Source organism: Euprymna scolopes, chromosome 18 (genome assembly GCF_053919585.1).
Source record: "Euprymna scolopes isolate OS-2025 chromosome 18, ASM5391958v1, whole genome shotgun sequence".
Lineage (NCBI taxonomy): Eukaryota > Metazoa > Mollusca > Cephalopoda > Sepiida > Sepiolidae > Euprymna > Euprymna scolopes.
Window position 1 is genome coordinate 59,705,528 of NC_136499.1, and position 144,179 is coordinate 59,849,706.

The 144,179-nt window shown below is 34.0% G+C and overlaps 2 protein-coding genes and 1 long non-coding RNA gene across 6 annotated transcripts in view; 1 reads left to right on the forward strand and 2 right to left on the reverse strand.

Annotated features, from left to right (window-relative positions):
• Positions 1-21,468, reverse strand: part of LOC145297629 (uncharacterized) — a 178,008-nt gene extending 156,540 nt beyond the window's left edge. For both annotated transcript variants that reach the window (XR_013870290.1, XR_013870289.1), the window contains exon 1: positions 21,287-21,468. This is a non-coding gene — a long non-coding RNA (uncharacterized LOC145297629). The remainder of the gene's footprint in view (positions 1-21,286) is intronic.
• A 21,678-nt stretch (positions 21,469-43,146) lies between these two features.
• LOC145297631 (uncharacterized) lies at positions 43,147-71,071 on the reverse strand. The gene is made up of 6 exons (XM_080143735.1): positions 70,912-71,071; positions 60,728-60,826; positions 57,430-57,576; positions 55,426-55,592; positions 48,761-48,842; positions 43,147-43,431 (listed from the first exon to the last, which is right to left on the reverse strand). The coding sequence occupies exons 1-6, from the start codon at positions 71,011-71,013 to the stop codon at positions 43,354-43,356; spliced, it is 675 nt and encodes a 224-aa protein (XP_079999861.1). The 5' UTR covers positions 71,014-71,071; the 3' UTR covers positions 43,147-43,353.
• LOC145297630 (HSPB1-associated protein 1-like) lies at positions 70,975-106,582 on the forward strand. 3 transcript variants are annotated; one of them, XM_080143733.1, is made up of 9 exons: positions 70,975-71,093; positions 80,946-81,160; positions 85,015-85,226; positions 88,541-88,677; positions 94,910-95,042; positions 99,454-99,573; positions 100,375-100,479; positions 102,835-103,070; positions 106,103-106,582. In XM_080143733.1, the coding sequence occupies exons 2-9, from the start codon at positions 80,974-80,976 to the stop codon at positions 106,560-106,562; spliced, it is 1,590 nt and encodes a 529-aa protein (XP_079999859.1). In that variant the 5' UTR covers positions 70,975-71,093; positions 80,946-80,973; the 3' UTR covers positions 106,563-106,582. The 3 variants fall into 3 exon arrangements, with proteins under 3 accessions (XP_079999859.1, XP_079999858.1, XP_079999860.1); XM_080143732.1 differs by lacking the exon at positions 70,975-71,093 and adding an exon at positions 71,290-72,404; XM_080143734.1 differs by lacking the exon at positions 70,975-71,093 and adding an exon at positions 74,522-74,651.
• The last annotated feature ends 37,597 nt before the right edge of the window (positions 106,583-144,179 follow it).

Genomic DNA, 144,179 nt, shown 5'->3' on the forward strand with positions numbered 1-144,179 from the left:
AAAACAGTGTAGAATAATTTTTTTCTCCTCAAGAGACCACTTGACTTGGTTATAGTGTCTTTTCTTAGTGGTTCTTGTTTGGTCTTGCCAGGTTCCAGGACTAGAATTTGACTGGTCTGGTGGAGTGTCCAGTTTAGTGTTTTCATTTGTGGAAACATCACAAGGAGAAGGTGCCCCGTTATTTTCCTCATATAACCCAGTGCCTAGCCATGCTGAGGGGATCTTTTTATCCTGGGCGACATCCTGCCAGTTTGATGATTTAGTTTTATTTTTTATTTTCATTTAAATTCGAATATTTGGTCAGGGTTTACTTTAAATTAAAAATTGAAAGTATCCTCATACCAGAGTCCCTGGTAAACCCCTGTACAGAGAGACCGAAGACACATAAGGTAGTGTCTTGATTAGGTTGAGCAGCTTTCACGCCTTGTAATCTCCCACTCATCATGCCTTATAATCTCCCACATGTATTTGCGATCAACAAAGTTGAATGCAGTTGCAAAATCAGTGAAGCAGACAATGGTTGACTTTTGATAGCACCAGCATTGCTTCAATAATGTAATGTGGAAATTTGGTCAGTATAACCTTTGGCCTAATGAAAGCCACATGAGTTAAGCCTAGTGTGCTCCTGCTGGACGCATATAAAGAGAATAACTGCCAAAATTTTCAATGGAAAATCAATTAAGCTAATTTCATTGTAGTTGCTGTAGACTCACCTGTCAGCTTTTTTTTCAAAAAGGAAGACGAATCGAGTTAATCCAGTCATTGGGAATTTTTTTGGTATTCTACATGGAATGGAAAACTCAGTGAAACCAGTTTGCCAGAGTTTCTGGGAAGCATTTATAAATCTCAGCTGGCAACCTATTTTCAATTTTTGTGATCAGATTTTGCAGAACGAGATGTTTGCTCCTTCAAGACAGGGAAGATTGGATCCTTTGCATTCAGTGTTTCTTCAGCCAGAGTAAGTGTATGTTGCAAGATTCATTCCTTTTGATGATGATTATGATGATTAAAAGCACATAGTTCTTTATGAACTACTTCTTGAACATTGTCTTCAAAAACAGACAAATACTTCTCTGGCAATATAGGCAGTGTGAGACCATGGAAGTGGTTTTTAATTTCAACTTGAAAATGTGTGATGACAGCATTGTACTGAAACTTACTGCCATCTAATCTCAATAAATATTGACACTTAGAGATAGTCAAAGTCAAAAGCTTGGCACCTGTTTGACCACGCCTGAACATGGGGCAGTCTAGAACACGGCTGCTCCATCTTGAATGAACTAAATTGTAGTCAATTTAACTGGATGAGAAAATTCATCATTTGATCGCCATTTGAGCTTTGATATGCCTAATCCAAAGGGCATGGTGACATCATATGATAATCCATTTTATTCCCCTGCTCGAGTATTCCAGTCACCAACTATGATTAGCATATGACTTGAAGGAACAAGTTGTATAATATCCTGAAAGGCGCTATAGAAATCATCTTTGCTCGAGTAGTTGTTTAAGTATGGTGGACCTATTTCACTGATAGGAGGGGGTGCATACAGTAAGTAACTGGCATTTTAGATGATGTTCATTCTGCAAGACCAACCATCAAAGACTATTCCTGTTGTTGAGGATTAGAATACATCAACCACTGTCCCAGTGTGTTGTAAGAGGCGACTAACGGGAACATTAAGAGAGAGAGAACTTTAATGTTGGTTGGTAACCTTCCTAATGGATTGGTATGCCTGAGATGGGCTTTAGGGATGCGCTCTCATTAACCTACAGGCTGTGTTAATTAACCACTTCTGTTAGTAAAATTTCTGGCATACAATCCTAACGTGATGCTGATTCTACAAAACGTATCTGAGGTAAGAAACGAATGTTTCAGCACTTTTTTAAATCGATTCACTGCTCCCTCTGATTAGTGCAAGAGTCTCTAGAGGGTCTCAACTTTTTTTTTTTTTTTTACACGGTGGTCACCACTTATCAAGGCCCGGAAGCCACTCAGGGATAAGGGTTATTGTAAGTACAGTACGTTAGTGTGGAGATTTAATAAAGTGTCTACTTAAGGGGGCGGTTCATCAGGAATTTATTTACGTTGGACTTGAAGACATCCAGGTTGTAGTCAGGTGGGAAGCAGACAGACGGAACAGAGTTCCACAGGCCTCAACTTCTAAGAAAGAAGCTTTGTTCATGGAATCTACGTTTTGATTTAGGCATAGATAAAGAGTGGGGAAAGTTTTTGACAATGGATTCAGCTAGACGGGTGTTTTTCGTAAAAGATTGGCGAGGGGGGACCAGAGATTGGAGTTCAGATGAGCACCTGCCATGGAAATAACGATAAAACAAAGATAGGCTTGCAACATCTCTTCTGTGGGAGAGAGGTTGCAGGGAAGAGAAAAGCGCATCTCCCACTAAGCCACGAAGTCTATCTTGTACTTTGTCAAGGCAGGATAGGCTGTTTTTAGCAGCACCTGCCCAGATATGGCAGCAGTATTCCATCCTTGGATGTACTTGGCTTTTATACAGATAGAGAATTGCATCAGTAGTGAGATATCTTCTGGAGCGGTAGAAGGATCCCACCATCTTTCCAGCGACCTTGGCAATAGACTTGATGTACGTGTTCCATTTCAGATCAGGAGTGAAGGTCAAGCCCAGAAGCTTGTCTAAACATGGGGCTTCTCCTAGACGAGAGCCATCCATTTCAATTGATGCCAGATGGGGATTAGAGCGTTGATGATGTAAAGATAGGAGTTTGGTTTTAGATGCATTAAAGGTAACCAGCCACGCCTTCCCCCACTGAACCACGCGCTCGAGATCAGAGGAGAGACAATGAGAGAGAGCTTTGTCATTTACAGCCTTTGATGTGTTGCCGTAGATGGTCATGTCATCAGCATAGATGTCAACGAATGATTTAAGTATGTGTTTAGGGAGATCATTAATGTAGCTCAGAAAGAGAGTTGGGCCCAGGATAGACCCTTGAGGGACTCCAGCATTGATACTCTGGGCCTCTGATTTTTGTCCATCAACCACTACTCTTATGAGCCTATCAGAGAGAAATGATTTAATGATAGAGAAAACATTTCCAGTTATACCGTAGCTGGAAATCTTGTGAAGTAGGCCTTTATGCCATACCTTGTCGAAGGCCTTTGATATGTCAAGAGCAATTGCCCTAGAAAGGAAGCCTTTGTCAAGAGATTCACTAATCCTATGAGATATAACTGTTAGCACATCTGCGGTAGATCTAGCAGAATGGAAACCATATTGCGTGTCACTAAGAAGGTTATTTCTGCTGAGGTGGTTGACTACTATTTAATATGGATTCCAGCAACTTACTCATGACACACAAGAGACTTATTGGTCTGTACTGAGAGGGAAATGACTTATCACCTGAGTTCTTAAATATAGGGCATACTGATGAGGTTTTTCAGCGTGTTGGAAAGCACTTCTCCTTAAGGCAACGCTTAAACAGTTTCGTAAGTATGAGAGCAAGTTCTGGTTGAAGCTTTTTTAACACTATAATTGGGATGGCGTCAGGGCCAGTTGCTTTACTGGAATCAAGGTTCTTGATTAGCTTGGCGACCTCATGCACAGATATTTGTATGTTACCTAGCGTGTTCTGTGTTATAGGAGGAAATATGGGGAGTTGATGGCCTTCGTCGCATAGGGTAGAATTAGCTGCAAAGTTCTTGGCAAATAGTTTGGCCTTGTCTGAAGCTGAGGAGATGACCTCTGGTCCATTGACTGGTCATCAGTTACGTATAATGGCTTATGAAGGAAGACAGAAACTATTTTTGTGGACTCTTATTCATCACATGACTCTTCAAATGAATTCTACTATAGTAGGATTTCTGATAATTCCAACTATTACAGTGTCGTTACATTGAGCGCCTATGCTAATGCTATGATCTTGGAATGGGATTTGATTTTTGAATACCTTGCTCAAATGTTTCTTTGAAGCTCAATCTTCGACATCACCATAATTGAGGTATATGCCCCTACACTTATTTAGATGTCTTCCATAAAGGCTAAATAATCTCACGCATTTTACAAATTAATCTCCAGGAGTGCATAATGACTTTGTAATTATGTCTACTAATATGCTGTTACAATTGTTCTTTAAAATCTAAGAATTTGAATTTCATTTGACTAAATTTAACTAAATATTGATCATATGGAATTTGATCGTAAAGTGCTTCGAACTTTAGCCATATATTGGCTTCAGAATGGCTCCCAAATTACAGATAAAGACCAATAATTAGTTTAATCTATTCTTGATCGAATTAAGTAATAGCAAAACTCGAAATTTGTTTAATAATTATAATCAATCCTCAAAAACCTACAATAAATAAACATTTGCTAATTATTTTTCATAACTACTACCTATTAACAATATCAATCTTATAAAGGGGAAAGCAAAATAGTGTAAAATGAGGAAAATTCAGGTAATGATAATTCATATAGTTCTTTTGGGGTAGTTTGCTTGTTCCTTAAATATCTATATAGTAAAATTGTAAGAAATATTACAAGGAAGGACAGGGCAGAACTATACCAAGCTTTAAAGGTTGTGATAAAAATAAGATTTAGAAATGATTTTAGTTTATGCTTAACTGTAAACTCAAATGCCAGAAAAAACTCAATGGTTTGGGCTTAATCCGAGTCTTTCAAATGCAAGAGTATCCTACTGGTTCATTTTTGAGGGGAATATTTTTCTATAAGTTTGTTAGTTTCTAGGTGTCAAGAAGTTTGCAGTGCTATTCTTTTGTCTTCCTGACACTTGTGGATAACCATTTAATGAGTTTATGTTGTGATAAATAATGATAGCCACAAGATTCTAGACCATTGTTGACATGACTTGTTCCCTGTTGGTTGTAGTATGGTTCTTGTCCTCCCAGGCTTCACCTTCTCCCCCTTTGAGAAGAGGTTAGTTTATTGCTAATCGCATGAGGCACCTCTACTAGGGAATGCTGATGGAAATGCACAAGCATTTCTGCAGGTCAGAGTGCACTTCCTCTAGACTGCTAGCTATTGAAATCCAATTTCTGACCTTTGTCACATAATCCCACCATAGGAGGGAAATAAACATTGAGTGATTTCATACTTTCAAAGTGTCTCATTTCAAGGCCTTAACCCTAGATGAATTTACTGTTTATTTTTATCTCTTATGTCATGGTCTGAAGTTCGATCCCTAGAAATAGTTGAGCTACGCTGATGAGAGTTAATTAACTCAAAACACGCATGTACGTAGATTATTGTTTTAAAAATAATAAAAATAAATTTTTAAAAATGTTATATATACGTCCAAACAAATTATGGGCGACTTTCTAAAATAAATAAACAAAAAATCGAGCTTCGAGGTGAAGCCAATGTTAACCGAATCTATCGTTTGAAATACAAAACAAAACAAAACAAAAAACAACAATATATATATATATATATATATATATATATATATATATATATATTAGTTGAAGCCGAAATTATTGGCACCCTTTCAATATTTGCGTTTTTTGGAGAAAAAAACATTTTTTCACTAATTATTTTTATTAAAGTGTTGATGAACATTTATATCGACCATCTACAGATCTCCTGAAACACTTTTAGTTTATTATAAAATATTCAAAATAAATATTAATGATAACAAAAAACAGACGAATTCAAATTTATTGGCACCAATGATTTTTATCGTAGAATTCACGATATTTTATGCAAAATAATACTTGTTTATTATGATTTGGGTATTGCATCATATTCTAGAACGTTTCAAAGCCTTCTATAAATAACGTGCATTAGTCAATCCTTCACTTTATCAATAACACCAGACTGCAAAGATGGCTAAAATTAAGGAACATAGTTTCGATGTTAGACAGAAAATAATGGATGCACACATGAAAGGTAGTGGATACAAATCCATTTCTAAGTGTGTTGAAATTCCTGTGTCAACAGTGAGAAACATTATCAAGAAGTATGGTGTTTTCAATATGATTCAAAACTTGACAGGTCGAGGCCGTAAAAAGAAACTTTCTCCCAGAACTGTATGACAAGTCATTCAAGAAGCGGAAAAAGACACGAAAACTACTGGTAAGAAAGTAGTCCAACAATTGAGCGATCAAGGTATTGAAATTTCTGTTTCGACATTGAGGAGGGCATTGAAGTCACACGGGATTCAGGGGTACCAAGCAAGGAAGACTCCTCTCTTCTCCAAGAAACATGTTAAAGCCTGCTTAGAGTTTGCACGAGAGTTTATTGACAAGGATTTTTTTGGGTTCAGTTTTATGGTCAGATGAGACTAAAATTGAACTTTTTGGCAGCAGAAATGTGTCGTTTGTGTGGCGGAAGAAAAGAGAAGCCTTCAACCCAAAGAATACAGTCCCTACGGTGAAGTATGGCGGAGGAAACCGTATGTTTTGGGGTTGCTTTTCGGCCAATGGCACTGGAAAACTTGTCACTGTGGATGCCATCATGAGGCAAGATCAATACATTAAAATACTGACTAAAAATCTGAAACCTTCTGCAGAAGCCCTTAATCTTGGAACCAACTGGGTCTTCCAACAGGAAAATGATCCAAAACACACGGCAAAATCGGTGAAGAAATGGCTTTTGGATAATAAAATAAACGTCCTGAAGTGGCCAAGTCAAAGTCCGGAAAGTGGGCTGTGGTGAAGGCGAATGTGAAAAGAAGGAAACCAAGGAAACTGAGGGAATTAGAAGATATCGCTAAGGAAGAATGGTTTAATATTCCTATTGATGTGTGGAGGAATTTAGTAATGCTGTATAGAAAACGTCTGGAAGCTGTTATTAAAAACAAAGACTTTGCAAGTGGCAAAGGGTGCCAATAAATTTGAATTCATCTGCTTTTTGTTATCATTAATAATATTTATTTTGAATATTTTATAATAAACTAAAAGTGTTTCAGGAGATTTGTAGATGGGTGCTATAAATGTTCATCAACACTTTAATAAAAATAATTAGTGAAAAAATGTTTGTTTTTTTTCTCCAAAAAAACGTAAAAATTGAAAGGGGGCCAATAATTTCGGCTTTAACTGCCAAGGTTAAGGATATCCAAAGATAAAAAAACAATGAATTTAACAAAATTTATATAATAGTGCTTAATAAAAAAGAGCAAGATATACCTTTATTTATATTCAAATAAACATCATGTTAATGTTGTTACAAAATCAAAATTATATTTCAGTCTAATTTAGTTATAACAATAAACAAAACGACTTTCATCAGGTGACAGAAAATAAGTTTTTATCTTTCTTTCAAAAAGTCATATTCTCAAATGAAGACGAAAATCTAATCATATAGAACATTGAAGTTAAGAAAGTCATGTGTTTAAACTATAAAAAAAAGAGAAAGAGGAGAGAAGAAAAGGGAAGAGAAGGAGGAAAAGTAGGTCAGTAGACATCACTGAATAATTTCTTCAGATTAAAAGGTCAAACACATCCACACAAAACTACTGAGAACAATTTTGGCAATTAATCGTTTTTAAGAGAAAGGGTGGGTGCCGTTATACTTTATTTATTGTTTTCATTTTTATTCATTTGTTCTTTATTTTCTGCTTGATAAGACAGTGTTAAATATTTAATATGCTATATTTTATTTTATTGTATTTCAACCACCTTTATTATGTTTATTATCTTACTTTAGTTGAAAAAACTAGATTTAAAAGTTAATTACTTCTAGGAATTATTAAAAGTTACTGAAATTTAAAAAAATAAAATAAACTAGATTAAAACCACATAAAATTTATAACTACATCTCAAAAAACAAAACAAGATTAAACCCAGAACTCTAACTCCCAAAGTAGACTACCAGATCTCCTTCTCTAACATAAGGGGCCTACGTTCCAACCATCAAGAGGTTGAAATCCAATTGCAGGAAACCAAACCTAACCTATTGCTCCTGTGTGAAACTGTAATTGGATTGTTTCCCTAGATGAGTTCACGATTAAAGGATACTCAAATTTCATATCGAGATCTGACCTCCAAGATCGTCATGGGCATAGAATATGTGCCTACATTAAAAATGCCTTTCCATGTGGTAGGGAAATCTCTAGAGATGATCCTAAATTGCTGTATATGTGCTTCCGAGTAGCACTTGCTCTCAGCACTGAAATAAACAAGCGTATGGTTGCAAGAAAAATACAGACGACCGAGTAAGGTTAAATATATATATGTTTTATTTCTCACCAAATCAGAGATTTAAGGCGTCATCATTAGGATGGTTGGCCGGGCGTTGAGATAAACTCGTCAAAGTTTCTTTGGGTTTGGTTGGGTGCAGGGCGGTGATGGCAAAAATGTGGCTTAGCGTGTACGGCGATCCTTGTTAGCTGATGTTGTTTAGCGCGGGGTTGGTGAGAGGTGATGATTTGGTATCAGCCAAAGAAGGAAAGGGGCTTGTATCAAGATCGCGGGTGAGATGGTAGCGGTGGGAGATGCTGGTTGTGCCTAGTAAGCTCTGCGTCTGATGTCATTGGCGAGGGGTCGGATGCTCGTTGATAACGGAGCGAGTTCATAGCACGCCACGCTAGGGCCGATCCGTCAGTTGTCGAAAAGGCTGGTATTTTTATAGTCATGAAGCAGACATAGTAAGGAACAAAGAAAGTTTTTTTAATCACTGGCTTGAGTTTGCTTTTTGATTGTGTTTGTTTTTCGTGCTATAATGTGTTGTAGTGAACCATCTGTTTGGTATATGTATGCATGTATTATATCGATTTGAAGCTAATAAAATTGTGAATATAAGCTAGTTGGTGTTGTGAGGTTGCAATGTTTTGTGAATTATATATTGGTGTTTATATGCTTAGGAGTTGCGTTTACTGTGATGTTTGTGTTTTGTATTTTGTTTTTTTCTTTTGCTGTGCGGCTTTCTCTGGCAGTTTTCTTTGTTGAAGTAAGGTGAGAGTTATTCTAATGATGTGTGTATCTAAAGAAATGGGATTTGAAGTTGTCATGTGTATTTATTGTGTTAATTTGCGTTGTACCGACGAACAGATTTGTCCTAGCATCGCCATTGCTGGTTTCCGGTTTATTCATGGAGATAAGGAGGGATATGCGATATAACAGCACCATGTTCAAATTTGTTCTCTATCACCATCATAATCACAGAGTTACTATCTTTGAGAATATCTCTGAGAAAATTGACCACATTCTGTCTGCTCATTCTTTGGTTTACATTCACGTCTGTGCAGATTTCAATAGTCACAATGTTGAATGGCTAGCTCACTCATACAAGATGGATGATCAGGGGAGATAGTAATGATTTTTCTATTGCTTATGACCTAACACAAATTGCTCATGGACCCACGTGTATGCCCAACACTGACAGATAAAATACAAGTCTTCTAGACTTTTTTCTTACAACTGGCTCAGAACTGCTCATCTTCTGTTCTATCTCCATTGGGATCTTCAGATCACTCAGTTTTCTTGGTTAAAATAAAAACAAAACATAAGTCCTCAGATGTACCTCTTCATCGTATTGTATATCGATACTCTATGGCTGACTGGGATAACTTTCAAACATTTAAATCAGATATACCTTTGTATTCCATGTTTAAAAGAATGTGTCTTCTATAGTATCAGATTCAATAAAATGGTTAATTTTTGGTGCAGACCACTACATACCCTCCAAGAAATTCCAGCAAAAACCTAACAACCAACCATGGTTCACTCCAGAATGTGCTGCTGCCATTGTGCACAGAAACCACTATTTCCGTTACTATCAATGAAATAGGTGTTATGAAACTAAAGCTACCTTTAGGACTGCCAGCAATCACTGTAAAAGAGTAATAAAAATGCAAGAGATTTGTATGTTCAGTACATCAAGTTAAAAGTAGCTGAGCAACGGCTTCGTTCTCACCAGTTTGGTGAATAACAAACAGTCCTGAACAGAAGCAGGTTCTCTATCCCAACCATCATCAATGGACCTGAGGTAATCTCGTCAGCATCTGACAAAACCAAACTCTTTGTCAAAAACTTTGCAGCAAATTCTACCATTTACTACCAGGGCCTACTTAGACATGTAATATGGTTTCTATTCTACTAGATCGACAGCTGATGTGCTAACTGTAATATCATATAGGATTAGTTGATATGTGTTGCAGTATTTTTAATATGTAATGTGGGTATGATGCCTGAAAGTTGGAAGATTCTATTTATAAATGCTGCTGATAGGAAATGACGAATCAAATTAATTCACGTTCTGCTATGAACCAATCAGAAACCAGAATTGCTCCATAAAAATGTAATCTTTTAGTATTTCAGCACATATTTTTTTGTGTCAATATGAGAAGGACCTTTTGCTCTTTACCTGCAAAATTATAAAGTTCAGAATCTGTACAGAACAGCTACCCACAGAAAATTCTTCATCTCCAGGACTTGTATAGAATAGCTACCTATCGGAAACTCTTCTGAAATTAAACATGGCTTCCAATTCAAGAATATGCAATCAAACCATTAGGAAATCATGGAAAGTTGAGAGAATAATAGATTAATGGAATGAAAGAAAATAACCAATGAAATGAATTGCAAAGTCAAGTGATGATTGTAAAGGGCTGCTTATTATTTTCATTGAAAATGAGGTGTGGTAAAAAGAAGGAAACAGTTACAAAAAAAAATCAAATAATCCCTGTCATTGGGGCAAGTTATTACTATGAAAAAAAGGCTTCGGTGTATGATAGAAAAAACTTGAGGGAGTAAGTATTGAGCTACCCCCCTCTATATGTGTGTTGTTTGGGAGAGTGAATTTTGCCAGAACTTATATAGGAAGATATCATACCGGTTAAAAGGTAAATGTAATATCCGGAGAACTTGCATCGGATATAGGGGATTTGTGTTATTGTATAGAATTTTTATGTATTGTCTGCATTTTCAAAGCTTCACTGTATTTTTTGTAGAGTTGAAAAATCATTATCATTTTTATTATATTAGAGATCCCTATATATAATATATATATCATATAATATCTATTATATAAAAGGATGTATGTATGTTTGTCTGTCTCCATATTTTAAAAACCTATCTCTTCTGAAACTAAAAGTCATAGAGTGGCGATTTAATTTTTTATGGACCATTCTTTTCTGGGTCTTTAGCCGGTAAAAATAGTTTTTAATGGGTCAAAATTGAAAAAATCGTTATACATTTTGTACATTCATCTTAGTTTATTTTTAATTTCTAACTTTTGATCAGCTCATATGCATGTCACATTGGTTCAGTAGAAATGTCACCAGCTTTCGGTTTCGATTCTAGCTGATGGCATCCAAATGCTTTATTTTTTACTTTTGAAATCACGATTCTATAATAATATATAAGAAATCTAGACAAATTTAAATATCATATTTAAGCATATTTTATGATCGGGCAAAGATGCCCCCTCCCTCCCACTAGTATAATATATATCTATAATATATGATGTATCATATAATATATCAAGTTGACAAGAAAGTTTTTGCAGTTTTTAACTTTTAAATTCTGCTGAACATATCTCGGCTCAAACAAAAATTTATTAAAATGAGCACCATTAGAATCAACACACTTTTGCCAATGCAAAGTGTATTTATGCCAATAATGTAAAAATCTTATGTTCTGATAGCGATGAAGTCAAAACTGAAACTGTAATGCATGAGACCGATTGCTAACCACCAAACAGTCAGCATTACCTTCTTTTAGTGCAACTCAAAGTGTTGTGGAGCTTTGTCAGCATCTAACTACTGATCTGAGTGTCACCGATTATCGTAAAGAACCCACTTTTCATCACATGTTACAACCCTTCGTTGCGTAAAAGAAGGGAAGATAACATTTTATAATGGCATTTCTTTTGGTTATTGTTCAATTCGTGAGGCACCCATTTATCGAGCTTTTTTGTCTTTCCAATCCTTTTCAAGTGGTTGGAAATTGTTGTATATGTTACGTCTAATTCAGAAGCAAATTCTTTAACAATTATGTATGAATTGGCTTTAACTAAGGCTCTTAATTGATTGTTATCAATATCCAATGGCCGACCACTACACTCATAATCTTCAAGACTATCGCTGCAGCTATCACATTTCTTAAAGCATTCTGCTGTGCGTTCAGTAGTGGTTCCTGAGCTAAATGCTTCGTTGATATTAGAAATTGTTTTAGCAGCTTTTCTGGCCTAGCTTGAATTGAAATAAGAAAATTGTGTGAATTTGCTTGTTTTCCATCTTCTACTCAATGTTCAGAAAAAGATATAATTGTTTTAAAATGATTGTAATTGAAACGATTAGATAGAGCAAAAAATGTTCTTTAAAATTATTTATAAAGTTCAGAATCTGTATTATAACACCACTCTGAGCAGATCCTTGTTTTATACATGGGCAAGAAAATGCGTCCTAACCCTAAGTTCCAGTGGCTACATTTTTAGTGGTGGACCTTTTGAGAGTGACCAGACCCTTACTGGTCACTGGAAAATACTGCTCATATGCTCAGAACACACAAAATGTGCACAACCCTAAGCCTGTGTGGCAACACTGTTTACTTCGGCCAGCTGTATATTGCTTTGACTTCATGCTAAGTTCTCTTGTCACAATGGCTTGGTCTGTGTCTTCATTATCTGAGCATCAGGGTAGGTCTGAAATCAATTGTACCTTCAATTCGACTGGCAATCAACAAATAAAGAAAAAAAATGGTGGTCATTTTCCTTATAAACAAAAAAATAATTATTCACTGAAAGTTACAAAACTCTGATCTTTCACAAGTTATGACTCTAAATACAAATTCTCTGGGGACGGCTTCCATTAGTAAAGTTATGGCAAATAACACTAAGTTTGGGGGCTTGTCTCTGCACAGTGTACATTTAGGGGCTTAGAGTAGCGTGTGTCCTAAGACAGGGGCTTCTCTCTCACTGGTGTGAAAGACTCAGGCAGTTAACAGAATGTGTCCTTGAGGCTATTTTTGCTTTTCATCAGGTGGGCTTAACTCCGTCTCTAATTCCCAGTATTCCATTTTATATTCTCAGAAACCAATTTCAGGCAGTCTTTTGAAATTTTTAAGCTAAAAAAAAAAAAAATCCTTTTCTTCTTCTTCCTTAATCTGCCACTCTTAACAGTAGAGTTCATTGCCTTCACTCTCCATCATGTGGGAGGGTTTCTACCTTTCACCATTACTCAAGTGGGCGGACCAATCCTTCATTTGCATAACCAAAGGTTTTTTTTTCAAGTGCTATTTCATATGAATAAAAAAATAAATAATTTGGTTGTCTTTTTGGGGTGATCAAATTCCCTGGACAATAACTAATAGACACTTGACTTTGTATCCACCATCTTGTTTTTCCTTATCCAAAGAAACTTATAACATCTGACCAATATTTCAGGTGACCTAATAATAATTTTTGACCACCCAGAATTTGGCTAACTGCTTTTCTTAACAGAGAAGTCCTATTCAGATGAACTTATCAAATTGTCAAAAGACACCATATCTGACATTTTTTTTAGATAACTTTATATTAGAATGTCCCATTTTCAGTTAGTGTTCTTTTTTCAATGGCCGTTTATCATGACAGAAAACAGAAATCTTTATCAATATCCACAATTAAGTGGCTGTGTGTATTGAATTGAAATCATAACCACCTTTCCTAACAATGTTCTTTCTTTCCGTCATTATCACCGCCATTGCAATCACCGTCATCAACATCATCATCACTGCCATCATCATCATCATCATCATCATCTCTGCCATCATATCACCATTACATCAAACAACACTGTTACATTATAACAGAAATTATTTGAAAATACATTGTTTGAAATCAAAGTTTAAAATTCCGCAATAACTTTTTTCTCAACCTAATATATATATCATATAATATATATCATATAATATATGAATATTATATAATATATATAGCATATAATATATATCATATATATATTAGATAATATATATCATATATATGTCAGAATATATATATATATATATATATATATATATATATCAAACAATATCTATATATACAATATCTATATATCATATATATTTTTCACATAATATATTTATATAATATCTATATATCATATAATAAATATATATAACATAATATCTATATATATATATATCATATATATATATCACATAATATATGTGCCATATAACATACATATATCATATAATATATATATATCATAATATACATAATAAATATATATATCATATAATATATATATATATATATTATATAATGTACATGTCATAAATATCATATAATATATATGTCATATATATCATATAATATACATAATATATGTCATATATATCATATAATATATATAATATATATCTGATATATCATATAATATATATAATGATATATATGTAATATATATTATAAAGAATATATATATATATAAATAATATATATTATAATATTTATATAGATAATGTATATATTATATGTAATATATATTATATAATATATCGGTAATGTTTTTTTTTACATGGGAGTCACCACTTATCAAGGCCCGGAGGTCACTCGAGGATAAGGGTTATTGAGTGTACAGTAGTCAATAGGATAATAGCATAAAAATTTGATAAATTGGATTACTTAAGGGGACGGTTCATCAAGAATTTATTTACGTTGGACTTTAAGACGACCAAATTGTAGTCAGCTGGAAAGCAGGAAAACAGAACAGAGTTCTATAGGCGTGCAGTTCTAAGAAAGAAGCTTTGTTCATGGAATCTACATTAAGGTTTAGGCACAGATAAAAAGTGGGGGAAATTATTGACAGTGGTTTCAGTTAGACGAGTGTTTTTCATGAAAGTTTGGCAAGGGGGGGACCATAGATTGGAGCCCAGACAAGCTCTTACCATGAAAATAACGATAAAGCAGAGACAAACTCGCAATGTCTCTTCTGTGAGAAAGAGGTTGCAGGGAAGAGAAAGGGGCATCCCCCACTATGCTATAAAGTCTTTTTTGAACTCTGTCAAGGTAGGATAAGATCTTTCTAGCAACTACTGCCCAGATGTGGCAACAGTACTCCATGCTTGTATATACTTGGCTTTCATACAGGTAGAAAATTGCATCAGCAGTGAGATATCTACTGGATCAGTAGAACGATCCCACCATTTTCCCAGCAGCTCTGGCAACAGATTTGATGTACATGTTCTATCTCAGATCAGGAGTAAAGGTCTGAGCTAGAAGTTTGTCAAAATATGGAGTCTCCCCAAGACGAAAGCCATTCATTTCAATTGATGCTAGACAGGGATCAAAGCGTTGATAATAGAAAGATAGAATCTTGGTCTTAGATGCATTAAAATTAACCAGCCACCTCTTTCCCCATTGCACCACGTGATCAAGATCAGAGAAGAGAGAATCGTTTACTGCCTTTGAAGTATTGCCATAGATAGTAGTGTTGTCAGCATAAATGTCAAGAAATGATCTTAGGATGTGATTTGGGAGATCATTGATGTAGATCAGGAAGAATAGACAATGCATTGTGGATGCCTTTTCGGCAGCTCCTGTAACTCTACCTTCTCCTAATTTGTCTCTCAGTCCTCATTTAGAATGCATAATTTTTATGACAAAGGGAGAAGAAAAGCTGTATTTGAGGTTGGTAGAATTTTGCGTTAGCAGTAGCCTGAGATGTCAGAAATTTTCTGTTTCTATTTCTATCCTTGTAACCATGTCACTAGTAAGGATGCTGGAGTCAGGGACCCAAACCTTGGACTAACCACTAATGAGGTTGTCCTATCAGCAGGTGCAAAGTACTGGGGCTGCTGTATTGCCATTTGGTGAATGGATTCTGGACCATGCAGTAGCTTCTAGTGGGGTTTCTTGGTGCCATATTAGTGGATAATTTTTATGGCTTTACCTTTTCATGGTCTACAAAAAAATATTTCTTTGCTTCTTTTTCTTCCTTACTTTCCCTCTCTGCTCTGCTCTAACCAAGTCTGTTGACCTATTCCCTAGATGAGTTTGTAATTAAAGAATATTCTAATTTAACATCCAGATCTGACCCCCAAGATCAACATGGGCATGTAATATTTGCCTACATTAAAATTCCAGCAAAAACCTAACAGCCAGACATGGTTCTCTCCAGAATGTGCCGCTGCCATTGCATACAGAAATCACTATTTCCATTGCTTCCAACATAATAGATGTACTGAGACTAAAGCCACCTTCAGGACTGCCAGCAACCACTGTAAAAGAGTAATGCCCATCTAGACAACCTGTTCCTGGAGTCCAAGGCAGTCATACTCAGTGAGATTGAGGAGGGCATCTATATCTTTGACAAGTCCAAGCTCACCTGCCTTGCCACTAATTGATCAAAAAATGGTTGTGGATTTTACTCTCCCAGAAGCACTGGTGGTGTCCCATAGGTTGTCATGAGGACTGGAAGGTTACCATTGTTAGCAGCCATTTCACACACTCATCTGAATCATGTTATTCTCAAATAGAAGGCGAGGTGCTAGTGGTGGCTGATGCATTAGAGAAAGTGCCAAACATTGTGCAGCAGATGCTATCTTTCGCCATCTAACCAGTGCTCCCCAACTCCAAAAGATGCCATTGGTGGATGACATCACATCTGTCTCCGATCATGAGGAACACATTCCTCATCTGCTACAATTCCCTGACCTCAGCCGCACCATTCTCTTCTCCATATGACACAGCGGTGAATGTGACACCGATGTGGAAGAGTCTCTCCAGAACTGTGCTCTATCATCCATCAACTTGATACAGTTGATCATTTGGGACAGAGTTCGGATCGCCACCAACAGTGACAAAAACAGGGTGAAGGTTGTTGAGATTATCAAATCTGGAATGCCAGAATCTTGCAGTGCATTACCTGTGTCCTTGTGTGGGTACCACCAGTTTCATGAGGACCTTTGACAGTGTTGTTGTATACAAACAGCATATTGTCATTCCCCCTGCTCTGACACAGGATGTCCTTGATGCACTCCATTCTGCACACTAAGGCATTTCATCTATGATGTCAAGAGCTATAGCATCCGTCTTCTGGCCTGGAATCACTCCGGCTGTCGCAGCTACCTGAAACAACTGCAATCACTACAACTGGATGGCATCCTCCCAACCCACCTCATCACCGACACCAGCCTATCCCTTTCAGTGTGGATGTACTGACTTCTTCCACTACAAAGGTATCAACTACTTAGTCATTGTTGACAGATACTCCAATTGGTTCATAGTTGAAAGAACCTCCGGTGGGGCATCTGGTCTAATAGACTCTCTCCGGCGAACATTCGTCAAATTTGTTATATCAGACGAGCTGTCTTCTGACAGAGGATCAGAGTTCACTGCATCAGCCACCAAGCAGTTCCTACAAAACTGGAGTGTACATCATCACCTATCATCCGTTGCTTTGCTACACAGCAATTGCAGGGCTGAGATTGGCATCAAAACCATCAAATGACTGCTCACTGATAATACTGACTCAGAGGGAGAACTCAACACTGATGCATTCCAGCATGCAATACTGCAATACAGGAACACTCTGGACAAGGACACCAAACTATCTCCTGCAATGTGCATGTTTGGTTGCCCATAAAGGACTTCATATCCATTCTACTTGGCTGTTACAGATCATATGATTCATGGAGCGACACATTGTCATGGGAAGAAGCCCTGAGAAACAGGCATATGAAGTCTGCTAAGCAACTTGCTGAATATACAAAACATCTACCAGCTCTGGTTGTGGGGGATTTGGTCAGAATCCAAAACCAAACTAGCTCCCAACCACTTAAATAGGACAAATCGGTCAGGTGATCGAAGTGCACCAGTTTAATCAGTACGTGGTACACATTGATGGATCAGGTAGGATGACTCTCCGAAACAAAATTTCTCCGGAAGTGCGTCCCCCTCTACGCTCCCAGAGATAAACTCATGATTGATAACGACCTGATGCTCCAGCAAAAACCATCAACCCAAGCCATGTCTGGTCATGGCATTACTACAACAACCAAACAACCATATGATATTACGCTACCTAATGATAAGCAGCATGCTCCTGCTGCCACCATGCCAACACCGGTGCATGATGCACATCCTGAGAGCGGCGAACCAGATCTAGAGAAGTCAGTGCTCGCACCTAGCAGTGACATTAATGACCAGCTAACGACCTCCCCATCAATACAACAAGTATTGCATGAGCTGTCAGCACCTATGATCCTGTCAACTTTGACAACCCCCCGCCCCCAACCAACATCAGCAAAATTGTGACACAAAAGTGCTCGAATAGAAAGAAAATGAAGTCGCTATGGCTGAAAGACTACGTTCAAACAGCTGGGGCAGAATAATCCCTGGGCTAAAGGACATTCTACCCAGTGAAGGCCCATGATGTGTTTTTATTTCTTTCTCTTTCACTATTTCTCAACCGGACAGTGTGAAATATTTTGTGTGTTCACCTATGTACATTGACAGCCATCGGAGAATGTACCAATGGCTTGGGGGTGAGATAGAGAAATATGTACTGTAACAATACTTGTTATGTTATGTTACTTTAACTATTCCACTTACTTAGTTCTACCAATCTGTGTATTTCAGATCTTCATCATTTGTGATGTCATCCTGAAATGGTATCAAAATAGTGTAACTTATTTAATTACTAGTTTATTTGAAGCTTCTTCTTTTAAATGGTACAAAGTTATGATGATAATATTGAATTAGATTAGAGTTACATCATATTATATATAGGGAGAGTAAATCTGTGTCGCATGTTGGAGGTCCCTAATAATCTAAATTCAAATCATTAATGTATTCCAAAGAAAAGCAATATCCATTTCTGAAAAAAAAAAGTACTGGTAATGATTGTGCTCTTGTTAAAACTCTTTTGGGTACTTATGAAGAATATGGACCGTGCTGTTTTTTAGATAGAATTTTCAAGTAAAATTCAAATTTTATAGTATCTTTTGCTATTAAATTGCTAAATGAAAGTACAGAATAGTTAACACCCCCCCTCCACATGTTAAGAATAGGTTTCTAAATAATAACATTATTATTTCAGCACAGTCCGTATTTTGCATAAGTGCTCTCTTTTGAAATATAAAATATAATAACATCAATTCAACTTAAATTCACACATATTTTTTGACTTCTCACATAATTAAAAATCTACTAGTTTATTTTATGAAAATTTTGGTTCATTTTTTTCTGTTATTTTATAAAAATAAAATAACAGGAAAAAAAATCATAATGCCAAAATTCTTACTTGGCGAATATTTTTCAATCTGTTTATATGTAATCGCCAAAAATAGTAAAATACCATTTACTAAAAAGAAAATAATAATAATAAATATGTAGCAACCACTATGCCTGGCCAAAATAAATGCCCGGCAAGAACATTTCACAGCGATCACTGCTTTGAAAAACCCACACGTATGAAAAACGCATACAAACTACAGCACATATAAAAGAAAATGAAACTATATTATGCTCCCTCATGTATGAATACAGTAACAAGGGTTATTGTGTGTACAGTAATCAATGGGACAATATTGTAGTAATCGCTAGTAATGGAGATCTGATAAAGTGTCTTATTTAAGGATGCGGTTCAACAGGAACTTGTTTATGTTGGACTTGAAGACATCCAAGTTGTAGTCAGGTAGGAAACAGTCAAGTATTTTGTACAAGGCAGGATAGGCTGTTTTTAGCAGCTCCTGCTCAGATATGGCAGCAGTACTCAATTCTTGGACGTACTTGGTTTTTATATAGATAGAGAATTGCATCAGCAGTGAGATATCTTCTGGAGCGGTAGAAGGATCCTAGCAGTTTTCCAGCGACCTTAGCCACAGACTTGATGTACGTGTACGATTTCAGGTCAGGAGTAAAGGTCAATCCCAGAAGCTTGTCAAAACATGGAGGCTGTACGAGCCTTTTTCAAGTCTCAACACAAAAACACACATTCACATTTCAAGCTATGTCATATACATACGCACACACACACATACGCGCCCACGTCACACATGTACACATATTCACGTTCGCGTACATACACTCACATTCACGTGTATAGACACACACGCTAACGCACACATATGTACTCACACACGCGCGCACGAACGCACACATGGACGACGTCACTTCTGCTTTCTAAGGAATTATACACATGCACAAATGACCACCGGAAACGAGTATAAAACAAAGAGACAAGCTGTTTCTAATTCTTTTAGGACCAACTCTCAACCAGAGAGGTTGGGCTAACCAGCCGCCTCCCTTTCGGGAGGCACACGCTTGCGCACGTCACGCCCACTTACTACTATGTATGGAGCACGGGCTAACAGACTGTATGTACACATTCCCACTCTTTCTCTCTCTATCTACTACTGGTGCCTGAGAACACCTTCGTGTAGCTGACTACTAACTGATGTCAACTCTCATATCCTCTTCTTTGTCTACACGCTGGACTATCATTCTCAATTTCCACACCAACATTTATTTCTCTTCCCACGCGCGAACAAACGATAGTGACCCGAACTTGAGATGAATAAATATTTCCTATTCTTGCTACAACACCAGTCCCGCAACAAACATTGGTTACACACGCGCGGACATGAACACATGTTATAACTAAAACGTTCATTCTTTCAACAGCAAATAAACGACGTTTATCTTATTCATCAATTGAGTCTTTGTTTCCTTCAATTCCATTCGTTTCATTATTCTTTTGTAACGGGATTGGGGTATTTATATATCCTAGTCTCCTACAAGCCTCCCCTAGACGAGAGCCATCCATTTCAATTGATACCAGGTGGGGATCAGAACGTTAATGTTGTAAAGATAGAAGCTTGGTTTTAGATGCATTAAAAGTAACCAGCCACCTCTTCCCCCATTGTACCACGCGCTCGAGATCAGAGGAGAGAGAATCAGAGAGAACTTTGTCATTCACGGCCTTTGATGTGTTGCCATAGGTGGTCGTGTTATCAGCATAGATGTCAACGAATGATTTAAGTATGTGTTTTGGAAGATCATTGATGTAGATCAGGAAGAGAGTTGATTCCTTTCTATTAATCGGCGATCCCGTTAAATTTACATTTAATGGCCCCGTGAATACACTACTACAAATAAATAAATAAAAACAAAAACAACAACAACAACAACAAAACATATAAAATGGATTAATTTGCCTTCATCGCTTGGAAAATCAAACAAAACTAGTCGATGAAATTTGACAGTCATTTTAGGAGTAAATTTTGCCTGAAAACAAATATATTTTTTTATAGAAGTAAAGATTTAAAAAGATTGTTTGAAAAGGCGATTAAAAATTGTTTTATGTTTTTTTTAATTCTTTTTAAAATGTTTTTTCTTTTTTTTTAAATTAGAAACTTACCGCCATTTTCAAAATGTCGTCTGCTTTCAATCATTTTTGTTTTCATCATTTTCTCAAAGTTCCTTTATACGGATTTTGTTTTTTTCACTCAACATCTTTTAACGCTCGAATTATTAACTGAAACATTATCGTCCATGTTCACAAAATATTATTATTATTATTATTATTATTATTTTTTTTTTTTTTTTCTGTTTTTGTCAAAGTCTTAACGGAAATAAATACGAAAACGCCATGTAGTCACAAACGCTGACGAGAAAATGAGATTTACATCAAAACGAATTTTCTTTTTAATTTAAAATTTTTATTTTTTTTAAAACAAGATAAGGGATTTTTCCTTTTATTTATATATTAAAAAAAATTAGTACCAGTTCAATTTTTGTGTCAGACAAAGCTGTTTTTTGCGACGCAGCTTTACGTAAACAGTCGGAAAAGGCCGATGAATCACGACCGACGTCAAAATCGAAACGAGACTGCGTTCCCACAGAAAAATAATTAATAAATAATGAATAATAACTAAACCACTTTTAAAGCAAGAAAAAAAAAAAAAAAAAAAAAAAACGCTCACCTTTATGAAAACGTATTCCTTTGACAAAGAAAGATTTTTATCATTTTTTTTTTATGTTCACAATTTTTATCAGAGTTCATGAGAAACTCAAAAATTTTTTCAATATTTTAAAACTCATTTCCAAATTTAGTCATTTTGAAATGTATGAATAAACTATCGTTATTTTCATGGCAAGTGCTCGACTGACCTCCAATATATGGTTTCTCCTTGTCAAACTTTCACAAAAAATACTCAACTAGCTACAACTACTATAAACGATCCCCACCCCACTCTCTATCTGTGCTTACATCTAAACGCAGATTCCATGAACAAAGCTTCCTTCCCAGAACTGTCCGCCTGTGGAACACTGTTCTGCTGGCATGCTTCCCGGTTAAATACAGCATAGTAGCCTTCAAATTCAATGTAAACAAGTTCTTGTTGAGTATGTGGTGACTGCTATATACGGTCGGAATAAATCTTTGACGGAGACATTCTCATAGCAATCACTGCTTTCAACACGCACACGTATGAAGTACGCGCAAGCTTACAATGTCGTAATTTGCCCATCTGCACACATATGATAAAGAAACTACATTACTTTCACGCGCAGTGATACAACAGATACACAGAACACAGGTATATAAGGTTTTGTCCGCAAAAATCAAATCAGTCCAGGATGCAGTTCTACAAGTAAACATCAATACTGCCCGACTTCATCTTGTGGGACGTTAAATCACCAACATGACTGTGCGCGTCATGCAACTAAATTCTCAGCATGGAAAGTTACCATATCGAGTGAGAATTAATTCTTTTCAACAAGTTATTTTGAACTGCTGTTTTCTTATTACTGAACACACACACATACACACACATGTCACTTAAGCAACTAATGATTTTTTCCTCCCTCCAGAAAATAACCACGTGTGTCCCTTTGTTCATGAAAATCTGTAATCATAAACTTTTTGCCTTTTCTACAGGACACTTATTAGCAAAGACTTTCTAATGAACACTTTTGGCAAAATCCCTTAACGTTGAAATGATTTGAATTACTTTTTCTTAAACTTGTTAATAAATGTCGTTATTTCATCCCAGTACAGCGATCTCGAGTCTTTTGTCGAATGTTGTTATTTTTCTGGAGTTATTCACACCTTTTTAATTAACGTGGATGTGGATGTGCCTCGGTGGAACCCTTCTATAAATCAGAGATCTTGTCAAATTTATCTTTAACGGTCCCAGTGATACTCTACCACTTTCGACTTATTGATATCTCTGCACCTGCAACCTTGATCTTTAAAAACAATGGATTCTGATTATGAATTGGTGAACACCGACTCACACCCCAGTATCCTATATATAGTGTTTAGTTAATAATGAAGACAACAAAAGAAAGTCTCATTTGAACATTTAATAAACAACTTTATTTGTCATCCTTGTTAGTAGAGTATGAGAGAGAAACGTAGTAGGTGGAAGTGATCTTGTGTAAAGATAGATTTAATATCATGCCGGCTGGTTGAAAGAAAAATAGTTCAGTTTACACGTGTTTGTAGTCAGTAATCGCTGGGAGGCCTGTTAAAGGAGAAAGAAAGGGGAAGCTATTCAGTGTGTTTACATGTTGTCGTGTGTGTGTGTGTGTGTGTGTGTGTGTCGGTGTATCAACAAGAGCGGTTTTGTAGCATGATAAAGCATGATAAATAAAGTTCATGTGCTTACTGCACATGGAAACAAATGGGAGTTAGAAGGTTGCGATTTAGCTTGTTGTACTCGCGTTCGGCCTGGGGCCAAAGCTCCAGGGTAATGTCTGCTGCCAGTTGAAGCCAGGGGGAAAGAGAGACAGAGGGTTTGTGATTTTGTCTTTTATGTATTCGGTCATGTGATTGAGAGCTCACTTGTGATTGGACAAGCCAGGGAGAAAATGGATTTCAAATCTTGAGCCACGAGAATTAGCTCCTGATGTGATTGTAGCAAGTTTCGGCTGCTACAAGTGACTCCGCCATGAGTCCTATAAGCAGTCCCCATAAATAATAAAACTCTACCCAATTTACATTATTATTAGTAATTACTACACTATCATCTTACATTCATTAACCTTTATCCTCAAGTGGCTTTCAAGTTTTGATAAGTGGGTAACTCCCAAGTAAAAGAATAAAGAACTAAAGATTCTTAAGATAAACAATGGAATGATATCTTTAAGTGTATTTATTTATTTATTATATTCTCATCTTGGGCATTATTTTCACAATATTTTGATCGATGTAACCTTCGACCGTCTTATGATGTATCTTAATAAATATTTTCTCTTTTTTTTTTTCAGTAAAAACAAATTATTTGGAAGAAAATGTCCAAATTTTTTTCCACTTTCAATAATTTAAGTGACTGTTGCAGGGGATCAAAAGGTAAAAAGTACCAATCGACCGTACAACTTAAAAGGTAGGCACAATAATAGCAAAGAGAGATGACAAACGCAGATGATCGGTTAAAGGGTATCATGTTTTATTTTTTATTAAGAATAAAGGTAAAATGTATGGCAATGGAGATCGTGAATGAGAATCGTCTGGAGCAAGAACAGGCATCTCACTGAATTGAAAGTCATGCATCCCTAAAGCAGGTTGATGTGCCTCGGGTTGATCTAGGTCGTATAGACAGTGTTATGTGATCGCCGGGCAACGCCGGTTAGAAAATAATTATTCAGAATTGGGTTTATCTATCTAGCTATCTGTTTATCTAATATCCATTTTCTCTAGCTGACAGAATGACAAAGATGAATCGTGGGAAACGATAGTTTAGCGAACTTTGCAGGTGCAAGGAAGGGTTAGAGGTCATGATTTCACATAGATCAAACCCTGTGACTGGCCTAAACTTGTGTTTGTCTCGAAAGTGTCTTTGTTGAGAGAACCAGCTTCCAAGATGTTGGTAAATCCACCCAGAAGAATGAGCCAGAAGAAACAGGTACGTCACATTCGTCACATATGTATATTAAATGTAATTGTCACACATACACACCCACTAAGACACTCACACAAACTCTTATATAAGAACTCTCCTGATAAGATAGATGCTAAGAACTCCTCTCCCCTCCTTATAAAGACAAAGCAAAATATCATTACAACAGGATCTGATGCTGGAAACTGGTAGCCAGGTATCAACAAGTTACTGGATGTTGATGGGCGCTAGGACTGGTAGTTGGATGTCAGTAGGCACTGGAAACTGCTAGCTGAACATCAGTGAGCACTGCAAAAGGTAGTCATACATCAGTGGGCACAGGAACTGATAGCAGAAAGTCAGTGGTTAATGAAAACTGGTAGCTGCACATCGGTGGGCACTGGAAACCAGTAGATGGACGTTGACGGGAACCAAAGCTGGTAGCCAGATGTCAAGGATCAGAGAAGCTGGTGGCTGGAAGTGCTGGACTTGCAGAAGTGAGAACCTACTGTTGTACAGAATGCCGACGCGACTACCAAAAGGAAACCGGCAGGAAAGTACATTGGCCGAAACGTTTTAAGCAATACGTTAGATATTGAAAAAAAAAAAGAGAGAAAAACAGTTTTATATATTTTTTTCAATCTGGGGGGGTATTTGTGCTGTCACTCACTCACTCACACACACACACACACACACACACACACACACACACACACACACACATACACACGCTCACACGTAAATAAACGAACGTTTATTAATTTTAATTTCCCCGTGCATTTACACAAAAATAAGTTCTTCCAGCAACGACATAATTTCAAATTCGCCCACACGCTTTTCTCACAATAACAAAAGTAAAAGGGACATATTTCTGGCAGATGTAGTTCAAGACAGTACCACGTGACGCAAGTGACCAATGAGAAAATTTAGAAGATTGTCTTTTTTTAATACTTTTCCAAAAACCAAACACCAGCAGCAGCAACCTTGTGCTGGAGCTGGTTCAAAAAGTATTTAAACGCAACAAAACATTCTTCTTCCCTTCTTTTTCCCTTCTTTCTTCCTCTCTTCTCGCTCCGACGTGACACGAGAACATGCCTCTCATTTTCACCTCATCGTTGTTTTCAAAACTGTCAAAACCATAATTACATACGCCATAATTCACACTTATGCACACACGCACCCATTTCTGTGCATTTTCTATAAGAATTAATAACAACGGACTACTTTCCTCATGGGACTTTTGAATAAGGTGAACTTCACCAGTTAAAACACAAAGCTTGAAATAAGAACATTATTTTCACAAAAGACTTTCACCTTCTAATCTTATTATCTCAACGGAAGACTTTCATCTAACATGAACTTTTAATCTTAATAACTGCTCAAAGGATTTTTTCCGCCTACTTTGAACATTCGAATCATAATGATTTCTCAAGAACTCTTACCGATCGGACTTTGCTTGTTTATCTTGTTATTTTTGTTGAAAAATAAATGTGGTGCATTTTAAACGAGAATGGGATGTCATTTTTGTTTTATTCCTTTTTTTATTATTTTGTTTTGGGGCAGATAAATTTAATTTCACTTAAACTATTTTTCCCCTACAGTTACGATACCTCATTCTAATCATTCTTTCAAGTTTTGGAATTCTGTTGCTGCTGACAGTTTTCCTCTGACCTTTAACCTTAGTTGTTTTTTTTTTTCAAGACTAAGGTCAATAGACATCTCCTATCTTTGTGATAATACATCTTTCGTTTTTTGTGAGCTCGTTACATTACGTGGCTTCATGCCTTGTCTGGAGCGATTTCCATGAAAAAAAAAATCTCTTTTAATTCTCAAATGTTGAGTTAGTAAAGAAATAAAGAATATTAATTTTCCTTCCACTAATTGATCAGTTAAATATGTTATACCTTTCTTTTGGTCTTTGTTAGTCTTACTGGATTCCAAGACAAGAATTCATCTAGTCTGGTGGAATATCCAACTTAGTGCTGTTACTTAAGACAACATCATTTGGAGAAGATGCACCATTTCTCGTGTAAGGTAGGCACATTGAGGAAATCTTATTTGGTCTATGAATGTGTAACGTCGATGTTCATATGTGAATACTATGTGATTTTGAATATTTAGTCAAGGTTTACTTGGAGGGGGAAGTATCCTAATACCAGGTTGTCCTGACAAACTCCTGTACTGAAAGACATAAGACATTCAAGAATAGTGCCTAGTAGGCATTCAAGTTCTCTCCAGGCATTCAATTTCGTCAGAATGTTACTAGTTAAGAGAAAGAAAGACATAGTATCAACATTGACTCCTCTACTACTCATATATTTAAAAAATCTTGTACTTAATTTGTTAAAATTGTACTTTTTAATTTTAGCAAATAAATAATTTAATTCAAAATGTAGTATCTGTTTTACCATCGGTCAGAATTAATTCTTCTAGACTGAGTCAATTAAAATTTTTGACCAAATCCAGAGTGTCCATTCTTGAAAAACTAGATTTTCCTCACATCAAAATCCGACCTTTTACTAAAGGGGGAGGCAAGTAAATGGGGGACTTCTTCAGAATTTGGTATATACGAAAGCAAAATAAATAAATAAATAAATAAAATAAAATAAAAGCAGCAGGTTGTAATTCAAAGGGAGACAATTCTAGAAATTAAAACAGTAATTTCCCTTAGAAATGACTTTTCTTTCTTTCTTTCTTTCTTTCTTTCTTTCTTTTTGTATTCGTTTTTTCTAACTCTGGAGAAGACTTTGGCAATTGGTTCGCAGATGAACTCTCCTGGTTGCCGGCGAAGAGTGTGACCCATCCAGCGTAGACATCTTATGAGAATGAGTTCCTATTTACCATTTTAAATAGGAACTCATTCTTACAAGATGTCTACTCTGGCTACGGGACAGAGTTAGACACCAGGGTCGTTTTTTAATGTGGAGAAAAGGAACAAAAATAAGAATTGTCTCAGCCGTGAAGGATTTCTCTTCCGCTGAGAGAGAACAAGAAATTGAAGTGCAGCTGCAACAGAATTTATTTATTTATTCATTTTTTCTTGAGAGGAAGTACTGCCATCAGATACACAGAAAGATGCAGTGATGATTGAAAGTTTCCAATTATCTAATGTCTTGTACTTTCATTGGTCAGGCCTCACTGGTATGTGGAGGGCCATTCGCACCATCACTCGGTAAATCTTTGTTATGTCTTATCCCAGATTTTCACCAGAGTTGGCAATTAAATCGGCAGAAGGCATGACGTGCAAGATCAATTCATAATTTGATGTTGACTCGTGACTGTCATGATGATGTAAAAATATTTAAAATTCATCTTCTTCAAAAACCACCATTGAGAATGATAGATGTTATGTATGCTGTGATAAATTTAAAAAAAAAATGCTTGATATTTTTGTCCGTCTGTCTGTCCATTCGTCAGTCACAATTTTAAAAATCTAATATATAAAAGGCTAAATGTCTGTCTGTCTGTCTCCGTATTTTCAACCTCTATCTTCTCTGAAACTAAAAGTCGCAGAGCAGTGCTAGGAGTCTCAAATGATTGGATTTTTGCAGACTGTTCTTTTATGGGTCTTTAGCCGGTTAAAATAGATATTAAGGGATCAAAAATAGGTTAAAACTGAAAAAAATCGTTATGCATTTTGTACATTCATCTTAGTTTATTTTTAATTTTTAATCACTTTATATGTATGTCACATTTATACAGTGGTAACGTCACCAGCTTCGAATGCTACAGTTTTGCTTTCGGTTTCGATTCTAGCTGATGGCACCCAAATACTTCTTTTTTTACTTTTGAAATCACGAGTCTATAATAATATATACGAAATCTGGAGAAATTATAATATCATATTTAAGCATATTTTACACCCGGACAAAGTCGGGTACTTTCCACCCGCTAGTATGTAATAAATACATAGCAAAATTTGTTTCATTCTAAATTATCAGAGATTTTAACTACTTTTAGAAAATGAAAACACAAGAGAGTACATGACTAAAACAAATGCCATGATCGAAAATTGAAACCAAAACCTTGAGATCTTCAATTTGATGTCCTACCAATTAAGCTACTTGGACTTGGTTATAAATAGATCATAAAGTATTATTTAAGGAAATAATCATAGTTCTGGTATAGCATCATAGATTTATGGTTGGTTGGTTGGGTGTTTTTGTTTTACGGCATATCAACCCTTTTCAGGTTATTTAATACCGAATCTGGTGATTTTGAAGAAAATTTTTTTAATAGAATATATTTGTTTTTATGCAAGTCAGTTTCTATTTAACCCATAGTTGGGACCCTAACAGGTACTACCACTCCGGGTCAGAGTGGACTTGGGAGCAATGGCAATTAAAGGATGGGGCCTCACCATTAGATACAGTTTAAGGTCATATCCAGGACCCCCATTGAGGGACTTTTACCCTCTGCAGGGGGGCAGTCGGCATATTCTAATGCCCCACTGACAGGGCCCATAGATTTATGGTTTGCATCATGTTTCAACATGAATGTAAACGTTAGTGATAATAAAAAAAAAAGCATAAATAAATAAGTAAACATTATCAATAGCGTTGGAGCTTATTTTAATAGGTCCAAACAATTTATTTTACTTTAACTATGCACTGTATGTAATTTTAGTTAATAATGAAGACAACGAAAGGAAGTCTCCTTTTAACAAACTTAATTTAAAAAACAACTTTATTTGTCATCTTCGTTAGTAGTGTGTACCAGAGAGAAACGGGTTAGTAGGAGAGTTCAGTGTTCGTGAATGCTTGTATTTATAGTTGTCGTGAAAAGAGTTTGTGATGTGAGGATGTAGGTTAGATATAGGTCAGGCCTGTTAAAAGAGAGAGAAAAGTGTTTTATGTGTTTACATTTTGTAGGAGAATGTGCCCGATAGTAGAGATGAGCAAGGGGTTGGTGTCTTGTGATTGGAAAGAATATGTGTGTGAAGCGCACATGGAAGCAAGTTTTGACGATAGCCATGTTGGCTTGTGGTACTCATGTGAATGTCTGCTGCCAGTGAAAACCAGGGAGAAACAGAAGGAAGAGTTGCTGATTTTGCCTTTCATGTACTTGGTCAAGTTATTGAGAGCTGGCTTGTTATTGAACAAGCCAGGGAGAAAATGGATTTCAAATCTCGAGCCATGAGAATTAACTCCTGCTGGTGTGCTTGTTGCAAGTTCGTCTGCTACATAATCCTTTCAGAGTTATATAATTCTCCCAGCCATGAAAAAATAGATGGAACATATATATCAGTGCTTCTACATTATAATAACCAAAGAATATTGAATTTCAAGTAAAACAAATGATACCTACATAATTGTCATGTCGCAAATAGTAACATATCCAAATAAAAAAATAATTATTAATAAAAAACAGTTTTCGATAAAGTTTAGATGGGGGAATAAAATTTGTCCGACTTTTTGAATTACGTTCATTAGGTGACGTAAGCAACAGAACTTAATTATCTCCCCTGTCAACTTGTTTCTTTTTTAGTAAGTGTAACAGTGATTTTACAAATTTCTTTTTTTATTAATTATTTTTCTACCTTATCGTTTTTCATAATTTTTGTATAAGTTACTATGTTGGACATGACAATTATGTAGGTACCATTTGTTTTACTTGAAATTCAATAATTTTTGTTTGTAATTATATATAGAAGCACCTATATATGCTAGTTTTAATAAACTGCAATTTTGAAAGAATATAATTTATTTTGTGTACCATTAAACTTTAAAAAAAATAATGAAAATTTGACAGGTGTACTCGAATTTTTTTTTTTTTTTGTTTAACTCATGTTCACACCTTACAAAGCATATTGCCACTTGGATGTAAGGGGCTACTATTTGGGGCCACGTCTAGGAAAGATTAACAAGATATTTATTTATGCTACATTTAAACTTCTTCATATCAGTACAGCCAGGGAAGCAGGCAGCAGGAAGGGAATTCCAAAGTCTAGCTGTTCTAGGGAAGAAACTATTAGAATAGAAAGCTTTCTGGCATTTAGGGACAACAACAGTGAATTGCTAAACGGGTTTGTCGGGGATATGCATGTGGAGGGGGTACAAGTGAAACGAGTTCATGAGAACAAATTCCATTAAAATATTTGTAAAACAGGCACAGTGATGCAGCATTGTGGCGATGGGGTAGGAGTTGAAGCTTAGTTGATAAATATTGAATATTGCTGTTATGCTTAAAATGTTTCCGTTTTATGGACAAAACGACCCCCCCCTGCTCAATATCATTGTGCAAGTTTTATTACAAACTGAAGCATACTTAACAAATTACTATGATTAATGTAGTTTCAAAATACATCAGGGTAATGAGAATGTATCTCTAAAACCTTTGTAGGACTTATGTTCCCTCTAATTGCATATTTTTTCTTGGCTGGGAGAATTATATAACTATGAAAGGATTACATACAATGCATAGTTAAAATAAATTATTCTAGGGACATCTGGCACGTATGCAGCGCCCATGATATTGTACCATCTTTGAGCAGAACAGGTACTACACTTTGAAATATGTATTTACAGAAAATATTAAAAAAATTACATCTAAAACAAATTAGGTACAAAACTATTAAAAATATGGGGGAAAATGGTGGTTGTTGGTTGAAAATAATAAAATATGTCCACAAATTGGTTTAATAATTTTTTTCATAAATATTGTTATATATACAGATACTACACTTAGATCCTAACCCAAAGGCCAAAGAAAAGTACAGAGTGGAATAATAAATTTATTGCCCTAAAGAAAACAACACTACAGCTTTTTATTTTAAAACTGTTACTGAAAAAAATAAATTCAGGTAACTTGATTATGTAGTAGAGCTGACATCTATTCAATGTAACCGCCTTCAGCCTCAATCACCACCTCGATATGGGTCCAGAACTAGGAGCATGCCTTTTCTACAAATGTGGGCAAGGAGCTAGGCAAATACTCGACTGATGACGGCGATCAGGCTAGCTTAGGTGTTGTGGGAAGTCATGTTGGTGATATTCTTGATGTATGATTAAACAAAGTAGTCCAGTGGGCTCAGGTCGGGGAGAAGTAGCGCCAGTAAGAGAAGAGTCCAAAATCGTAGCGCTCCTTTTGAAGCCAAGCCTTGGTCCCCTTTAGACTTGTGGGCTAGCGTCAAGCCTTGCTGCCACACCCAGGGTCTGCCATTGGCCATCTGATTGCACTAGGTGATTACCACAATCCTCAATACCTCCAGGTAAACTTTGGTGTTGACTTTCAAGCCGACTTCAAAGATGTGAGATGGCATGATGTGGCCCTCACTTGAAACCATACCAAAGACCATAACCATGGCTAGAAACTTCATTGAGCTGTACCCTCAAGTGTTGAACCGTCCAGATTTACATTTTGAGGGTGCTGGCAATGGTCCTGTTACCATAACTTGGATCAGTAGAGAGCATGAGTTGTACCAATCTCACTTGCTGATCATTGTGTCAATTTTAGATATTATAAAAGACTCCTATTGCTCTTGGGATTTGTACGCAACTGGCCAACTAGTAGATGGCCTGCAACAAAAAAAAAAAAACAGCTTTCATCAAACAAATAGAATTATATTGTCTTTTCTATGGCAACAATGTTATCTTGTGTATTATAGTTTGAGTTCTATGTTCAACGCAGCAGCAACATCAGATGAAATTCAAAAAATTACTTCTTTTCTTTGTGTTGCATTTTTGGTAATCGGGGAATCCTATCTTTTGGTAATAAGGTGATAGAGCGCATACAAAGATATAATTGCCTAAGTGTATTATTATTATTAAAAAAGGATTAGTAAAAAATTTAACTAAAACAGTAAGATACTACAATTGAAAAGAAAAGATATTCCTCGAAGGAGAGGAAGATTAAATCTGAAGAATACAGGAAGATGTGTTTCAAACAGGAGACTTTGATTGCATAACCACATTGAAAGAATAAATAAAAAAAAGTGGTTGGTTAATTTTAATGCATTGAAAACCAAGCTTGTCTTCTTTCATCATAATCACTCTGACCCCATCACGCCCCAATTGAAATGAATGGCCCTTGTTTTGGGGAAGCTGCATGTCTTGACAAGCTTCTTATACTGACCTTCACTTCTAATCTGAAATGGAACACATACATCAAATCTGTTGCCAAGATCACTGGAAAAATGGTTAGATCACTCTACCACTCCAGAAGGTATCTCACTGCCGATGCAATCCTCTATATGTATAAGAGCCAGGTATGCTCTAAAACGGAGTACTGTTGCAACATTTGGGCAGGAGCTGCTCGGCATGCCCTATCCAAACTTGATAGAGTTCAAAACTGGCTTCGAAACCTAGTAAGTGATGCCTTTTTCTCTTCCCTGAAACCTCTTTCTCGCAAAAGGGATATTGGCTATTTTCATAGCAAGTGCTCACCTGAACTCCAATCTATGGTCGCCTTGCCAAACTTTCACAACAAAACGCTCAACTAACTACAACCACTATATATGATTGTATATATATATATATATATATATATATATATATATATATATCTGTGCTTGAATCTAAATGCAGATTCCATGAACAAAGCTTCTTTCCTAGAACTACCCGCCTGTGGAACACTGTTCCGCTGGCCTGCTTTCCAGTTGAATACAACATAGTAACCTTCAAATCCAATGTAAACAAGTTCTTGTTGAGCCGTCCTCATAAATACTCAAATTATACCCAATTTACACCATTAACGATTACTATACGACTACCTTCTATCCATTAACTCTTGTCCTCGAGTGGCCTTTGGGCCTTGATAAGTGGTGACTCCCAAGTCAAAAAAAAAAGCAAGTTCCTGTGTCAGTAAGTAACATTGTCTGGGAACCAACACATGTTGTATGCTTCAATCGCAAAGTGGATAAGAATAGAAAAGAACTTCAACTCACTTTTTCTATGTAACAACAACATTTACTTCCTCATTATTACGGCCATGACATGAACCCATGCAATCGTCTTCACTCACGTGATCTCTCATGTTATTCACACCTCTTACGCGATCTCAGACGTTATCTCGTTCTGTGTTCCACGTCTTTCACATGATTATTCTCTTTCTACTTATAGTCTTTTTTTTTTTTTTTTTTTTTTTTTTTTTTTTTTTACAAGGGTGTCACCACTTATCAAGGCCCAGAGGCCACTCAAGGATAAGGGTTAATAGGTATACATTAGTCATTGTGATTTTAGCATAGTAAACAGTGGGAATTTTGAAACTTGGATTACTTAGGGGGACGATTCAATTAGAACTTGTTCACATTGGACTTTTTCTTTTTTTTTTTTTCATAGGTATCAACTCATTATCAAGGTCAAAGAGGTAACTCAAGGATAAGGGTTAAAGAGTGTACAGTAGAAATTGGACAATATAATAATCATTAGTAATGAAAATTTGTTAAATTTGATAACTTATATGGAACGGCTCATCAAGAACTTATTTACTTGACTTGAAGACAACCATATTGTAGTCAGCCGGAAAGCAGGAAAACGGAAGACAATTCCACAGGCGTGCAGTTCTAATAAAAAAGCTTTGTTCATGGAATCTACGTTTAGGTTTAGGCACAGATAAAGACTGGGGGAAATTATTGATAGTGTTTACAGCTAGACGAGTGTTTCTTGTGAAAGTTTTGCGAGGGGGGACCATAGATTGAAGCTCAGTCGAACACTTTCCATGAAAATAACGATACATCAGAGACAAACTCACAACATCTCTTCTGTGAGATAGAGGTTGCAAGGAAGAGAAAAGGACATCTCCTACGAAGCTACGAAGTCTATTTTGAACTCTATCAAGGCAGGCCAAGTCCTTTCTAGCAGCTCCTGCCCAGATGTGGCAACAGTATTCCATCCTTGGACGTACCTGGCTCTTATATAGATAGAGAATTGCATCAGCAGTGAGATATCTACTGGATCGATAGAAAGATCCCACCATTTTTCCAGCGGCTTTGGCAACAGATTTGATGTACGTGTTCCATTTAAGATCAGGAGTAATGGTCAATCCCAGAAGCTTGTCAAAACTTGAGGCCTCCTGAAGACGAGAGCCATTCATTTCAATTGATGCCAGATGTGGATCAGAATGTTGATGATGTAAAGAGAGGAGCTTGGTTTTAGATGCATTAAAAGTAACCAGCCACTCCTTTCCCCATTGTACTACATGCTCAAGATCAGAGGAGAGAGAATTGGAGAGAACTTGGTCGTTTACTGTCTTAGATGTACTACCATAAATGGTAGTGTCGTCAGCATAAATGTCTACAAATGATGTAAGGATGTGATTTGGAAGATCATTAATGTAGATCAGGAAAAGAGTTGGGCCCAGGATGCACCCCTGAGGGACACCGGCATAACTAACATAAATTCGGAATTTTTAATGATCTTTTGTATAGAAATTTGTTTTGGAAAAAAAAACACATACTTTTTAAATGTACCCTGAAATTTGGGAAAAAGTTAATTATGAATGTAATAACTTGAAATGCGTTTGACTTGTGTAAACAAATTCTAATTGTGACCGAAGTGCTCTGAAATGATTTTTTAAAAAATGTTTTCTTTTTTTAAGAAAAACAAACAAACTGTTAACACCCTATCTCATTGATTTGATGTATACCAGGTTTCTGAATTGTTTATTTTTTTGAAATTTTTTTGCCCTAATTGGGTATTCTAACTCGTGAAGGCTGAGTGGCCTTCTTAATTAATTCTTTATATAATTAATAAATATTCCGTAGTGCACAGTTTTTATTAGTCGTTCAACGGCAGACTCCTTGCTCCAACAGAATTAAATTGGATTAGAACCTCTGAAGACCGAGGTTTAACTAAATCCATATAGGTCGGCTTGATGAGGTCATGTAACCCCGACTATCTAAAATACATTATACTGATTGCTGAAGAGAGCATGTCCAGTTACTGAAATAATAACTTGGAATAGATATACATCGGCGTGATGAGGTCACGTAACCCCGACTTGGTTAAAATACATTATACTGGTTGCTGAAGGGAGCGTAAATCCAGTTACGGAAATAATGTTATGCAGACTAAATTAAAAAACGTATAGGTCAGCATGATGAACTCACGTAAAAGCCGGCTTTGTTAAAAAAAATATTATACTGGTTGCTTTAGAGAGCATAAATCCAGTAACTGAAATCATGAGGTCACTGCCTTGATGGAGGGCGAGGATGGTATTTGAAGCAGTCTACCAGTCTACCAGGGGCCTGGCGGAAAAATAAATTGCTTCAATGAGTTCCTGACGTTGAGCATTGGGACATTGATCGCTGACGGCCGGTTGACGCACCATCAACGGAAAATTAGGGACTTCTGAAATTTATAAATACTCATAAATTTAGGATGGCATGGGGAGGGATGTGGCACTATTTTCCGTGCCACTGTTTCTAACATGCTCTACAGCATGGCCAAGTGATATTTTCGAAACTGGACGCAGCCAGTGGGTTTCACCAAATTCCATTGGCAAAAGAGAGTCGGTTGCTTACGACTTTCATAACCCCATTCGGGAGATATTGTTTTAAAAGATTGCCCTTTGGAATATAATCAGCACCGGAAATTTTTCAACAGAAAATGTCCAAGCTTCTGGAAAATGTGGAAGGTGTTCACGTCATAATAGATGACATATTAATTCATGGGAAAACGATGGAGGAACATGATAGAAGGCTTACAGTAGTACTAAAAATAATAGAGCAAGCAGGAATAAAATTAAACAAAGAGAAGTGCGAATTCAGGAAAAGTATTATAAAATACTTCGGACACAGCATATCAGCTAAAGGGATACAACCCACTGAAGAACGGTTAGAAGCGATAAAAAAGTTGTCTGCCCCTACATCAGTCACAGAGCTCAGAAGATTTTTGGGAATGAGTCAGTATCTAGGGAAATTTGTGCCTAACTTAGCAGCGGCATTACAACCAATGCTGGAATTATTGAAAACAGATACTGTTTGGGCTTGGAATGAACCTCAAGAAAAGTCATTCCAAAGCGTTAAAGAACTATTGACACAGGCACCGATATTGACTTATTATGATCCAAAAAAGCCCATCACGATTAGTGCGGATGCGAGCAGCTATGGACTTGACGCTGTCATTTTCAAGAAGAAAAGAAAATATTGAGAGTCATAGCTTATGCCTCTCGTACGCTGACACAAACAGAACAAAACTATGCTCAAATTGAAAAAGAATGTTTAGCGAGCATATGGGCCTGTGAGAAATTTGACACATACATCACGGGACTAGATCAGTTTTGTCTTCTAACGGATCATAAACCTTTGGTACCGTTGATAAATACTCAGGATCTGAATAACACTCCTTTGAGATGTCAAAGACTGTTGATGAGACTTAGGAGATACAATCCTATAGCAGAGTATGTTCCTGGGAAACTTTTGCTGGTATCAGATGCACTGTCTAGAAGTCCAACCGAAAAAGCAGAAAGCACCATGGAGGAAGATGTAGAAATGTATATAGACACTATCATAAAGACCAGATCAGCTACTGATAGAAAATTAAAAGAAATTAGGAATGCTACATCTAAGGATTCAAAACTACAGGAGATTATCCATTTAACATCAAATGGTTGGCCGAGCAAGGAGGATAGATTAAATAAGGGAGTTAAACCTTACTTTAACTTTAGGAATGATCTATCAGTTCATCAGGAAATTTTATTTTATCAAGATCGAATAGTGGTTCCACAAAATCTCAGAGCAGAAATATTACAAGCAATACATACAGGACATCTGGGGTTAAACAAATGCCGAGAACGAGCCAAAATGTCAGTATGGTGGCCGAGAATATCACAAGAAATAGAAGATCTCATTAGACGATATGATTTTTGCAATAGTCATCGTGCTGCAAATCCCAATGAAACATTGAAACCAACTACTTTGCCAGATAGGCCGTGGCAGAAATTGGGGACAGACATCCTAAAATTGGAGGGAGAATATTACTTAGTCGTAACAGACTATTTCTCCCATTACTTGGAAATCGCAAGATTAAATCCACTAACCAGCAAAACGATAATTGGGAAATTACGAGAAATATTTGCTCGATGGGGAATACCTGAGGAGATCGTAAGTGATAATGGAGGACAGTTCACAAGCACATATTTCAAAGAATTTGCAAAACAATATAGATTCACACACACCACAGTGAGTCCGCATTTCCCTCAGGCGAATGGAGCTGCCGAAAGCGCAGTGAAAATTGCGAAAAGAATATTACGACAGCCAGATATATTTCTCGCATTAATGGCTTACCGTACTACACCAATAACTGCTACAGGAGTTAGCCCAGCAGAACTCTTGATGGGTACAAAAATTAAAACAACTTTACCCAGTCATCCAAATAAATTAAAACCCAAATGGCCAAATTTACGAAAAGTAAAAGAGAGAGATGGGGTTTACAAAACAAAAAGTAAAATAAATTACGATAAAAGACATGGAAGTAAAGACTTGAAACCACTAAGATTGGGAGACAGAATCCGAGAGAAAACGGATGAAGAGAAAATGTGGAGGAATACTGGTATAGTCACAGCAACAAATAAGAAAAATAGGACATATACAGTAAAGTTGAACTCTGGAGAAAGTCTAAAAAGGAACAGAAAACATTTACTACCGATTTTGGAAAACGTAGACAACTCCTCCAGAAGAAGCGAAGTTAAGCAAAAACAGGAGACAACTGTATCAAGCAGAGGACGATTATAAAAAAAAAAACGAACTACTTGAAAGACTTTGTTTGCAAAGATAATAAATGTTACCGTTTGTAAATAAAGGTTAAAACTGTTTGTGAATAAAGAAGAAAAAAAAAAAAGGAAAAAAAAAGGATCTCGACAAACGGAGATGTGTAATAATAAAGAGTTACTTGCCCTTGGTTAATATCAGGGGGAGTCTAAATAAAGTATTTGATGTGAACGGACGCGTTTCTGGTTCTTTCCTTCCTCCTCTTAAATGTAGTAGCAGCAGTCACCACGTGGTGTCATAGAAATTACAGGGACCCGACGAAACAGTGGGTACACCTACAACATAGTGCTCCAGAATGGTAGTTGCACCGAAAAAGGACAGGTCATCAAGACATACGGTAGACCTACAAAAGCTCAACGCCACTACCCTACGAGAAACCCATCATACACTGTCTCCTTTCACCCAGGCATTGCTGGTGCCTGTGAAAACTAGAAAAACCGTCTTGGATGCATGGAATGGTTATCATAGCCTAACCCTCTCCCCATCAGCAAGAGATGCAACTACCTTCATCATAGAATGAGGTAGATACCGTTATCTTCGGGCACCACAAGGATTCCAAGCATCAGGAGATGTATATACACACAAGTTTGACAATATCACTAGAAAAAGAGGTGGAATTGGCAGGGTTCTTGATAACGGAAGATGGGATAAAACTCACAAAAATAATGACTGAAGCAATACAAAATTTTCCAACACAAAAAATATAACTGACATAAAATCCTGGTTTGGAATCGTAAACCGGGTAGCCTACGCTTTTTCTCAGGCCGAAGTAATGGCCCCATTCTGGGAGCTGCTGAAGACAAAAAAAATCGAAAGTTCTATTGAGACAGCACACTCGATCGAATCTTCGAAAAGAAGGATTACAGAAAAGATTGAAAACGGTGTAAGGACCTTCGAAGCTAAACAGACCAACTTGTTTGTCGACGGACTTCAGTAGGAATGGGATATTTTCTTTTCCAGAAGCACTGCAACTGTGCCACCGAAGCCGGATGAAGTGTGATGAGGACAACTGGAGATTAATCCTGGCCGGCTCCTGATTTACTAATGATGCAGACTCCCGATATACACCAGTTGAAGGAAAGGCATTGGCATTAGTCTACGAACTAGAAGCATGCTGCATGTTCGTTTTGGTATGCCCAGACCTGTTAGTCACCGTGGACCATAAGCTATTGGTGAAGATCTTCTCGGACAAAGCTCTGGAGGACATAAAGGACCCAAGACTGTTCAACTTCAAAGAAAAATCCTTGATGTACAAATTTTGGCAAACTCAATGCGGCACCAGACTGTACATCGAGATGCCCAGTAACGTTAAGCCAGGGGGAAGCAAACGAAAAGAACATCGCACAAACCATGGATAGTGCCATAAGAGCGTCATTTAACTCCACCTATGAGCAGGACCCCAAATTAACATGGGAAAGGATTGTGGCTGCAGCTGCGGCTGACGAGAAATGCTGTACCCTCGCCGAATTCGTACAAAATGGTTTCCCTAAATCTCGGCACGAACTGCCAGAGACAATTTGCCGGTTTTGACATATGAAAGAGGAATTATATTGCTTGGAAGGGGTGACGATAATGGAAAATAAAATTCTCATACCCAGAAAACTACGTGCAAAGGTAGTGGAATCGCTCCATTCGGCGCATCAGGGCGTCAATGGAATGTTGGCAAACGCCAGTCAATGGCTGTTTTGGCCAGGACTGGACGCGAGCATTCTTCAGACCCGGGCCCAGTGCAAAGTATGCAATGTAATGGCTCCGTCACAACCTAAGGAACCTCTAATGCTGCCCTCGAACCCCGAGTTCCCATTTAGAAGACAGTGACAGACTTTTCCGATTTATGAGGGAAGAACTACCTAGTATATGCAGATAGATACACCGGATGGGTTGAAGTCACTCTGATGTTGTCCGGGAATGCCAAGGCCACATGTGATGCTCTACGCAACTGGTTCTGCATGTACGGCGTCCTGGAGGAACTGTCCGTTTGACTCCAGTGAATATAACCAGTTCCCAGTTAATTGGGGCATAAGGAAACGAATATCATCGGCATATTACCCTTAAAGCAATGGGAGAGCAGAATTGGCCATTAAAACGACTAAAAGGATACTTATTGATAGCACGGACAGTTGTGGTCGCCTATGCTATGACCGGGCAGCTAGGTCCCTACTGACTCATCGCAACACCCATATGTCTCCAGCGATAATGCTCTATGGTTGCGTGATAAAGGCCCTATCTCCCAGTGTTCCAGAACCGATATCGAATACATAAACGCTGGAGAGAAATCAGTCGTTATAGGGAAACAGCGATGGCAAAAAGACATTTACGGAATGAAAGGGAATACAATCGTAAAAGTCACCCACTTCAGGAACTGAAAATTGGGGAAACAGTGTAGGTTCAAAACCAAGTTGGTCCACACCCACGCTGATGGGCAAAGACAGAAAGGGTGGTGGAAACACTGGGTAACTGTTAGTATAATGTATGCATTGATGGGATTAACCGGGTAACCCGTCGTCATTTCAGATTCCTCTGAAGAATAAACCCCTGGTAGATACCCCTTGTCATTCGATACCTGAGGAGCCACCAGGAATGTTGGATACCATAGGGGCACATCGCATGACTACTCCAGAGCCTCAAATCATTGGACCACAACGCGAGTATCTTGTGGCACCGGAAGGGGGAGGGTGTGTAGAGGTGGAATCGAACCCAAGAGGTCTAGTTACAAGACCAAAGTGGTCTTGGCGTCACACCCCATGGAAGTAGACTCGCTCGCTTGCATGAGAGGTTAGAGCAGGCTACTTAAACAAGACATTCACGGCAACCGGTGTGCTTTCAAATATACGTTGTCTTGCCAGCACTTTACACGATCCAGTAGATATCTCATTTGTTACACAATTCTCTACCTATATAAGAGCTAGGTATGTCTAAAGATCGAGTATTGTTGCCACATCTGGGCAGGAGCTGCTGCAAAGACCTTATCTTGCCTTGACAGAGTTCAAAATACACTTCGTAGCCTTGTAGGGGATGCTCTTTTCTTTTCCCTGCAACCTCTTTCTCATAGAAGAGATGTTGCAAGCTTGTCTTTGCTTTATCATTTTCACGTTATTTTTGTCTGAGCTCCAATGTATGGTCCCCCCCTCGCTAAACTTTCATGAGAAACACTCGTCTAACTGAAAACACTATCAATAATTCCCCCCACTCTTTATCTGTGCCTAAACCTAAACATAGATTCCATGAACAAAGCTTCTTTCTTAGAACTGCACACCTGTGGAACTGTCTTCTGTTTGCCTGCTTTCCTGCTGACTACAGTATGGTCATCTTCAAGTCCAACGTAAACAAGTTCTTGATGAGCCGTTCCCCTTAAGTAATCCAATTTATCAAATTTAAGCTACTAACAATTACTATATTGTCCCATTGACTACCTTTCACTCTTTAACCCTTATCTTCGAGTGGGTTCTGGACCTTGATAAGTGGTGACTCCTATGTAAACAAACAAACAAAAAGCCACCTATTTGATTACTTATAACCAAAACAAGAAATATTTAATATCTAAGCCTGATGAGACACTGACCACTACTAAAAGTTCCAAGTTCTGATTTGCCTTTGGTTTGTTTTGATTGCACTTTTGTTGTGAAAGGCAAACTTGTAAAGAAAAAAAAAAAAGACAAAATGTGACAATACCGGTGTAGAAAATTTAATTTTCATTAAAAGAAAAACTGTAATTAAGTATATAAAATACTAAAAATAAAGTTTAATGCATTTTAAAATAAAATGAAAAAGAGGCTTCGATGAACCCGCATTAGAAAAAAGAAAACACTTATTTCAGTTTTGTTTTGCTTTGTTTTTTAATGTTGAAGGCCTGAACTTTTGTCATATAAAGAAAATCAAGTTGAATTTTTTAATGATGGTTATAAAAGTAAATTTGAGTCAAACTCCTAGATTAAGGTAGAGCACAATGTGGACGATGACCTAAATAAAAGATGAATTTTTTTTTTCTCAATTGAAGCTTGACATACTAAAACCGATGCAACTTAAATGATGTGTAGGTTTTATTAAAAAATAAAAACTGTTCAAAATGCAAGAACAGTTACATGTGAAATTGATTTTCAATTAAATAAAAATGCATTTGTATTTTGTTAATAGAAAATTTATAAAACAATAAAAGAAACTATTAAGGCACTTAAAATATAAAAAGAAATGAAAGTAAGGCTCTGATAAATATGTTTTCCCCTCCACCGAAAGAAGAAAAAAAGCAGTGGGTACAGTTTTATTCTGTTTTGTAATGTTGAAAACTTCATCACATGAAATGATTGAGAATGCTAGCTAAAAAATTAAATATGAATAGAAGTTCTCCTCAACTTAAAAGGAGCACTGACTTGCTGACAACATAGATGAGATAACCGGATTTTTTTTCATAGTATTTTGGGCACTAAAACCATGTGTCTGCTGCTAAATCGATAAAAACTGAAAATGTAGGTTGTAATTGTAAATATTCACAAATAAACAGAATGAAGAGAAAAACAAACTGTGTATTGATGATAAAGTTTCATGTAATAAAAAAATATTTAGATTGAATTTACAAAGAACAACTGTGAACCAAATCAAAGTCAACGTTAAGAAAATCAGATTAAAACGCGAAGTGAAGAAATCGGTATAAACAGTAATACTAAAAACATTAAAACAAAAATATAACAAAAGAAAAGTGGAAAATTTTTATTTGCCAAATCTTCAAACAATGTATTCAACTTGTTCAAATTCTATCTGTAAGTGAATTCTTTTGGCAAAACGTGGACTTGTTCTTCTTCAGCCAATCATAAAAATCTGCAGATCACTGGTCCCGTCTTTTTATTTTCAGGTACAGACAATTCTGGACACTGTACCAACAGTGCTTTCTTTTCTGGAGGCTTAAAGTCCTCGTTCTGAGAGATTCTTGAGGTTTCGGGCAAGTTTTGGAGGTGCCAAATCTAAGGGACTTTTTTCTTCCTAGAAAAGTTATTAATTAGAAAAACAAAACAATGTAAATAGACTTAAAACATAAATATGTTCGAACCAAAAACATACTGTAGATAATTTAATTTTATGTTAATTTATTCGTCCTATATACAGGTTTCATGCAATTTATAAAATGGAATCAATAAAACTTTTCTTTTTATTGTATGTAATTGTGCGAAAACAAAAAAAAAATCACATCTGTTTGAAACATGCATAACTGGATCATTAAATACTGTGAAATAAAAATTCACTTATCGTAATGTTGCTCTATCTCAAAAATAAATAGTCAAAACAAAGTGTATGATGATCAATCTCTCTCTCACACACTGAAAAATTATTACAAAAATTTTGAAAAAAAAAAAAAAAAAAGTATGTGCCACCCAACAAGCATGCATTAATGAATATAATAGACTTATAATTATGGATGGCCTAAATAACAAACTTTCTCATCTTCACTTTGGAACATAAACTCAGTTTAATAATACTAAACCAGCAGTGACAATGTGTGTACAAGTGTTGAATATAACATATAAACAAAACTAATTGATGGTATGAGAGATGCTTTTCAATTTGTTGGGAAAATTTTTTTTTCAAGAGATTTTGCAAGAACCTTGAGTATGGTCAAGTAAGTCTTCAGCTGAATTCTAAAGTTGTGCTCTAAACCAGTGAAGTAAATCTGGTGATTAACATTCTAAAATCAGCAGGTGAGAATGCCATCTCAATCTAGTAGCGTTTGTTACATTCACAGTCATAGCAAAAAAAAAAAACAAAAAAAAAAAAAAAAACACAAGAAACTACTGAGCTGTAAAAAAATATTGCAAATTTTTTGAGTCAATATATAAAATTGACAGAGAGTTATAATGAAGAATTAAAACTGACGTTTAAAAAAGGTTTCATTTATCTGTTTTACAGTATATCAACCATTTTAGTGTTGATACCAAAGTACAATACTGGTTGTATAAAAGGAGAACTTGAATGCTTACTAGACACTATTCTCAAGTGTCTAAGGTCTCTCTGTACAGGGGTTTACCAGAACAACCTGGCATGAAGATACTTTTCCCCAGAAGTAAACTCTGACCAAATATTCAAAATCTCACAGTATTTGCTGCATAAATAAGATTAATAAGATCTCATTACGGCTAACTTACATTAGCTTTTGCAAGGAATGATGCACTTTCTCCAAATGATGTATGGAAAATATGCAGACAATAATAAACAAACACAATGAATAGTAATAGTAGTAATATAAGGTAATATTACTATTACTAACAAGTGAAGCATGCATGGTCCCCCGTGAGTTCTTAGTAAACGAGACAAAAAAAAAAAAATGACTACGTTCAGCATTTGTCACTCCCATTTAACCCTCAAAGTCCCCAGGAGACATCAATTCCTGGTGAAAATGAACAAATGGTGCAGGTTTAGGCCTTAACATATGTAAATTTGAGTTCTGCACTATGCAAAAAAAAAAGAAATGACTAAGTCCATCACCCCCATCCCCATTTAGCCTCAAAAGTCCCCAGAAAATTTTGGACAAATATGGTAAAATAGTCCCAAAAATGGAGTGTTTTTATTAGCCCTAAAAGAGCCCCTGGGGCACACCCAAGAGTTATTGAGAAGTATAAACAAACAAAATGATATACAAATCAGTTAGTTACAACTTTTCAGAAAGTTTTATAAAAATCCAAGGCATCAATTTTTTTTGTAATAAGCACAAAAGTGTCAGTTTTAGTCATTTTAACCTAGGGGGGCAACCAGAGTTTTCCTGGAAAATCTGTTCTGTTACTTTTTTACTCATATCATGTTCAATGTTTGTGCAGAATCTAAAAAAATTCCAAGGCGTAGTTATTGAGAAAAGTGTGGACAGATGAACGGACAAGGGTGAATTTACAGGTCCATCCTCCTTTCGTTGGTAGACCAAAAAGTAATTTAACAAAAAACAAATAATATGAAACAAATAATATGCAATAACATATTTGTAAATGTTATCACTTCATACATGCAAGACCTTGAAAAAAAAAAAAAAACCAAAAAAAAATATGACATGCAGTGACATCATGTCAAATGCATTTGTTGGTTGGTTGGTTTGGTTGTTTTTGTTTTACGACATATCAACCCTTTTCAGGTTATTTAATGCTGAATCCAAAGATTTTGAAGAAAATTTTTTTAATAGAATATATTTGTTGTTTTCAAGTTGGTTTCTATTTAATCCATAGTTGGGACCCTAACAGGTACTACCACTCCGGGTCAGAGTGGACCTGGGAGCAATGGCAATTAAAGGGTGGCTCCACACTTCCCAAAGCCCGCAAGCCGGGGCCTCACCACTGGATATAGTTTAAGGTCATATCCAGGACCTCAAATACATTTGTAAAAAATGTTTGATACTTCAGTGTTTGTACTTCTGGTCAGTTTGAATTTACATTCAAATATATAAAAGCATTTTATTAATATATTTTTGAGGAGTGGACGTTCTATGAAACTGCAGTAAAATGTTAAGATAAGTCACCTTGATTTACAATAATTGAAATCGGCAAGCAATTATTTGCTAGATAAATATTTAAAAAGTAGATTTATTTTTATGGAAACAAATATTTTTAAACATTACGCAACAATTTCTCATGAAATCAAATTATTATAACATCAGTGAACTAAAGTCTAAAAACATTTCAGACAAATTTACCTTTAGAATTATACGCAACCTTAAACAAAGATGCGAAGATACATTTTTTTTCAGGTACTTGCTAAGATAGAGTCAGCAGATCAATTTTTTAGATATATGGTTTTAAGCAAAAACAATAATACCTATATATTGTCACACTGAAAATAGTAATATATCTAAAAATGACGAAAATTTATTGAGTAAAATAACTGCTATTTTGTTTTTAGTATACAAAAGTCTATTGCTATTGTCTAAAACAGTATGTCAGCTATTAAAGTGGCAAAAAGTATATCCCTTGTATTCGCAATATTCAAGGTGTTCACATCTAGAAAATGCAGTTTCCCATAATTTTCTGTAAAAATTACTTTAATTATAGGTAACTTTTTACTCAATGAATTTTCATAATTTTTGGATATATTCCTATTTTCGATATGATAATTCAATACGTAATATTGTTTTTGCTAAAAGCCACATATTTAAAAAAGAAAAAAAACTGATCCGTCGATTATCCTAACAAGGACCATTTTTTTTATATGATTGCTCTCTCTTATTCTTTTATTATTCTTGTTCACCCCAAACATTGACACTAGGACGTAAAGGGCTACTATTTGGGACCATGTCTACAAGGGACTATGTGAGAAGATGAGTGAGATGTCTGTTCACATTACATTTAAACTTCTGCATGTTACGAGGGGCGTACCAAAAGTAATGCCTCCTATTTTTATTCTGCCCAAATGGATCAGAGGGGATTGTAAATTGCACTGTTATGATGACTGAACTTATGCATTCATAACCTGACAGTTTCATCTCTCTTTTGTAGATGTTGATAATAGGAGACCGGGAAAACAGCCCCTGTCATGGACATGCGTCAGAAACAGATACGTCATTGAATTCCTCTATGCAGAAAACAATTGAACCAATCAACATTTACCAAAGCCTGTTGAACGTTTTTTTTTATTTTATTTTTTTTTTATTACATTTTCACCCCAAACAAGGCAAATTGCCACTTTGGTGTAGGGGGCTACTATCAGGGGCAACAACTACTGGGGTACTATGTAGGGATTTGGGCAGCAAGATGTTGGTTCACTTTACACTTGAACTTCTGCACGTCAGTACTGTTGGGGAAGCAGGGACCTGGAATGGAATTCTAGAGTCTAGCGGTTCTGGGGAAGAAACTATTGGAGTAAAAAGATCTTTTACATCTAGGGATCTCTACAGTGTGGGGGTGGGATTTAGCAGCCTGTTGGGTTTGTCGAGGGTGCTCACGTCGTGGGGGCACAAGTGATTGCAGTTCGTCAGAGCATTCACCACTAAAATACTTGTAGAAAAGACAGAGAGATGCAACATTTCGTCGATGGGACAGAGGCTGAAGCTTAGATGCCAGTTCAAGGCCTATGAGGTTTGCGACTCTCTTTCGAACCTTGTCAAGGAGCGAGAGACTAGTAGCAGATGCACCAGCCCAGATGTGACAGCAATACTCCATACATGGGCGAATGGTGGCCTTATAGAGGTACAGGATACTTTTGGGTGTTAGTAGTTGTCTAGCACGGTAGAGAGAGCCCACCTTTCTTGCAGCGGCCCTGGCAATGCCTTCAATGTAATTGTTCCAACTCATGTTTCGTGTGAACGTTAGGCCAAGGAGTTTGAAAGATGTACTCTCAGATAAAGAGTTGTTGGCCATTGCTATAGGTGGTAGAGAGGGTTTCTTGTAATTATTGAATGAAACTAGTTTAGTCTTGGCAGCATTGAACGCGACCAACCACTTTTGTCCCCATTCCACCACAGATTGGAGGTCTTCCTCTAGTGTTTCTGCCATTTCTTTAGAAATGTGTTCATTCGTCTTCCTGTCGTGCCTGCCATAGAGTGTAGTGTCATCAGCATATATACCCATCTCAGAGGCAATTTTGTCGGGGAGGTCATTTATGAATATCAGGAACAATAGAGGTCCAAGGATAGAACCCTGGGGCACCCCCGCATTTATATCATATTGTTTAGATGTACGACCGTCGAGGACAACCTGGATTTTTCTCTTATCTAAGAAGGATTTAATTATGTTAAGTATTCTACCAGTGATACCGTATGATCTAATTTTCCTGAGGAGACCCTCATGCCATACCCTGTCAAAAGCCTTAGATATATCTAGAGCTACCGCTCTGCCCTCCGCCGCTTTGTCCAGTGAATGGTGATGTCCGTACAGCTATGAAATGGGTTCGTCAACTTCAGAATGGCAACAGAGATGTGAATGACAACGTACACTCTGGATGCCCACGCATAGCCACCACCCCATTGCTGGCAAAAGTGCACTGAGAATGGTGGTGACTATGTAGAAAAATAAATTCTGGAGCACAAAAGATGACTCATTTTAAATGGCCCCACTCCTGTCTTTGTAGCGCTTCAACTTACTTTTTTTTTTTTTTTAGAAAAAAGGATGCATTACTTTTAGCACGATCCTCATAGTACAGTCAAGAAAGCAGGAAACGGAGGGAATTCCAAAGTCTGGCAGTCTTAGCGAAGAAACTATTAGAGTAGACTGCTTTCCAGCATCTAGGGACGTCTACTGTGAAGGGGTGGTATTTTGCTGTTAGACGTGTTTGTCGAGAGTTTGTATGTCAAGGGTGTACAAATGCAATGAGTTTATCAGTGGTCTTTGTAGAATATATTTACCTTGTTAAGTAACGACAAAGAGGCACCATTTTGGACCAGCAAATGAGCAACATCTGCACGTTCTTCTTCACATGCCAAATGTCTGAGTAAAAATAAGAATAGAAAGTAAACTTTATATCAATTAATTCGAAAGCATATTTTTTAACTGAACATAAACCATATCTATTATAATAAAGTTGTATTCTTGTTTGCTTGTTCACAATTTAGTTAATAGATACAAAAGATACACTGTTTCACACAATAGATTTTAATATTAAAAACTGACTATTATATAGTTTTATTTCTGCATCATTTATATATATATATATACTATTTGTTAAAAAAAGAATCAACATTACTTTGCATATAACATTGAAGAAAATCTGTTTTAATAATTAGCACTAAATTTTTAATAGATATTAGTAATAAAATTGTTTCAAGTATTCTATTTAGAAATATTATATATAGTGGATTTATTTAATTTACATTTAATTCATTTTTAATTATTAGTACAGGGTGGTGCAAAAGTCACACATTATATTGAATCAGTAATAACTAACATTTAATAAAATTTTTGCAGATAAAACATTGACAATTGATCATGGAACAATTTAGCATTGAGCAACAAACCAAAATTATTTAGCATTATTTCGAAAATCGTTGTTCCATAAACTGGACTCAAAGAGCCTATCATCCGCATTATGTCAGACAAGCCCCCAATCAGAGCACAATTGATTCTTTCGTGAATTAGTTTTGGCAGCAGAGCTCAGTCAGTGATTTTTCATGAATTGGCAGACCACATTCAGTACATTCAGCTGAAAATGTAGCACTCAGAGGACAGCATTGCTGAAAACCCAGACACTTCAACTCAAAGACAGGCCACTCAGATTGGAATGTCGAGAAGGTCAAATTAAAGAATTCTGAGAGAATTGCACCTGTTTCTACACAGACGTCAAATGGTACAGGCATTGCAACCCACAGATTTGCAGTTTCGCTTAGCTTATGTGGTTCACATTCAGCAATCAGCCAAAAAACAAAATGGGTTCATCCACAAGCTGATAATGAGCGACGAAGCCTATTTTCATCTGAACGAGTTCGTGAATAAGTAAAAGTGACGAATATGGGCAATTGAAAATCCAAGAATTGTTTATCAGCATGAATCGCACCATAAAATGTACTGTATGGTGTGGTGTTACTTCGGAAAGAGTCATAGGTCTTTATTATTTCGAAGACGAAGATGTCACGGTGACGATAACTGCACAGCGCTATCAACAAATGATTGAAAATTGTTTAAGGCTAGCTATTCAGGACATCCCGGAGATGTCGTTCCAACAAGATGGAGCGAATGCCCACACTGCCCGTCAAAGTATAGTGCTCCTAAGGGGATTATTTGGCGAACGTTTAATTAGCAGATTTTCTGATTTTAACTGGCCTTCACATTCACCGGATTTGACAGCCCCTAACTTTTTCCTTTGAGATTATCTTAAAGAAAGAGTATATATGAAGAATTCAAGAACAATTCAAGACCTTAAAAACAACATTAGGCATGACATCCAAGATTTAGAGCCTGTTATTTTAAGAAGTGTAATGGAAAATGCTATAACTAGAACCTGCCTTTGTGAAGCTGAAAATGGTGGCCATTTAAAGGATATAATTTTTAAAAACTAATGTAAAAAAATTTACCAGGTAAATGTAGTATTTGTAAGTAAACATTAGTCAATTACTTTAAATGTTGAAGATTTTATCACCTAAACAAACCAAAGCGCGAGTTTTGCACTACCCTGTATAACCAACATCAGCTGCATTTAAAAACAGAAGTAAGTTTTTATTTAATCCATAAGTCATCAGAGATGCCCCATGGCAAAATATCTTTACTCTTCCAGCGGAACAGTGTGCAAATGAGACAACTGAATGGTTCAAAACTGCTATTGAAGCACATGTTCCCGCACGGAAATACTATAGCAAGCCCCACTCCCCCCAATGGTTTACTTCTGCTTGTGCAGCTGCCATTTGTCAAAGGCAGCATGCGTTTCGCAGATTCAACCGACATAAGTCCAGCTCAAATAAACAGAAGTTTATAGAAGCTAGAAATAATTGTAAGAGAGTGATAGACACAGCTAAGTCAGATTACTCTGAAACCACCAGAAAGCGCATCGAAGCACAGAAATTAGGAACCCGGGATTTTTGGAAAATCTACAACAGCGTAGTTAATAATGGACAGTCAATTATTCCCCCACTAACAAACAATCATGAGGTTGCTTGCACGGCAACTGACAAGGCTAATCTGCTTGCCAGTCGGTTTGCCTCAAACTCCACACTGAACTCGGTACACCACTCACTCCCTGATTTTCCTCTGCGAACAGACGCCACACTTGACGACTTGAAAATCACCCCTTCTCAGGTATATGCTATTATAAAAAACCTAGACACCTCTAAAGCATGTGGACCAGATCTCATCCCGGCTGTGCTATTAAAAAAATGCTCTGCCGAGGTTGCTCCAGTTCTGTCCAAACTTTACAATAAATGCCTTAACGAATCTTGTTTTCCCGACTGCTGAAAAACCGCCTCTGTGGTACCAGTCTTCAAGAATTCTGGTGAAAGAACTGACCCACTAAATTATCGCCCCATTAGCCTCCTCCCGCTTTTCGCCAAAATATTTGAGTCCTTAGTTAATAAAGCCCTAGTCCAGCACCTAACAGCTGCTAAACTCTTGACTGACAAACAATATGGATTCAGGCAAGCCCGTTCAACAGCAGATATCTTAACTGTAGTTTCTGAACGTATATACCGTTCATTGGATAAAACAGGGGAGGGTAGAGCGGTGGCCCTTGATATATCTAAGGCTTTTGACAGGGTATGGCATGAGGGTCTCCTCAGGAAAATTAGATCATATGGAATCACTGGAAGAATTCATAACGTAATTAAATCCTTCTTAAGTAATAGAAAAATCAAAGTTGTCCTCGACGGACGTACATCCAAACAATATGACATAAATGCGGGAGTGCCTCAGGGGTCTATCCTTGGACCTCTATTGTTCCTGATATTCATAAACGACCTCCCTGATAATATTGTTTCGGAGATGGGTATATTTGCCGATGACACCACTCTCTATAACAGATATGAGGGGAAAACAAATGAACACATATCCAAGAAAATGGCAGAAACACTAGAGGATGACCTCCAATCCGTAGTGGAATGGGGACAAAAATGGTTGGTCTCATTCAATGCTGCTAAGACTAAGCTTGTTTCCTTCAATAACTACAAGAAACCTTCTCTACCACCAATAGCAATGGCCAAGAACACATTGCTTGAAATTACTTCTTTGAAACTCCTCGGCCTAACGTTTACAGGGAATATGAACTGGAATAGATACATTGAGAGCATTGCCAAGGCTGCTGCAAGGAAGGTTGGCTCCCTCTACCGTGCTAGAAAACTACTTACGCCTGCCAGTATCCTATACCTCTATAAGGCAACCATTCGCCCATGTATGGAGTACTGTTGTCACATCTGGGCTGGTGCATCTGCTGCTTGTCTCTCGCTCCTGGACAGGGTTCAAAAAAGAGTCGCAAACCTGATAGGTCCTGAACTGTCATCTGGGCTTCAACCTCTGTTCCATCGACGAGATGTTGCATCCCTCTGCCTGTTCTACAAATACTTTAATGGTGAATGCTCTGACGAACTGCAAACACTTGTACCTCCCCGACGTAACTACCCCCAACAAACCCGACAAGCTACTAAGTCTCATCCCTTTACAGTGGAGATCCCTAGGTGCAAGAAAGCCTTTTACTCCAATAGTTTCTTCCCCAGAACTGCGGGTCTTTGGAACTCCCTTCCGGGATTCTGCTTTCCCAACTGCAATGATATGCAGAAGTTCAAGTGTAATGTTAACAAACATCTTTCTACTCTTCTCCCTTCATAATGACCCCGCTAATTAATTCCCTAATAGTAGCCCCCTGCTTCAAAGTGGCACTGTGCCTTGTTTGGGGTGAAAATTGAATAAAAAAAAAAAAAAAAAAAAAAAGTTATTTCTCTTTAAACCATGAGATTTTCTTTCCCTGTTTGAATTTCATAGATGGACATGACTATGCTTTATACTTTGAAAAATCCAAAATATGGTCAAATTTTTAGGAAAATCATAACAACTTAGGATATTTGGTGTATCATAAATAGTATGAGGTGCCTTCAATAAGTTACCAGACTTCTTTTGTTTAGGCATTTTAAATTGAAAATTCAGTATGTTATTTATATACATCTTATGAGATGACTGACCAATTTTTATGATTCCAGGTTCAAATGGACAGCTACAAGAATTGGAATACACCCTACTAAAGCCAGATTGTCACAGCTGGTGAATTTCAAAAATGCAATCTGGATGCAAGGACACTTTAGAAGAATGATATGCAATAAAATTCTGCTTTAAACTTGGAAAAAATGTCACAGAAACGTATGGAATGCTTCAGACTGCTTTTGAACCATCTTGTATGAATCGAGCATCAGTTTTTGAGTAGCATAAGAGATTCAAGGAAGGCAAGGAGTCTAAGGGATGATGAGAGATATGGGAGGAGTAAGACAATCAGAACATCAGAGTTGATTGACCAAATAAAGAATTTTATGGATAAGGACCGTCGTGTTTGTATAGAGACAAAAAGTACATAGTTTGATGTCAGTGTGGGAACTGTCACACAATTATTCATGAGGAACTGGAGATGTGGAAGATTTGCATGAAGTTTGTCTCAACTCTTGTCACAGACTATTTGACCAAGATGGGCATCAAGACAGTTCCTCACCCTCCCTATAGTCCAGACCTTGCTCTCTGTGATTTTTGGTTATTCCCTAAAGCTCAAGGAAAACTTTAGAGGCTGTTGTTATGAGACAATTAAGGAGATGAAAGTGTCTATGACGAGGGTCATTGACATGCTCACGCAAGCGGACTTCCATGGAGTTTTCCAGAAGTTGTTGGAACGGTACAACAAGTGCATTGCACCTGGAGGGGATTACTTCAAAGGGGACTAGAATTTCATGTGTGTACTATCAATAAAAGTACCAATAGGAAAAAAGTCTGGAAACTTATTTAAGGCAGTTTGTATGTGACTAAACCCTCCGTCTGGCAATAAGTTTTTTATCTGGCAACTAGTTTATTAATAAAATTGTGCAACCACATCCTGTGTGTATGTGTGCCTCACCATATACATGAAATTCTGTTTTTAATAGCCTATATAATCAATTATTTATTGACATCAAAAATGCAATTGTATCACTTTAAAAAAATACCATTAAAAAAGGATTTATTACAAAATATAATCTGTTAGAATGAATTTCATCTTCTTCATAAACAAGACAGCCATTTTAATCTTTTGTTAATAGTTGGATAAGGAAAATTTGAAAGCATTTAAATTGTTACGTAGAAACTGATTTCTGGCTTTAATATTCTTAGCAAATCCTCATGTATGGAAAGATTTAAAGATTTGGAAACTATTTGAATCCAATCGTCTTATAGAGATTATGGCAACATTACCGTAACAAAACTATAGTTTTATAATGATGTGGTTCAATTAATAATTTAATCACCAATTGATACGTTAAGATTTAACTTTTAGAATCCCATTCAAGAAAAAAATTATTTGGTTAAAAAAAAAAAAAAAAAACACTAACAGCATAGTTTACAAAAAAATAAAAATAAAAAACTAAAACAAAAGTAAAACAGCTCATTTTGTAAAAGTTACGATCACCTCCCAGTTGTAAGTTGCATGTCAAATTGTATAGTGGGATTAATTTTTCTATAAAACAAAATGACAACATAGCAAAACTTTCATTTTAATTATTTATTTATTGTAAGATTGGCATATACTTATCAAAATTCATCTGAACGATTTACCTGAATTTATTTACCATTTCCAGAATTAAAAAAAAAAAAAGGATTATTTTTCTACTATAAGATAATTATAAGTAATCTAGTATATTATGTATATTGACTTATGCTTTCGCAATTTTATACATATAATTGAATTGTACCTTGTTATTACTTCCTTTGATAACAAAAATAAACTCCCTACTCTTAAATTTTTCTTCATTATTTTTAATCAATGAAAAATATACTGTGCACAAACTGGAAGCAAACCTGTCTGGCTCCATTGAACACGGAACACATCTCTGATTAATTCAAATCTGTTTGAAATTTTATTTGAGATCTTTTTCAACAGAAGATATAACAAATTCAACAGGAGATATATTAAATGATGAACAGATTTTGAAACCAGTTGACAAGACTAGAGGTCTCCAAAGATTTTGAATAGGGTGGGAGTGGGGGTGGGTATCTTGCTAACTTTCTAGAGCTATACGGACCAAAAAAAAAAAAAAAAAATGACCTGGACGTGTTTTATACTATTTTGCTAATTAGCTTTTTATTGAAACTGGTTCTCCAAAACTTCATTCTTTTAATCATTTTTTTGAACAAAAAGAAAAACACCCACACTATTTTCACACATTCAATTTAAAAAATTTTTTCATGAATATTTTACGTTTTCCATAAGAGCTCCACAGGTCGGGTTAAAAATTTTGGTGGGCCAGATCTAGACCATTGCCAGCCAGAAGAAATTGCAAAAACAAGAAATTTTTTTTAAAGCTTTGCATAAAAGTTTCACAAGACAAATCATGATTTTTTTTAATTGGAAATTATAAAAACTTACAATGGTGTGTTGCCTTCTTTATCAGCACTGTCAATTTGCACTTGGAAACGGATTAACAATTCAACGACCTTGAAATGACCTTTCGATGCGGCTCGGTGAAGCGGTGTACTTCCCATCCAGTCAGCTGTGTCTGGATCACAGTTGTTGTTCAAAAGACATTCTACAATCTAGAAATGAACAACAAGAAATAAAAAATAAAAAGTAAAGGCAATTTATAAATATTGCGGTTATAGAAGAAAGCAAAAAAAAATCTGTTTAGGCATCAAAAGTAGGTTTATGTTTTTTTAACTTTTTTTTTACAAAGGGGTTACCATATTTCAAGGCCTGGAGGCCACTCGAGGATAAGGGTTAATGTATGCATTGTAGTCATTGGGACAGTAGCATAATAATCGTTTGTAGCAGACATTTGGTACAGTCAGATTATTTATGAGAACTTGTTTACATTGGACTTGAAGATGATGATATTGTAGTCAACTGGAAAGCAGACCAGCAGAACAGAGTTCCACAAGTGGGCAGTTCTAAGAAAGAAGCTTTGTTCATGGAATCCACGTTTAGATTTAGGTACCAATAGCGAGTGGGGGAATTTATTGATAGTAATTTTGGCTAGACGAGTGTTTTTTGTTGAAAGATTGGCGATGAGGGGGAGGGACCATAGATTGGAGCTCAGTCAAGCACTTGCCATGAAAATAATGATAGAGCAGAGACAGGCTTGCAACGTCTCTTCTGTGAGAAACAGGTTGCAGAGAAGAGAAAAGGGCATCACCTACTAGATTACAAATTCTGTTTTGAACTTTGTCAAGGCAGGATAGAGTTTTCGAGCAGCTCCTGCACAGATGTAGCAACAGTACTTCATCCTAGGATGTACTTGGCTCTTATACTGGTAGAGAATTGCATCAGCCGTGAGAAAATCCAGTTAGTATTATGCATCTAAAATTGAGAAAAGCACACTTGAAAATTGTCAACATTATGTGAAAAACTTGAAAAAAAACAAAAAAAACAAAAAAAAAGAAACCAAAAATCCAAATCTTACCTGATGTCATGTTTATCTAAAAATGAAATTAAGTGAAAACTATTTCTCTTGATTTAGATGCATAATACTAACTGATTTTTTAATGAAAATGGTTTAGTAATCTGTATATTAATACGATAGCGTGTGTGTTCTTTTGTGTCTCATGCTTACATCCGGGTCATTTAATTGTTATGTTCTTCTTTTTCTTGTCATAAATAATTGTACCAAGAATTCTTCATAAGTTTTGGTTTTGGTTTCGACTATAGCTGATGGCACTTAAATCATCTATTTTTTTTATAAATAATTTTATCAAGAATTCTTCATAAGTTTTGGTTTCGGTTTCAATTATGGTTGGAGGAACTCAACTTTATATATATATATATAAGTTTTTATTTCAGTTTCGATTCAAGCTAATGCACCAAAGTCATATGGATATATTTTTTTTAATTTTTGAATATATGAAATCTGCAAGATTTAAGCATACTTTACGATCAGGCTTTACCGGGCATCCGTGCTAACTTAGATAAATACTTTTGCAGTTTTAACAAAAGGGCTACAATAATATCAGAGCGTCTCCATTTACACTGAACATCTACAGAATGCAAACATCAATATGTTACATATGAATAAATCCCCTGTGGAATTTCCACAGGTCCCGCTAGTATTTAATGAAAACAATAACATAAAATTACTTTTAATGCATAAACAGATATTGGTTCGTGTCTAAAATTCCCCTTATATTAATAAACAAAAATAAAGAATATAATCTATGTACCCGTGATTAAACGGAAGTATCATTTTTTTTTTTTTTATAAAGAAAATTATTTTTAAGTGATTAATGGAAGGCCATCCTAATATATAACAGATTTTGGGTTGTAAAACAGAGACAAAATTTGAAATGTGCAGATTTTTCTCCTGCCAGCAAAGAATAAAAAGAATCAAAACTGTGTAACCATATGAACCAATAGAGTTTCTTCTTTTTTCTTTTTTCTTACCTCATATCTATTTTTGGAGGCAGCATAATGAAGAGAGCATTGCCCATTGTTATTAACAGCATTCACTTGGGCACAACGCTGGATGAGAGAATTGACGATCTTGGGACGACCAGAGGAGACAGCAATCATCAAAGGTGTCCAGCCAGACTGCAAAAAGAAAAAACAAACAATAATAAATTATATGATATATGGTGATTTCGATCACCAGTTATGGAGGGGAGGTCATTAGGTTTTAGGGATGTGTTCACGACAGGTTTTTGGAGATTTTACGTGATTTGTAAAGAGGGAGATATTTTTGGGATGAGCTCGATTCATAGAAATATTTTCAGTGAAAAGATTTTTCAGGATTTTATAATCAAATGTGAGAAAAACGAGAGACATTGTAATATGGTAAACAAAACAAAATAATGAGTTATTAAAGCATATAGTCACAAAAGAGATATTTTATATATGTTTAAAATGGAAGGTTTACAGCAATAGAAAAACATAGAATGCGTATGAATATTTTTAGAGTTCTAAAAACAAGGGGTTTCATTGACTGAGACATTAGAAGAAGTCATGATTGATTAAGAGGCGTGAGTTTCAGGGGTCAAGAAAATTGTATTCAAAACGTCTCTGCTGAATAAAATAAATTATAATTCATTGAAAGTTGTTTTTAAAAGTCAATGTTCTTTTGTTTTTCATATTAGAAGATATTTCAGTGATAATGTTTGGGAATATTTCATTGAATAAGGTTTAACAGATTGACAGAAGATAATAAGTCGAGGAGTTGTGTGTCTGTGTGTTTGTAAATGTTTGTGTGCAAATGGGGAGAGGTGTTGATGAGGGAAGGGCCAGTGACATCGCTCCGTAGACTCAGGTCAACTGGGCTCTACTGGTTTATTGAAAGAAAATCTGGCTTTTAAAAGATTTGAGTAGCTTCCAGAAAGACCCATTTCCAAAAGAATTCAGAAAGTTTTCTGATTGGTCCAAAATATAAGTATTTGTTTTTATTAAGGACAATGTACGTGCAAGCGATATGCGTACAGAGCGTTTATGCATTGTGATTTGGTACACATTGATGCTACAGATATTTAGTTGCATAATAAAACTTAACTTTTATTTATATTTTTACAAATATGTGGAAAAAATATATAATTTGAGACAATAATTACTTTTAATATAATAAAAAAAAAAAAAGGTCGAGAGAGAAAATTCTGCTTTATCGCGTTTTATATTGTCATCTGCTCTCAGTGAATTTGTAAACATCCGGAAAAAGAAAAAGAGAGAGAGAGAGAACATACGAAAATACAGCGAGGGGACGCCTATAAACTGTAAGGAAAGAGAGAGGGGGAGAGAGAAGATATGAAATTAGAGAGAGGGAAAGCTGCAGGCATCCGCCTCGCTTATTATTGAGCAAGTGACGCGAGAGAGATGCAGGTACATACAGTGAGAGTGGGGGCGCCAAAGAGAGAGAGAAAGGTATACCATTAGAGAGAGGGAAAGGAGCGGCGCAGGGTGGCGAGTCAGTGACGACATAGCAGCCGAAGAGGAGGGTTAGGGAAGCGACAGTGTTGGCGATGGTGACGATGTTTGTGATGCTAACGACGGCGAAGAAATGAACAATATATTTTGACGACAGAGAAAACGAAAAAAAGGCGATAATGAGGAATGACGATGTATTCAATATAGACGAAGGAATGAAATTGTTTCAAAAGAAAGGAATGCGACAGAAATATTTAAAACCCGACGCTGAGTGAGTCGATTGTTCATTTTTCTCTCTCTATATCTCTCTCTCATATATGAAAACGACTATAAAAACAAAACACAAAAAGGGCATCCTTCCATTTTGGAGTTAAAAGCAGATGACAGGATGTGAACTGTTATTTCTTTTGCGCGGAAATTCTCTCTCGAATCTATTTCAAGTTTGTTTGTTCATCCAGTTACACATTCTCTTTTACTTTCGTTACAATATATTTTATATATGTAAATAAAATTGTGTAAATTTTTCCATTGGCCTCGGTATTGTTACTTAGATGTGTTTTTCCCTGTCTTGTGTTTATAAATGTCTTTCGAGAAAATGGATATATCCCTCTCGTATCTAAAAACCCGGGAAAACTAATTTCTTTTAAATAATTTTTTTATATTTTGCGTTACGACTTTTACCCCTAGACATATCGGGTTGTAACAATATATATATACTTCCATCAACATTTCAGTATCTTATTTCAATATTAAAAAATAGTCTCATTAGCTTTGTTCTTTTCTTTTAATTAATAAACTGGCAGTAGCAGATTGCCTAATGACAAGTTCATCCCTGATGAAATAATCTTCTTTAATCTATTTACTACTAAAAACTTTGGATCTTTATTATGTACTTTGTTTTTTTGCACATTTAGTGACATCATTTTCTAAAACAAAGGTGACAAATATCAGAAAGATCCTTTATGATGCCATAAAAGAATGTTATCATTTTTTGTGATGTCATTCAGGTCACAGGTCCTCTTTGTGGACAATATCATTTCATATATCCACATAAAATATTATAAAGAAGATATATTTTATGTATCAATTTTCAGTAACTTACTCCACCGTTCTCAATACGCGAGTAACGCTAGGTAGTAAGTTTTGAAAATATATGGCAATTAAGCTACATAAAATCTTCCACGTTATATCCTCATAGGGAATCGTCAGGCCAAAATGCATTTAAGCCTAATGATTCCTTAGGAGGATGACATGTGGAAGATTCTGAGTAACTTAATTTCAACTACGAGTTACATGACTATAATATCTATTATTTGGATTCTTTGGACTACTGTTCTCATCTTGAGGGTCATTTTCACAACGTTTTGGTCAATGTAACCTCCAACCTCCTTCCAGCTCATCTTATTGAATTCGGGAATCCGCACAGAATTTCAAATGGAACCTTTTATTTAAGCCACAAATTCGACAGAAAGATTCCAAAGTTCGACAAGATACACCTGAAGAAGGTCAGAGAGTACATCGACCGAAATGTGAGAATAATACTAAAAAAAAAAAAAAAAAAACAGTAGTCCGATTAATCCAAATAATCTCCAAAATTCAGAAACTAAAATAGGTATTTATTAAGTTAAATTCAATTTTTACAACATATTTTGTTTATTAAATTGTTAGGTGAAAGTATAAAATACTTTAAAATAAAAAGAAAAAAAGCCCTCTCCTTTCCCCATAGTTTTCTAAATAAGAATGTTATTATTTCAGCATGCTTCGTATTCTGCATAAGTACCAAAATAAAAATGGCTAAATCCGAAGAATCTAAATACAAATAAAAGGTACTTACCTGATCCCTGGCATCAACAGACGTCCCAAGATCTAATAAATAATCTGTTAGTTCTTCATGTCCTTGCGAAACAGCCCAATGCAATGGAAGTCTTCCACTCTGGAAATAAAAAAAATGTTGCTATAGTAGATGACTACAACAATGTCATAAAACAATTTAGAAATTGAAGAAAGCTGCCTATATGTACTTTCAAAAGTTTACTTTGTACGTTTTAGGATTTATTTTTAGCATTATTTAACCATTATTAGTTTTCTTATATTTTACTAGCATGGAGTTATAAAAAAAAAACTAAATAGTGTTGACGTTAGGGGTGTGTGTTCCTTGATAGTGTTGAGTTTCTCATCCCTGCCTCCTAGAAGAAAAATTTCTTTTTTATATGAGAAGTTAAAAAATAAAACTCAAGAGGCTTTCAGAGCACTATTGAAAGCATGAAATAAATTAAGGATACCTCCAGAGCACTATTAAAATTAAGTTCCCCGCTCTTCTTTGTAGAGAAATAACAATAGTTAGGAAACAAGACATTAAATCTGGAGTTAGTTTCTTTCAATTTGAAAAACATGCCAACTCATTTCCTAAGCAGTATTGATATATAATAATATTAAAAATCGTGTTTAATTCTTGATAACATTGCCCATGTAAGCTAGGGATAAGCTGTATGAGGGCCCATCTGGAAATCCAGGAGTGCAGTCTCATTTTGGATGCATTTTGGTATAAGAAACATGAATCAAAAAGAATTTTTGAAAAATAGCTATTTTTGGTGGTTAGCACCTTTAAAAAACCGCTAAAATAGCCATTTTTGTGAAAAAAAAAAAAAAAAAATGTAAATCCTCTCTTCTCCTTTTCATGCACTCATCCTGAAAATTATTTTTAAATGACTTGTGTAGCAAGAACTTATCATAAATAGCTTTGAAAAGCAATTTCACATTGAAAATCCTACGTAAAAAATGCAGAAAAAGGTAAAATGTTTTATGATTTCTCAGTAAATTTTTACACGTTACTGCAGTAACCTCCCACTTGTTGATTTCATTATGATTGGGTTACACCAAGGAAGACACTGCAAAATTATTTTGAACAGTATTCAGTTCCATTAATAAAGCTGCATAGGGGTATATCTTCTATGAAAAGCCCCCCCCCCAAAAAAAAAACAACAACTTAACATTCATACTTGGTAATAGGTTGCCAACATACTACAATGCAGCTATCATGATATTTTCGGTGTGCTGCAAGGTAAACAGTGCCAAGATGACAAACACAGTCAGAAGGTATTCTGATGCACTGATTAACATATGGGCGCTTGCGTTTGAGAATGGCTTTGTAATGAGCAGAACTGTTGTGATTGATCGCATTGACAAACAGACTCATCACTATTTCAAACATGTCATCGCTAATCTAAATAGAAAGACATTAAAAAAGAAAAAAAAAACGGACAACAACTCATGGTCAAGTCAGTACAGGCACTCAACAAGGAATGAAGAGAAACTATCTTCACTATTCATTTGAAAGGAAATTTCTCCATAAGTAATCTTCTCGACATTGGTGAAGATATGGATGGATTGAGCGTCCAGGAAAAAGTTTTGTACTGTGATCAAAGAAACAAGAGAATATGTCGTTTGAGTGAAGAAATAGACAGCGAGTGAGTCAAGGAGCAATTATGGTTGATGGAGCTGATAGCCGAGCAAGAAAGGGATTCGGAGAATGAGCTGCCAATACCACTAGATGACAACTATAATGTTGATGAGATGCTGACGTCACTCAGGACTTATCAATTAATGATTCGTGTCTTGTCAGGGTCTCGGTGGATGACGTGGCCACCCAAACAGATACATTGGATATGATGTTCCCACCAGATATCAGAAAGTTGTATAATTGCCTGCCTTCTGTGAAAACTGCAATTGTTGCTGTTTTTTTTTTTTGTTTTTTTTTTTTAATTTTCTTCCTTTGAAGATTGTAATGCTGGGTATGGGGCAGCCAAACCAGCTGCCAACATTGCCCTGCTTTTTATTGAAACCAACCGAGAGCTCTTTTTAGTATACTCGCTGTTCCCTTAAGTGCAATTGTCTGGATCTCTTTTGCACTTGGTTCACCAGGAATATTAGTAAGGTAGGACTTCAGGTTCTTCTTCATAAGCCCTGTAGCACCTATGATAACTGGTATGATTGATATTGCCTTGAGATTCCAGTTTGTGTCAGCTAAAATGGCAATTCTAGCCTTCAAACTTGTATGCAAACATTTCTAACAACACACATACTACTTTTCTAAAGAGGATGCCATTGCTAATGAGACTGATTTTCACCACCTGTTACCAGCAGAAGTTCAAAGACCTCAACCAAAAAGACCCGGATTCAGCAACCAACAGGAAAACATGAAAACTCCTGATTAAAAAGAAGATTATTCAGTATATAAAAAGGTTGTTCCTTCTGAAAAAATAATCAACAACTACAAGCAGTTGCTTGCTGTGTAGGAAAAGTTAAATGCTGCTAATGCTTTGTACAACATTTCAAACTAAGTTTAAGATTGGCCAGGAAAGGTTTGCAAGTTTTTTCATTGTTTTTTTTTCATAGAAATTGAACCATACTTGGATTAATTTTAATAGTTTTCTATTTTTATCAATTTCCAATGATTACTTCTTTCTTGACTCATGCTTTCAGTTATCTTAGGTGAATTGGTTTCTGTGACTAATCTATTATACCGTGGTCTGTTGAAATCAAGTTTAAATGTTGAGGATGATTGGAGTGATGGAGGGAGTTTAATTGTAGGGATTCTCTGTATGCTACAGACAAATTTGGGTACCCCCCCCCTGAAAAATGACCCCAAAATTCCATTTTTCAACTAAATATCTCATGAATAATATCCATGAACACAATTTTAATACGAGAAAAAGGTATAGATCAATTCGAAGCACGAAATCAGCAATATTTCCTCAATTCACCCTGAAATTCCAAGTTTTGTCAGTTTTCTGGGTTGCTGTTTTTCAAAAATTCCTTTTGAATCTTACTCAGGGCATTGACACCAAAAATGAAACTGCACTCATGAATTTGAAGATAAATCCTATCTTCGACCTATACAGCCAACCCCTATTTTTAACCTCCAAAAAATAAATCTGTTTTTTTTTTTAATCCAGATATTATTTTTTCAGAGTTATGTTGATTAAAAAAATACCAACTTTGTAAGAGTCTGTTGTGTAATTTGAAAGTTTTAGCTGGAGATAGAAGACACACAGACAAATGTCCTTTATATAATAGAAGATTCATCTCATGGTTTCTAGCTAAAAGTTGACAGAGTGGTTTCAATTTCATCTGATCAAACAAGATAACTTCATAGATTTTGACAGATTTTATAATCACAAATTAAAAAAATTGAGGAGGGGGGATTATTTATTGCTAAAACACAATAACTATTGTAAATGATTTATTGTATACAATTTATTGAACACAAAATTTTATTTTATTTTATAAATGAAAAAGGAGCATAGATTCAAACTTTCCCTCAAAGTATTAAACAATAATAATAAAATTGTGTCAACTAATAATACTAAAACTGTTAAATAATAATAAAGTTGTTAATAATAATAATAAAATTGTGTTAAATAATAAAATTGTGCTAAATAATAACAATAAAATTGCGTTCAATAATAAAATTGTGTCAACTAATAATACTAAAACTGTTAAATAATAATAATAAAGTTGTGTTAAATAATAATAAAGTTGTGTTAAATAATAATAATAATAAAGTTGTGTTTAATAATAATAATAATAAAGTTGTGTTTAATAATAATAAACTTGTTAATAATAATAATAATAGTTGTGTTAAATAACAATAATAAAGTTGTGTTAAATAACAATAATAAAATTGTGTTAAATAATAATAAAATTGTGTTAATAATAATAAAATTGTGTTAATAATAATAAAATTGTGTTAATAATAATAAAATTGTGTTAATAATAATAATAAAATTGTGTTAATAATAATAATAAAATTGTGTTAATAATAATAATAAAATTGTGTTAATAATAATAAAGCGGTGTTAAATAATGATAATAAAATCGTTAAATAATAATAATAATAATAAAATTATGCACAGTGCTCAGATGCACTAGAACTCATCAAAAGTGACTCTACGGTACATAGAATATATAATAATAATATAATATGCAATTATCAGAGAATTTAGCAGTGCACGAGTCATATGTGCATATGTACAGGGCAATATAAGGTGTTTTTGGATGAATTTCTGTAAGCATAAAAATTTTAAACAATGCAGTGTCTCAGCAGCCAACAACTGATGCAGGCAGTTTGTTTTATAATTATGCAATTTGGAGTGAGAATTTTTTTCCCAAAAAGTATGGAGCAAAGTAAAAGCATGATTCTCCATCAACAAAGAATCTCTCCCAGACAAAATGTCTCTACCTGCAAAAAAGTGTGGCATGGTTACTGGCGTTAGGCCACTTTAGATGATGATAGCATATGAATATGAATTCAATATGAAAGTTATGTTTTAGCAAAGGAAAAAAAAAATGAAAGATATATACAGATGGATATTGAGAGAATAGCAAGATTATCAGGTAACAAGTGCTTCCTAAAACATAGAGTTTTGTAAATACAAAATTGAGAAAAACAAAGTTTTATAAGAAAACATTTTTATAAAAGATTTTTTTTTTTTTACTGTTATTTCAACCCCAAACAAGGCACAGTTCCTCCTTGTCATAAGGGACTACTGTTTGGGATCAAATTTACAAAGATACTATGCAGGGAGTTTGGCAGCAAAATATCTGTCCACATTATGCTTGAACTTCTGCATGACAATACAGTTGAGGAAACAGGAACCTGAGAGGGAATTCCGAAGTCTAGCAGTTCAAGGGAAGGAACTATTTGAGTAGAAAGCTTTACGGCATCTAGGGGATCTCTACTGTGTAGGGGTGGGATTTTACTGCATGACAGGTTTGTCGGGGGTATTTATGTCGAGGGGTTATAAGTGCTTTGAGTTTGCCAGAGCATATTCCAATAAAATATTGTAAAACAAGTACAGGGATGCAGCATTTCGTTTATGGAACAGACGTTGGAGTTTGGTTGCTAGTGCGGGAGCTATTAGGTTGGTGACTCTTTTTGTAACCCTGTCTAGGAGCAAGAGACTATTGGCACCAGCCCAGATGTGGCAACAATACTCAGTGCATGGGCAAATAGTGGTTATGTAGAGATACAGGATACTTTCAAGTGTGAGTAACCTTGCCATAGCAATCGGTGGTTGAGAAGGGGTTTTTGTAATTGAAAGAAGCTTAGTCTTAGCAACATTGAATGTTACCATCCACTTATGTCCCCATAAGGTTTCAGCCATTTCTTTAGATATGTATGTATTCATTCATTTTCTCCTTGAGTCTGTTATAGAGCATGGTGTCATCAGCAAATATACTCATGTCAGAGACAATTTTATCAGGGAGGTCATTTATGAATATCATGAATAATAAAGGTTCAACGATTGACCCTTGTGGTATACACATATTTATATCAAGGAAAATCTGGATTTTTCTCTTATCTAAAAAGAATTTGATTATGTTAAGTATTCATCCAGTAATACCATATGATTTCATTTTCATGAAAGGACCATCATGCCAAACTCTGTCCAAAGCTTCAGATATGTTTAGGGCTACTGCCCTAACCACTCCTACCTTATCCAATGCAAGATATATAAGTTTGGAGATTACAGTTAGGATATTTGCAATAGAATGGGCATATCTAAATTCATACTCTCGGTTAGAAAGAAGTTTATTATCTATAAGGTGGTGGACTAATGCTTGATTGATTTTGGTGAAGAGAGGAAGGAGGTTAATAAAGAAATAATTGAGTGGGCTGGTTCCTTTGCCAGAATTCTTAAAAACTGGTACCACAGAAGCAGTTTTCTAGCAGTTAGGATAGCAAGATTCAGTAAGGCATTTGTTGTACAGTTTGGAGAGAACTGGGGCAACCTCAGTAGAGCATGATTTTTTAAATAGCAGGGATGAGATCAGGGCCACACACATTCATTATAATAGCAAAATTCGAAAGTTGAAATATTTAATTTAAAATAAACCCAATGGTTACTACTTAACTGTCATATCGCAGTAATAAACATATGCAAAAATTCTGACACACTATAAGATAGAAAATTAATTATTAATCAAAATAGTTTTCAAAGATAATTAGCAAAAATTGAGCTTTGCTAAATTAGCTTGCGATTTTCAAAGTTTTCAGAAAATAATTACCTCCTTGTTCGATTCAAACTCTCCAGTTTTTTTTTTCTTTTTTTTTTTTTTTTTTAGCAAAACTCAATATTTGTTAATTGCCTTCAAAAACTATTTTTATGAAAAATTTTCTGCCTTGTCGTTTGTTCACCAGATTTCCGTAAATGTTGGCTTGGGCTCAACCAAACACCCAGTATATGTTGAGCGCTGATCAAGTTGATCAGCCATTGAAACAGCGATAACAAATGCGCTTAGCTAATAAAAATTGAAGCAGACGACTTTAAATAAATTGGAAGAAAAAAAAGTAGTTTTTAATTACACGCAAAGATAAAAAGGTTTCTATTTAAAACAACAAAATAAACAAAATATTTGGTGCTGGTGAAGATAGTCGACAGATCGAGTTTTTAAATAGGTAGTTTTAAGCAGAAACAACCGTACTTTCTTGTCATGTCGAAAATAGTAATACATCCAAAATTTACGAAAATTCATCGAGTAGATCAACTGCTATTGTGCTTTTAGTAAAATAAAGTTGTCTAAAATAAAACGTCGGTCACTAAAGTGGCGGAAACGGAGATAATATGTCCCCTGCATTCGCAATCTTCAAGGTGTTTACATTTAGGGAAAATGCAATTTCCCCAAATTTTCCGTAAAAATTATTTTTAACTATAATTTTCTACTCAATGAATTTTCACAATTTTTGAATATATTACTATTTTCGACACAAGTTAGTACTGTTGTTTTTACTTAAAATCAAGTATTTAAAAAAAAAGAATCGATCTGTCGACTATCTAGACACGCACCAAATATTTATTTATAAAACTTGTAAGTTGTTATATTTTATTTTATAGTAGTTCCATTTGTTTGTTTGTTTCGTTTTCATCGTAATTAATTAGTAAATGTTATTTATTTTCTAGCGTTTTTAAATTTAATCAGCGCAGAGCGCTAAGCTAGGTGTATCAGAATTTTTGTAGGAATTTTTGACACCCCTAAAACGAAACTGCGAATAAAATATAAAAAACTCGTAATTTCTCTTTTAAAAGTGGGTTATTTATTTTCTTTATGGATTATACTTCCAAAATAAACTATTAAAGTTGTATAAAAAGTAATAGAAATAGTATGTTTTTTTACTTTTTTAAAAAAAACAGTAATGAAATTAATTGAATTTTACGAGTTCAGTATTTTTCAATTTTTAAACTTTAAAAATCTATCAAAATTTTTCTATTGATTCTATTTTTACGATATTACTTTAATTGAAAAAAATTAGGGGTTGAATTACATTTTTCGAGTAGTTATAAGCTTGGAAAGACAGGGGGTCGAATTAATTCACGCCCCCCCCATTTTAAAATGTCTATTAAAAAGTAAATAATTTATTTGCCAAAGTTTTATATATCACAAATTGAAGATAAAATATCAATAAATAATATATTCTAATTTAAAACAAACAAAAAAAAGAATAATTTTTTTGGAAATTTATCTGTAAAGTCCGAAGTTTAAAACCTTTTTTTTTTTTTTAAAAACCCACGTTGTTTGTATTTTTTTTTTTTAAATGAAACCTTGGTCCTTGCTCCTTTAATTGAAAAAGAAATTAGGGGTTGAATTACATTTTTCGAGTAGTTATAAGCTTGGAAAGATAGGGGGTCGAATTATTCAATATTTTTCATATTCTCCGGCGGCTTACGTCAACTGCCGGGCAAGTCCGAGGCAACATCACGGAAATGTTAGTTTTAAAAAGTGGGGGATCACTTTTCTATAATAATTTAACTTAAAATGAACGTAAACTTTTAAAAACTAACCTTTCTTCATATCTTGGAAACTACTCGTTTGCCGTAATTTTAAACGTTATTTTCGTTTTCAGCGACCCCGAAAACCTTTAAGAGTGGTAATTTTAAAGGAATTTTCGAGGGTGGAGTAATTCTTCATATTTCCCTTTTTTTTAATTGAATTGTTAGATGAAAGTACAGAATAGTTACAATACACCCTCCCTTCCCCATGTTAAATAATAGGTTTCTAAATAATAGCGTTAAAAATAGCTCGGGTCGTAAAGTGCAAGAGTGCAGGAGGAGTACCTATAAAAGGTAACGCCGGATCGGAAAAAGAGCTCAAAATGAAAATAAAATAAATTCTCCGCTCAAAATAAGAAATGGGAGAAAAAAAAAAAGTTAAACGGGAGAAAAAAGGAGCTCAAAATGAAAGAAAAATAAAACAAATTATTTTTACAATTGTAGCCATCCGTATTATAAGATTTGTGTGACGTCACTTCCAATGTAAACAAAGAAGTGCACCAAGTGCACCACAGCGTCAGGATAACCATTTTGTTATTTATTTCATACTTCGGTCATAGTTTAAAATACTGATTTCTCCCTCTGACTTTAATGACAGGTGACCGAAAAAAAAATGGCGTCCCCATTTTCGGCGATAAACTGTAGAAGTACCGATTTTCTTTATTTTTGTGTTTTAATATGGGGGGGGGGGATTCCGGATATGAACCCATTCTTTTTTTGGTGCTAGGGGTTTGTATTACTGTACACATAGATTCGAAAAAGTTGTCAAAAAACAAATATAGAACAAATAAATTCGCTCAATATATGTTACCGTGACATAAGTTGACATGTATTCGGTTGTTTTCTAACAGTATTTTGTCTAGTTTATTATTTATAATACCTTTTCCCAAACGTACCCTCTCCGAGAGACAGTCGGCTGCCATTTTGAATTTTCCAAACGTAAACTTTTAAAAACTAACCTTTCTTCATATCATATTTCTTCATGTTTTTCGAGCTGAATAAACATGTTACACTGAATAAAAACACGTGAATTATATCCAGTTAGGTAGAAAAGTAACTTATCTTGCCTTTGATAACATTTATTTGTTCTATATTTGTTTTTTGACAACTTTTTCGAATCTATGTGTACAGTAATACAAACCCGTTTTTTTTTAATTCAATTGTAAGGTTGAAGTATACAATAGATACAAAACACCCTCCCCATGTTAAGAATGGCTTTTTAAATAATAACGTTATTATTTACATCCAGATCACTCTCTGCACTAGTACCCCCCCTTTTTTTTATTGCATACTATTTAGGACGGCGATCTCATCCTTTACCGATATTTAAGCGGTTGTTCTAGCCGAGTTGAAAGTTTGTTTAAAAGTCAAACCGCTACAACAGTTTTTCTTTGTATCTCCGGGTACATTCGAATTTCAACTCGGGTAGATGTTAGACGTTGTTAAATAAAAGGAATTACGCAATTTCTTTTGTTATACTCATGTTCATCAAACGAAACATTTTAAACAAGTAAAATCCTTTATTTTTTTAAAAATGTTTTTAGAAATCAGAAATCTTTAAAAACAAAATCAAACCGAAAAGGAAGAGAAAAACATTTTAAAAAAGTGACCGTCTTTCTTCAAAAACTAATCCATCATCAACGAACGCAAAGTAACGTCGCTGTTTTGATTGAGGAACGCGGAATAACGATAAATATTTAGACTAGGATTAGATAAATATTTAGACTAGGATTAGATTATTTTATCTTGAAGAAAGTCTTACTTGCATCGTTCGAACTACTATTCTTATCTTTGTTGCTATGTTTACACAGTCTCGATCGATGTAACAAAAATTAGAACAATCTAGACCCTTCAAATGATAAAAAAAAAATAAGATAGGGTTCAGTTCGAAATGTTTATGTTCCACAAAAAGATTACCAACTTCGAAAATATGCACTCGACGGACGTTGTAGGTTACATCGGCCGAAGCGATGTGAATATACACACACATACAAAATATAAATAAATAAACAAAATAAAATAATTCAAATATTAATTTCGAAAAACAAAACAAAACTGTATAAGTTTTAGAATGACAAAGCAAACAAAACAAAACAAAAAAAATCATATAGCAGTGATTAAGTATAAATGATAACAACACCGTTAACAGTAAAATTCAATTACAGGCTAATGTATATTTTTAACATACGTCGTCTGTTTTGTTAATTAAATCCCTGTTTTGACTGATCTTTTTCTTGAGTTCATCAAATTTCCCATTCAAAATTAGATCGCAGACGCTTTGATCGGCCATGCCTGTTTAGACCACCACTTCCGGTCTACCTTTGTAGGGAGACCGGAAGTGAATCATTTATTGCTCACTTCCGTTCAGAGGTGAGCCCCGTTATATTTATTATTATTAATATTATTATTATTATATTTTTAAATTCCTAATTCGCTAATTTCCTAATTTCTTTTTCTTTGTTTTCTAAAGACAATTTTTATCTATACATTATAAGAATCTGCAGTGTTATTTAAGTATTAAATTAATGATACTGATAGCTTTACCGAAGCTGCGTGTCACACGTGTTGTTGTTGTTTGTTCTTGTTCAGCGGCATTCATTTCATTTCGAAATGAATCCATTCGTTTTCACGATATCTTTCTAATTAGAGTTATTTCTATAACTTTTTAACCTTAAAATTATAGTCAACTTCAAAATGAACTTATTTTAATGTAAAAAAAGTTAATCAACGTCAAAATGAATTACTCGACTTCAAAATAGAACAATCAACTTCAAATTGGAAAACAACTTCAAAATGAGGAATAATCAACTCGTAAATGAAACCACCAACTTCAAAATGAGAAAATGCCAAAAACATAACAGTCAACTTTAAAATAAGAATAAACAACTTCAAATTTAGATTATTTATTTTTATTTTTTTGTAAATTGAAACTTCTTTTTTCAATTAACTTCCTCCATGAATAAGGAAAATGATTGGCCGTTTTCATTATATATAAATTAAAAAAAAACAACAACAAAAAAAAACCCAACAACAACAAAACAATTTTGAGACCAAGAAAGCATTGTTTGAGCCTAAAGTAAAAGGAAAAAGTCCCATATCAGCAAAAATGATGATTAATGATGATGCTAGAGCAATCCCTAAAAAAGAAGCCGAAGAAAAATTAGCAACAGTTCCAAAGAGGACTTACATCAAGAAAACTGTGGCTGGCGAAAAAAAGGCCCAGATTTTAGCTGCACATGCCGCAGCAGGAAATTGGAAAGAGCTGGCAAGAACAATTGGTGTGCCTCTGCCAACAGCGTATCGTTGGTTGCACCAAGGTGCTGATAAAAGTGACTCTAGGGGAGGAGCAAGAAAATATAAAATTACGCAGGAGCATAAGAATTTTATGGCTAACTTAATTAAAAACTATTCTAGGGTCACTCTTCAAGACATTGTAAATAAGTTGGCCGAAAAGTATGATGTTCATGTGACGAAAGAGTGCATAAGAAAGCACTTGGACTCGATGACCTTTACTTTAAAAGAGGCTCCTTATGAACCAGAAGCTGCCAATAATAATAAGGCAGAATGGAAGGATTGCGCTTTATTAGAATTTCAGTCCCAAAGTTTGCCAGTTCTTTACATGGATGAAACCAATTTTAATCTTGTTCCAAGAAAAGAAGATCGATCTAAAAATGAGTTAAGGTGCACTACAATCACATTATTAGTAGTATCTGTTCTTCAGATGCTGCACTTCCATTTCTTGTTCTCTTTCGGTGGAGGATAAATCCTTCACGACTGAGACGATTTTTTATTTTTGTACCTTTTCTCCACGTTAAAAAACGACCCTGGTGTCTAACTCTGTCCCGTGGGGAGGCATTGTAAATAGGTGCAAATCACATGATTTGGTGTTACTCAGTTACGATCGTTTAATAAAACGTGTAGCATTGATCCCGGCTTGGGGTAGTGTAATTTAGATAACGTTGATATTAAAGGTGTCAAAAAACCACACTGATAATTAATATAACTATATGTAAAATGACTAATGATAAAAAAATGGATAAAAGTATGGATATTGAAAAATAGGTCACCATTTAATGAGTGTTAAATTCAGTACTTGGACAGTTTAATCCAGACATTAAAAAATGAAAATATCGAAAAAAAGGTTACGTATCCGTTTTGAACTGGAGATCTCCCCCAAAAATTTCACTTAATTTGATCGAATAGTTTTTTTTCTACAGCAAAAAAACACATTTTTATGACAGCACATTGAAGGCAGATATCTTGGATTTAAAAAAAAATTTTGTTTGAATTTTAGAAACGCCACGGGGAGATAACTCCAGTTAAAGCGCCGACACTCCCTCCCCATCTTTAATACTAGCTTTTCTTCCTAAAAATCGAACCTTTTGCTCGATATCATAACCAATTGATTTTTTCACTGTAAAACAAAAACTGCTTGATGAAATTAAGTGAAATTTTGTTTTGGAGAACTTCATTCCATAACAGATATGTACAATTTAAAACTTTTTTTTTTTTTCTCGATATTTTCATTTTTTAATGTCTTGATTAAACTGTACAAGTACCAAACAAAAAAAAGGAGTGACAAAAAAAAAAGGTACTAGTGCACTTATTGATCTGCGCTGAAATAATGTTATTATTTAGAAAACCATTCTTAGCATGGGGAGGGGAAGGTGTTTTGTACCTATTCTCTACTTTAACCTTACAATTTAATAAAAACAGATATCATAAAACTTTAATTAAACTTGAAAATACTATTAAAAGAAATAGCACGGATCAATAAATGAATTAACAGTAACACCAAAAATAAATATTTAGCAAATAAATGTTACCAAAGGCAAGCAGAGTTACTCTTCTACCTACCTGGATTAATTTTTTCTTTTGTGTGTGTGTTTAATCATTATTTTAAGCGTTTTGTTAAAAACACAAAAAAAAAAAGAAAAAAGAAGCCTGTTGGAGCCTCAATCAAAAATCAAACATTAAACAAACTGCTGCCAGAAACACAGTCACTAATTTTTTTTTTTTTTACTCACAAGGTCGGTTTTTAATGTGGAGGAAAATCCAGCTCTCCAAAAAAGGAGCACTTTGGAAGGAACCAAAAATTTAAATTGCTTCAGTCTAGAATAGTGATGGGACGATTCTAATATTTTTCCAGATTCCGATACAATTACCGATTCAAATTTTAAAATCGCCTAACCACCTAAAAAGTAGAATCTCATTTTTATGAGGAGAAGGGATTTAGTTGAGAGTCAGTTATTTTTTAATGTAGATATAATTTTCTTTTTACTTCAGTAAACTTCTTAATGGTTTCCATTAACATATTGTATTATATTCAAGATTTTGACAAACTTACTGTGTGATTTTCATCTATATTTTTCATATGTGCCATTTTTTATTCTATTTATTCACTCGTGCCATTTTTACCTGAATACATTATTATGATCTATAGATTTTAATTGTACTGGTATAGTTTAAAAAATCAATAAATGTTTGTAATTTTATCATTAGTACAAGCAATACAAAGTTTTAAACAATCAAAAACTTTTTTTTCAAAAATCGTTATAGGAATTAGAAATTAGGCTCAAATTTTTCTGATTCTGATACCAATTCCGATATCCTAAAAAGTTCTGATTTTTCTGATTTGTGATTCTGATTTTGATTAATCATTCCAATACTAACCTGGAAAGATTTCTTCATCGACGGAGGACAGAATAGACTAAGTGTAGCATTAGCAGTGTCAGAAATTTCGTGAAAACTATTGAATAATTCCACCCGCTATCTTTCGAAGCTTATAACTCCTCAAAAAATGTAATTCAAGCCCTAATTTTTTTTCAATTAAAGGAGCAAGGACCAAGGTTTCATTAAAAAAGAACCCCAAAAAACAAACAACGTGGTTTTTTTTTTAAAAAAGGTTTTAAACTTTGGACTTTACAGGTAAATTTCTAAAAAACACTACTTTTTTTTGTTTTAAATTTAAATATATTATTTATTGATCTTTTATCTTCAATTTGTGATATATAAAACTTTGGTACATAAATTAATTATTTACTTTTTAATAGACATTTGAAAATGGGGGGGGGGCATGAATAAAAAAAAACGTTTGTCTAAAATATTATATTCGATTTATTGGAAAGAGCATAAAATTTCACATTGACCCTGAAAATATCGTAAAAATAGAATCAATAGAAAAATTTTGATAGATTTTTAAAATTTAAAAATTGAAAAATACTGAACTCGTAAAATTCAATTAATTTCATTACTATTTTTTTAAAAATATTTCTATTACTTTTTATACAACTTTAATAGTTTATTTTGGAAGTATAATCCATAAAGAAAATAAACAACCCACCTTTAAAAGAGAAATTACGAGTTTTTTTATATTTTATTCGCAGTTTCGTTTTAGGGGTGTCAAAAATTCCTACAAAAATTCTCCTAGTTGTTGTCATTTCTATTGAAAGTTTAGACCCACCATTTGTGCTACCCAGGAGAAATCTGATTCCGTTTGTCCAGTTTCCTGTTTTTATTATTATTATTTTTTAAAATTTTCATACAGGCTTGTTAACTTTATTTTTCAAAACAAGCAGGAATTATTTTTGTTGATTAAAAATATTGAGTTAACATGTCCATCAAAAATGCTTTTTTATTATTTCTCACACGCTGCACGGCGTCAGTGGAAATCAAATGCTGGCACACTGAAATAATAACGTCATTATTTAGAAACCTATTCTTAACATGGGAAGAGGAGGAGCCTTATTTTTTTTTACTTTCACCTAACAATTTTATAAACAAAATATACCATAAAAATTGAATTTAACTTGAAAATCCTATTTAAAAAAAATAGCACGGTTCATATTCTGAGTGACTATCCAAATAAACGGTGCTAATGCAGAGAGTGATCTGCGCTATTTTTAAAATCGTATTTCCACATTTAATTAAAGTTTTATGATATCTGTTTTTTTATTCAATTGTAAGGTTAAAGTACAGAATAGGTACAGAACCCCTTCCCCTCCCCATGTTAACAATGGCTTTTTGAATAATAGCGTTATTATTTCAGCACGGATCACTCTCTGCATGAGTACCAAATAACTTTAGTAAATCCCCTTTCAGAAGAAAGAAAGAAGTGAAGATTAAAAATAGAGGAAAGAGTAAGCTGAATGAGGGTAAAGTTAGATACAAGATCAGTTTTAACTCTGGTGTGAATTTAGCTCCCCCAAAAGGGAACTCCAAATTGAGCCCCACCAAAAAAAAAAGCCTCAATCTAGAAGGACTTCTCTACAATTGAGGAGAGAACAGATATGACATTTTGACTCTAGTGGTAGTACCTGTTAGGGTCCCAAGAAACTGACTTGCAAAAAACAAATATATTCTATTAAAAAAATTTTCTTCAAAATCACCGGATTCGGCATTAAATAACCTGAAAAGGGTTGATATGCCGTAAAACAAAAACTACCAACCAACCTTACTCTTCCTCCTGATTCCTCTTCTTTTTTCTTTTTATTATTCTTTTTTATTTCTCATCCTTCCCACTATTTGGTGCTACTGCATTTATTGACCATGCTATTTTTTTAAAAATAGTATTTTCAAGTTTAATTAAAGTTTTATGATATCTGTTTTTATTAAATTGTAAGGTTAAAGTATAGAATAGATACAAAACATCCTCGCCTCCCAATGCTAAGAATGGCTTTCTAAATAATAATGTTATTATTTCAGCACGGATCAATAAGTGCACTAGTACCAACTATTCTCCTCCAACCTTATCCTATGGTCTCTTTTCCTTTTACTCTCCCCTATATCCCTCTCCCTTTCCTTCTCCGTCACTCTTTTCTTCATGATCTTATCTTTTTTCTCAGCACAATATCTTGAAAAGGGACAGACTGAAGCTAAAGATATTCTTATTCTTATTTGTCTCGCCACAAGGTCGAAATTAGTTTTCATTGTGGTGAATATGCAGTTTCTCCCCCCCCCCCCCCACGTTACAGTGATACTCATGGTGAACCTTGTTTTAATGGAGAATAAAATTCTTCGTAACTGTCTGATCTAATCCCTGCTTCCTTTGTTCCAGCTCGTTTGACTTGTTGGTCTAGTGGTCTCCATCAATTCACTATTTTGATACCTCATTGTAATACAGCTTCCTATTCTAGCAGCTTCTTTCCAAGAGCCGCAGGCTTGTGGAACTCTCTTCCTGCTGACTGTTTTCCTCCTTCCTATAGACTTAATCTTTCCATTGCCCGCAGACATTCATGTCTGAAGACGACTAGACAGAGGCTTGGTGCATTATCCACCGATGTTGAAGCTCTCCTCACCTGGTGTGGAACATCTTTCCGCAGGTAGCACATGCGAAGCAGCTGAGATTGTGTTTCTAGAAGTGTCTCTGCTGGGCTGTGACCTCTCTCCTATTTTCCATCACTACTTTCCCTTTGTGTAGACTGCTGCACTATCTCCCTCAATCACTTGCTTGTGCCTCCCAGTTTGGATATCAATGCTCATTTCCTTTAGGTGGCATTCAACTACGTCTTTGTACCAGTTTTTGCCCACTTTAGCTCTCCATAGAGGAGCATTTTCAGGATCTTGTCATCCGCCATTCTTACAACATGATCGGTCCAACGCAGTTGTGTGGCTGCAAGCATTGCTTCTATGCTGTCCCTATTTGCTCTTTTTAGGACTTCTACTTTCTTCACAGAATCATTCCACCCGATTTTCATTATTCTCATGAGGAGGTATTTTCTAGAATAGCTAACAAAAGAAAAAAAATGGGGTTAAAAACATAAATACACAACAAATAAATATTACCAAAGGCAAGTGACATGTGGTCCGAATATAAGGTGTAGGTTTTGAAAGAGTAGACCAAGGCTGGCAGTACTACTAATTTTTGTACATTTTTGCATTTTGTCACCAGTCTGGTGCCCTTTCTTGACCATAGATGCTTATCCAGTTTACCAAAGGAAGCACATGCATTTTGGATTCGCCAGTTCACTTTTGTCAATACGATTGTTGTTCATGATCATGCTTTCCAAGTATTTAAATGTTGAAACTACTTTTAATTCATTTGCCATTTATTTTAATGGATGGCTTATGTGATCCTTACAAGACTAATGTCAATAGGCGTCTTCTTTCATTCTTGTTAACTCCATTACAACATTTGATTTCACACCTTATCTATTAAAAAAAATGCCTCAATCTAAAAAGATCTAACATTTTCTGACTGACGACAGAACGTATACTACGCTTTGAGCCAACCCGAAGGTCAAATGATTGTGTAAATGTGTAGCAGAAAGGTAAAAAAAAATAAAACAGTTTTTAAAAAAAAAAAAGGCTGTTGGAAGCTAAACAATCCAATTATTATTTTATAAATCTTTTTCATGGCAAGTGCTCATCTATGGTCTCTTCTCGCCAATCTTTCACGAGAAACACTCGTCTAGCTGAAATCATTATCAATAATTTCCCCCACTCTTTATCTGTGCCTAGCCTGAAATGTAGATTCCATGAACAAAGCTTCTTTCTTAGAACTGCATGCATGTGGAACTCTCTTTAGTTTCCCTGTTTTCCAGCTGACTACAATATGGTTGCCTTTAAATCCAACATGAACAAGTTCTTGATGAGCCGTCTCTCTTTGTAATCTAATTTACCAAATGACTACAACTAACGATTAATACTATATTCTCCCATTTACTACTGTACACTCATTAACCCTTATTCTTGAGTGGCCTCCAGTGACTCCTTTGTAAAAAAAAATATATATATTTATTTAAAAGTTCCAAATTTTTAATGCAATATCATTCTCTTGTGAAGTACAAGACAATTTTTCCTTTTATATTTTCTTTTTAATTGACATGCTATCGCTAAGTTTTTGCTTTGGTATTAATTCCAAAGTCTGCATGTATGGTAACGGTGTAGAGAGACATACTAATAAGTGCCTACAGTTGGCGGGTGCCTGCTGTAGAGGAGCACTAGTACTCGAACCTGAAACCCTTCCGATCCAAAAATAATACAAGTACGTAAATTTAGGCCTTGTTGGGAGTCAGAGGCAGCAGCATAAAAAGATGAATTTTTTTGTTTGACACAAGTTTTCATGTTTTTTGGATGCTGTCTTATTAATGTCTGAGTTTATTGTCACATGAGAGAGAAACAAGAAGAAAGGCACTGCTGCTGCTGCTTAGTTGAATAAGCGAACATTTCATTGTGGGAGAAAGACAGACAAAATTATCTGACAAGAGTATGTGTTTTTTTTTTAAATTTAAAAGCAGGAACATAGAAAAATAATTAAATTAAAAAAATGGTAAAAATTAGACAAACGTTCATGATAGGAATGTACGAATGCATGGCTGGGAGTAAAAAAGGAAAAACAGTACCCCTTACTTCCCTTTAATTACTTGACATCATTTTCGACTGTCTGAGATTCAAGTGTAGTATCTGTTCTGATGCCGCACTACACTTTTTTGGTCTCGGTTAATGGAGCAGAAATCCTTTATGACTGATGCATTTTTTATTTTTTGTTACTAAACAGAGTGCTTCTTTTTGGGGAGCTGGTTTCCCCTCCACATTAAAAATCGACCTTTTGTTTAACCATGCCCTCGTGGGGAGGCATTTAAACAAAAAAAAATCCATGTGACAAGGATATTTTTTTCTTTCAGTTGAACGTAGCGAGAATCTCTATTTTTTTGCACAAACAAGGTGTTTTTTTTTTTATTTAATTCAATATCTTAGGACTTTACTAATTATTTTTGAAATAGACCCAGAAAACTAATATTTATCTTTCAAAGGATTTTTACAATGAAGTTATTTAACTTCAAAATTTAGCTGAATTAGTTAGCTTGCTGTGAAAACATTTTTCATAACTTTTTTTCACGTGTACAAATACTTTTTTCCTTTTGGAAATTTACTTCAGTCTTTAATCTTTCAAATACAATCAAAAAGTAGTCGGAAACCTACAAAAAATTATGTTAAACCGACTTTCAAATCTATGTTCTCCAATCTTTATTCTACCATTTTTGCTTGTACCTAGAAATCTAAATAATACTATTTTAAGGTAAAATAAACTATGCGATGCTGGTGTTTGTATCTGGTTGATAGCTTCACATGTGTGACGAATATAGCAAGTAGTATTTCTTTAACAATGATTCTAGCTGAGATCAAACCCGCATGAGGCTGCTGGATAGAAATGTATGTATTGTTTTGACATGGAGTAATGACATGTCAGTGTCATCTAGTTGCAATTTAATTAATTGTTCGATTGCTTGAGCTTTTATAAATGATCACATTGAACATTGTTGAAGCGTTTTACTTTCGTGCCTAACATGCTGATCGGCTAATTGTTGTGTAGGCATTTTGTTATCACGTACGCATTATCAGTTTTGTTAATGCAGTCGAACTAACATCTTAAATGCAACTATGTCACTACTTATTGTGCACGACTTATCCCAATAAATCATACAAGGATTTTGGATGATTTTCTAGAATAGCTAGCAAAACAAAAATGGGGTTAAAAAATAAGTACACAACAAATAAATATTACCAAAGGCAAGATAAGTTGCTCTTCTATCTACCTGGATAAGTTTTATTTTGTATTTTAACTTATTTTAAAGTGTTTTTTTAACTAAACAATAAAGTTAGTGTAAAGCGTGTCAAGTTAAAATTAAATACAAAATGCTGGTCAAATTCGGGCCATAGTAGAGCCTCAACTAAAAATCGAAAATTAAACAAATTATTGAACTCCCAGCCAGTTGCTAATCATGTGAAAATGTAATGTTCTATCAGTATTTTGTTTAATTTTCGATTTTTGAGTCAATATCGAGGCTTGTATATGGCTCGAATTTGACCAGCATTTTGTTTTTTGTTCTAGCTTGACAGGCTTTACACTACCTTTATTTCTAATTAAAAATACATTTTAAAATAAGTTGAAACACAAAAAACTTATTCAGGTACGTAGAAGAGTAACTTATCTTGCCTTTGGTATTTAATTGTTGTGTGTTTATTTTTTTTCACCCTTTTTTTTGCTTTGTTAGTTATTCTGGAAAATCAATGTTTTGTTTTTAGCATTCTCCCAGAAAAAAGTCGGGATGGAAGGAGGCCAAGACCTCAAAGTTGGAAAACTCACAATGATTTCAGATTTATTTTTATGCTATTGTCCATTTACGTATTTGAATGCTGATCTCATGATATTAGGTAAAAATGCCTGTTGGTGTTATAATTTTTCTGATTTCATGTTGCCTTTTTGATTTTTATTTATAGACCTGACAGTTATTCAAAAGGAACCAAGATGTCTTCTCAGTCCAACTGTTCTACCCATGATTCTACCAAATCAACTCAGCTGGCTTGTCTCCCCTTGTTACTCTCCAATGTGATGCCAGAAAAAGAAACTGCTCGATGGACTCCCAGTTATCTTGCCTCTATTGCAAGAGATATAAAATTTAACTGTAGACTACAGTGTCGAAATTGTTTTGAAAGTAAGTCCTTATTAATTTATTGAAAAAACAAAAACAAAGAAAACCCATAATTTGCCATAGGAGTATAAATAAATAAATAAATAAATAAATTTCCCCCACTCTTTATCTGTGCCTAAACCTAAGCGTAGATTCCATGAGCAAAGCTTCTTTCTTAGAACTGCACGCCTATGGAATTGTCTTCCGTTTTCCTGCTTTTCAGCTGACTACAATATGGTTGTGTTCAAGTCTAACGTAAACAAGTTTTTGATGAGCTGTTCCATATTTACCAAATTTCCATTACTAACGATTACTATATTGTCCAATTTCTACTGTACACTCTTTAACCCTTATCCTCGTGGCCTCTTGGCCTTGATAACTGGTGATGCCTATGTAATAAAAAAAAAAAGGTATATTGTTGTTGTAATTTTGAATTAATCGGAGTTACAAATTTAACGATAGGGGTTATTTTAAGGGATTATTTTAGTACTTATGCAGAATAAGAACTGCGCTGTCGTCAGAATCATCCAAGTCGTTTACGGAAAAGATCAGAAAGTGCCGGATGAAAGTTTCATGATTTGTTTCGAGCAAATGCTGGCCAATTTCTTTAATGAAAAATATATTATTCCTGTCAGTATAAAGATAATTCAATGAAAAATTAATTGAAAATATTGTTTTAATGAAAATATATTATTTCTATTCTTATAAAGATTATTTGTTCATTTTACAGAATATCAACCCTTTTCGGGTTATTTAATGCCGAATCCAGTAATTTTGGAAAAAAAGTTCCACGTTTCAAATTCCTTATATAATCAAACACCCATTCATGGAGTTTAGTTTAGTTATTTTATAGAAAGTTTTTATTCTTTAAACTCTCTGTTTGTTTGTCTTGTAGTGGATTTTGCTGCTTTTGTTCCCTGCCCTGCAGAACAAGCATGAGTTTTGCAATGGGAGAGGGAAAAGGGTTATAGTATTAATGTTTGGTACATTTTAAGTTAGGAAACCAGTCAGAAAGTGGGGAGGGAGAAAAAGAAAAGGGAAAAAAGAAAAGGGGAGGAGAAAGGTGGGCTGTTGGCTTTGGTTTTGCAGAACATAATTAAATTTTGCGAAAGGGAATAGAAAAAAAAACATCAATGTTAGGTGCATTTTATCTCAGGAAACCAATATCTTCAGACAGCCTGATCTGGTAGCACCAGTATTATGAAGATAATTCAATGAAAATTTAATTGAAAAAAAAAAAATAAAACAAAACAATATTCTTTTTGCTGTTATAAAAAATACTATGAATAATTATTGGACAATTTTTACAAAAATTTTTGAAAATCTACATTCAGATCAAGAAAAAAAAATTGTAAGATGTTTCTCTAGGGTTGAAATTAAAATTTGTCTTTAAACAGCCGAATACCGTTAAACGTTCATGCAAAGAAAAATAAAGTTTTTTTTCTCCAGCTTGCAATGTTCTTGGCACATGCAAAAACGACAATCCTGTTTCTTTTCCTGTTTTGACGTTCACAGAAAATCCATCTTTCTTTCTTCCCGCTGATACATGAATTCACGGTACTTTCAAATGACTCCAAGTCGCCAATGAAAGAAATACCGGCTTTTCATATGCTCAAATTTGACCACATCTTAATTTGCATATGTCACCTTTTCATTTCCTATCGGTCGGGTTTTTGAGTGTTGGTGACTTTTTATAAGATGCACACACCACCCGTGGATGCTTATTTCTATGACTGTTGTCACATCCCTCATTGATCCCATGATCACACAGGCAGCATCCCGGCAATGGTCATTTTTGTCGGGTACTCCTTAGCAGAAGTGGGGCTTCTTTACGAGCATTTGTTTCTACTTCTGCCTCATGTAACTCGTTTGGCTCTGTTTCATCATTAACCTCTCTGACCAACCACAATTGGCCCATGCTACAACGCGAATTCTAAAAAAAAAATTTAATCGTTTGGCTAGAATTGTAACTTAAACCATTTATATAACTTAACAATGCACACCTCAAAAGTCAAACTTGATTCGTAATTCAATTTTTTGCAACGATAACGAATTTCAAAGTTCGAATTGTCATTCAAAATTCTTCTATAGAATGACAGATTTTCAAAGTTCGACTTACGTGTGCATATAAAAAAATCTTCATAATCAGACAAATTACCACAAAGTTCGATCTTCGAATGCATATTTAAACTTCCCCATAGCATAACAAATTTTTGCAAAGTTCAACTTTTGAATACATATTTAAAATTATCGACAGCCTGACGAATTTTCACTTTGACTTTCGAATGCGCATTTAACATTCAACCGAATCGTATTTTAATATATTCAAAAAAACAAAAATGGTTTCAACTCGCTTCAGTTGCCTCAACGTTCGTCCATCTTAAGTAGAAGGCCAATGCATCCTCTTCAAAATACAATGGTAGCATTCAAACGACATTGTAAATTCTGACCTGTTCAGTTTGGTTCTCAGAACTCGACTCTCTGCCATCTTGACTTCAGGTTTTTTATTATGTCATTTTTTGGGGAGGTTGGGGGCGAAGCCTTAATGATATGCAAATTGATGCATATCAAACTAAATTCCCTTCTGATCCTTAAAGATCATCTCATAACCCCATGCCGAGATCGGCAATTACCTTAACTTCCAACAACACTAGGCACTACAAGCCTCTCCAAAACACTACTAGACAATGCTAGCCTCTAGTCAGTTCAATTGTAATTCTCCATTATACTATGGCGATTAGAAAAAAAGTCTGATTCGAATCATGTTTAAATTAAACAAAATATATCAATAAGAAAATAATATGCTGCCCAGAGCAAATAATGAAGTTGTTTTTTTTTTGTTGTTGTTGCTTCAATTTTTATCGCTACAGAGTTGTAGAATGGTTATAGAAAATAAGGCATAGGTAAGTGTAGTGTGGTAGTTACTCAATGTAATTCAGAGAAGGATTAAGATGCAAGAGAAAACCATCATCATTATCATATTAGGTTTAATGTTTGTTTAACATGATGGCATGCATTGGATGGTTTTTAGAAATTTACTTTCAAACTAACCTGTTTCTGGTCATGTTTTTTATTTATCCTTCTCCCAAGTCTATTCTTATCACTAACTTCTATGTTTTCCTTGATCTTCCCCTGTGAACTGATCCTACTACCGTAACTGTTCAATGTTTACTAAGCCAAGAACTCTCATCCATTCTTTCAATGTCATCATACCATCAAAGGGTACTTGTACAGTTTAATCAAGGCATTAAACAATGAAAATATTGAAAAAAAAAATTATGTTGTATGTACTCGTTATGGAATAAAGTTTTCATACAAAATAAAATCACTTAATTTGTGATCAAGTATTTTTTTTTTACAGAATCTTGGAAATATAAATATAATCTTTTCTCAAAATCAAACATGGCGGCTTAAGACGTCTTCCCCTTATGTGCTTTAAATTCAATAGTAATATTTATAACTAGAAACAGAAATAGGTTCAAAACTAAAATTTATACTAGAGATTTCTACTCATGGCTGACAAAGTGAGAGTGTGCTGCTTCTGTTGGTTAAATGAAGGATCTGTTCAAAATTCCATGAAGATTCCCGAGTTCAACAAAAATATTCTTAAGTTGGACAATATACACCTAAAGATGGTCGGAGATTACATTGACCAAAACTCAAGATGAGAACAGTGATTTGAAGAATCCAAATAATACGAGCAATCATTCCTCATCTAAAAAAGTTCAGAATTGTAAGGAATGATTGTTAGCTTTGATTTCTTACTTAACATTTTCTTCTTCATCTCTCCCTCTCAGTCCAACTGGCTCTTTAATGCAAGATTCTCTGTCACTAGCAATTTTATGAATGTTTTGTTCTTTTATTTTTATTTCTTTCAGAAGCTGGTGCCATTCAGTGGGAAGGTGATTGCTATCATGTCATGGCTTCTGTGGATGAATTGCTAAGCTGGATCAAGGGACGAACCAATGATGGAAATGAAGATGAAGATGAGTATTCTAGTCTGGCTTCTTATGACCCCAAAATATTTTGGTGCTACCTTGACTACAAAAATCTTGACAGTTTTGTCCAAGAAAAAGCAGCAGTTAACAAGGTAATTCATCGCTTGTTTCTATTATTTTAATCTATATATATATATATATATATATATATATATATATATATATATATATATATATATATATATATATATATATGTATATATATATCTGTTTATCTCTCTCTCTCTCTCTCTTTATATATATATATATGTTTTTTTTTTAATAATCTCCATCCCTAGAGATAAATATTTTATTTGAATTTTCTATTTGTTCTAAAATATTGTGTGTTTATTGATGTTAACTTTGTTTGAAATCTGTAGCATCCTAACCAACCTGTTATTTGTAATTGCTGGCTGCTGAAGAAGAAAAAGAATAAGAACAATGGCTTTTATACTGATTTAGTGGAGACCAAATTCAGCAAAATGCTAGTTTTTACTAAAAATAAGAATCAAGTAAAAAAAAAAAAAAATAAGATTAGAATGTTTTTATATAGTTATACAATTTCCTCAAATCTAATGAAATACTACTAAATATATATATATATATACATTTTTAAATGTCTATTTAATTTATACTAGCATGAGTGCCTGGCGTTGCCCGGGTATTTGGAGGTGTATGTTGAGCAAAAAAAAAAAGGCGGTTAATTTTTTAAACTTTGACCCCTATTATGACCCCTTAAAATTTATTGTTTTGGGTTCAAATCAAGTTATTAAGTTAGATTCGTGTCCAAGGAACCTACATCTAAAATTTCAAGTGTTTAGACCAAAATTGTAGGAGAAGTTTTGTAGAGTTCTCAAAGGTCAAATCGTTGAACTTTGACCCCTTAGTTGCCAAATTTCTGTCCGAAAATGATCACATCAATTTTCCCAAATCTCAGTAGCCTGTATATCAAATTTTGAGTCTGTAGACTTAAAATTGACAGAGTTATTGCGTATGGAAATGTACACATACAGACACACAGACAGACAGATACACACACCCGTTCACTTTATAGATATAGATTTACAACTGGCTGAGGTATTAAATGTATATACATAGAAACGATTTGACTCAGTGGAGGTGGTGATGGCGGTATTCTACTTTATTGTTTTTCTGTTAAATCTGATGTTTGCATGACAACATTTAGAGAGACATATTTTGTTTTGTTTTTTACATTTTAACAGACAATTATTGTTTTAGTTTTTTTTGAAATGTTACTTATGTGATAATATTATGGATGCCATCATTTTTAAACTATGGCAGCATAAGATGCTCTGTTTTGACAATTTTATAGTTTTAATAAGGCGAGAGCAGTAGTTTGAATAATCTAAAAGAAAACTATTTCTTATTGAAATACGCAGAGTTTGTTTACCATTGGAGAAACCTTGCTCGTAAGAACAACAAATGGACTTCTATTAATTCTATGATCCAACAACAACATGGCAAAAAGAAAGAAAGACATACGTATAATGAAGTGTATCTTTGAAATATATTTATAAATTTCAATATAAATTTCAAACAAAATAAATATCTGTTTATTTCATAATAATGTGTTGTTTTGGCTTCAAACGTATCTAATACATATTTATTTATTTTGAATTTTATCATGTTTTACATGTACAAAGTAAAAAGAACCAGATTTTCTATTATCTACATGTCATGTGGTACCTAAATAAGGAAGATGAAATCATCTGTTTTTCCTATAAAAAAGAACAATAACTAACAAGAGCTCATGGGATTTTCTGGATCTTTTGGCTGTGATTGGGGTGTAGTATCTGTTCTGGTACTGCACTTTGTCTTAGTGGTTCCTAGTCTTTTTCTTTAATTTTTTTTAGTTTTTAAGAATGTAATTGTCATATATTACCTAAATGAGAAGAATGGAATTGTTCTTATTAAAAAAATGAAAACCAGAAGAACAATAAAAAAACGAAAAATAAAATATAATGGGAGTTGATAGCTCAAACTAGCGATTGTTAAATTAAACCATTCACCACATATATTTTTTTTTGTTGTAAACCTTTTTTTCTATACTTAATACTTGTTAATCCTGATAGTCATGTTTCAACAGTATGCATGCATATCTCATAGATTTCCCCATTCTTCATATAGAAGTATAGGGTGCCTCCCCCAATGTCATTCATGCAATTGTTAATAAAATTCACAATCATTTATGCAGTGCAACCACATTTAACTCAAATAAACTTCAGTCTATGCTTGACTTGTCCACCAAGTTTTAGTCATGATTGTCCAACAGTCTTTGTTTTATCACCATTTAATGATAAGCCTCAAAAGTGCATCTTATCAATAATGGCACTCTTCAGTCCAGGAGAAATCTGGAGATTATTTTGACAGATAAAAATTTGGGATTTAAGATCTGCTGAGTGTGAAGTTCATTAAGGATAATACATTCTAGTGATCAGACAATCACGAAAGTGTCCTCGCATATCACTGAATGATGATAAAACAAAGACTGTTGGACATTCGTAACTGAAATGTGGTGGACAAGTTAGGCATATAGATTGAAGTTTATTTGGATTATTTGGACTACTGTTCTCATCTTGAGTGTTATTCTTACAAGGTTTTAATCAATGTAACCTCCAACCATCTTCAGGTGTAGATTCCCAAGATCAATAAGATACACCTGAAGAAGATCAGAGGTTACATGGACCAAAACGTTGTGAGAATAACACTGAAGATGAGAACAATAGTCCAAATAATCCAAATAAACTTCAGTCAATATGCCTGACTTGTCCACCACGTTCAAGTTACGAATATCCAACAGTCTTTGTTTTATGATCCTTTAGTGATATGTGAGGATACGTTGGTGTTTGTCTGATCACTAGAATGTATTATCCTTAACAGATTTCACATTCAGCAGATCTTCATCTCCAAATTTTTATCTGTCAAAATAATAAAATTTTAAATATTTTCTATCTTGTTGAACTTGTGAGTCTTTTTGTTGAACTCAGGAATCTGCATGATTTTTCAAACAGAACTCTTTATTGGTATCATGTTCTCATTATCCATGATGAGGTAGAAGTCTTTTCTTTTATAAGTAATTTGCAATTGACCACACTGAGGATTGAACTTTGTACCTCCAGAAGAGTGTTACTTAGAATTGAATTTTGTTTGGTATTGTATCCATTACGCCACAGGTTCTAGTATGAATTTTGGATGCATTAAACCTATTCTTATTTTTAGATGTACATTGTTATGCTTTATGTTATGAAGCTTATTTGTACTAAATAGAGTTGGATTTCAGACTATATTTAGAATTTTTTATTAACATTTGCATGGGTGGCATTTTAGGGTGGGGGTGCATCATGTATTGTATTTTTTTGAATTGAAAATGGTAAATGATGAGATTCTTTTCTTTCTTGTCTTGTAGGCTATTGACTGGAGTTGTTTTGGCTTAGTTGAAGAAGAACCATTTCAGAATTATGTCTGGCTTGGCACTCAGGGTGCCCATACACCATGTCATTATGATACCTATGGTTTTAATCTAGTGGCCCAGCTGTATGGAAGGTCAGTGCATTGATACACACAGTCAGTTAATTATCTTAGTGAGTCGTTTTTGCCATGTTTTGCAATGATTTCTTATTTGCAATCAAATTTGATAAGCCTTACTTTAATGGAGATTTTGTCTCTATTTATTTTGTAAACAAAACTTGAAATATAATTTAAAAGATGAATTGCATGTTGCGTCCATGTGTATTCCTTGTGATGTATATGTATAATAAAATCAATGGAGGAGAAATCTTTCATGACTAGGACAAGTTTTATTTTTGTTCCTATCCAAAGTGCCCCTTTTTGGGAAGCTGGATTTTCCCCACATTAAAAACCGATCTAACTCTGTCCTCATGGGGAAGCAAGTAAATAGGAACATTGACAACAAAGAATATATCATTAACCAAGCAAAACTTATCAAAATAGGAAAAGCAATAATGTTTTATATATATATATATATATATATATATATATATATATATATATATATATATATATATATATATATATATTTTTTTTACATGGTGGTCACCACTTATCAAGGCCCGAAGTCCACTCAGGGATAAGAGTTATTTTTTTTTTTATATATAAGTGAGGTAAGACACAGATTAAAAATCAGGTGAAATATCCTGATAGATATCACTTGAGGTAATACTTTCAGGGTGATCCTAGCCAAAAAGGAGAAGCTCAATATTTAAGAATAGAGCAATGTATAAGTTTAGTGGTTAAAGTTAAATTCTGAAAATCATATATTCGAGTTAAGAATTTATTGTTTGACAAAAGGAATATATAACCCCCTTCTATATATTCCTTTTGTCAAACAATAAATTCTTAACTCGAATCTATGTGTCTATATTTTGATTTTCAGAATTTAACTTTAACCATTAGACTTATATACATCTATTATAATAAATCTGTATTCCTATCTCTCTGTTTGATTGTTTACGATGACATTGCATTATATATACTATATATGTTATGACGTCATAGCAGACAACATCATGTAGGGGAGGCAACAATGAAAGTAGGTTTCCTGGGGAAATGGGCAGAACTGCCGACTGTCAACGCGATGGTTCTAGGTTCAATCCTCGGCTTTGGAGAGGTGCTAGTCTAGCAGCACTGATGAATTGTAATACAACGAAACAGTACTATATGTCGATGACTATAAATATATTTTAAGCCCCCCTCCTCTTTGGGTAGAGCACTGCCGCCGCAAATAATTTCACCAGCTACTTAATTGGCTGAAAAAATATGAGGCTCGCTGTTTGCTTGTAAACAAGCGGTTTGAGCACTATAAAAGTGGTGGACAAATGTTTATTTAAAATAGATATTTGTCAAGGTTATTTGCGAGCACTGCTCCCATGGGTCGATGGGGAGAACTGCTGACTGTCAACGTGATGGTTCTAGGTTCAATCTCTTGGCTTGGAAGAGGTCCTAGTCTAACGGCACTGATGAGCTATGATACAATGAAAAAGTACTGTATATCGATGACTACAAATATATATATATATATATATAAAATCATGTATAAAAGATTAATAAAAAAAAATATATGAAGGGTATTCCAAAAGTAATGCCTCCTATTTTTTATTCCTCCAGAATGAATCAAATCGGATTGCAAATTGCATTTTTATGATGATTGAACTAATGCATTCATGATCTGAAAGTTTCATCTTTTTGTTGCAGATATTGATGGTGTGAGACTCTAAGAAAGCAACCACTGTTATGGGTGTGCAACAGAAGCAGAGATGCATCATTGAATTCCTAGCAAAAGTAATTTGAGAATGGTGGTGCCGATGTAGGAAATTAAATCCTGGAGCATGAAAGGCCGCCCATCTTCATAGTTCTTCCAAAAAAAAAAGAAAAAAAGGAGGCTTTACTTTTGAAATGACACTCGCATGACAAAGTGTACTCTACATGCCCATGCTAGCCATTGTTCGTTGCTGGTTAAAATATTTTGAGAATGGTGGTAGTTGCAGGTGAAAACAGAATATAGCCAATGGGAGGAAGGAATGTTGACATGTGACTTTTATGTGTCCATGCCAGCATCTTCACACTCACAAAGGTCAGTAATGTTGGTGTTATTGTAGATGTTTTCTAAAAGATTTTATAGCCAACTTAAAAAAAAAAAGTCCAGAATACCATGATGGTTACTGATCTCTCTAAGTGTGAAGATGCTGGCATGGTCACACACGAATCACATGGAAACATTCCTACATCTCATTGGCTGTATTCTGTTTTCTACCGGCTTTTACTATTCAATGTACACACACATACCGCTGAATTCTCTGAAAAATTAAAAAAAAAAAAAAACTGAAGGAAAAGCCCAAAATTTTGTTCTTTTAGAAAAAAAGATTTTTTAAAGGACATTTTATATTCTTATGTGTCAACAAATAAGAAATAAATAAAAAAAAAGATAAACATTTATATCTTTTCATATTTATATATATATATATATATATATATATATATATATATATATATATATATATATATATAAATTTTATTCCAGGTTAAATGTATCCAAAGATACCCATGAATTTAAAAGATTATTAATAGTGCCCCATAAAAGGAGCAAGATATACTTTTATTTAATTTCAAGTAAGCTAGTTACATCATAACAACAGTCTTGGTAGTTTTCAGAACGGCAGAAAAACATTGATACCGTCAGTTTCAAATCTGATATAAGTGGTCCAGTTTATTGTCAAAAAATATTGGATTGTCTTCAGCCTTTGTTTATATTTATTATATATCTTTGCTAGTGATGGGACGATTCCAATATTTTTCCCATTCCGATACAATTATCGATTCCGTGCTAAATTCCTGATTCTGATACAATTACCGATTCTTTATAAATTTCTAATTATTTAATGATAAGATTGTTATTTTGGCCGATTTTCGTAAAAACACATGTTAACTATGTAGATATTTTTGTAAACGTAAAAATGCACTTATGAAGAGTGATCAATCGATTTTAGCTTTACTGATATTATAAAATCAATAAATGTTTATTATTTTATCATTATTACCAGCAATGGAAGATTTTACTTTAAACAAAATCAAATAAAAAGGACAATTAAAATCGTTTTGGCATTGGAAAATAGGTATCAATTTTTCCGATACTGATTCCGATACTCCCAAATTTGTCGATTTTTCCGATTCCCGATTCCGATTAATCGTCCCAACACTAATATTTACAAGACGAACATATTTATTCACAGTAAAACATGTTGATTTTCAGCTGCAAAGGTTGGAAATAAGAAATAAATGATAAACATTTATATCTTTTCATATATATATATATATATACACACACACATATATATATATATATATATATATATATATACACACACATATATATATATACACACACACACACATATAGACACATATATATATATATATATATATATATGTATTTATAATTAAATAATAATTATTCATTTTTTTCTACAGACACTAGTGTTTCATGCTAACGCAATCATCAGTGTAGGGTAACAATTCCTGCCGGTCATGAGATCCAACGTGTGTGTGTGTGTATATATATATATATATATATATATATATATATATATATATATATATATATATATTGGATTGGGAGAACTCAATGTGAAGGCGATCATGTGGAAAGATGCAGCAATCATCATATATACACACATGATGAACATATTTATTCATTAAGTTTTGAAATATTGCTTGCTAATACTTAATGTCATTTTGCCATCATTTTTTTTTAGTATATCAATTACTTTTTCAATTATGTAATCTCTTCTTGTTTTGAAAACCCTCGTTAAATGTGTTTTGGGGTATTCTCAAGTGCATTGTTGTACATGGATGTGTGTCCCTCCAGTTATTTCTGTCACCGCCATGCTAATGCTTACACTTTACGTTCAATTATTTGCAGTGTCAACAATCCATCTGTTATATAAAAAAAATTGTCCCGTTTTTCTTTTTTCTTTTGCACATTCTGTCGAACTCTGTATTGCTGGCCTGCTTTCCAGCTGACCATAACATTGTCATTTTCAAGTCCAATGTAAATAAGTTTTTGTTGCACCATCCCTATAAATAAGGAAATTTTACGCAACTTCCACTATTAATAATCACTACGCTGTTGTCTCAGTGCCCACTGTACATTCAATGGCTTTTATCCTCGAGTGGCCTTTGGGCCTTCATAAATGGTGCCTCTTAAAAAAAAAAAAAAGAAAAGTTCAGCTAATTCTCAGAAATCAAGGGACTCCTTCCAGGGGTTAACACTTGATTTCTTTATGCGATACATAGATATTTGTGTTTTTATGTAAGGTTCTTCAAACAACAAAAGGACACCGTGGATCTAGCTACATATCATACGCAGTAGATCACTTTGACTGACCCACACATTGTAGGATGTAAAGTTAGCCGACCTCTCACAACTTGAAGCAGTCAGATTAGCAAAGAAGAAGAATTTTGGGCCGAGATCACAGTGTAGTATCTGTTCTTCAGATGCTGCACTTCAATTTCTTGTTCTCTGTCAGTGGACGAAAAGTCCTTCACGACTGACACAATTTTTAATTTTTGTTCCTATTCTCCATGTTAAAAAACGACCCTGGTGTCTAACTCTGTCCTGTGGGGAGGCATTGTAAATAGGAACTATAGTTTATTTTGTCTTGCCGAATTCCAGAACCTGGACCAGAATTCATCTGGTCTTGTGAAGTATCCAGCTTAGCGTTGTTACAAGAGAAAGTGCAACATTCCTTATATGAACACGTGTATTGCCATTCCAAATGAAAAGAAACTGGAATCTAAAGGGGATATCAATCATACCAGTTATCATAGGTGCCACAGGACTTATGAAGAAGAACCTGAAGTCCTACCTAAATAATATTCCTGGTGAACCAAGTGCAAAAGAGATTCAGACAATTGCACTTAAGGGAACAGCGAGGATACTAAAAAGAGCTCTCGGTTGGTTTCAATAAAAAAGCGGGGCAATGTTGGCAGCTGGTTTGGCTGCCCCATACCCAGCATTACAATCTTCAAAGGAAAAAAAAAAAAAAAAAAGAAAAAAAAAGCGGATCTTAATTAGTCTTCGAATATGCAGTCAGGGTTGACTTGTATGATAAAGCATCCGCATGTTTAGTTGTCTTGATAAACCCCCGTACATTTCATTTCTGAATGTATCACAGTCAGTAAAAAGACTGCCTTGTTTTGAAGTGATTTTTTAATGGTAAAATACCCCCCGGACAAGGCATGAAGCCACTTGATGTAAGGAGCTAAATAAAATACTACTTCAAGGTCAAAAACTTGATAAGTGTTAGATGGAACAGATTCTGACCTACTTCCGCCTCCCTTTTTCTTATTATGAAACTTAATCGTCTTTCATTCTTTTTAATTTCTTACATCAAATGACTTCAGACCTTGTCTTGAGTAACTTCTATGAAAAAGAACACATATATTTTACTAATGGTTTTAAAAATCATGGATATTTATATATAACAATAAAAACGGACTTTGTCTAATTTTACTTTCATGCAGAGGCAAGTTAATAGGGATTACATTTTACAATAAATATAACTAACATCAATTTTCAATTATTAGTTTAAAATTTTTTTAAACGAACTTGAAATTTGATGTTACTTATATTTATTGTAAAATGTAGTCCCTATTAACTTGCCTCTGCATGAAAGTAAAATTAGACACAAAGTCCGTTTTTTATTATGGGAGAAATCCAGATCGCCAATAAGAGGGAATTTTAGATTGGGGAAAAAATTAAAAATTGCCTCCGTCTAGAAGGATTATTCATTCACTAACCGAGAACACAGGAAAGATAAAATGTATCAGAACGGATGTGACCATTTCATTTTGCCAGGAAATAGAGTATTTATGTTGAGGAAATATGGGAGATAACTTTGTTCAGTAGTTATTCCCCTTGCCCCCCCCCCTAATCTCATCACATTATGAACTAACTTAATGTTTAAATTAAAGTTTGCAATATTTATCATCTTAAATTAACAAAACATGTGATTAGGATTGCCTAGTGGCCAAAAATGAGTCATAGCTTTATACATTAAATTTTATCATATGCAAGTCTAAATAAAATATATTTAAAAAATGTTTATTTACCGTTTACTTTTTTAGACTGTATGAAACGGCCTAAAAAAATAGAATCACATTTTCATTAGAGTGGTGGTACTGAATTAGCTAAGAGTACTGAGTTTTCTTCAAATTTGTTTTTCTTTCTACAAAAAATGTTGTGCTAACAATTTTGCAGCAAGCAATGGATTCTTTTCCCTCCTGAAGATTCTGAGAATCTATATCCGACAAGAATTCCTTATGAAGAGTCCAGCGTATACAGCGAAGTGAATATAAAAAATCCTGACTTGGACAAACACCCAAAGTTTAAGGTAAGACACACATCATTTTGTTTTTGATATGACAAATTAATTTCCCAAGAAAAATAGTGTTTATGCCAAAATGGGAGATAACTTGGATTAGTAGTTATCTCCCTTGTTCTTGATATCTGTTCTTAAACGATTAAAACGTTAGATCGTTGCGATCGTGCCTAGTGAATTTTAAATGATTTTAGACAACATTTAAAGCTAGTTTTCTGCTTAAATATCATTTTTTGTTTGCCTCCTCTTCAGGGAGGTTAGACACAAGGTCAAATGTTGTTTAAAAAAAGAAAACAAAAAACAAAAAAAACAGTGCACTATGATAAGCACATTCTGGTCTACAAAAAATACCTGAGCAGCTCTAGGTGTATCAGAATTTTTGTAGGAATTTTTGACACCCCTAACACGAAACTGCGAATAAAATATAAAAATCTCGTAATTTCTCTGTTAAAAGTGGGTTATTTATTTTCTTTATGGATTATACTTCCAAAATAAACTATTAAAGTTGTTTTAAAAGTAATAGAAATATATTTTTTTTTAAAAACAGTAATGAATTTTCTGAACTCAATATTTTTCAATTTTTAAACTTTAAAAATCTATCAAAATTTTTCTATTGATTGTATTTTTACGATATTTTCAGGGTCAATGTGAAATTTTATGTTCTTTCCAATAAACCGAATATAATATTTTAGACAAACGTTTTTTTTAAATTCATGCCCCCCCCATTTTCAAGTTTCTATTAAAAAGTAAATAATTAATTTACTAACCGAAAAGTAAATAATTAATTTACTCACAAATTGAAGAGAAAAGGTCAATAAATAATATATTCAAATTTAAAACAAAAAACAAGTAGTGTTTTTTAGAATTTTACCTGTAAAGTTTGAAGTTTAAAACCATTTTTTTTAACCACGTTATTTATTTTTTCTTTCTTTTTTTTTTAAATGGAACCTTGGTCCTTGCTCCTTTAATTGAAAAAAAAATTAGGGCTTGAATTACATTTTTCGAGGAGTTATAAGCTTGGAAAGACAGGGGGTCGAATAATTCACGCCTCCATTTTGAAATGTCTATTAAAAAGTAAATAATTATTTATGTACCAAAGTCTTATATATTACAAATTGAAGAGAAAAGGTCAATAAATAATATATTCAAATTTAAAACAAAAAAAAGAACTGTTTTTTAGAAATTTACCTGTAAAGTCCGAAGTTTAAAACCTTTTTTAAAAATAAACCACGTTGTTTTTTTTTTTTTCTTTTTTTTTTTTTTAAAATGAAACCTTGGTCCTTGCTCCTTTAATTGAAAAAAAAAATTAGGGCTTGAATTACATTTTTCGAGGAGTTATAAGCTTGGAAAGATGGGGTGGAATTATTCACTATTTTCACAAAATTTCTGACACACCTAGAGCAGCTCTATCAGCATTGTCTGGTAGGAGCGGCTCAGGTGATTAGCAATAAACTAACCCTTTGTCATACGGCATAATCATGTTGATGTACCAGTTTCTGTTAGATCTCCAAAGTTAAGCAACATTGAGTCTGGCCAGTACACAATGGGTGACCATTTGGAGATATTGGGCATTTCATGTCATCCCTCAACCTACATGCTGACTGGGGATTGCATGTGAATTTATATTTCCGATAAACTTCCATTTTTAGTGGAAGGTAGAACCCTGGTGTTGAGTACATGCCATAAAACAGTGATGTTACCAGGTATTCGAAGGACCATATTATAATTTTGATGGACACAATATACTAACGAAAATTTATATAAACCTTTGCATAATTATCATGCTATAAATGACCAACACTTATGTTTAAATGCACTAATTAATTGAAAGCAGAAATTAGCAACACTAAGGAATTGTTATCTTATTTTAATATTTGATTCATAATATATCAATAACCCATAATCATATATTATCTGTGATGCTTATCAATATAATTAAGAGTAGATGTATGCATGTATGTGAAAATATTTAACTGATAAATGCTTAAACCACTGGTCACATAACACTGAAATTCAAAGAAAATGGTAGTAATCATACACCAAGAATGGTTTATAACTAGTAAAATCTTTGGACGGATGAATAACGCGTACAGAAATATGTCGACAAGTTGAAATGCAAAATATTCATTTTAACTTGCCAACATATTTCTGGTACTTTTGCACATGTGAAAATTCATTCATAGCTTGAAGTGGTTTAATTTTAAATCTTTCTTATCTATTTGTCTATAGCTCAAATGGTAGGGAACGCAGCTGGAATGCTAAATGTTTTGGTTTCAATTCTAGGTGAGGGCACCCAAGTATTTTTTTTTTTTTTAACTTTTGAAATCAGTAGTCTATATTAAGTACAATATAATATTCAAAAGAGAATTGGTTCTGTAATGATGAATACGAAATCTGCATAAATTAAAATGTATTTAAGCATATTTTACAATCGGGCAAGGATGCCCCCCTCACCTCACTAATTTTAGAATAAAGATTGTTACCTTTTATTCAGTATAATTAATTTTTTTTCAAACGAAATCAGTTGACACTGAAAGTGATCATATGACACGATAGAACAAGTAGTAATAATAATTAGTAACCATAACTGAATAGTATCATATATGGCAAAAACACATTGACTAGTTCCTATTAAATCACCAAAGTTAAGCAACATTAACTCATTCTAGTAAAAAATGGTGACTATTTGGAAATATTAGGCACTGAATGTCATCTTCTCTAACAGAGTTAGAGTTATATGTGCTGACTTGAAACTGCATATGAATTTGTATTCCCCATGAAATTCTACGTTCAGTGAATGCTCAGTGCTGGACAAATACCACAAAACAGTGGTATTACCTGGCTTTTATAACTCCTTTCTCAAAGAAAGAAGGTGAACCTCCTTGGAGTAAACAAAACCAAATCATATCTTAACCTGACAACAATAAAGTCCATGTAGAACTGATTGTCAAGGATGTATTCCCTATTTGAAGAATGTATATAATATTTGATGAAGATAAATATATATTATATATATGATATTTGAAGAAGATATGTACATATATATTATAGGAGATATTATATATTTTGAGAACATATATGACATTTGAAGAAGATATATAATATTTAAAGATGGTAGATGATATTTGAAGAAGTATATAATTGAAGAAGGTATATAATATTTGAAAAAGGTATATAATATTTGAAAAAGGTATATAATATTTGAAAAATGTATATAATATTTGAAGAAGGTATATAATCTTTGAAGATGGTAGATGATATTTAAAGAAATATATAATTGAAGAAGGTATATAGTATTTGAAAAAGGTATATAATATTTGAGGAAGGTATATAATATTTGAAGATGGTAGATGATATTTGAAGAAGTATATAATATTTGAAAAAGATATATAATATTTGAAAAATGTATATAATATTTGAAAAAAGTATATAATATTTGAGGAAGATATATAATATACCGAAGTAACATTAAACTAAACAGACATTTTTTTTTTAAATAAAAAAGATTTGCTGGCTATGTAACTTCTTATTTCTACAGTTTTCACTGTATGAGTATACTTTTGATATCTCACCATATTTTTTACTCGTTAATTTTGACTGACTTTTTTTTTTTATTCATGTTTTTATCTTTGAATTACCTCAGTACATTTATTTCTCATGTCAATAAAAATAAAAGATACCATAATTTGCATCCAGTTTTGTGATTTCCACAGAGATCTGATATGAACATCAGTAAAATTTTACTTCCAAATTTTTTAGATGAGGATTTATTATCCATATTTTTTGGATCCTTTGAACTACCGTTCTCAACTGGAGTGTTATTTTTACAACATCTCAGTTGATGTAATTTCCGACCGTTTTCAAGTGTATCTTGTCAAACTCCAAAAATTTTTGTCGAACTGAAGAATCTGCAAGAATTTTCAAATAGAATCCTCTATTTTAATCCACCGAGGTCGCATGTTCTCATTCTGTCAGCCATAACTGGATAGAAATCCTAAGTAAAGTAATTCACATTTGTATTTTCTACCTGTGGCGTAGTGGATAACTTGGTAAAATTCAGTGGCAAGTTACACTCTTCTGTAGTTTGAAGCGGCGACACTCAAAATACAATTTCAAATTACTTAGCACTTCTTCCAATCATGACTAATGGAACAAAAGTATGCTGCCCCTGTTGATTAAATTCCATGCAGATTGCCGAGTTCCACAGAAAGATTCTCAAATTCGACAGAAAGATTTCTGAATTTGACAAGATCTACCTAAAGAATATCAGACGTTACATTGACTGAAACATTGTGAAAATAACCCCCAATATGAGAACAGTGGTGTGAAGAACCCAAATAATACGATCAGTAAAATTTTTATAAACTTATATGCAAACTATGTTGAATACAACATATTTCTTCTTTTTTTTATGGAACTTCAGAATTGTCGACCACATGTGATCATTTTAAAAGCAGGACAAGTTCTTTATGTTCCTTGGAAATGGTGGCACTTTGCAGAATGCCTGGAAACTTCTCTCAGCATTAATACTTGGCTAGAGTTAGTAAGTTGAAATATTTCCTTTCTTTTTCTTTTCACCCCCAAAATCTTTATCGTAAACTCAATTCTTACCATTAGATCTGTGCTGCCCTGAAAGAAACGAGATAAACATGGGATTAATCAAATAAATGGAAGACACAATCAGTTGATTGAAAATGTGAGATTTTAAAAAAGTTCATTAAATTTGAAATATTTTATTAACATTATAAGATGACTTGGTGCTTGTATAATATACAAGCAAAAAATATTGAATTTTAAGTAAGACAAATGATACCTATGTCATGTCACAAATAGTAACATATCCAAAAATTACAGAAAACGAAAAGGTAGAAAAATAATTATTAATGAAAAACTGTTTTCTATAAAGTTTATCAATATAAACTTTATAGAAAACATTTTGTCCAACATTTTAGACTTACGTTCATCATGACATAAGCAACAGAACTTAATTATCTCCCCTGTCAACTTATCTCTTTTTTAGTAAGCGAAATATAGGGATTTCACTTCTTTTCACAGATTTTTTTTACACTAATAATTATTTTTTTTACTTATTATGACTTTTCGTAATTTTTGGATATGTTACCATTTGAGACATGACAATTATATAGATATCATTGGTTTCACTTGAAATTCAGTATTTTTTTCGTTTTTATAATATAGAAGAGCCGATAACTTTAAGAATTTTTGAACTTCTAGAAAAAAAAAAAAAGAAAAATTAAAAAAAATAAATGTCTGCAAATTGATCCCACAGAAGTTTTCAAAACTAAATGTGATGCCTGTTCTTTTTCTCTTTTATCATTTGCAGCCTGAAGATAAATCTTCACGCGTTGAAGAATCTATTACCAGAATGATATTTAGCAAATGGATGACCTTTAACCGAAATACTGACCATTGGTTAAACCCAAATGAAGTAAGTTATATGTGGGGTGAGAGGGTGTGTGTGTTTCAATTCCGTGCATAGTTTTAATTAAATTATTGTTCATTAATTGTGAAATATTTTATCTATATTAATATAATGGACTTTCGAGCGAGTCCCATCACTAGGTGGCCTAATGATCATCTTCGCTTGTTGTGTCTCACGGTGGGGCACTTCATTGCTCGATCCAATCGTCTCTTGCTGTCCTGTGTAGTTTTTGGGTTTCTGGTGTCATCTCTGGGTTTCTTGATCTCTCTGCTGGTCCGGTCAGCTTGCTGCAAATGGAGAGTTTTCACCACAAACAAACAGAACTCTGGTTTATAAACAATAATAAACTATTTATTATTTTCTTCAGTTCACAACCGATACTGTCTAATCTAAGGCGACTGACTAAAAGCAGTGAACGATGCCTGATCAGACCAAGTAAAAGTCACAAATCCTGTTAATGCAGTCTAGTTAGCACCATCATATCAGGCCCTCAAGGGCCTTCACGCCGAGGAGCGCTTAGCCGGCCCAACCATTCAGTTTGTCGGCTACAGCTCGTTTCTCAGAATCCTTTTTTTGAATCCAACCCCTTTCCCTCTCCTCTCTCTTGGGAAGGGGGGTAGTTAAAAACACCCTTTCTCTCTTCCTCTCCAGGCCTCTCTTTGTCTCAATCACTCAACAGCTCTCCCTCTATTTCCTGGAAGAGGGAGTGGTACTGATATCTGTGGCAGTTTTCTGGATTTTTTCACTCAGTGCTGTATGGGGTCTCTGTCAGTAATGCTTTTCCAAATCAGAACATCTTCTCTAACATTTCAAGAAGATAATTTTGTCTCAATTTCTGAGGCGATATGCCATCTGGCTTGTGTGTAACAAACTAAGAATAACTGCGCTGTGGTTGGTCCTATATTGCTAGTTTGATGAAAACTAGTTTTCTTTTTTTGTTGCAGACCATCTACTAGTTGGCCAGTTGTGTATAAATCCCAAGAGCAATAGGAGCCTTCTATCATGTCTGATAGTAACACAGTGTTCAACAAGTGAGATCGGAGATGTATCATTGTACAACTCATGATCTCTACCGATCCAAGTAATAACAATAAGACCATTGTCAGCACCCTCACAATGCATAGCTGGATTGCCACAAATAACAGAGACGTGCTCAGAGTGATGAAAACAAAGTTTACGGCAATGGTTATGGTCTTTGGTGTGGTTTCAAGTGAGTGCAACATCATGCCACCTCACATCTTTGTAGTTGGTTTGAAAGTCAACATTAAAAGTGTTCCTGAATATGCTGAAGAATGTGGTGGTCCCCTAGTGCAATCAGGTGGCCGCTGGCAGACCCTGGATGTGGCAGCAGAACTCACCGCCAGTCCACAAGTCCAAAGACACCCAGGCTTCAGAAGGAGTGCTATGACTTTATATCCTTTTCTCACTGGGCCCTCCTCCTCCCCTGACTTGAACTCACTGGACTACTTCATTTGGTCATGTGTCGAGAACATCACTAACATGACCTCCTACAACACCAAAAGCAGCCTAATCGCTACCATCTGTTGAGCTCTCACCAGCGCTTGTGGAAAAAGCATGCTCCTAGTTCCGTGGTGGTGATTGAGGCTGAAGACGGCTACATTGAATAGATATCATCTCTACTACATAATCAAGTTATCTAAATTGATTTTTTTCAATAAAAGTTTTAAAATAAAGCTGTAGTCTTGTTTTCTTTAGGGCGATAACTTTATCGTTCCACCCTGTAATAGCTGTGGCTAGCAAAGGAGGTTCATCTGTGCGAAGATGATGAATTGATCTCCAAGTCTTGTTCTGACTGTAATCATAATAGAGGCTTGAATGATTGGAACTGTATCAGTCATGTTAAGAGGGAGCAACAGTTGGACATATCTGGCTGGCTTGGAAACTAGATTCTCTCTCTTGGGTGGAATTTAATTTGTTTCTTTTTTTTTGTGAGGGCGGGAGGGTAGAAAAGTGCATTCTCTTGTTGGTACGTAATGATTCAGCAGATATAATATTGATTATTATTTGCCAATGAGAGGATGCATTTTTCTAATTCTGGAAACCAACTTAAATTCCATTTCAGAAAAGAGTAAAGGAAAGTGCTTTGCAGGTGTGGTAAAAGACTAGTTCTTGCTGTGGATGTATTACAATAAAGAACCAAAGAGCACAGATTGAAAAAAAAAAATAATGATAGGATAGAGAGAGACTAGCAATGTCTCTTCTGTGAGAATAGGACTGTAAAAAACAAAAGAGATCATCCATTTGCTAGATTGTGAAGTCGATTTAATCTTTTTAATTCTTTTGATTCTTCCATATATTTCCAATAAATTTCTTTATACGAATTCTATACATTTTTTGCAGGATGTTGAATCAGATGAAATTAATGCTGGATATTTATCGCAGACTTTGCATTCTTTACACGAACAATCACAGTCCACAGAGGGTTCTTCTGAGACAGGAAATGAAAAACTGACAGATGGAAGTGTTTTTGTAAAAAGTTCTTCCACTGGTTCCAAACCAAAACATCTGGAGAATTTCTTAACTTTTGTAGAGAAAGTTTTGGAAACCTCTTCACTTGGAATTGTTGGAAAGGAGAGGTAAAAACCATTCTTTTAGTCTTATTTACAAACTTTGGCAACACAAATGTAAAAAGCTAATAGTTATGTAAAGCTCTAATGAAATTGATTTTTCTGTGAATGAGGGCCGTTAAAATGTAAATATGTGGTCAAAATTTCTTTAATAAGTATTTTTATTTGTTGTGATTTAGTCATTTTTGGGCATTTCGCTTTTTATGCAAGTTTGAGAAAACTTTATTCTGCTTAGAATAAGTGATACATTTGTAGTAAGCTTTTATAGATTCTCCAAAAAAGACATAGGCATAAAACAAGGGAGGCTACTTTTGATTACTTATTACAACTGTCTTCTCAATGGAACCAATTTCTTCTTCCTTTTATTATTATTGATATATTAATGGCGTAGTATATTTAACGTACGTACATATGTGTATCACGGTTTCCAATTTATAAATTATTCATCGGGAGATCCTATTTATTAAAAAGGAGGATAGAAGGTGATAACATACTACGAACATTAAATTAGTATATAGATACGATAATTTAATGTTCATAGTATGTATTCACTTTCTATCCTCCTCTTTAATAAATAGGATCTCCTGATCACCTAAGGTGCAATATATAAAAGATGATGTCGCTTTTGGGCCGTACATGAAACTAAAATATACATTCTTGGTCTTCTGGCAAGGATCCAAGGATAGTATCTGTTCTGTCTAAAGATGGTATAATGATATAGTAGGGTTTTTGTTTGCACAGGGCGTCCATACAATGGAAATATGTCACAGACTCCTATAAAGATATTGGAGGTAAACCATAATAACAATACATATTCTGTCACTACATTAACTAGATTACTTAGATAAATACTTTTACAGTTTTAACAAATGGGCTAAAATAATATTGCAGGGTCTCCATTCACGCTGAACGTCCACAGAATACCCAACAGCAATATATTACATATGAAAGATTCCACTGTGGAATTTTCACAAGTCCTGCTAGTTATTATTATTATTCTTGCTTACTAAGAATTCTCACACAGGCCATCAAATTTTTCTTTGAGAACAACCTGTGGTGTTCCCTGGAGTCTAGGTGACAACAAGTCTCCCCAGATTTCCGATATTCTCTGCCTCTCTTGATAACCCCTGCAAATGAATTTATGGCAACATCTGCTTCCCATTGATTACTCATTTGCAGCAACCATTGGTCTTCACTGAAATTTGGGTGGCAATACGTCTCAACAAAGTCCTAGTCTTTTTCGCACTCATCCAGTGGAGGCCTGATTAGTGCTTTCCCTCCTCGGTCTTTCCATCCTCCTTGACTCTTCGACTATTTGATATGGTGCCAGTCATGCTGACGCCATTTTTGGGGGGCAGGGAGAGGGAACATACAAGTTTGATGAGCATCGTTCACATTGGTGCAACCTTATCCAATTAGCTGGTTAGCTGCATGCATGAAAATTTTTGGAGCAAAAGTTTTACAGCGAATGCCCTTCTTGTCCAATGCTACACCTTGATTGACACTAAGTGCATCATCAACCAAGATCGACAACCTGAGCTCGATCAAGTCAATCTTTTAAAAATTTACATACAAAAACTATAAAAGTCTGATTTATAAATAAATGCTCGTAAGGAATTGTTCAAAATTAAAATATATTTCCCAGTTTTATGTTCAGATTAAAAACTTAGTACAACTAACCAATTATGGTTTGAATGATTTGTTTGGAGGTGTATGTTGAGCCAAAAAAAAAAAAAAAATCTGACGTCTTACCGCTACTTCATGACGTGACTGGAAGTTTCGAAGCATTAAAATTAGGCAAAGTCAATCCAACCGATATGATGACTTGCAAAAATGGCTTGCAAAAAAATCGACCCCTTCTTGTAGAAAACTGCCCAGTTGAGGGATAAGGAATTAATGTTTTTGGCTAATTTTTCAATATTTTTATCCGAGACGTCGAGCTTCAAAACAATACCAATATTGTGAAAATCCGTCGCTTCTGTCAAAAGTTTTAGACAGACTGTTCTGGGGTAACTGACACCCCTATTCCTGTCTTCACATAGACTCTCCGATCGCTGTGAAAGGCAGCCATTTTGGACTCTCTAATCAGAGATTCCATGCCAGCCTAATCGTTGACATGACTTTACAGACTCTCCTGTTTGATATTGTGAACCCCTAAAATAAGGCCACAACACAGACATACAAACATACATACAGACAGACAGACAGACAGGTAAGATTTATATTATAGATTATTTGATTTTTATTGTTATCTGAATGAATTGGTCCCAAAATTCAATTTAACAACGATCGTAAAATGCAATTTGAACAGAACCAGTCCTCAAGACCTCCAAGTTTGAAGAAACGTAAAACGTCTAACTAATATATATTGAACCGTAAGAATATAAGAAATAATATAATAAGAAATAATAATATAATAAGAAATAATATAATAAGAAATAATACTGTAATAAGAAATAATAATATATATAAGAAATAATATAATAAGAAATAATAATATATATAAGAAACGTAAAATATATATTGGTTATTGTTGCATAAGCTATCATTGTTCTCCAGCAGCATACACTGCTTATTATTATGGTAACCCATCTGGTTTTAACCAGACTCAACATTGTTTAACTTTGGTTATCAAATGAGCACTGATGTGTCAACATGATTTCTTTTTATGGGAATCGCTTCAGACAAGGTATGGTGCCACTTGATGTAATGTGCTAAAGAAAATATTACTTCAGGGTCAAAAACTTGCCAATGATAAGTGTTAGATGGAATAGATTCTGTCCTAGAAAACAGCAATTCTTCCCTCTTTGTCAGAAACATTGCTCATGGAATGTGAGGACTAAAGCATAAAATAAGAGAAGTGGTAATTAAAGGGTTGTTGAAAGTAAATCCAAGGTCCACTTTCTCTTCTCCTATAATGTCATAAAATTTATATGACATTGAAAGATGATGCTATATACAATGATTCTAATAAATGAATTTGCAAATAAAACATTTGTTTTTCATTCTTGAATAATCGGCAGTTCTTCTTTTCTTTGCAGTTCTTGCACAGTCCCAGGACCTTCTGCGTCAAATCTTAAATTATTAACTGAACAACCAATGCAACCACTTTTCTGTCCATCTACATCCGATCACAGAAAGGATTTTGTACAAGAACCGGATGATGACTGCATAAAGAAGCGGAGGCTGACCAATGTTTCTGAAGAACATGCTAATATAACAGACGTGTACCCATGTGTTGAACAGCTTAGCGCTGTCTCGGTGGACAAACTTTTGGAGCATTTAGGATATCCAGGGAATGGTCGCCAACAAACATGTTCTCATTATCCACAGGGAAAAAGCCTTTTAGAAAAACGACCACATCGTGCTCCTCTGAATGGTGAATTTGTTGAAGAGGAACTGTTGAAGATTCTTTTGGAGCCAGATATTGTGGCGTTATCAGCCCAAAAGTTACTGAAACGGTATACACAAAAAGTCACTGAACATTCACAAAATAAATGATTTTTGTTTTTGTATTATCATTATTATGTTTTTCTTAGTCTGCCTATTTGTACAACTTTTTCTCAGAAACTACTGAGCCGATCTGGTTGAAATTTCATATGGACCTTTGTTATGATAAGGTGCAGCGAACTAAGTATTATGGTAGCTGATTGATGCACAGTTTGGGATTAATCACCACGGTATCACATTTACTCTCACCTTTTCTCAGAAACTGCTGGGCCAATCTGGCTGAAATTTTGTATGGACTTTTATGATAAGGTGCAGCAACTAGAGTATTATGGTATCCATTCGATGCACAGTTCGGATTAATAGTGATTAGTATTTAATGCAAAAATGAGCACAAATTAAACCATATCCAACCGTCAATTTGGCATATCGCACTCATTCTAAGTCAATGGGCTATAACTTTTGCTTGTTTTGAAGTCTATTTATTATTCGTACTCACTAGGAGTTTTCATACAGAACATCCTCAGAAATTATTCACTGGCAGCAACCTATTATTATTATTATTATTATTACTCACTAAGAGTTTGGGGGGGGGCAGTAGTGTGGTAATGGGGGATGGGGGTGGGGATTAGAGACCTTATAGATATGCAGCTCCAATATACTTGGTTCCATGCAGCGTTTCATGTTTTGCCTCTGCATCAATTTGTCTGACCCGTGCTTGTGGCTCGTGTGTGATAGTCTCCACATTCAAGGGTTTTCCTTAATATTTCAACTGTTTTCATTATTGTTGTTCGTTGTATTTTTCCAGTCATTCCTCTGATTCCAATTTCACCCATTCTTTTTTCAAAGTTTTTCGGGATTGTTCCTAGTGCTCCTACTATTATATGTATTATTTTGATTTTTTTCATCTTCCATATCCCTTTCAGCTGTCTGGTTAGCTCTGTGTATTTGCTCTATCTCTCCTTTTCTTTGATATTCACTCTATGGTCAGCTGGAACAAGTCTACAATTTGACAGGATTTTTCTTTCTTGTTTATTACACCATCCGGTCATCTTGCTCGGATGAGATTATCAGTTTGTATATCCATATCCCATAAGACTTTGTGATTCTTGTTTCCGAGTACTGTTGCCGGCTTATGGTTGTACCACTTGTCTGTGCATTCGAGATGCAGTTGATTGCGTAATTCCCAGTGTACTGCCCTTCCCACTTGGTCGTATCTGTTCTTGTATTTCTTTTGGGCCAGTTTGCTGCATTCATTTACTACATGGTTTATCATTTCGTATCTTTGTCCACAGAGTCTTCATTTGCTGTTTCCATCTTCAATCTATATTCTTCAAATGAGGTAAAACTTGTAATGCATACATTAATTTTTAAATTTTTAAAATAAGTTTCATTTATGAGGGTTGGGTAAGGAGAAAAATATAAATTCAAATCCCCTCAAAAAATGTTTTTGCAGTAGAAATCAACACAAATATTTCCAGAAACTTACTAAAGAAAATTTAATCAATAGTTAAGCAAATAAAGAAAAAGTGAAATAAACAAGAACGTGAAAAAAAAAAACTAAAAAAAAACCCAGAAAGTAAAATTGATTGCTCTGTAAATATAACTTTTAAAATTATTTTTCTTTTGTGCAAGTGAATATATCTATCCACCATTGTACAAAAGCTGAATTAATCAACGTTTGTTTCCCCTAAGGTTTTATTCGCACATATTTTTGTCAAACAAAATACATGCAAAAATATTCTCAGGTTGGCTAATTTTTGAAAACGATATCAACCATTAAAACAGAGAAATGGAGGATAACCATGTACACTGGATGACATCACAAAATTATAATAAAGAAATAGAGAGAGGGTGTATCCTTATAATGTTTTATCTAGAAAACCTGTAAACGAAGATTTAGTTTGATCATTTTGTTTTATAGTAGACCAACCCTTTTCAGGTTATTCAATGCAGAGTCTGGTAATTTTGATAAAAGGTTTTATGCTTCAAGTTCTTGCAAAAACAATAAAATAAATGTTTGGTGCATTTTAGGTAACTAGTAGAATACCCGTCCATGACGGGTATAAACAATAAAGATAATTAATGCTTTTTTTTTTTTTGAATCATGGTATAATTTCAGTGGCACCTCTCTGAATTTTATGGCATAAAATATAACGAAGGAACCCACTATGCAGTTTTACTTTTATTGATCCAATTCATGTGTATATGTATAACAATATATATATATATACATATGTCTTTCTTATTTTTATTTAAAAAATTTTTTTTTTACATGTGGAATGTTCTTGTGTCAGGTGATGTGTCCGTGATGCTAAATTTTGGGATGCTTTTCTTCCCTTCATCAGGTGTGTGTTCAACTTTCAAACATGCATGGCGGGGTTTATTGTAGATGGAGAAGGTTAACAGAAATCGAAAATTAATTCATCTGTTTCAGATGCATAATTTATCAATATCGGACGTTTGTTGTAACTCGATATTATCTGATATTATTAAAACAAATCAAACGACACATCAAGGGAAGAAAAGGAGAAACATTTACTTCGACAGCACGTCATCAGACATCTTCAAAACTCATTTCCTACTCAGTTACTAATAATTTAAAATCTTCTTCTCCCTTCCCTGATGCCGTAATTCTTCTTTCCCCCTTCCTTTCTTCTGCTAATCTAATATTTTAAACCTACCAGGATGGAGTACTGCTGCCACATCTGGGCAGAAGCTGCTAAAAACAGCCTATCCTGCCTTGACAGAGTACAAAGTAGACTTCGTGGTTTAGTGGGGGATGCCCTTTTCTCTTCCCTGCAACCTCTCTCCCACAGAAGAGACGTTGCAAGCCTGTCTTTGTTTTATCGCTATTTCCATGGCAGGTGCTCGTCTGAGCTCCAATCCCTCGTCCCCCCTCACCAATCTTTCACGAGAAACACCAGTCTGGCTGAAACTACTGTCAACAATTTTCCCCACTCTTTATCTGTGCCTAAATCCAAACGTAGATTCCATGAGCAAAGCTTCTTTCTTAGAACTGCACGCCAGTGGAACTCTCTGCCACTTGCCTGTTTCCCACCTGACTACAACCTGGACGTCTTCAAGTCCAACATAAACAAACTCCTGACAAACTGCCCCCTTAAGTAAGACACTCTATCAAAACCCCCAATACTAATGATTACTACAATACTATCTCATTGATTACTGTACACGCAATTATCCCTGAGTGGCCTTCGGGCCTTGATAAGTGGTGACCGCCATGTAAAAAAAAAAAAACAAAAAAAACCTACCAAACAGCTTGACCTTGAATGATTCGAATTCAAGTGGTGTCCTGTTGCTACAGGCATTGACGGCTATGGCTCTCCATTCATCTCTCTCTCAAGGCATTCATGAATTCATTGTTGCTCATCATTTTTGGTATTGCCTAGGTGTTCAGACTGTCAACGTATTTTTCTCGCTGTTATAGAGTAGTTTGATGGCGATCAGGTGCCACCTGTATATTATAGTAATCCCTCCGGGCAAGGTGTTCTGATTCAGAATCCCATTCATGCTGTTTCTCAAATAAAGAGTTTAATGCATTACCATAGCTTTCTTTGCAGTTGTATAGACAGTAGTTTGCAGTTTCTTCCTGTCCGAGCAGTGCTTATATTGGGCGATTGTTTTGACCATTGTATTCAGAGGTATCTTCTGCTCAGCACAATGAAATACGAAACCATGAACAGAATTATTTTTGTTTGCTCTTGCATTACATCAGTCACCTGCTTTCCATGACTTCATGTTACCCTGATTGGAGGGGAGGGGTCTTAGTGGGTTCTCGTTCTTCTAATTACACTTGCATAAATAACCATTATTTAAAACTAGTGGACATACCACACACTTGATATATGACATATGCTGGTAAGTATAATTTTCAAAATTATTGTTAAGAACTCAGTAAGCAGTAAGACTTCTCACACAGGACATTATATTACGTAGTGGGGGTATATATGGAAGAAAAAGATGCTTCATACCTTTCTGTCTGGAGGTCCTTTGTCTTACTGCTGCTGGGCACTGTGATGAATGCCCACCATACTGACATGATAAGACGATTAAGACATAGCTGACTTTTCTTCTTTGTCAACGACTTTACATTTTATAAATATAAATTTATTTCAGATGTCTCAGAGTTTCATGGAGTCTACTATGTGTCTACATGTTATGTTAGTCTAGCCTCGCTTCCTGGCCTTTTGAGCATGATTGCACACCTTGGTGACCAAATCCAAACTTTCATCTCTAATCTTTTTGACCTGTCAGTTCCAATGATGTAGCTGATTAAAGGACACATCTCCTTAATGTGGCCTCTGATCACCTATCTAAATGTGGTGTGGACAATGTCACTTATCAATTATTATTTTGGATTTCTAAGTTCTTATTTTATAGCAAACTACAACTAAATCTATAAATATATCACTTAACGTTCACCAAACTTATTTTACCAAAACTATTTCTGTTCTTAGCCTAGCAAGGTCACTGGTGTTATCTACTTATCACTAGATAGATAGATAGATAGATAATAACTGATTAACACTTTTAACCCTGCTATTATCTAACAATTATTAGTGAATAATCAGTGATAATAGCCAGTAGTGTTTCCTGGACTCTGAGTGACAACAAGTCTCCCTAAATTTTCAGTACTCTCCATCGCTTTAGAATCATTGCAAATGACTTTTTCTTATCAAAACAAACGCTTATTATTGACTAGCTGGCATTGCCCGGTCGTACAATATGCTTAAACATTATATTTTAATTTATGCAGATTGTATACGTGTTATTATAGAATCAATCCTCTATTGGTTATATATTACAGGGAATAACTTGCCCGGTGAACTAATTCGCAAAAATTGATTAAAAAAAAAAAAATAATGATAACGTCATTCATCAAATTCCGTCTGTGTTTATTTACAATATCACTTCAGCTGATATTTGGGCTTGACAATGAATGAGCTGGAAAAGTGACTTCTGATTAATGTTTAGTCTTAAAATATGCAAACAAAGAAATGATTTGCAACAATTTTAAATGATACCTCTTCTTTTATCGTAAATTGAACTCATTAATTAGAAGAAAAAAAATAAGATAAAATGATGAAGTACATCCGGGCTTGAACAGGAGATCATTCGATTTGTGGTTGAATGCTCTACCACTATGCTATATCTCCAGATTATAATAAATCTATCTTTTTAAGAAGGAATGATTTGCTGAAATTTTATTATCTCCCTTGCTGATGTAATGTAAAATATTTCCCAGTAAAACTTATTCTTTTTTTTTATCTATAAGAGAGAAAAACTATTTTTAAGATCGGATTTTTTCGATTTTCGATACTTATTGGATGAATTTCTGTACAAAACATATCTAAGAACACTGCCAGACATATAAATTACCTTTTTGTGAAATTTGCAAAAGATAGACTCAGCCGTTTTGGAACCTATGAGGAAAGAACACACACACACACACACACACATACACACACAGACACACACACACATACACAGACAAAGTGACTTTTATATAATAGAGATTTCTTGCTGGCAACAACCATTGATCTTCTCTTTGATTTGGGTAGCAATGGTTTCATGGGTGGTGCTTTTTCTGTTTTTTATTTTTAAATTTCTATTGTAATTTCCATACAGCTGGTTCGCATTCACAGTTTCTGTATTTTCTGTAATGTTTCAAATGCTTTCATTATTGTTGTATAATCTCAGACTTCCCTTTGATTCGAATTTCACTGGGTTTTTTTTTCATGACTGTTCTTTAGTGCTCCTTGATTATTAGTATTATATCTTGACATGTTCTGTATCCATTTTCGTTCTTTGGAAAGAGTGGCATCGTCACTGGCCTTAGTAGTAGGGACATTTTGGATAACTATAGCATCAAAAATGACACCGACGATTAATATAAATTGTCTATAAATGTTATAAATGGTGGAGGAAGAAAATGATGGATATATATATAGACATACATGCATATTAAAGTGGAAATAGATGAAACGTTGAGGAATATTAGGGTTGCCGTCTAACAAGTGCTAACTTAGCATGAACATTGTTTAGTAAATGAAAAATCAAAGAAAACATGATTGTATAACATTGTGTGTATAAATCGATGTACATTTTAAGACCAAAAATCGGGTCATTATAGGTATTACTTGTGTATAAGTCGACTGTAGATTCTAGACAAGTTAAATGGTCCGTCTCATGACTCTTTCTTGCACAGATAATTTCCTTTTTGGTGTTTTTTGTTTGTAAGACATATAAATTGTTTCTCGGCATCCACAGACAATAATATGTGCATTTATGCAAGTGTATTTGATTTCATATATAGAATCAACCCGATTCTATTTTTATTTGATTTTCGTCTATAGAATCAACCCACTGCACACTTACATGCAATGAACGCAAATGTTGCTAATCAGGCTTTCTAATCAATGACATGCTATAGATTCCAGACGCAGTTATTGATTTAGTTATAATTTATGTCACGTTCATTGCACGAGCCGTAATATACCGTAATAATGTGAACGCATGCATTAAGTGCCATTGAATGGTTTCATTAAATTGTTGATAAATAGTTAATATTATCGTTTATAGGATTTTTAATAGTGGACTTAGGGGAGAACGACATATCATAAACACTATATTTCCGAACCTACTTAAAAAAATGTCATATCATCACCGAACACATTATATCAAACTTAGGCCTATAGCCACGTCTAGAAAGCTATTCCAATTATTATTAAGCCTCTTACTGAAAAACCACGCACGTGCTTACATGCCGGCTGACACACCGCAGTAGAGTTTGGAAGGAGTGCAATTAATTATTAGGATTTCCGGTACATACCGAGTGCACAAACAAAATAGCGTTCTCTCTCATGATGGAGCACCGGATCATTCTTTAACAACATTCCCCAAAACATTACCTATGTATATGTCGACCCCCCCTCCCCAAATAACCTTAAAATCGTTTCCCAGAAATTCGACTTATACACTAGTATATACGGTAAATAACCAAAAATTTATATAACTACAAGCATGAGGGGAGGGGCGATCTTACCGGTTGTAAAATATGTTTGAATATATTTTAATTTATGCAAATTTCGTATTTGTTATTACAGAGCCAATTCTCTATTGAAGATTATATTGTACCTAATATATAGTACTGATTTCAAAAGTAAAAAAAAAATGCTTGTGTTCCATCAGCTAGATTCGAAACCAAAACATTTAGCGCTCCAGCTGTATTCCTTACCGTTTGAGCTAATCCGACAGACAGACAAGAAAGTTTTATAATTAAATCAATTTTAGCTATGATTGATTTTACGTATACACAAACTAATATAAATATGTCAGCAAGTTGAAATGAACAGTTTGCATTTCAGTTTACCAAAAATAGTACTGTACGCATTATTCATTCATCCAAACAAAGATTTCACTCGTTATAAGCCATTCTTGACGTATGATTAGCATCTCTTGTTAATTTCAGTGTTATGTGACCAGTAGTTTAAGAGTTTATCAGTTAAATATTTACACACAGACAGGCAGATGGACATACATACATACATCTACTCTTTTATGTATGTTTCGTTGAACAGCAAGGATGATTCCTGTTTATTTCTCTTGCGATCCGTTTTTTCCATTTGGTGGATCAATGTCCAAACGTTCTATTAGCCGCCATTGCAAAAAAAAAACAAATAATAATAATAATAATAATAATAATAATAATTAGGGCTAGGACAACAGAATATTCTCCTTCCTGTTTTAACTCTCAAGTATATATCCGACACAGTTATTCTACCGAGAACCACATTACTCTCTATAAAAACAACCCTTATCCCTGAGTGGCTTCCGGGTCTTGATAAGTGGTGTAAAAAAATAAAATAAGATATCAACAGATATATACTCGAGTATCAAAACAATGAAAATAATATTCTGTTGCACTAGCCCTAATAATAATAATAATAATAATAATATTAACATATTCTACTGTAACCAGATGCACGCTAATTATAAAATCAACGAAAAATTAATAAGAAATATAGTACATAAACACATTTCCACCATCGAAAAATATTCTAAACTTAGATTCATCGTTTATTATAAAAAATTTAAAACAACTCGTTTACTAATAAGCAATAACTCGACACCCTACGACAATTTACTAAAACCTAGCAATGCCGTGTATGTTTTTAAATGTCCTATAGGGAAAGGTGTCTCCAAAATCAACTCGTAGATCAACATGACTAGAACCAGCGTATCTCACCGGCTTACATGTCACATGTCTTCTCATAACAGCTCTATCTATCATCGCCTTGTAGCACAGGACACCCCTAAAAATGAATGTAGAAACATATTTAAAAAAAACCCCACCATTTTAGCTCAACTTGTAACCTGTGACTCTCAATCATGGAAGCCCTACTCATTTGCATAAAAAAATCGATCATCAATCAGGCTCAATATAAGGGTGAGGCCACGCTTAAGTGCCTTTAATGATTTTAAACAATTGTAATCGACTTTATCAATGAAATCACTAAATGCAATTTTTTTATTCATCACTCGCCTGAAGATGACTCATGGAAGTTGAAAATGTTTGTGACTATGGCAAATTTCTTTTTACACTAGAACTGAAGTTTAAACATTGTCCTGTCAAATGGAAAAAAAAACCTAATCGCTAGAAAAACAAACAGGAATTATCCCTGCTGTTCGATGAAACATACACAAGAGTAAAAATGTTTTATTTATATAGGTATAAGTTTACAAAAAGATAAAAAGTAATTTTTAGCCAGAAAATGCTAATTTGGGAAAGTTTATACAACTCGTGTTTTGATAGGAAAATGTTCTGTGAATTAGCAGACACAAAGAGTTGGACTGTGTATGCCTATATGTTAATGTTGAGACGATTAATTGGAATTGAGAATTTGAGAATTTGAAAAAATCAGAACTTTCTGGGGTATCGAAAAATTTTGTGCTAATTTCCCAACACTAAAAACGATTTTTTCAATTGTCTTTTTTTATTTCACTTTGTTTAAAACTGCTGGTAGTTATGCTAAAATTTATTTGTTTAACATCGATTGATTTTAAACAACCAGCAAAACTAAAATCTATAGATCATCCCCCACCCCATTTGAGAAAATATCTACATTTAACATGTATTTTTATTGTAATCAACAAAAAAGAGCAACTATATAATTAAATATTGAGATTTATAAAGAATCGGAATCGGTAATTGTATCAGAATCGGAATCGGTAATTGTATCAGAATCGGAATCGGTAATTGTATCAGAATCAGGAATTTAGTACAGAATTGTATCGGAATCGAAAAAAATATTGGAATCAGCCCATCATCACTACTATAGAATAGAACAGTAAATTTGTCGCTCAAGAAAATACAACACGATTCCATTTCCGTTTGATTAAAACCGGTTTTCTTTTATGCGTTGAAGACTATCTACTAGTTGGCCAGTTGTGTACAAATCCCAAGAGAGACAGGAGCCTTCTATCATGTCTGAAAGTGACACAATGTTCAACGGACGAGATCGGAGATGCACCACTGTACAACTCATACTCTCTAACGATCCAAGTTATGACAATATGACAACAAGACCATTGCCAGCACCCTCAAAATGCAAATCCGGATGGTTCAACACTTAAGGACACAGCTCGACAAAGTTTCTGCCCACGGTTATGGTCTTTGGTCTGGTTTCAAGTGAGGCCCACATCATGCCACCTAACATCTTTGAAGTCGGTTTGAAAGTCAACACCAAAGTATACCTGTATGTGCTGAAAAGTGGGGTGACTCCCTAGTGTAATCAGGTAGCCGCTGAAAGACCCTGAGTGTGACAGCAGGACTGTGTCGGCCCATGTCCAAAGAGACCCAGGGTTGGCTTCAGAAGGAATGCTATGACTTTGTACCCTTTCATCGTCCCCCCTCTCCTTCCCCAATATGAACCCACTAGACTGCTTCGTTTGGTTATACATCGAGAACATCACCAACATGACCTACCTTCAACACCAAAGAAAGCCTGATTGCCGCCATCCGCCGAGTATTCACCGAGCTCCCACCGGCGGTTGTTACGTTTTGGATGTGAAATGATTTTCATTGGTTGAAAAAATATTAAGTTAACACGTTCTTGTGAAAACTTTACTTGATTTTCACTGAGAAAAGCGCATACCAGCAAAATGGGGGGGGGGGGAAAGTGTGGCTATTCAAGCCAGTCACTTTTTGGCATTCTTTCGAATAGTATCTCGTCCTTTCTACAACAGTTTCATGTATTTGCTAGTTTTCTGACAAGTTCCGTGCAACATCATAATCATGATGATGGTCAGTGAGGCTTTTCACTTTTCCGATAGTTGACGACAATTATCTGAAAAGTTATAGAGCATAGAGACAATTATTCATGTTATATTTGTCCAACTCCAGTTGCTTGCGTCACAAAATGTCCCCATTCAAACCTGGTAGAGAGCTATGTGAGGGAGTGTGCCGATGGACAGTTGCATGTGTGTGGGTTTGGTTGGTCAGGCAGTCGGTCACAAGGGTCTGCAGCCTGTCCGCTTGGTTACCAACCGAAAACCCATTAGATAAAAAGCCGGCACTTTCTAAAACGATAACAAGCAGCAGCAGCAGCAGCAGCAATGGTGATCGTGAAGCTTTCTTTCAGTCAGGATTATTATTCAGAAAGACCCCTACCATCCTCCACCGTTTTCCCTTTCTTAACTGCCGGATTATGAAACGCAGTCAATCAAGGAGTTGAATGCCACCATTATTGTACTATAGCCTCACCCCAAAACGACCCCCCCCCCACAAAAACAAAAACAAAAAAACAAACAAACCAAAAAAACAAAGAACGATGTAGACAACCTCTCCTGCTAAAGAAATGGCTCTCTTGTGACTATTAGAAAAGATAAAAAAAAAAAAAAAAAATAGAAACATTCTATCTACTTAGCCCGATCCATATTTCTGAAATGGTAGATTAAATACCTATTGCTATTTGAACTGCGTTGATTTGCACTTATGAAAAGGGGAATAAATATTCGGTTGAGTGGGGTGCATGGCAGGCCAGAATAAATTGGGAGGAGCGTTTTATTCCGGAGAGTTTTCTTTTTGTAATCGTTGAAGCAAATGGACGCTGGAAATCAGTTGTGAACAAAAAAGCAGACACGTACATTTGGCATGTAAAATGTGACAAGTACAACACATTTTATACTCAAACCAAAACAAATGAATTGTAGATGAAAAAAACAAAAAAACAAAAACAAACAAACAAAAAACAACAAAAAAACAACAAAAACAAAAAAACAAAAAGCAACAACACCAAAAAAAAAAAAAAAAAATATGTCGAAGACTCTTATTTATAAAGATATTAGCATGGAGACCCAGCGTTGTCCAGCATTGAATGATGATTAACGAATGTTTCACACTCTCATATTTTATTGTCATCGAAATCGGCGAAATCGCCCATTCTCAATCAAATCGATTGATTTCCTACTCTAGTTGGGGGTCCAACGCGGTGCACTGGGAGGGAGCTCACATGCCTCTCACAGTAACTTAGTTCACAATACATGCACTGTAATGATCCTACTGTTAATTTTATGAGATTATATATATATATATATATATATATATATATATATATATATATATATATATATATATATATATATATATATAGTAAGTTATAAAATATATATGGCGATTAACTTACTAACTAGCTCTACCTAGGTATTGAGCACTTTTGAAGTAAATACTTAAAGTTTACGCATAAATTTATACTTTCGTATATTAATTTATGCGAGTAAATTAAGTAGTTATATATATATATATATACACATATATATATATAAATTAACAGTAGGATCACTACAATGCAATGTAGATTACAATGTATTGTGAACTAAGTTACTGTGAGAGGCATGTGAGCTTATATATATATATATATATAATGGCTTGAATTAAGGTTTAAAATGCAAAAGTCAAATATAATGCCCTTGTTATATCGTAGAACATACTGTTTATTTAATATGTCGGGCCTTTCGGCTTGTGTGGTAATAAAACTTCTCAGATGCACTTGTGATGTTAGGCTGTGGAAGGTGTTAACTTTGGTCAACATCGCCTGTTTCCTCTTTCATCAGATTTTCTGATCATTCCAGTACAAAATCTATCTAAGCACACTGCCAGGTACATAAAGTACCTTCGTGTGAGATTTCATAAAAATTGGTCCAGCCGTTTTCGAGTCCACAGGAAACGAACACACAGACACATCGACACACAAAATCAATATATATATATGGTATATATATAAAGTGAGAATATACGTGTGTGTGTATGTTAGGACAATTCTCAGCCTATATACTCAACAAATTTTTTTATCTGAAGACTTGGAATTTGGTATATAGGGTATTCAGACATGTGGAGAATTTTTAAATCGGTTTTCATCCTGAAAAAATAGTTGCTAAGGTGTCAAAATTGAAAAAAAAAATGGTATGTGGGGGGGGTCATCAAATTTTTATCTGTTTGTCAACTATCTCATGAATGTGCATGCGTGAATCATTCACATGATAGATTAATTATGTTAAAAATAAGTAGGTTTGAAAACACTTTTTAAAGTCCGTATCAAGCTGGCCTGATAGTTATCGTACTCGACTCTCTTTAGGCTTTGGTTTAAATCTCAGCTCGAGTATTTTGTTTAAAATATAATATTTATGCATTTTTATGACAAGGCAACGCCGGGCGGCTTCTAATATATATATATATATATATATATATATATATATATATATATATATATATGTAAATGTGAAATTCTTTGTGTGTGTGTGTCTGCGTGTGTACATTTCCCTACCAAACTACTCTGTCAATTTAAAGTCTACACACTCGAGATTTAACATAAGAGGTATTGAGATTTGGGAAAATCTTTTTAATTACTTTTCGGACAGAAATTTGGCTGTCACGGGGTCAAAGTTCAACGCTTTGACCTTTGAAAACACTACCAAACTCCTCCGCCAATTTTGGGCCTAAACCCTGGACAAGAGCCAAACATTTTAATATATATATATACATATGCACGTAAAGTTATTAATAGTACATAGGGTCCGAGCAAAGCTGGGATGAACTGCTAGTATATATATATATATATATATATATATATATATATATATATATATATATAGTAAATGGTAGGTAAAGTAAATTAATAAATTTATAAAAGATCATATATATATATATATATATATATATATATATATATATATATATATATATATATATATATATATATATATATATATTATTCCAGATTAATATTTTCTATAGGTGAAACAACCAATGAATTTTTAACGAGGTTGATACAAAAGTTCTCAATACCGAAGTAAGGCAAGATATACTTTTTGTTTGTTCAACATAAGCATTAATATGTCGCTACACATTCATGAGCATGTTTAAGTCTGCCAGTTACAAGTAACTAGAAACCTCTTTAGGCGATGCTGGTAATCCAAAAGTAAAGTCCATAATGAAAATTAGAAAAAAATTACAGCAGTCTCTAATTACTGGCTGACATAAACATGCTCATGAATGTAAAACAAATAAAAGTATAGACCCCCCCCTCTCTCTTTCTATCTCTCTTTCTCTCTCTCTCTCTCTCTCTCTCTCTCTCTCTCTCTCTCTCTCTCTCTCTATATATATATATATATATATATATATATATTATTTTTAAAATGTAATTATCCACTAACACGTGTTTCGTCGTCTACGACTCATCAGAGTGGCTATATATATATATATATATATATATATATATATATAAAGTTCTTTGTCTGTCTGTCTGTCCGAGGAACAGTTTTTAGCAAACTCGTCTGACAAGTTTTGGTCTACAGACTTGACACTTGATATATAAGGGATTTGGACATGTGGAGCAAATTCGAGTTGACTTTTAGCCGCTAAAAGTAGCTGCTAATTCTAAGGGGTAAAAAGTGGGAAAAAAATAATTAAAGTCGACGAAACGTGTTCGTAAATTAAACAAAGTAATTTTGAAAGTTATATATATATATATATATATATATATATATATATATATATATATATATATATATATATATATATATATATATATATATATATATTTTAGCAAACCGCCTGGCTTGCCCGACCGTGAAATGCGCTTAGATATGATATTTTAATCTATATAGATTTCGTAATTATTATTATAGAGCGAATTGTCTATTAATTATTCTCTTATTCCAAATATATAGTAGTGGCAGCCCGGCGTTGCCCGATCGTAAAATATGCTTAAATATGATATTTAAATTAATGCAGATTTTATATTTATTATTATTAAAGAGCCAATACTCTATTGGGTATTATATTGCATCAAATATAGAGTAGTGATTGCAAAAGTAAAAAAGAACAAATATGACTTAGGTGCCATCAGCTAGAAGCGAAACCAAAATATCTATCACCTCAGCCTTAGGAATTACCGTCTGACCTAAACCGATACACATATAAAAACTTTCAAAATTACTTTGTTTAATATATATATATTTGGTTTTTGTTTTGATTTTTTAAACGATAGTAATGTTTATGTCTCCGCCTCGGAGACCCGGTGTTTTTCTTAGAAAGTCGCCCATTTTTTATTTGGACGTATTATTTATTTATTTATTATTATTTTTTTAAAACAGTAATCTACGGACACGGGTGTTTCGGAGCCCTACACCTCATCATACGCTGATGAGGAGTAGGGCTCCGAAACACGCGTGTCCGTAGATTATTGTTTTTTAAAAAAATAATAAATAAATAAATAAATAAATATATATATATGTATATATACATATATGTGTATATATATGTATATATATATATGTATATATATATGTATATATATATGTACATCTATTTATATATGTATATATATATATGTATAATATATACATTCATATATGTATATGTATATATATATGTATATCTATATGTATATATATGTATATATATGCATATATATGTATATATGTATATATATGTACATCTATATATATGTATATATATGCATATATATGTATATATGTATATATATATATGTACATCTATATATATATGTATATATATACATATATATGTATATATATATTTATTTATATATATATATATTTATATATATATTTATATATATATATATATATATAGTTTCCTTGAAGTACATCCAATGAAACAACATGTGTCTACCAAAGAAATTTCATATATATATATATATATATATATATATATATATATATATATATATATTTAAAGTGATGGTTGTGTAGTTCCAACGAGAGAAAAAAATGTATATTTAAAAGAGTGTAGCCATCAACAATTGTGTGTTTTTCAGCCTTTATGATATTTTTATTTTAAAATATTTTTATAACGCGTTTCAAGCTTTGTTTCGCTCTCTTCAGATATTTTCGTAAAAATTTTTTTTTTTAAATGAGAGTTTGAAATGTTATTTTTACATATGCTGATACTAAATGTGTTTTTCAGAGTGATGTGGTCTCAGACATTCTGTCCTCAATAGTAAGTGTTGGCAGTGTCCAGTCAGAGTTAAGTTCAAAGAGGGGGCTTTTGGTCCGTTTGGTGAAGGTTTTATGTTTTCTTTTTATGTTTTTTTATGGACCCGGTGACCAAAGCCATCCCTAGCTTCATTAGTAAGAACCTAATCCATTCGGCAACCGTTAACAGCAAGAAATACTGTTGAATTTTAACATTTATTTTTTAAATGCTTTTTTAACGTCTGCCAGAGTGATCTAATAATTATATGATGATCTGCACATAAGAACTAAATTGACCGACTTTAATTCAACTGAAAATACCCAATATATATATATATATATATATATATATATATATATATATATATATATATATATATATATATATATGTATATACATATATATATATATGTATATGTATATATATATATATATATATATGTATATGTATATATATATATATATATATATATATATATATATATATATATATATATATATATATATATATACTATTAGTCCGCTTGGCGTTGCGCAGTCAGAAAATATGCATAAGTATTATATTTTAATTAATATAGAAACTGAAACATGTGCATACGAGTATTTTTTTTCTAAACAGTTCATTTCTTGTAAGTAAAAAAATCGAAATCGAAACAAAAACACAAAAAGAGTGAGTCAAGTACGATAATCAGTAGGCTAGCTTGACACCGTCTTTAAAAAGTATGTTCCAACTTATTTATTAACAGAATTCACGCATGCGCATTCGTGAAACAGTTGACAACAGATAAAAATCTGATGACCCTTATGTACTAATTTTTCAATTTTGACCCTTAGCAAAGTTTTTTTTCCGGATGAAAACTAATTCAAACGTTTTCCATATGTCTGAGTACACTATTAGGTGTATCAGAATTTTTGTAGGAATTTTTAACACCCCTTACACGGAAATGCGAATAAAATATAAAAAACTCGTAATTTCTCTTTTAAAAGTGTGTTGTTTATTTTCTTTATGGATTATACTTCCAAAATAAGCTATTAAAGTTGTTTTAAAAGTATTAGAAATATTTTTTTATTTAAAAATGTAATGAATTTTACGAACTCAATATTTTTCAATTTTTAAACTTTAAAAATCTATCAAAATTTTTCTATTGATTCTATTTTTACAATATTTTCAGGGTCAATGTGAAATTTTATGCTCTTTTCAATAAACCGAATATAATATTTTAGACAAACGTTTTTTTTTAATTCACGCCCCCCCCATTTTCAAGTGTCTATTAAAAAGTAAATAATTAATTTACTCACCAAAGTGTTATATATCACAAATTGAAGAGAAAAGGTCAATAAATAATATATTCAAATTTAAAACAACAAAAAAAGTAGTGTTTTTAGAAATTTACCTCTAAAGTTCAAAGTTTAAAACCCTTTTTTTTAAACAACGTTGTTTGTTTTTTTTCCTTTTTTTTTAATGAAACCTTGGTCCTTGCTCCTTTAATTGAAACAAAATTAGGGCTTGAATGACATTTTTCGAGTAATTATAAGCTTGGAAAGACAGGGTGTCGAATAATTCACGCCTCCAATTTTGAAATGTCTATTAAAAATTAAATTAAATATATATATATATATATATATATATATATATATATATATATATATATTGGAGGGGGGACAGCTATGTTCTTTTTTTAAATGTTTGTAAATCGCGCTATATATATATATATATATATATATATATATATATATATGTATATATATATATATATATATATATATGTATATACATATACATATATATGTATATGTATATATATATATATATATATATATATATATATATATATATGTATATGTATATATATATATATATATATATATATATATATGTATGTATGTATGTATGTATGTATATATATATATATATATATATATATATATATATATATATATATATATATATATATATATATATATATATATATATATATATATATATATATATATATATATATATATATATATATATATATATATATATATATATATATATATATATATATATATATATATATATATATATATATATATATATATATATATATATATATATATATATATATATATATATATATATATATATATATATATATATATATATATATATATATATATATATATATATATATATATATATATATATATATATATATATATATATATATATATATATATATATATATATATATATATATATATATATATATATATATATATATATATATATATATATATATATATATATATATATATATATATATATATATATATATATATATATATATATATATATATATATATATATATATATATATATATATATATATATATATATATATATATATAGCGCGATTTACAAACATTTAAAAAAAGAACATAGCTGTCCCCCCTCCAATGTTAGAAAGGTCCTCGTTGACAACATAAAAATTATACAACGGGAAAATAATGTAAAAAAATTAAAGATTCTTGAAGCGTCGTACATTAGAACTCTTCAACCTAATATAAATGACATTGCATTTCAAAAAAGCAGTAACGTTCTGAAATGTCTTGCGTAGTCCGTGTTGGACGGACTTCGTACATAGTGTCTACGAACTTGCTGGTTTTAACACTCGAATTTTTAATCGACTTTTATTCTTAATCGACTTTTATTTTAACTCATCACTGACTATATATATTTTAGTTTTCATTTTTAATTCTCATTTTCGCAATCCTGTATTTTTAACACCTGATGATGATTCATGGACGAATCGAAAGCGCTCGTAACAGCAACATGTATGGATCCTTTATTAATAGTTTTGATTTTGAAACAAAAAAGACAATACGAAAAATTGAAAAATTAAAAAAAAGAATTATAAGAAAAAATGTCTCCGTTGTATTTAATAATATTTGCTTGAATATATATATATATATATATATATATATATATATCCTTTAAACATATATTGTTAAACAGCACAGCATTTTCTTGTTTGACAATTTTCCGTTTTATTTTTTCCAGTTTTCGAATAATCCTTCTTGTGTTATATGTAAAATGGTGTAAAAGTGTTCCGTAGTCTGCGAGCGCTTTCGGCGTTTCCGCCATCTTCAGGCTGGTTATATAAAAAGTCGTTTTAAAATTACGTCGAATGATAAGGTCGTGTTTTAAAATTACATCGTACTATAAAATCGTTTTTGGCTTATGTGGGCTATTTATATACAAATTTATTGGACAGTTTATATATATATATATATATATATATATATATATATATATATATATATATATATATATATATATACATTAACAGAGGCATTTTAAAATATTTTTGCTGGATTCATAATTTATATTGTTTATTTTGGGTTGTCTCACTTATATATATGTAATACTTGATAAAACCGAGTATTTTCAGAAACCTCAAACTATTTTAGATGACCCTAATAAATTTAAGAAAGTTAGAAAAAGTTCTGTCAACGATCTAAAAACGAAAGTCAATAAATTAATCACAGCCAATAATGTTGCAATAGACCATTTAAAACTACCCCTAATTAAAGGAGACTACAAGCCCGGTTACCTGTATGGTAACGTAAAAATACACAAATCCAACTACCCTCTCCGCCCTATTATCTCCCAAGTAACAACACCAATTTACAAGTTAACTAAAAAAATTAACGAACTGATTACACCATACTTGCCTTGCAAATATAGTGTAAAATCCACAGACGAATTTTTACAGATCCTTCACGCCACAAAAACTAATAATAAAATAACTGCCTCACTAGATGTAGAAAGTTTGTTTACTAACGTGCCAGTACACGAGACAATTAATATTATTATTGATAATATATATAATAATTCAGTTCTTCCACCACTTAAAATGAACCCAATGATTTTGAAGAAGATATTAGTAATGTGTACCACTGAGGTCCCGTTCTATGATCACCTCGGGAATATATACACACAAATAGAAGGCGTGGCGATGGGTTCTGTTCTGGGCCCAACCTTCAGTAATTTTTATATGGCCAACTTGGAAAATAAAATATTCAACTCTACAAAAAAGCCTTACATTTATGTTAGATACGTTGATGATGTATTAATACTTGCCGATAATATCAAAGAGATAGAGGATTTAAGATGTACATTTCAAACTAGCTCCGTCCTTAACTTTACTTATGAGCTCAACATAAATAACAAGATACCATTTTTAGACGTCTATATTGATTCCAACAATGATGAATTTATTACTTCAGTGTTTAAAAAGCCCACATCTCTTAATTCATGTATCCTAAATTATAGAAGTGAATGCCCATTTCGTTATAAGGTAGCAATAATAAAAAACCTTATCCAACGGGCAAAAATGATTTCGTCTAGTAAAACAATCTTCTACAGTGAGTTAAGAAACATAAAACAGGTACTGATAAATAATCATTTTCCAAACTTTCTAGTGGATAAAGAAATTAAATTGTTTATTAACAATTTAAGTCATGTTGCTGGTAGGGAAAGGGATAATAATCCGTCACCCATAAATATATTTTACTGTAACCAGTTGCATAAAAACTATCACATAGACGAAAGGGTCTTAAAAGACATAATTCGACGATACGTATCTCCCAGCAGCGGTAGAGAGTTGAAGTTCATTATCTATTATAAAAAACGGAAAACGACTAATCTCGTAATTAATAACAATATTTCGCAAGCGAACAAAGTGTTGGAAAAGAACAATGTAATTTATCAATTTAATTGCCCAATAGGAGAGTGTATCTCTAACTGTTCCTCTTACATTGGTCATACTACCAACACGTTGTCCCGCAGACTAACGCTTCATCTTTCCGATACTAGCTCTATCGCGCAACATTTAAAAAAACATGGCTGCCAGCATTCTCAATTTAGAGACATCATGGTAGAAAATACCAAAATTTTACAAACAGACTCTAACGTTAGGAGACTGAAGGTTTTGGAGGCATTGTATGTAAAAGTGAGACAACCCAAAATAAACAATATAAATTATGAATCCAGCAAAAATATTTTAAAATGCCTCTGTTAATGTATATATATATATATATATATATATATATATATATATATATATATATATATATATATATATATATATATATATATATATATATATATATAAAACAAAAGAAAAACAAAAAAAACTGTCCAATAAATTTGTATATAAATAGCCCACATAAGCCAAAAACGATTTTATAGTACGATGTAATTTTAAAACACGACCTTATCATTCGACGTAATTTTAAAACGACTTTTTATATAACCAGCCTGAAGATGGCGGAAATGCCGAAAGCGCTCGCAGACTACGGAACACTTTTACACCATTTTACATATAACACAAGAAGGATTATTCGAAAACTGGAAAAAATAAAACGGAAAATTGTCAAACAAGAAAATGCTGTGCTGTTTAACAATATATGTTTAAAGGAGAATATGCTACCTAAATATACTCAATATATATATATATATATATATATATATATATATATATATATATATATATATATATATAAGAACAAATTGTTAATAAAACATGTTAAAATATATATATATATAACTATATATATATATATATATATATATATATATAGTTTTTTTTTTAAAATATAATTATCCACTGACACGTGTTTCGTCGTCTACGATTCACCAGAGTGGCTGAATCCACACACACACACACACACACACACACACACACACACACACACACACACACACACACACACACACACACATATATATATTTTGATTATTTATGATTTTTAAGACATGTCTTTCCCCGTCCACTCCCACCACACCGTCACTCCCATTTACCATCATAGTTTTTTCACTTATTTACTGTGTGAGACTTTAAAAATTATATAGTAATAATGATAATAATAAAATCTCTCTCTCACACACACACACACACACACACACACACACACACACACACACACACACACACACACACACACACACACACACGCGTGTGTGTGTGTGTGCGGACGTGTTAGCCTAATTTTTATGTATGTATATGGATAGAAGTCAATTGTATTCCAATACATTCACTCAAGAGAGCGAAAATGAAGCAAGCTTTGCAATCCACATCAATTAACAGTAATAAAACTACTCAGATCATACAAACACTTCTTCGAAAAATTGTTCCCTGTCTGACCTCACACTCGCCCTCTCACCCGTCTGCTTGACTCTCCCAGCCCCACATATGCACACTGGTGTGGATCGTGTGTAGATCGGACACTCCCTTCTACCCCTTATATACGCGTTCACTCCTCCCCTGCAGCCGCCTTCATTCTCTTCCATTTTGCTTGCAGAGGTCATCAATCCTGGTGCCATCTTCGCGAGTCAGTGTTGCGCATGGCTGGCGTGTTCGTTGACAGGACAGGCGGAATTAAGCGCCCCCCGGTGGCCACAACAACACATGTAAGGCAACAGCGGTAGGGACGGCGCGTTGAAAACAAAAACACCGTTACGTTGCATATATATATATATATATATATATATATATATATATATATATATATATATATATATATATATATATATATATATATATATATATATATAATGGAAGTTCCAGGCTCGCACCAATCTGACATATTGCTTTTTCGAAGAAAAAGCAAAAATCAAATAGATATCGATAGCGCCCAGTGCGCGCACGTCACTGGACGGACGCACACACGGCGTACGTTTCACAATCTGCTGCAGGAGTCAGTGAAACCGATGTCCACACACGTCCCTCAGTGCATGCTCTCAATAGCCGGCGATTCGTAAACAGAGAGCTCTCAATTAGCAAACATTCATTCAGAATAAACACACACATATAGTGTACAGTTTAACGAAATTTGCGTCTATCTATCTATCTATCTATCTATCTATCTATTTTTTTCTGTCTATCTATCTATCTATTTTTTTCTGTCTGTCTGTCTGTCTGTCTCTCTCTGTATCTCTCTCTCTCTCTCTCTCTCTCTCTCTCTATATATATATATATATATATATATATATATATATATATATATATATATATATAGAGAGAGAGAGAGAGAGAGATTTGGAAATTTTTTAACCTTTAAAAATATATAAACAAAAATATATAAAATAGACAAATTAATATATTTTACTCCGTCGCTGGAAAATTATTTTGCCAATTATATATAGATTAGTCCAGATTAAGAATTTATTCATGGAATAAAACTCCAGAGAATTTCCATTTAAATTAGATTTATATAATATTCTCATAATAGCAACCTCAATATATATATATATATATATATATATATATATATATATATATATTTAAATAAGGAAGTAGTCACCAACAATGTGTATTTTTTAACATTATTTTATTATTCCGTGTCTTGGTTTTTCATTGAGAATTATGTTTGGATCATTGTAATAATCATTTCAATGACTTAAAAACATTATTACAATGATCCAAACATAATTCTCAATGAAAAACCAAGACACGGAATAATAAAATAATGTTAAAAAATACACATTGTTGGTGACTACTCCCTTATTTACATATACATCTTTCTTTCGTTGGAATTTCTTAACCCATTTTATATATATATATATATATATATATATATATATATATATATATATATATATATATATATATATATATTTGTCTTTACATAAGCAGTAGTCTTTTGCTACACAGTCATGAGCATGTTTCGGTCTACTAGTATTTACCAACTAGAGACCTCATCAGGCAACAACCCTTATTTTCGAAAACGGAATTCTAAAGATTTAGAATTCCGTTTTCGAAAATAAGGGTTGTTGCCTGATGAGGTCTCTAGTCAGTAAATACTAGTAGATCGAAACATGCTCATGACTGTGTAGCAACAAACTACTGCTTATGTAAAGACAAATGCTCTACTTCTGTATTGAGCACTCTTGTATGGACCTCGTTATATTTCACTGGTTAGCCTACCTTTAGAAAATAGCAACCTCAAATTATATATATATATATATATATATATATATATATATATATATATATATATATATCCATTATTATATCGCCCAACTTGTTTCAAATAACAAGCTCAATGAAGTTATGTTTCCAGCTTCAGAGCATATATATATTAGTTGGTTACAACCCAATGAACAAAGGAAAGAATCAGTTGTGTTGTTCCTCTCATTTATTTTTTATCACCTATCTTCCCCCTCTTTTCTTTTTTTTTATTACTGTGCCTTTTTTAATAATGTTTGATCGTCTCTGAAGAGTAGCCTAATAAACCAAAGTCACGTGTAAGATGACAAAAAAAGTAGGTATTCGATGAAACAAAAGTTAAAACAAAATATTAATAATCAGTATTATGTAGCCTGATTTTTTCCTTTGGCCATTAAGATGTAAGCAACCAGCGCACACATGCACGCACACACACACACACACACACACACACACACACACACACACACACACACACACACACACACACACACACACACACACACACGCGTGCGCGCGCACACACACACATGCACGCACACATGCACGCACACACACACACATGTATAGTAAGTTATGAAAATATATGGTAGTTAACAACAAAGAATTTTCCACGTTTCATTCTCGTAGGGAATGGTCAAGCCAAAATGCAAGGAATTTTATATATATGCTAGCTAACCAATCGGCTTTGTTATTATTCTCGCCCGGGTTTATGTTTTCATGAGCAAAATGACTGTGCTTCACTCACACACACTTCTATAATGTCGACTGACTTCTATAATGGCTCTTGTCTTGAGGAGGCCTCAAGTTTTGACAAGCTTCTGGGCTTGACCTTTACTCCTGATCTTAAATGGAACACCTATATCAAATCTGTTGCCAAGACTGCTGGAAAAATGGTGGAATCCTTCTATCGATCCAGTAGATATTTCACTGCTGATGCAATTCTCTATCTATATAAAAGCCAGGTACGTCCAAGGATGGAATACTGTTGCCACATCTGGACAGGAACTGCTAGAAAGGACTTATCATGCCTTGATAGAGTTCAAAATAGACTTCGTAGCCTCGTAGGAGATGTCCTTTTCTCTTCCCTGCAATCTCTATCTTACAGAAGAGATGCTGCGAGTTTGTCTCTGATGTATCGTTATTTTCATGGAAACCTAGCATCTATGGTCCCCCCTCGCCAAACTTTCACAAGAAACACTCGTATAGCTGAAAACACTGTCAATAATTCCCCCCCACACTTTTTATCTGTGCCTAAACCTAAACGTAGATTCCATGAACAAAGCTTCTTTCTTAGAACTGCCCCCCTGTGGAACTCTCTTCCGTTTTCCTGCTTCCCAGCTGACTACAATAGGGTTGTCTTCAAGTCTAACAAATTGTTAACAAATTTACCGAATTTCCATTACTAACGATTACTATATTGTCCAATTTCTACTGTACACTCGTTAACCCTTATCCTCGAGTGGCCTTTTGGCCTTGATATGTGGTGATTTCCATGTAAAAATAAAATTCTTTTTCTTTGACTTTCCTTTGTATTCGGTGACGTGCATCCTTTTTTTTAATATGTTGATTTAATAATTGAGCTTATCTTAACACGTGCGTATTAGAGCATATTTTATTGATTAGTTTAATTTATTCTATTTAATAATTTTATATTTCTTATGTATTCTTATCATAAAGTAAAGTTTATTCTGTGTAGACAATTGTTTACTGTTTCGCTTCTACAGTTTAATTGCTTTTGGAGGTCCTTAAAGTTTAGAATTTCAAATTTCTCTTTTAGGCATAATCTACACGAGTCGTGTTTATATCTACTTGTACTGGCCTAGCATATTATTTTTGAGTGTGGAAGGTTATAATGTGCGTACAAACGGCAATACAAACGCATTACACAGATAATTGTTGAAAATTGTTGAAAATCTTGTGGCGTCGTCCCTGGTCTTGTTAGATGCCATGTTGATCAGCGATAGTGTCTTTGGGGATAGCCAAGAACCACAACAAAATATATGTATTGGGTATAAAGATTTGTTGTGTATAAACATAAATGATATTAGTATGTGAGTATTTGGCAGCGTGACATTGTGGAGGTGTGTTCGTTTACCTTGTCCTTGTTACTGCGTGTATAGCTGCGAGAAGCAATTCGTTTCTGTTCGCCTGACTCTTGTTAGTAGATAAAAATGTGTGAGCGAGGCAAATAAGGCTTTTACGTAAATTACTGAGTTCTTTTCGGTTATCTCGACGCAAAGGCACGAGGAGGAGTTGAGCAGATATTCTTGAATTCTTCCATGCAAGTACGGCTGGTAAAGTCTCCCGTGTCTCTAGATTTTGGCTGTTTGTTTTATAGGAGTTTCTAACGTTGCATCGGCTTAATATTTTCACATAGACTTCTTACTTTTTTTTAGACTCCAACCGATTTTTATTGGTTGGAAAATAATTTGAGTTCACGCTGCCCTGTAAAACTTACTTTGGAAGTGACGAAGAAAGCGGATTTCAACGAAGTCAGAGAAAAAAAAGAGGGTAAGCAATGAGAATCATTTGCTTTTTAGCGTTCGTCAGAATCACTTCGCGATTCAGTCACCATAATCCCATGTTGTTTTCAAATAGGCGTTTTCTTCAAATTGCAGTTGTTGATCGCGACATTACACGTAACTGATATGATCAAAATTTACGCTATTTTGAGGCAAAGATTGCTAGTATACTAACAGACCGCCCGGCGTTGCCCGGTCGTAAAATACGCTTAAATATGATATTTTAATTTGTGCAAAATTCGCTTAAATATGATATTTTAATTATTATTATATTGTACCCAATACATATAGTAATGGTTGACAATCACAATGAAGTTAGCAGCCATAATCATGTAAATAATTTTGCATTAATCAGTCTTTTAAAAATTAAGAAAACACATCCGTGGACGAACACTTGATTTCTTTATGCGATAATAGACAATCAAGTGTTCATTTAAGATTCTCCTTACCCTGTAATGTAGTTGGTACATTTTTATTCGAACTCAACACGTTGTATGTAGAGAAAGTCGCAAAGGAACAAAAGAAAGGACTTCGACTCGGCTTTGTTTTCAGTTTTAATAAAACGCATTTATTAACGGTACTTAACAAACTACGCCTACATCTTGTTTAGTTATATTTTTTACAGTCCCTCTCGTCTGCCACGTGGTTAGCAAAACTCTACTGTCTGGAAACGTGTTTTCCAGTCTCTCACGCCGCCACAGGGTTTACACGTCTATCTCACACCGGCACGTGCTTCCGATCGCTGTTGCTGCAACGTGGTTCCAAATCTCTCCGTTTTTTTTGTTCTCTTTCTTCACTGTAACGTCGCCTCGCACCACGGCTTGGTCATTTGCATACAAAATGTCGCTTCTGCTACCTATCCGTGAGTGGTTTTGTTACAACCCCTCAAAGCTTGAGCTAGTAAAGTAGTAGAGAATATTACGCCCGTTGATTCTCCAGTTGACCCCCCCACGTTGTAATTTATCTTTCCCGTGGTTTAGTTTAATCATGTGACAGATAAAGGAGGCTACGATGGACCAGTGGTTACTGACACGAACTTGGTGTCTTAATTTCGAATCCAGTTTGTTCCACAACAAATCATTTTCACTTACGACGTTGGTAACCTTCACGTTGTCCCTTCCATAAACCTTAATATCTTTCTAGAAATAATTCTTACAAAAAAAAATATTGGGGAAACCAATGACAACAGTAGAATCTTCGGATTCATAAGAGATAATGATGATGATGAGGAGGATGAGGAGGATTTGAAATTAGATTTCAGTTGCAGTTTAAATGTTACATAATTATATTAGACGTACCCATGGCCCGTTGCGTCAAAAGCATTATCACTATTCTGCTTTGATTTTATTGGAAAATTCATAAACTGTGACATATCTTTGAAGACATTGCACGACTAAAAATAATAAGCCTCTTTACTGACAGAAGTATTATTATTCTTTATTTTTCTTTGCCACCTAGCATCTATGTACAGACGTAAGATCTTTCTACTCCAGTAGTTTCTTCCCCAGAACTGCTAGGCTTTGGAATTCCATTCCAGGTCACTGCTTCCCCAACTGTACTGACATGCATAAGTTCAAGTGCAACGTGAACCAACATCTCGCTGCCCTAATCCCTACATAGTACCCCAGTAAATGTTTCCCCTGATAGTAGCCCCCTACACCAAAGTGGCAATGTGCCTTGTTTGGGGGTGAAAATGTAAAAAAAAAAAAAAAAAAAAAAAAATGTATGTAAATTAGATGGTCACGTTTAAAAAAGACAGTCAACATTCCCCTAAACATTCTTAGGAACAATAAAAGGGTTGGAGACTGGCTGAATCCACGCAGTGAAAGGAGCAACGAGAGAAATATATAGATAAGAAAGATGGATGGTTTTCATTTATTTATTTGTGGACTATTATCCTCATCTTCACGGCATTTCGGCTAACTATTCCCCTGGCCTTCGTCAGGTGGTTAACTGTGACGGGATAGGAATGCTGAGTCTCTTAACTGTATATTCAGTAATTACTGCCTTCCATAGTTGTCGTCTCACCACGTTTTGGCCAAACTAATCCTGTGGCCGGCTTTGGGTAGGATTGAAACCTCTATCTTCAGACAATGCTCACCTGAATCCGTAGAGATTCAAAGGCTCTACTCACTGCGCCACGGGCCCCGAAGCGTCGTGAAACAACTATGAAGATGAGGATAACAGTCCGCAAATAAATACAGTAGCGTCCAAAACTAAGGGACAACATTTTAAAACCTAATATTTGTTAGGAATAACAATTGTGAAAAGCTGAAATTTTTACAACTGGTAGTCGTTATCGTCCATAATAACATACTAAAATTTGAATCATTTGCAAAGGGTAGAAAAAGAATTATAACAATTATTTATTTATTTTTCAAAATAGGAACGTCCAAAAGTATTATGGATGATAACGACAACCAGTTGTCAAAATGTCAGCTTTTCACAGTTGTTATTTCTAACAAGTATTAGGTTTTAGAATGTTGTCCCTTAGTTTTGGACGCTACAATATATAAAGAAACACAATACCATCATAAGATCATAATACGCTACTATCTTTAAAATTTTGTCCCTTAGTTTTGTACGCTACTATATATATAAAGAAACGCAATACCATCACAAGTTCATAATACGTTACTATTTTTAAAATGTTGTCCCTTAGTTTTGTACGCTACTATATATATATATAAAGAAACGCAATACCATCATAAGTTCATAATACGCTACTATTTTTAAAATGTTATCCCTTAGTTTTGTACGCTACTATATATATATATATATATAAAGAAACGCAATACCATCATAAGTTCATAATACGCTACCATTTTTAAAATGTTGTCCCTTAGTTTTGGACGCTACTGTATATATAAATATACTCATCTCAAAAGATTCTAATAACAAAATAAAGATGGATGACTTGTTTAGTTAATTATAAATGATGGCTTAATGACATCATCCTTTTTAAGCATAACTTAATACCAAAACCATAGTACTAGCAGGTCGTCCGGTGTCGACCGGTCGTAAAATATGCATAAATATTATATTTTAATCTATGTAGATACCATTCTCATTATTATACAGCCAATTCTTTATTGGTTATTATCCAATACATAGTAATGATTTCAAAAGTTATAAAAAATATGACTTGGGTACCATCTGCCAGAATCGAAACCAGAACGCTTAGTGCAGCCTTAGTCGTTATTTATCACTCCAGCATCGTTGTGGTCTGAATTACCAACAGATAGATACGAAAGGTTAAAAAAAGGAAGCAAGTTTGAGGTATAAATATTTAAGTCTGCGCACGTGCAAATATAACAGAAGGAGCAATGCTTTGTTCGACTTACCCTACAAAGGTAAACTGTTTTGCTTTCAATTTTGACCTCTTAGCAGCAATTTTCATAGGCTTAAATACCAAATCGAAAAAGTGCTACAGGTTCAAGTACCTTATATATCAATGTTCAACTCTGTAGACGAAATATTCAGAGAGGGGTTTGGTGGGAACTTTTAGCACACACACTGACAAGGTCACGCACGCACACACACACACACCACACGCGCGTGCGCACACACACAAACCACACGCACGCGCACACGCACACACACACACACACAAAAGAGCGAACCAAGTTATGTGTTCCTCAACGTTTCGTCTTTATTGCAAGACTTTCTCTGGCTGAATCGCAATAAAAACGAAACGTTCATGAAAACATAACTTGGTTTGTGTCTTTTTTGTTTTTATCTATCAATTATTATCATATATATATATATATATATATAATTATTTTTTTACTATAATAATTAAATACCTACAGACACTAGTGTTTCATCCTTTCGGGAATCTTCAGTGCAGGGTGTCACGATTAACACCAGTCGAACGATTCGAACTCGGCAACACGAGACATCTCTGGCTCGATTAGCAAAGATCGTATCCATTCGGCTACTATTAACCGCGTGAAATAACGTTGAATTTAAAATTTTAATTTTTAAAATGTTCTTTACGTCAGTCAGACAGTGATCTAATCGTTATACAATGATCTATGCATAAGAGCTAAATTGACCGACTTTAATTCAACTGAAAGTGTTCATATATATATATATATATATATATATATATATATATATATATATATATATATATATATATATATATATATGTATGTATAAGGAATGAAAAAATACCAGCGGTGGTTGACGTTATGTTATGAGAAAAATAGAAAAAACCGAATGAAATTATTAAAAAATCAACGTTTCGTCCTTATTTCAGAGGACATCTTCAGGATAATTGAATTAAAAAATAAAAATGTAAGAAAAGAAAAAGTCATAGATCGTGCGAAAAAAACAGTTCTTTAATCCTACCCATGTCGGGAAGGACAAACATATGTGTACGTATGAGAAGGTTGGGTTGTTCGATGTCTATATATACACTTTTAAAAATGCGTTAAAATAAATATGTACATTTTTTTTTTCTGTAAACTTATTCATTTTGTTGAAAATATTTAAGGAAAAACGGTTTAGCCAGGATCTGTTTTGATATTTTGTTCTTTGATTATTATTTTCCCTATGCTAGGGATTAAATGGTAGAAGCCTTTTCTTTGCGTAATAGTATTAGTATTCAATATTAGTGCTGATTCTAAAAGTCTTCTTTTAGCTCTATCTATCACGTATTTAATAATTTTCGCTTGATCTAAATTCCCATACGCACACATATGTTTGTTTTTCCCGACATGGGTAGGATTCAAGAACTGTCTTTTTCGCACGATCTATGACTTTTTCTTTTCTTACATTTTTATTTTTTAATTCAATTATCCTGAAGATGTCCTCTGAAATAAGGACGAAACGTTGATCTTTTAATAATTTCATTCGGTTTTTTCTATTTTTCTCATAACATATATATATATATATATATATATATATATATATATATATATATATATATATATATATATATATATATATAGTAAGTTATAAAATGTATATGGCGATTAAGCTACACTGAATATTCCACGTTTCATCCACTCTTAGAGTCTTCAGGTTTATGCGCGAATTCTGTGGTTGCTTGTCGTTTTTATATGCGCATCTTCTATTGAAATTTTAGTTAGCCAATCAGCCAATTAGCCAATTAAAATTTCAATAGAAGATGCGCATATAAAAACGACAAACAACCACAGAATTCGCGCATAAGCCCGAAGAATCCTAGAGTGGATGAAACGCGGAATATTCAGTGTAGTTTAATCGCCATATACATTTTATAACTTATTAACTAGCTCTACCTACGTATTGAGCACTTTTGAAGTAAATACTTAAAGTTTAAGCATAAATCTATACTTTCGTATATTAACTTTATGTGAGTAAATTAAGTAGTTATATATATATATATATATATATATATATATATATATATATATATCTTTCTGTGTACTAGACCTTTTTCGTCTTAAATTCTACACAATTATGCAGAATGTAGAAACTATGCATAAATAAAATCAAGAGTAACAGTGAAATGGAAGAAAATCATCTAATAATAAACTATACAAAATGAATAAGTAATTAATTAACGCGCGTTTTTAATATGCAAATTAGTTAACTATCAGGGCCTAGAATTCTTAAATGGTCACCCCTCTGGTACTAGCCAGACTCAATGTTGCTTAACTTTGGTGATCTGACAAGAACCTGTGTCAGCGTGATTATATCGTACATGTATGTGCTTTCTATTTATCTCAGCATTGTTTCCAGTTGTTCTGAACCTCCACTTGCCATTGGTATTCAACAATGTCGACTCAGAAGAGGTGTGGTTGGAGATTACGCAACTGTTACTACAAAAATTTAATGCGCAGGCACCCTTAACGTGGGTATTCATAGTCTGTCAAGACTGAAGGAAGCTTAAAAAAGTTAATCTTCATGAAGTCGCTCGCATATCCATAACTGAGGAGTATATTAAGAAGTTCGTTTAAGTAGAAAAAGTAGGAATTTAATATTAATGCTAGAGCGAGAAAAAGAAACCCAACTTTATATTGTATAGTTCGAGTCATTAAAGTATATAATAAAAGGCCTTACAGAAACAAACATTGACTCACATGATAATAATGAATAAATCCAGAGAGACAGGAGTATTAGTTGTTTTGTTTTACGATCTATCAACCCTTTTCGATCAATTTAGTAAAAATTCTTGTGCTTACAATTCTTTGTATCTTCAAATATGTTTCATAGTGTTTGGTTTGGTTGCTTGATTTTACGATATGTCAACCGTTTTCGGTTTATTTAATAATCCGGTTATTTTGGTAAAAAGATTTATGCTTCTAGTTTTTTTATATCTTATATCTTATATTTATTTATACTGTTTGGTTTGTAGAAGAAACTTGTTTTTGTTTTTGGCTTTGCAGTACATGATTGAGTTTTGCAAAGGGAAAGGGGGAAAAACGAAAACAAAACAATAACATCAACGTTTGGTGTATTTTATGCCAGGAAGCTAGTATCTTCAGACAGACTGGTCTAGTAAAACCAAGAGGGGTGTTAAACACCTCTTTTCTGCAACATTTAGGTAATTTATATGTATGATTAAATTTTTCCCCTTTGTGAGTATACCAGTCCACCCGAAAGAGCAGTATACGGCTTTAACCAAAGTCCAACGACAGAAAATACCTTACAGCAACACCAGGTTAATGAACAATGAGTACACCAGCTACCAGATAAAAGGACCAACAAGGATATCAGTAACCCCCACCATTAAGGAGTGCATAACAGATAGACAAACAACCCAATGACAGCGTCTCATCGATAACCTCCCCTTTTTGTGTGATAGATGGCGCTGTAATCGTCTGCTGGTGTAAATGCGCTGATTGCGGATCGTTTCATTTTTATTGGCCTTGATTTCAAGCTCAATTAATCTAATCACTCGTTGCGACACATTCACCAATTAGAGACGCCATTTTGGAGAAAAAAAAGAAGGAAAAGAAACTTCATAGCTTGATTAAAAAAATATCATCATTATTATTAGAGAGATGCGTTTAAAGTATCAAATGGAGTGTCAGACGTGAACCGAAGTGCATGTTTTTTTATTTTTATTTTTTATTTGGTATTTTTAAAAAAATATTTATTTGCTACCTAACGATGATTGATGGACGAGAAGCGTTGACACAGATTGCAGTCGGCGCGAATATTCGCTTCGTCGTAATTGGCTTGCATTGATAAAGCATGCGTCGTTTTTTTTTCTTTGTGATGGGAGAGGGGTGTGAATTGCAAGCGGGGCTTGGACACCGATTCCCAAGAGTCTTTGAGCAAATGAATACTGAACGCTAAGAATTAAAATTGCGAATTTCAATATATATATGCACACACGCACACGCACACACGCACACGCGCGCACGCACACACACATACATACATAAATGGAAATTCTGAGATGAATTATGAATAATTACAAAAACATTTATTGTTTGACAAAGGAGTATAGATGGGTATTAAAGTTTTTTCTCAGAATTTCTTTATCGGCCTGGGATAGTTTTATAAATATTGATACTAATATTTATTTGGACTTTATATTTACAGTATTATACAACCTATATTCTATTCTTACTGCACTTCAGTATTTCACATTATATATATATATATATATATATATATATATATATATATATATATATATATATATATATACTAGCAGAAGTACCCGTCCTTGACTGGGTTCAAAAACAGCCTACAGAAAATGGATTGTGATTGATGAAAGTATGATATGTTATGAAAAGGAGGGGGGGGGGTTGTAAAGAGATAGGTTTTGATACTCAAAAATTTTACCCTAAGCAAAATATGATTAAAGTAAAGATAATTTTCGCGAAAATTTATTTTTTATATCAACTTTGTTTCCATTCGTAGCCAAGAGTGACCAACAAAATGATGTTTCCTTACAAAGAGAACATGTTATATATATATAATAATATAAATATACAAGGAATAAATGTTACCATAGTCAATAAAAGTTATTTTTATGGTAGAAAAGTTCATTGGTTTGTATTTTGAAGTAGTTTGTAAAAAATTTTTTTTTTAATTCACGAACCGGTTTAAAAAAATCAAAATGGCAGCGACTTTGAAATGGAGAGCCCCGTTTTCAATTTGAAGGAGGAGTACCTGAGCATTTTGTATTAACAATTTAAGAGAGTTCCCTCAATGTAAGGAATATTTATAAACATATTTTAATGTTTTCCGTTATTTTGTGCTTGAGGAATATTCGATTATGGCATGTGTAGCTTATATAAAAATTCATTCAAGTAGTTATCGCCTCAAATTTCGTTTTAATTTAGGTTCGCTGAAATTATTTCAAGTAAAGAGCATTAAAAACTATTTCAAAACAACAAAAAAACATGAACTGAACTTTTATTGACTATGTTAACATTTATTTCTTGTATATTTATTTTTTCGGGTAGTCGTTTGTTGGCTTTTCTGCTAAACAATCTTACTAAATAATATCGACGAAATATCGAAAAACAAAGAAACAAAAACAGTTTTGAAAAATAATGAAGCTTTACTTACTTTAGTAAAATAATCCGAAACAGCAAAATGGGATATTAAAAAAGTAAACACGTAATTACTTTAGGTTTTTAAGCAAAGAATCGATATAAATATGAATAAGAAGAAAATGGCACCCTTTTCAAGCAGAACAGCTTCGTTTCAGTTTTACAGTATTGAACGGTGCAGTATTGCGCCGTCGGATTCAGGGTTGTACTATTGTAATGTAAAGAACACGCAGAAGGGTTGTAATCAACTGAATTCCTTCTAGTACACTGACAAAAAAAAGCTTAAACAGATATATAAATAAAAATAAAAAGGTTATGTAAATGTTCTTAAAAAGACACGTGATCACGTGAGCAGGATTTTTTCCTTCTTTTGACACGATAACAAGTAACGTTCTTATTTTTTATTATTTATCTATTTCCGAAAGAGTGCCACGTGCAAGTGGAGAAGGAAAAACAGTTATGCAAAATTTGTGTCGAGAATTGTCTAAAGTTCAGACATTTTTGGCTTTCACTTTAATAAGAACGTGAATTTATGAGGTGAATTTATTCGACACAATATGATTCAACTAAAAAAATGAATAAAAGCTAGCGTGAATTAAAATTAAAGTTAAGGTGTTATTGTGGACCCTCACCCCTTTTAAAAAACCTTGTTAAACTTTGTGACATATTTACATTCTATGGAGGTCAGGCGCGAACGAACACCCAATAATTTTTATTATACCATATTTCTTCAAACTGAAACATAATTATCAAAGTATACTTACGCAAACAGATATGAATCGTTGTAAAAGTTTGTTCCGTATTTATTGTACAGGCGCGAACGCAGACCCCACAATTTTATTATACCATCCCTATTTAAGTTAAAACATACTTATCAAAGTATTCTTATGTAAATCTATATCAAAAACACTTTGTAAACGTTTTTTTTTTCATTTTTTATTTCCATACTTTGGGGGCCAGCCACGAACGCAGACCCCACAATTTTTATGAACCACCATTCTGCCAGATCAAACATACCCATTCCTGATCCTCGATACATCTGTCATTATATGTAATCAGGTTTTTAAAATAGTCAACAATATAGAAGCCTATTCGTGACCACACACACACACACACACACACACACACACACACACACACACACACACACACACACGCACACACGTTCAGCTTCATATTATAGATATATGGCTTGAGGCAGTTGCCTGTCTAGCCGCACTGATGAGCTGTGAAACAGCGAAACAATACTGTATGTGGGTGACTATAATGCTCCCTATCTTGGGTTGAGCATATTGGGAAGTGCCCATTAGTGTATTTAGCGACGCTCTTTGTGTAAATAAATCGAGCGGAGGCATTTGGACGATGTCAAAACATCGTCAATTCATTACCCACACAGAAGCAGCCATATAGCGCAATGGTGAGAAGACTTCAGTTTCGATCCTGGCTTGAGGCAGTTGCCTGTTAGCTGCACTGATGAGCTGTGAAACAGCGAAACAGTACTGTATGTGTATGACTACACACACACACACACACACACACACACACACACATATATATATATATATATATATATATATATATATATATATATATATTTATTATTTTATTATTACCAGCAATGCAAGATTTTCGTTTAAACAAAATAAAAAAAAAGACAATTAAAAGAATCGCTTTGTCATTGGAAAATAGGCATCAAAATTTCCGATTCCGATACCGATTCCGATACCCCCAAGTCTTCCGATTTTTCCGATCCCCAATTTCGATTCCGATTCCGATTAATAATCCCAACACTAATATTTAACACTCAACTGCATTGCTGGTTGGGAGAAATCTGTCTTTTAAAACCACTGATGTATTGTCATAGCAATTGCTAAACCATGGGCTGTAGGGTAAAGAACATTTTCCCATCCGTGTGATAAGTCAGGAAAAGACGTTTCAGACAGTTTCGTTTCTGTAAAGCATGAAATGTGGCATGTTAGATATTGTGGGTCTGAGAGGAAATGTGAAATATGAGTTGACCAAGAAACAATGCTGTGGAGAGCAACTTTACACCCAGATAATTCTTTTTTGCAGGTGATGCCAGGAAAATAGACTCTTTTGCCGCGTTGACCTTGATGTCCTTTAGGTCAAAGTTGACAATTTTCAAATTGCAAAAGAGTTATACACAACTGAGTACTATGTAAAGCTGCCTCATTTGAACCTGACACTTTCTATTTGGGTTCTTGGTACTTTTGTTCAAGTCAATGTCAAGGTGAGGGTATTGGGCACCTTGAGACTTTATAATTGTCGTCCCATGAGCTAGTACCAGTGAAAACTGTCTCCTTTTTAATTAGAATCTAGAGTCTTGCACTTCATAACGAAAGGGGTTGATGTGGCTGTGACAGGAACCAATTGTTTTGAGATTTTGTTCTCCTCTTAAGCTTTGCACCAGCTTTTGGGTTATCAAATTCAACACATACATGGTGCCTTGCAATGCTTGAGAATGAAATATGTTGAACCCTCTTATTGTACCTGTTGCACCATTGACTAAATGATCATCAAGGTGTTAATTTGTAATTATAAGGCAGCGAGCGTGGACACAAATAATCAAAGAGTTTTATGTAGTGGCACATCGTGTGGAATGGATGGTGCAGCAACACTTGTTTGCTCATCTCTGCGAAAATCTTTGACTAATATGGTTACTTTTTTCCTGGTAGTATCTGCAAGGATTGGTCATTTTTCAAAGCAGTCAGTCGATTTGTTAGATAAAGTGTAGTGTGAACGCACGCCATTGCAACTGTCAACGTGAGTGTTTTCCAGATTTTTAATGAATTCAACATCCAGGTCAGTGTGATCACGCGTTCGAACCCTACTAAGTATCCCTGCAAATCCAGGATCACTTGACTGTCTGACAATTTGTATCAATTCATGCAACTTGAAAAAAATATCTTCAAATGTGAAGTAGATTGGAGCAGAAAGACCTAAGTGGGTTTACAAAAATTGCATTTCCATAAACCGGAGGCAGTTGGAAGACGTCACCACAAGAAATTATAGAAATTCCATCAAATGCAGTGTGTGGATCTAACAAATTGCATAAATGCGAAAAACATTGAAGAAATATTCATAGGCAGTCACAGAGATTT

Coding starts and splice junctions, on each gene's coding strand:
- LOC145297631 (XM_080143735.1), bottom strand. CDS start 71,013: ATGGCCGATCAAAGCGTCTGCGATCTAATTTTGAATGGGAAATTTGAT. Junction 60,827..70,911: donor TAATTAACAAAACAGACGAC/GTATGTTAAAAA, acceptor TTTTATTTCCAG/AGTGGAAGACTTCCATTGCA. Junction 55,593..57,429: donor CCTCCAAAAATAGATATGAG/GTAAGAAAAAAG, acceptor GTTCATTTCTAG/ATTGTAGAATGTCTTTTGAA.
- LOC145297630 (XM_080143732.1), top strand. CDS start 71,830: ATGATGATTAATGATGATGCTAGAGCAATCCCTAAAAAAGAAGCCGAA. Junction 95,043..99,453: donor ACAAACACCCAAAGTTTAAG/GTAAGACACACA, acceptor ATGGAACTTCAG/AATTGTCGACCACATGTGAT. Junction 103,071..106,102: donor GGAATTGTTGGAAAGGAGAG/GTAAAAACCATT, acceptor TTTTCTTTGCAG/TTCTTGCACAGTCCCAGGAC.